Here is a 128,290-nt window from a genome sequence, read left to right as displayed (position 1 = left end):
ATAAATAAAAGTCAAGCGGCGTTAAGTCAGGAGAGCGTGGTGGCCAAGCTACTGTTCCAGCACGACCAATCCAGCCTTGGTAATGTTGGTTTAAAAAATCTCTCACATGACGACTAAAATGTGGCGGTGCATCGTCTTGTTGAAAAATTAAACTTCCTCTAGTTCTCAGCGGTACATCTTCTAATAATTCCGGTAGTTTGTTTTGTAAGAAATCGAAATATGCTGCTGACGTTACATTTCCTTCGAAAAAATATGGCCCAATAATTAGATGTCCGATTATGCCAGCCCAGACGTTTACGTTCCATCTTACTTGAAAATGTGTTTCAAGAATAGAGTGAGGATTCTCATTTTGCCAATTATGCATGTTATGAACATTGAACATGCCGTCCCTTGTAAATTTCGCTTCATCGGTTCATAAAATTTTTAACAGCAATTCTGCATCGTTGGCATGCTGTTGAAGCAACCAATGACAAAATGCCTTTCGCGAAATCTTATTATGAGGCATGAGTCCTTGTACTCTGGTGATATGATAAGCATGTAAGTTGTTTTCGTGTAGAATTCGAAGAATCGTGAAGCAATTAAGATTATACCGCAAAGAAAGGTTTCTTGCACTTATGTCAGGATGTTCCAAAACGTCCTTTAGTATTTGCTCTTCAACATTTACACTAACGCGTCGTCGACGACCACCATGTCGTCTAAGTTTTTCAAAAGAACCATATTCGCCGAGGGTTCGTTCTACTTTTTGAATAACACGTCTGTCAGGATGTCGACGATTGGGATACCGGTGTCTGTAATGATCAGCTGCGGCTGATGCTGTATGTAGACATGATGGTAGACTAATAGATACTGATAGTGGATAGCGGCAAAAGTCGGATAGTAAGTTAATAGGTAGGAAAACACTTCGGTCACATTGGAAGTGTTTATCAACATAACGTCAATCGAGACAACGATCTGCAGTGATAACGAGACGTGATAAAGTGCACGCGTACCGAGCGAAAATTCAAAGTCGATTTTCTCGAAAACAAAGCCTCAAACGAAACATTTTTATTCTATATTTTCGACTTCCTTTTTCGCGTAGAATCACCCCCTTTCCGCTTGTACCACCAGTTGCCAACCACCCTGTATATTACGTATAGAAATTACTCCATCGATACGCAGAGTATTGAGAAATATCGAAGAACAAGACTTTGCGATAATCGATATTGATACATATCATATATATTAATTATTAATTAATTGAAATTTTGTTATTATTTACGTTATGAATATGATGCGTCTCTCTTGGCTGCTATTAGCGTGTAACACGTGTGGAATGAATTTCATTTCACCAGAAGAGTAAACTGGTACTTTTGCCACATCGTACTATAACAAATATTATAATATGAGAAAGACGAAGAATTTATATGAAAATCGTTGCTAGTTTAGTACAAAAAGCAATATTTTTATAAATAAGCATCTTAAGACGACTCAAGTACCAATGCTCACCAAGTACGGAGCGTAACGTTACTCTTGAACAAAGTTTGTAACTATATGTGACATTATTCCGTTTTGCGTATAGACTTTTATTTGCGAACACTTTACATACTGTCTATTAGACATTACTTGTACTTAAATAACGATGTACTATAAAAGATATCTAACAATGCAAATTTTCCAACTTGCATAATCGATTATGCAGTTGGTTAAGACGCTGGAATTGTTTCATCAAACTTTAAATAAAATTTCTTTATTAAATAATCGCGTTGCGTCAGTGCCAAATGTACCTTGATAAGAAATTTCCTATCACATTTGAATTACGTGTTGAAGATAACAAATCCTTTCTCTCCTATCAGTTCGACTCTATATATATTTCCATATATCGAGGGAATTGTTTCCGACATCGTCCATATTTTCCATCATTAGAACGTGTCTTTAGCTTTAAAGATTCCACTCAAGGTCCATTTAAAGAGCGTGACGAAACCTTCCAATTAGTCGACGGCCGCAATTAAGCGATATCCTGTGAATCTTTCCTCAACTCTCTCGTTTCTGACTATTCTAGCTAAACGCTCATGCTAGACAGCTCTTCGTCAATAGCACCAAAAAAAAAAAGAAAGGAATTCACTATAATATTTATAACATAAAATAAAATTCTATATGTACGAAGAATCCATTTATTTAATGTGTTCATAAACATTTCGGTGCAAACATTTACAAATAATGAAGAATATAAAAAACCTATACAAAACATTCCGATCTTGAAGTTGTTTATTTATTAGCGAAGCATGTATATATTCTTATCAATTCTCCGTAATATCAATTAGGAATTTCTTACGGCACAATTCGATAAAAACGGAAGATACAATTGTCGTTAAGAGATAAAAGAAAATAAAACGAACATGTATGAAGGAAAATTTTGGACCAATCGTAAGATCATCGAAGCAACCTGTCCACGACGCGTGGCAGCAAAGTAGGCGAAAACGAAATGCGAAAACGAAATGCAAAAACACCTATCGTCGGACATTCTTGGCACACGTGCATTAAGAAATCACAATTTATCGTTCAAGCTTGGGGCATCGCATATCGCTCGTCACTGCGCAACACATACGGTGAAGCAAGTCGCGTGATATTTGAATCCTTGTGGAGGACGATTAAACGTGTTGTAGATTAATGACTAGACGAGTTGATACTTAGTGTAGCCAAATGTATTTAAAATTATTTAGTCGTCGTTCGCTCAGTGTTGCTCGATATGCGCATACAAGGTAATGCTTACGTTTGCTCAATACTAATCGCTATAAGAATGCTCGATACTGATTGTCCTCAAGGATCGTGTTTGTTTATTTATACTGGTCGGGGGAGTACCGCAAAGTTAAAATTCGACTTCGGTTGTATATTGTTTTGCCCGGAGTTTGTTTATTATTACATTTCGTGTATCATAACGATGTAAATACTCCGAGGCAAAACAATAACATGAGTCATCCTCGATTGGAATCGTCCTGTAAGTCATGTGCCGCTACATCCTCCACGGGATAGTATAGTTGCATCCAACATTTTGATGATTACTGATTCACTTTCTTCGTCCAATTTCGTCAATAACAAAATTATAACGGCAGGACAAATAAACCGAGAGACGAAACTCCGCTTGATCCTGTCTCATCTGGCTGTTCGGATGGAGAGTCAGGTGGATCAGCAACTGAGCTCGCTTTATGGAGAGCGAGAGTGGATAGAACACACAGTTGGTCAGTAGTCCGAAGACTGGTACACTTATGGAGACTTTCAGATAAACAGCGCCAAATGGTGCTCCAGAAGACATTGGAAGTATTTGAAGGATTTCGCGAACGATGACATCAAAGAAGATATCGAGTGCGTGAAACAGATCCAAAGTGTAGAAGGATTCAAGGTGTGGAATGGTTGGATGAAGAAATGCAAGGAGCTCCTTGCCTAATATTGAAAACCACGTCAAAGACGACGATAAATGAGAGTACGATTGGATTTCTTTGCTTGAGTCATTATGTATTATGATAAAATGACTGTCATAACATCGGGTCACTGAGATTATTCAACTATTCGGTGTTGGTTGTTATAAATATATATCATGTATAGTCTGTACGATGTGAGATTGTTATTTTTACTGACACCACCATTAATCGCGAATGATTGCGTAGATAGAACAATGAAGTTCCGTAATGACTGCATGTTGACTGTCTCGATGTTTGCGAATGGGATCATAGGTCAGACTAGTGTGACGTATATTACTGCTGACATATATCTGGACAGTTTGAGTGATTTAGAGTAACAGTATGCTATTCTAGGTTTTTAGTAAAATGTATGAATTATCGATGAATTGGAAGTTAGGAACATTGCTCGCTACTTTTTTATCGTCAAGCTATAAATTTAAATTGCTTATTGAGGAACAACAATAGTACATTTTGCTACTTATTGTAGTACTATATGTACTACTACATACATTTTGAAACACCGGTGGGTGTATTAACATCAGAGTCCTCTTGCATCATAATTTACTAACTAATTAACCAACTAATTCTATTAATAAATTAACAAGTCACAAGTTGTATGCCGTAGAGTTTTCTTAAGGATTTTGTAAGTTTTCATGAAAAAGAAAATCGGATAATCTGTAATCTAACTCGTTGCTATCAGAAGTGGACATTTAGTGATATCAGTAGCTTGTCACTTGTGATTTGTAAAATTAATAATAGTTTAATTGTGTAATGGTTCGTAAGCTGTTTTATAACTTCAAGATTAAGGAAGGAAGTAAAGATCATCATCCGAAGATAAAGAGTTTGTCAAACAATAAAATAATTCTACAAGGTCTGACAATTACAATGTAAATTTTATTGTTGTTACGCTATCTTTCGAAAATCAATTTAATCGATTAAAGAGAGATATGATGGTTATAAATATCAGAATCGTTTATGTTCGATTTGTTCGTGATTTTTCAATCAAATCAAACGTCTGGATACTTCTAAGCGATTATCAATATAGTCTAATGAACATTTTATTGATAAGAGTGAAGAAATTATACATCCGTGTATCTGCTTTGATATGTGTATCTGTGAATTTATGATGGATGAAATATAGTAAATGAAGTTTATTTTGTACGCCTTTATTATGAAGTAGATTGAGCATTTATTATTTCTTAATTATTTCGATAATTTCCTATTAATTACATAAAAACGATGCTTTAAATCTGCAAATGTTATGACGCGTTTTATCTCCTCAAGGGGGAAAATAATAATTTTTGGCTGGAATATTTTTATCAGTGATTTCTTGGAACGCAATATAATCAGATAATGCAATGGAAGTTTCCAGGAACTTGTTGGAGGATTTATCAAGCGTAATTATGTAAGAAACTACAATATTAAACACAAGTTAGCGAACACTGTATTAAGTAGATACAGACAAGCACAGTTTAATTGAATACAACTTGAGGACTATACTTTTGGTATTCATCCGGCGATAGTGAAAAAGTTGCACAATCTACGAAAGGATGTTTCCCAAATATGAATACAAATTCAAATGGAATTAGGCCAATAATGATGCAAGAAATCGATTAAACGCGCCGCTCCACTTGGCAGGCCGAATCAGACAAAATAAAATGGTTTAGAAATTCTGACTATTAGAATTACAAAGCGCATCGTGACGCGACTGTACAAAGTTCTTCCTCGATTTCATTTTCTGTTCAGGAAAAAGTATCACGATATTCCCTCTTTCAAAAATGATTTTCATTCTAACCCGATTGTAGGAGCGAAACATTTCCATTTGGTAACTGACCTAACATATCTTCACGCTGGAGGATATACAAGAGGAAATATAAAAGAGGAAATTCTTGGTCATTTTAAACCTATATACATAAAATGATCCATATGAATATAAAAATATTGATTGAAGCAAAAAAGGTTTAGAAAATTGTTACGGCGACATTTGACATTTAATATGCAACGATCTAATAGAGAACAGTAATAATGATGCAGATAAGTCACGTAGACACAAGTCAAAGTATAAAATATAATTATAGACTTCGTAGAATCGGAGATATTTTGTCTAAAAGCTAATGCAAGTAAATGATGATTGTTCAGAACGATCGAGTTTCGGATACTATATCAATGAAGTTGCAATCACCGAGGTTACTCGCTAAAATCGCAAGATTACCTGATTAACGATTCGACATTTTTTCAAAATGTTAAGTACACGTTGGTTGCGATACTCGAGGAAACGCATTTTCATACGATAAAAAGTACCGAGAAGGAACGCTCTCTTGGAGGATCTCGTTCGTCTTTCCGCGTTTCTCTTTTTCTCCTTTAAATCGATCGTTGCCTCCTGTTCGAGTGTTTATACGATACGCCTAAGAAAAACGATAGCCAACCGTGTAAATGATTATGCAACAAATTCCCAGACTCCTTACGACTAAAAAATCATTGCCGGTTAGACATATGAAGTAGTTAACAACTTCCATCTCTGAACTCCTTCTATTTCATTCTTCCAGCAGATTGAATGTTACCAGCAAAGAGGAAAAGAAAGTGTGAATTTAATCGTAATCTTAACTTTATATCTAATTTTAACAAACCAGATTTAAGGAAATATTTGAAATTGAAACGAGAATGAAATATTAATAAGAATTTGTTCATATTTCGATCGAAGATAGTTGATATATTGTTCGATGCTAGAAAATTATAATGGAGCAGCGACGTTAAAACATAATCCGATGGTGCCGTGATTAAAATTCTCTTCTTATGGAAATAAGAAAATTCTCTTTTCAATGTACAGAAGTCTTCAGTTTGAAATTGCCGCCAAATATCTTTACATCGTCATTCGAATCTCCTTATCTGCCATCATCGAAGAAAGATAAATATGATTTCGATTCGAAGAATCTTCAACGCGAATCACAACCAAACATGTATATATCTCCTTCTCGTTAGCATTAAAATTACATGTCGTGCCAAAAGAGAAAATTTCGATTTCGATCGCAAAAATCCTCAACACGCGAATCGCAACGAAATGTCTTCATACCTCTGGACGTCTAACGTTCTAATGCAACATGTCCAACGAAATTGATTTCGCTTGTAGGGGTTAAACGACAGGACGAGCGCGCTTAGAGAAATCTGCTGGTTCGTCGCGGGACGCCCGTTAGAATTTCAATCAGAATGATGCTACGATCTAAGGCTGCCTTTCCAGGCAAACATCGCCGGTTACTGATAGACGAAGTGTACTTGGATAGTCTGATGCGCACACGAGAATGCACGTAGGTGTACGTAAGCGCATTTTACCGTATACACCGAGGTGAGTGTGCATGCACCTTTCACTAGCGGAAGTGAACAACTGAGACAAACGCGTGAGAGCGACCCGGGTCATCGTTACTTTTTTACCGCCGGCAGCCTGTTATCGGAGGTCGATCTATGTTGGTTCGCGGTACACGCTGATCAATCACGAGCAATTTATCCATATAATCGCGAATAATTATCGACTCTTTGATGAAATCGAGAGAAGCTTGTCTTGCCTTCGTTCGAATTTCTATAGAACTTGCATTCACAAGAGTTTGATGAATGTTCTCTGGGAACCAGACGAAGAAAGCAGCATAATTTCGATGCATAGTTCGATACGTAATTATTAGTTAGAAGCATGCTGGAATCTCGTGGTGTTATATAATTCATCGATACTGGCGTCTCTGCTTTATCAATAAATACGAGTCGAGACGTTGATAATAATTGCTGACAATTACGCTTATTGATACGCTATTAAGAAAAACTAGAATCTGACATCTACGAGAGTGTAACCGTGAGAAGTAGCAAGCATAATCGCGAAGCGGTAAATCATGTAACGCATTTGTACGAGAGACGTCACACGCGCAATAAGCCTCTTGCACATGTTGCATTTCTCGTGGAACCACTGTTGAATAACGGTACATGTTTAACAAATATTAACAAGGTTTTTGTTGGAAATTTAATGCACAGTATTCTTCAATGAGACGTACTCGTTTATAAACTAGACGAAGAGAATCGAAGTCGCAGGTAAACAGCTGATCTTCGGTTTAATAGCATGGTGAAATGGAAGCTTCGCGAAAAATTCTGCAACGATATTTTTTGCCACTTCAATGCTTCTTCTCTTATCACCACTTTCTACATAATTTACGCGGGGCTGTAAGCCATTTCCCGGAACAATCTACCATTCCGCCCACTAGTAGGTAGAAGTACAGTCAATAATCGTAAAAGCTACATATAGTATATTAATGAGAGGATCCAACATTGTTTCCTTTGAAAGCGATCTATCATTCGACTAGTAAAGAGACATTGTGGACTCGCATTAATATTCAAGAAACCATAGTGCGAGGAACATTATTGTCGCATACATTTTTTTTATCATAGTTAATCATATGACTACTTTCGATATAATTAAAAGAAAAAAAAGAAATTGAAAATATTTGGTACAAACGTATCCATATTTTACTTATTTAACGAATATACATACTTTCTAAATCAATTTTCTAAATAATTTCAGAAAATGTTCTGATGTTGATACGAATCATTGTACATTAAAGAGACAATCAGCCGTTGTCTTCTTAAAACGATCTACTATTCGATTAGTAAATAGAGGCATTGTGAATAACCATAAAAGCTATTGAGACAATCTACCTAATAGCCGTGTTCGAAACACTGCCAATTACAAAAATGCGCCTTTCTCTCTCAAAGGCGTTCCAATTGCCATGTCAATTGATTCCCAATTGATTAACAGGTATGGGTCTCGTATTTCCGCCAAGCCAACAATTTTCGATGTTTCGCGCGGATCACGAAGTCGAGCGTGTGTTCTCAGGGCGCTTCGTGATCTGCTACGTCTTAGTCACAGGAAGAAGGAAGTGCGCGAATCGATCGCAAAGTAAACGAGCCCGAATAACGGTGAACCAAAGCACAAGATGAGCGTGCTGGTGAAACTCAAGCGTTGTTTAAGCGACCTCTGTAAAGGTCGCTGCTCTAATGATTCTCCGAAGAAAGTGATCCGACGAAGAGCGAGCAGGAGCGGCCTGGTAGTCGCGTTAGATCTCTGCCACCATTTTTTTATTTTTATTTTTTTTTCTTTTGGTGATTATTATTATATATTTTCCTTATGATCATTTCCTTGTTCGTAGTAGAATACTTGGCGCAATCGTTTCGTTTTGATTGATTATTATTCAACACTTCAAGCTGTTTCTTCCCCATGTTCGCTTTAGTACGCTAATTAATAACTGAGAAGTTTTCGTGTTTTATGTTTTGGACATAAGACAAAATGGTGATTTGAATACATTGCGTTCTACCTCCTTAATATTAGTTTTGACATTTGAATTGATGATGGCACTTAAAAGATTTGATTCTTTTTATGCTTATGAAATAAATAGTTTTATTACTGTGTCTTTATGTAAAAAATCAATAAAATTCCCATCATTTACTGTCGCTGTCGAACTGTTCAGTTACCAATTAATTCGAGTATTTGATTGAAAACTCGATGATACTTTTCATTGTTTCTATTTTCTAGCTATTTCATTGTTATTTTATTCGCACCATATATACTCCGTAACTAAACATTTATTACTTGCTTCCGCTAAATGTAACAATTACATGTCCTGGTATACCTATAGATCCTCTGTTCACAAAGCTCTTCAACTGTTCATCGGGTAGTTTGGTAATGAGAATGGTTACATAAAAGGTAGGAAAATGAATAATTAAGGTGACTGCAAATTACGTGACACAAAGGTGGTAAAAGCATAGCGGGTGGAGAGAGAGAAGAAGATGGCAGAGGAAGCATTTTAATGGACGTTACGCACCGTGCCAAATAAGTATTTTGAGCCGGAAAGGAAAGCGGCGAGATTAAAACGGTGCCAAGCTGATTAGAAAGAAGCGAAAGGAACGAAACAACTCCATACGTATTTAACACTTTACAATCATGTTACGACTGCAATAATGGATTATTTAAATTCGCAAAACAGTGTCAGAAACATCATGAAATTAGCGATACCGTACGATTCACGCGTTAAATATTAAGATTCTCGCGACGAAGAATGAAATTCTTGAATAAATTAGTGCCGCCTCGAAAGGCAAAACTTACACTTTTTATTTAACGTTTGACAGGACCGTGACGAGATCTAAAATATGACGAAACGTGATCGTTTCGTGAAAAGAATAGAACTTCTTCGAGATCAGATTCGATCCATCTTACGTTGTCGTGTAATTACTAAGCGTAAAAACAATCCAAATAATTAGCGGCTTGTCTCTAAACGTTTCTAACGAAGCATTCGTGTCTGTACAAGAATTGGCTGGATTTCTTTCTCCTCTTTCGACTTCGATCCTTAATTGCTAGAAAAAATTGCCAATTAAACGTTTCGTAACCGAATAACTTTTTAAGTAACTGTTTAGTAATAAAATTGAGGAAACTTCGGCTCGAAGAAAGTGAGTTATACCTAACTCCGGTAATTGCCGCCATTCTCCCGGTTACTAATCAAGCGATTAAAAAGGGGAGAAAGAAGGCGAACTTCTGGAAAGATTGCGCGGATGTTATTAAAAGGCAATGAGATGGGTGCTCAAAAAGAAGAAAAAAATGGATGAGCTCGGTTTTTATTGCGACCCGTTTCGTCCGGTATAAGCCAACCGGAAGCGTTTCTCCAGTTTTCACATACCACAGTGATAATTACGTACATGGGAAGATGTTCATGACGCTTTTCTAGGACGTCTGGTCGTGGGCATTACCGGTCTTTGCCGTGGAATACACGCATATGACGTAGCACTGGTATGTTTTCTATACGAATACAATCACCATTGTATAGATTCGGTATAAATCATTCGTAATTTTCACGCGACATAGATAAATACGTATAGAAAAACATTTTTCTAACTTATGAACAAAAGTCGTTCAGGAACTCATTAATTACCAGTCAGCTGACTGCATGTAAATCCTAATGACATTCACATGCTAATAACCGTGAGGAATTAGTTCCTTCGTTGCGTTAGAAGGTAGCCTCATCGGTGTTCATTTTTCACCAAGGCAAAAGCTGTATTATTCGGTAAAATATGGCTTATTGTTGAAATATGTATACGTCGTACGTTGGCCTTCCGTGGTTGGCTCCTGCAACAGGGACAAGGAACGTTTCGTTCTTATTTTGATAAACATCGCACGATGTAATAGCCAAGATACGCCAGGAAGATTTCTCATTAACGCTGTTGCCGGTTCAACAGGGCTCCCTGCTCTCACAATGATACTACCTGCCTGTACCAATTTCTCAGCGATGAGGTCATTTTATATCCTTGCCACGTTTCACCATACCTGATCAGCCTAGAACGAATCAAATTCGTCCACTATCCACCACTTTCATCACAAATTTCCTTAATCGCCGCAGGCAAAATAATCTAACAGTCTTCAAACTTTCAAACATATTTGTATACGCCATATGAATATTTTAAACGAGTTTCGACGAAGGATCAAAGCATAATTTTGAACTTTTCATTTATACGTTAACGTTCGTACGTATATTATTGTAAATATGATTCGAGGTAATTCATGTTTTATAAATAATCTGTTGTTTAGATGTTGATGTGTAGGGAAGCGTCCTCTCTTGTGCAATAGCTAAACGCAGGCTTGCTCCGTTTCCCGTAAGCAATTTTGCGTAATCGTACTACCTGTTTCAGTTACTTGCACATCGTTAACGAGTACTCCAGTTGCCACAGATCTTTCCTTCACAGCCGCTCCCTGCGACGTTGATAATCGTCCGACTCACTAAAAATTTCCCCTCATTCTCTAATCCAGATTATCGTAAAAACTATATCTGATTTATCATGTAAATAGTACAAGAAGTCTAATGAGACGTATTTATGAATTTCATAGATCATAAGATATACTCTCGGAGCGTCCTTGCGGCTGTTTATTGCAGCCTCCACTCGTAAAGTAGAATATTATCGACCAATAACACACATACGAGCAAATATTTAAGTGACTCAAATATTCTTATTAGTATGCTAATGTGCCAAGTGACCCACTGACGTCCGCTTTATTGTTTACTTAGTTTATAGCCTCTTACTATGCAAACGTGATGCTAATGATTCCACAGCAAATGGATGTCATGCTGACCGCTACCGAATCGGATTAAAGACGAATCTCAGCGACGTCGTGTTCTTAACAAGTACCGAATTTTCTCGAGTGCCACACAAAAATATTTTCCCTTCACCTTTCACTTTGAATTCAGCCTTTCACCTCACGGGGATTACACACGATTCTGTTGCGATGTTAGACTTTTTTTTCGCAGGATTCCCATCACATCCTCGATCATACGATATTTCTCAAAGATACAGCATCGAGGAAGTATCGGGTACGGACGCGAAACCGCGTTCCATTCTTTATATAGAAAATAAGGGTCAGCCTCATGAAAAATGTATGCGAACGAAATTCTTCAACTATGTGGGCATTAAAAAAGACCCGGTTATATAAGTTACAAAATTCATGAATTTCTTTAAGGTTAAGACGAGATCGAAGGCTAGACGAAAGCTTTCCTTTCTTCGTTGCTCAAGCAATTCGACAATTTTTACTGTGAATTTCACTTGGAAAAGGAAAAAAGGACCGTGAAAGTTTACAATGTGATTCTTACGCCACGGATACTTGCTAATTGTCTAAATAAACGACTAATCAAGTCACCGGTTAAAATTCTTAATTACACCGGCGGCGCTTACATCTTGTATGTGGGAAGAAAGTTTGTGCGAGCGATGCACTACAAAACTTGAAAGCCAAACAGCGAAACCATGGATACAATGTTCGAAGAGCATATAATACGCGGATGACAAACGTCGCCGACGTTCTTCTCTCGTTCCTAGCTTGTTACCACCTACTGGTCATCTACTACCCACATTGCTCAATAGATTGATTAGAATTTAAGATAAATTTCATGGATTAACAAATTTTCAACAAAGTGTGGACGATCTAGTTAACATTGTCGGAAAAATGCGCAAACGCAATGTAATATTTTTTACGAAAATTAAGTGTCAAAATTCATGTAGCAGCCGACGTGTTGAAGATCAGTGGCGATTGATTTGGACGATCATGATCAAAGTGATCCATTGGAGATAGAAGAAGAACGAGACGGACTAAACAGCATCGAAAAGGGAGAGGACCAATCTTGGGAGAAGCTGTAACGGACAAGCGAAAGTCAAGCCCCAGGCTTACGGATTCCCCTTCTTTCCCGCGACCCTGCAACATTAATATCCGAGAAACTCGGATGCAGTACACGACGAGACGTGACTCGAGGGCTCAAGAATATCACGAGTCATCGGGATCGACGAGTCGAGATGAATCGCGGCAGGCATCAAGGAAATCGAAATTTTTCACAAGCGCCTCTTCAACTAATCTGCAGTTAATTCTCCATTTATTTTACGCACATGTATTTGAATTGCTTCAAGGGATACGTGGTATTTTTACGCACAACAAACTTGATTTATTTGTTATTCATTTTCCTCTTGTTTAGGCGTGTTCAACTTCCGATCCATTCCTAAATTTTTGTATACACCAACAGATAGTTTATTTTGGAATATTCAAGATTTCAGATACTAGGATCCTCTTGCACTGATACACGTACAGTAACACGTAACAAGTAGCCAGCCATAAATTACTGGTACCAATAAATTGTCTTGTATAATAGGAATAAGTTAGATAATAAATCAAGGTATATCAAATATAAATCAAATAAAATCTTACAATCAGAGTTTACAAATTGCAAGTCATCTCGTTATTCTGCTCAACGTAGAGTCGTGAAATTATAGAGAAGAAGAAGATTTCTTCCTCTTTCTAAGTAGTTTATATTAGAATACAGTTTTTTAGCCATTAAGTAACATCAGAGTTACAAAACCAACGACATCCTAGTTATTATTAGCCTGCGAATTTCTATACAAGTTCATATTTTTGAGCATGTAATTAAAAAGAACCTCGAACCTATATTCCATGTAATTTTGTACTTTGAAAATTCCTATAAATACATAAAAATCCGCCCTCTACCTATCATATTTATTCCTCCTAAATAATCTGCGTTACTTGTTATTCACTGATTCTTCATTTCAAGTGTCTTCTCTAAATTGAACTTGATCTTGTAAGCTCATGCTAGTAGCGTGTCGTTCAACATGTTAGGAAAGGTGTAGGATCGAATCGCAGCAGGAATTTATTGGACGAACTAATACTGCGACACTGCCTTCGATATTTCACCACTTAATCCGCAGAGTAGGTCAACGTCTTTTTACTTTTTTCTCTTTCTTCTGGTTTTTGGTCGTCGTAAAAGAGAACGTGTCCCCTTTTTGAAAAATATTTTAACAATTTCACTCTTCGATATCGGCATTGATGATTCATACAAAACGTATAATTACGAGAAGTTGAATATAATTTAAAGAATCTTGCAAGTTGTCGAAAGAATACCGCGTATGTACCGTACGATCCATTTAATTTTATAATGAAAAGCAGGATTCGCGCGCTCCACCTCCGCAGCTTTGGCTTTCTCTTGCTCGATTCGTTTAAATGCACCGGGATAAATTACCCCGCGATGCACGGTATTATCGTGGACCATACATTATACCAGTCGTTGTCGTTAATGATTCCGAAGATTTAATGTTCATCGAAGCTTCCGTTCTTCTCAACGTACATCGGCGCGTTTAACAAAAGTGGAATTACGAGAATATATCCCCGGTACATTCTAGAATGATTAGAAAAAATTTCAGGTCAAATGCGATTCGAATAAAAATCACTTTCACTCGAGGCGAATTACCATAAGGATGAATCCCAGCATAAAATTACTTATGCGTTTAGAATGTGACTTTTTTTTCCAAAGAAACAGCATTGCAACGAGTCTTGAGCACGTACACTTCCACTCAGAAGTCTTAAGACCTCTTGTTTTCGGTATAATTTCAATATTCCATGTAAATTATAAATTTACAATTACATACGTTTCTCAATAATGTTATTAATACATCAGCGCCTAGTAGATTTAGCTACTTCTATCATCGTACAAAATACATTTTATATTAAACGACATTCTTTCCCGACTCTGCATTCTTTCCCGACTACTTAGCTTTTTCAGCTTTCAGACACGGATGTAATAACTATCCTAAGACTTCTCGGCATCAGTGTACGTAGATATTTCGTAACACTGCAACTTTACCACGACTCTCCCCCTGTTATCGAGCAAAAATCAACAGAAACGATATATCTGCCGGTGCACTAAACGTCTAATTTCCTGTTTCCTTTATCGATAACCAACGAACGGTTTCCGAAGCGAGCATCGAAATCCATCTTACTTCCCGCTTTTCCAACGAGCGACACGAACTCGCCTCGACGATCAGCGAGAAAAAGCTTCGCAGCAACGACTGACCGCGCACACGCGCTCGTGGGACGCGCAAATCTGGCCGGAAATAAGGCGAACCCGGTGAACAGAGGCAAAGAAAGAGGCGAAGGATGACAGAAACATTGGATCGGAATCGTGTCGAAAAGTGGGTCAAGAGTTCACGAGCCGGATAATTAAATTCCTCAACGAAGAAAGCGTTTTCCCTCTCATTTCGTGGTACCATCGCCAACGTACTGACCAACCAGCTGAACAACCGTTCGATATCGTCTAATATTTCTCCGTGAACGTATGCGTCTGTGTTTGCAAATAGATGGACGTAAATGTATACAAACGTATTGGTCGAAGACGAATAAAGGCGCGTACTCACCGCGAACGATATTAGCAAATAGTAGTCGCAAGACGATTGCACAAATTCTCTTACTGTTTGACTGCGGATTTGTACGCATTCGCAGGAAACTTAGAGATGTAAAATTACGTAGAACGTGCCAGAAATATAAAATGTATAAGATACTTTGATTACTTGCTATAGTATAGTAACAGGCGGTGAGCTGATCACGAGATCTTGATGAATACCGGTAAGGATGCACCTTAAGATGAACACGCTGTTAGGAGAGCCGACGATGATTGCTCGAGACGCAAGGAAATTCTACAAGGATGATACGACAGTTGATCGCGCACTTTTCTTCCTGATACTCTCCCTCTGGAGATCAGGGATCAACGATCTAACGGGTGGCTGTAGGATACGCTCGATGACTGCGACATATTCGTACGACATGTTCGTACGACATGTTTCGCTCAGGCTAAGACTACGTAACCAGGTTACATAAAATCAACACAAAGAACTGTGCAAACTTCTGGATCGAATCTTCTCGTTAGTGAACGATGTTCCATAAGCTTGTCACATGATGAGATTAGTCATTAGCAAGATGTGAAAAACATCTAGAAATCGTTAATGGTAATTGGATTATTTGAAGAATATCGCTTTCAGAGAATTGTCAGGTTGAAAAGTAGAAAGATGGATGTATTTAACGGATTAAATATGAAAATAAAATATCGTCTCGCTTCCTGCGATCTAAAAACAAAACGGGTTCGACGAGAACACGGAAATCGGTTATGAGATTTCCGTTCGCGGCATAAATCGCTTGGTCGTATTATTGCATTCGATACTAGAGTGAAATTTCCTTGGGTAAAAACGGATTTCTCAGTAAGGTGAAGAATAGAGACGTTGTAAGGTACTAGAATAAATATATTAAAGTATCATGAAAAAAAAAAAAGAAACGAAGAATCCGTTGGTTTACTTGCGATGTTACTTAGATAGATGGGTCTACGTGCCTCCTGCAAACACGCAGGTGGAATATAAATGACGGGAATTTTAGCAAGATTTGGAAGCGCATTTATTAACCAACGTACGAATCAATCGATATCGAGTTAGAACTTGGACGATTACGCCAGAACGTTGGCGACATCGCACTTCTTCGCAATCTTTTCGCAATGAATTTGTAGACGCTTTATACATTTAAAAAATATTCCAATTCTGGTCTGAATAAATCGATATTCCATATCTGCGCTTATATTTAAACAATTATTCCAATCATATAGAATTTACACTTCACTTATTTGAGAAATATTCTGATTCCAATATAAATAAATAAATATCCTATATCTATGTTCGTATCTTGATAAATATTCAAGTAATCTGTAATTTTCAGATATTACATCCATTCGAAAAGATATTCTTATTCCAATTTAAAAAATACATTGCAGTCTTTTAGATCTCTTACAGAAGAAAAACCAAAAAATGGCGAAGTGGAGCGTAAAATTATCGAACACCTGTTCGTTAAATTTCTTCGAAGCGTTATTGCGCCATGTAATTGTAAAAGAAACCCGGACCAAGATCGAGCATCGCCATACGATCGGCTCGAAACCTACATTTGTGAAATCATCCAAAGGCTCGATGTCTCAAGTGTGTACCAAGAGTCTAGGTCTAGGACGCAACTTGAGGCCCGTTGGCCGTGTGGATGCCAGAGAGAGAAAAAGAGAGAAAGAAAGACAGAGCGAGAGAGAGAGAGACATTTTGCAACACGAGGATCGTCCAAAATCGGTTATTTCTGAGGGCAGAGGGTCGAGGGATTGTGGATGGACGGGCAACGAGGACGTGGTTAGGTGTAACGTCCACCGGAGAAAGAGAGAAACAAACACAATCGAAAGGACAGAGGAGAGGCATGGAGGGAGAGGGGAGGAGAGAATCGTCTCACAGCTGAATTACTCTCACTTGAGAGGCCCCCGTCTCTTCTTCTTTGTGGGGGCTTCAAGTATCCCCCTGCTTCTCGTGGGGTATAAAGGACCCTGGTCTACCTTGCTCAGAGTCACAGAACAGAGCGGCATCGCAGAAGCCGACATGAATCCTCTGATCGCGGTAAGCACGCTGAAATCTTTTAAACATTATTCTTAAATTGAATCAAACGAAAGAGAGAAAGAAGGAAAGAGAGAGAGAGAGAGAGAGAGAGCGAATGCGAGTGTGCATGGACAAAGTGTAGACATCTTTTTAAAAAAGTGAGATCCACGGGATATTTGAAAAGTGATTCGTGTCCCCGATTCTTGTTAAAACTTTGTGTCCCTGTATCGATTTTCGAACCGGAAACTCCGTTATGTTCCGCTGGGATTACCTTCTATCTATTCGGTTACTTCGATGCATGTATTTATCGAGTTTCCCTGTTAACGATATCTTGCACTCCCGCTTTCCCTCTCGGTCGTGTGATTTCTATTTAACTTCAACTACGCTTCAACGATCGTGGCGATTTCGCGTCTTCTTTTTCCCTATGGTTGATTGAACTTTGTACATCCGAATCTCCTCTTTCAAACAGCACTTTCTCGAAGGTATCGCGCTTCTAACTGCTTTCTATATCTTATAATGATAATAATTTCAGAATGATAATCTTGAATACAACAGACACTAACGTGGTTGATGTCTTTCGTTTTTCCAGTGTATGATAGTCGGTCTAGCAGGGTTCGCCCTGGCTGAACCACCGATCTCGTCCGGCTACAGCTACAGCAGGCCATCCGGAGGGGGTGGTTACTCCATAGGTGGTGGCGGTGGTGGCGGTGGTGGATACACCGCTGTATCAACCGGCTACCAAACCAGCGAGGGAGCATCCGTCGATGGCGCGTTGCTCGAACAAATCCGTCAGATTTTGCTGAGGGAAGAACAGAGCAGTGGATTCATAGGTGGTGGTGGTGGTTACGCCCCTAGCTCGAGCTATGGCGCTCCATCCAGTCAATACGGTGTACCAAGCTCGTCCTACGGTGTACCAAGTTACCAGACACGCGTTGTAGGCATCGATCTCGAAGGAATCAGGCAGGCCATCCAAGTGGCACAGTTCAACCAAGTGACCCATGGGTCTGGTGGCTATCCAAGCGGACCAAGCGGAAGCTACGGAGTACCAAGCAGGCCAAGCGGTAGCTACGGTGCACCGTACTAAAACGGTCATACATCAGATTAAACTACAGATTGGATGATGGGAGAGCAAGAGAGGGAGAGAAAGAGTGAGAGCGAGTGAAGACACCAGTCGACCACCGCGACTATCTTCCGAGCTGAAACTCCTAACGAACGAGAGAAACGAAGGTTAAGGTTGAATCGAGAAAAACCAAAAATAGATTAATCGATAGTAAAACACAGGACAATCCAGGTTTCTATAACCGGACAGAGGAATTTCTTTCAAGCGAAACCTATCCTCTTCTAAAGTCCGCTCGGAAGGTCGTCGTAAAATGGACGGATCGTTGAAAAGAATACTATAATAGAAAATAGAAAGATGGTGCTATTTTCAAAGCACGAGGGTCGTCGTCGTTCGACGAATCAGGATTCTCAGGGGTAAAGGACGAGGATGAAATCAAAGGTGTACGTATAAGCTAACATCGAGCAGGGATTCCAGAGGCTCCTGTTTCGTTGAAATCAAATCGTCGTCGTTTCAACGGGCCACGATCCTCCGAGGAATCGCGGGCGTACGTACTAAAAGATAACAGAAGCTCCTGGCTACTGGCTCGTTGGAGAATAAAAGGTCGTCGCTTCAACGGGTCAGGGTTCGAGGAGTGAACTTGAACGTTCGAACGAACCGGCCACATAGATCTAACGATCTGAGCGTCGACGAGGTGTCAATCTTCTTATCGTACCAAAATCGTCGTCGTCGCGGTCGGATCCACGAGGGATCCAAAATCGTAACCAGTGATAGAAACATACGAGTCGAAAACACGAAAAGAAACAAATCGTTATCGAGAACGATCTCATAGGAGATTCAACGTAAGTTACATTCGTTATGACTTCGAGATGGCATAGCCGTGGAGCCGGAGCCGAAGTCGAAGCCGTGATCGGCGCGAGAACGCGCCTTGTAAATACAATTTACACACGCTTTCCACAGCGTTCGCTGCGTCATCCGACAGTACGAGGAGGAACTGAACGCGTACATCATCGAACCTGGTCTAACAGTTACTTCAAGGAAGATCGAACAACTTATCTAAAAAGAAAAAAGAAAAAAGTAATGAAAAACGAGGAATAAAAGATAAAAATGAGTTCGAGGAACGGAGCGAACGCTGACACGAAATACATACGTACATACAAGAAACACAACACAAATACATTATATTTTTTATATGTCTTAAACGCTATTCCTTAACTACGCATCTTTTTTTATACTTGTATAAAGGCTTTTTTGTAGAAAAAAATAAAAAAAAACGTCGCCACCGTTGAAACAGCCGCCTGTGTTCTATTTCGACGTGTCTTTTCACCAACGACGACTCTTTGGTCGCTTTTCCATCCTTTGCTGTTCCTCTTCCTTGTCCTTAATTTCTCTTTTCCTTATCGATTTGGTCTCTTCCTCAATTACAACCACCAAGTTCTTACTCTAGGTCCCATGCCATTCGTGACCTCTGGGCGTTCGCTCGCAGCTACGTGAATATTCCTCCTCCTTTAAAGACGACCAATTTTTTTTCTTCTCGTTCAACAGACGCCTTTCTCCTTTCACTGTACCGATCAGAACCGACTGCGATGGTTCGTTCGCAGACCGCCTCTGGGCTCACGGGCTTCTCCAGCTTGGACATGACGTAAATTCTCACGAGCTGCGTTTAACAGATGCTCGTAAAGCGGATCGAAGAAGCCTGGACACCGGTCAGGGATTCGAAAGTAGCTTCACTTCGCTATTCTACTCGCTTCAACGTGAGCGAGACTCTACTACGTGCGCATGTTGTGTACTCTTGATTTTGAATTATTACCGAATAATGTCGTACTTTCGAGAAGCAAATAATAATCGATCAGAAGATTTCTAACGAACGTCATTAGAATTTTACAGACGATTCGACGAAATAGTATCTTGTGTTGACAGAAATTTTGTCTCGAGGTTTCAATTTTATCTCGGATAGTGTATTTTTGAGAAGCAAATAATAACCGATCAGAAGATTTCTACTATTAACGTCATTTGAATTTTATAAATCAATTCGACGAGATAGTATTCCGTGTTATCAGAAATTTACAGGAAATTTTTCAACTGTGATTCGACGTACGTAAGTCCGTAACCAATGGAAACGTTTAGACGCTAAGCAATACGCCGCGATACGCCTCGTGAAATCGCTTACGCGTGTTTAGATTTCGTTGTTTGTGCAATCGGTACACGTAACAGATTTATTGAAGTCAAGCGCTAGAATTTCCTCCATTAGAAGAGCTGATGTGCCTGCCTTATGAAATCCATAATGTTCAATGGGAATGTCTGTCTTTTATGATGATCTTATTGCACTGTTTGAAAGCGATGTGATTAAATCGATAATATAGAAATTCTCACGAAATAGGAAATTCTTGTGGCTTTCGAAACAATTTCGATTTAGGATCACCAGGAGTTCCGCGGCTCGGGTAATTAGAAATTGTGTAACGTGTGCTAGAATTAAGTAATCAGCCAGCGTCTCGGACACAATGCGAGCCTGGTGCAATTAAACACGCCGTGATGAAGAATAAGTCGCGAACGCTATACTACAGCTAAATTAAATCATCAAGCTGGATATTTCTCCGTATTCCTGGTAACGTCGTTGTGTTTTATCGGGCTGATTTTGCGCAAGAGAGCGTGTAACACATTACAGAAGAAAAATAAATATTTGATGTCGGCGAGATATCGTGGACAATAAAAAAAAAAAAAAAAATACTATCGAGAGAGCGGAAGGCGTTAATAGTAAAAACGTGGAGGAGATATTGCGTGAAAAGGCTAGGAGCCTTTCATAGGATGTTCTTCGTTGCTCAAACACTACCAAACAACTTCTTTATACACTGTGAAACTATCATCTTCTATATTCATCTGATTGTTCAAAGGAAAAATATGAAATAGCTAAACAAATGACGAAATTTATCGAGTACTATTTTTCATGTATATACAAATATCGTTCTAGTCCTTGGAATTAACAAAGGAATAGTAGCGATTGAGAAAGTGTTATTTCTATGAACAACGAGAAAATCGGAATGTCAATTCTGATTCGGCCATTTTAAAAGGACTTACGTATGTACGACGTCCAGCAGGGAAAGTGCCGCGACTCTTCGCCAGGGATGGCGAGGTCGAGAAAGGGGAAAGGAGAGAAGAGGAACTGTGAGACTCTCTGTGGAATTTTGTAAGAGCCGTACATAATCCATAAACGTGCCTGCCAGGCAGAAGCCGTGCGAAAGGAGGAAAAACGCTCACGCAATGAGGTCCATCCGTGCTCCAGTTCTGGATGAAATTACAAAGTGGAATTCCATGTCCCAAAAAGGATTCTTTTAAAAAGCCAATCGCACGGAGATTTTCATCCAATAAACCAATATCTAATCTCCTTTACATGTACTTTTCTAAAAGAAATGAATACTTTAACGCGAACATAAAAAGCTCTTTGTCTTCGCATTGAAATGATAAAAATATTCCAAGTAATTTAATATTGAAAATGTATATGTCAATTCTAAATAATGTAAGATTAGGATTTAATACGATAATAATTCCCGATAATTTTAATACAACAATTTTAAACAACGTAGAATTCGAATTCCTTTTTCAACTTTTTCAGTCTCGAAGCTCATAACGAACTTTTTTCCACGAGAAACACGTAATCGGACGATCTATCAGATCCGGAGAAGTCGCAGCGTGTGAAAGAAGAGAAAAACGCGGGCACGATGACGCACAATGCGATCTGCTCGGCCAATTATGGGAAGAAGATTTGTCGAGCAGCCGGCTCGTAAAATGTGCGCGTTTACAATGGCCCTGTCTGCTTTACTTTCGCTAATCCTGTTTCTGCGCCACAAGCTTTTGAGCCTAATGCCGATTGCCCAACATATGGCTGATGTCTTCATTAACGCGACAACGGATGCGTTTTTTAACGAGCTTCTTAAAGCAAGATACGTCGCCTTCTATAATTATGGGACCTGGTAACAATACTACTACCGACAATTGTATCGACACTTTCCGTTGCTTTCATCCGTTGCATGTAACTCGATTTTTCTTGTGATATTTTTTAAAATACTGCCATTTTTCTTAGACAGAGACGTTAATTAATTTTAATGCGTTAATTAAATTTTTACACCGATGAAAAAACTGAAAAAATAACAGTGTATTACAAACGATAAAAATCATAAAATATAACAGAATTACTTTCCAATCATCCTTTTGAAAGAATGACCATAACCAACTGGCATCGTGGATCGTTACCCTCACTTTTCCTAATGGAAGGTGCGAACAGCGAATCCGCGTTGTTAATTAAAAAGGGCGCACCCACACCGAGCTTTCCTCCGTAATGAGACGAGAACACCTGAGGAAAATAGACAAAACCATCGAACAGTGAACATCTCTCCGATCTGTGTAAACCTATGCTGTGAAATAAAGACAATAGTTGTGTTACGACTCAGCTATTTTTATTTCATCAACCAACCCCTACGTTTACGTGACACTGTCGCAGAGGAAAACTATTGCTGAGTGTTTCCTGCCCTTCTGAGTGAGACCTTCCCATTTTTACCTAATGGAGCAATTAGCATAAGGAATGTATCGACTTGTATATATTTTATAACAATTAAGGGCCCTAACGGTAAAATATAAATGTTTAGTTTTATAACAATTCCTTAGGATTATTGCGATCCAGTTAATTATATTTGCATAGCAAATTGGTCGAGGGATGGATTCTGGGTCATCGGACGTAACAATAGATAAATATAGAAAATATCTAAAATACAGTAATCATAATATAGTATTTGATAAGCGAAGCAAATCTCTACTTTTTTATTCAAGTCTATTTATTGAATTGCGTTGATAAACATGTGGATGAGTTTGCATAAACAACCGTGGTCGATAGATAACAAACTTGCACAACATTCTCTCACAGATTTTGAAAAGAAAAACAAAGAAGAACGGAGCAATTCATTCGCCAGAATGTCAAGAAAGTTCCACGAATATCTCTTTCCTCTTCCTCTTTTCTTCAAATTATATCTTTAGCGGTTCTAATGATTTCTGGTATCTTGTGAACACACATATACATTCCGCGTTGTTCAGCATGCACGTGCGCGTACAAAGTCGGAAAGGTTACGCAACAGGTTTGTATTCTGCGAAAAATGGAATAGGCACTGCCGTGGATCGGCGCAGCTAATCGAGCAGCTTCAGCCATTCGTAAGAAAAAATTAAAAAAGAAGGAAAGAGAGATTCTCTGATGAGGGTCGGTTATGTAACTTGAACAAGCATTACACGAAAGAGTCCAAGGAATGCAGGTTGCACTTGCAACTGTGGAACTTGCACGAGAGAAAAAAGCGGTGCAATTTTGATGGACCCATACGTGCTCAGAAATTGTGTAAATCGCAGGGATTCGATTGCACAAACGTGTTTATCACTTCTATGACTATTACGGTGAAGGAGATCAGCCAGAAGTGATCCAGTCGTTATATTGCCTCACGATTTCCGTTCGAATCGACCACGAAGGCGTCCAAGATTAATGGACACTATAAATTAAATCTAACGGAGGAAATTGAAATAGTTAAATCATTCTATTTATCGTTTTGAATATATGATTAAGCGGACGTAAACAAATGTGCGTTTCAGTGGCGATTTTCCGTGTTTAGTGAGTCTATTTTAGACGTAAGATATGTATCTATATTTCAAGGTATAACTCGAGGAAAATAAATTGATCCTTTAAAGATAGAAATAAGAAACGAAAGATTTTAAAGTTAGCAATAAGAAGTTAAGAAATTAGGAAATTTGTTGAACGTTGCTGAAATGTGACAAAAATTGAGTTATTGATAGCTAATGACAGAATGCAAAGTCGACATGACACTTGTTTATTGACTGCACGGAGATGCGTATGTATATATGTTACTTCCAGCCCGAGAAAACGAAGAAGGGGAGAAAGTTACGAGAAAATCATTGGCTTCCCGCGTGCGTCATCACGTCGTCTATGAAAATACGAAGACAAACAGGCATAAGCATCCTGTCCTACTACTTACATCTCACACCAAGTCGAACATAATTTACAGTACGTTCGTCTGTTGATTTATGATTTAAATTACCCGTGAGAGAGTACATTCGAAGACACTTAACGGAAAGAGATGTCCTGTAGCGGAAGTTCGCCATAGTTGCATCTCTTCACCATGAAATTTCCCCGTACTTTCAGAAATAAAATGTAAATGACTAATTAAGAAAATGAAACAAGTTCCAAACACATGTCTTGAGTAAATAGAATTTCGAAATAAAATAAAAGTAAAAAAATATTCAATTCTTTGACGATTCTCCTAACGAACTATGAGATTTTCAATTGTTGGCGTCGATAAAAAGAAATGGAACTAAATTGCAACTTACAGTTACATGTTGAAGGTGCATGACAAACTTCCTTTTATAGAGTTGATGTTGTAATATGAAATTCGACGGTTGTTTCAAGTTTATTTGTACCCATTGGCAAAATGAAGTAAGTAGATGCTGTTTAGTGTAGGAAAAAGCAGATGTTTAGTGCAGATGGAACAGGAACTGCTGGGTAACGTGGAAAGAAATATTCTAAAAAGTTCGAAAAATTGAATGATATTTTAGATAAATATTTAAGTATATATGGAAATATATGTATTTTGATATGATAAAAGGTTTGTTGTGTATTACCGCATTATTGTATAAGGAATTTTTTTGTCTTCACTACGGTGATTGGAAAATATGTAAAATATATCCAACATAATTAAACAATTGAAGTTTACAAAATAATATAAAAATAAATAAGAAGTGATGTAGATAGAAACAACATGTATAAATACTGCTATCTTTTAAAATACTTGCAGTACAAAAATACGCCGAAACATGATATAATAAAAAATACTTTACTCTTCTATACAAAGGTAAAAATAAAAGAATGTAATTTTGCGTTTATGTACATCACTTTTCACAGCTCATTGTCCTTTTATTTACACCATCAATCGTTTCTTTCACCCAAGCACCAGTTTCACAATTATTGTTACGATATTTAGGAATATCAATGGAACTGCAACAAACAACATATTTGTGTTAAATTTAAGTTAATTATCAAACGAATTAAAATATTTTGTTTGTAATTACTTCGTGCCACCGTTCGTATGGACCTAATAAGGTTTAAAATTTGTGACTTTGCTGTAGGAGGTTCTCCGAAGCCTTGAACATTTTGCCACGACGCCCAACCAACTGTAACAATGTTTAAACAAAAACTAAATAATATATTCCAATATACAAGTAAAAACATATACATATGATTTATATATTTATCATACATACGATATATGTAAATACAATAGATAACATAACCTACAAATTCTTCATTTCTATGCAGGGAAAAAGTTCAGTATAAAAGAATAATACAAACAAAAATATGACGATATTGTGTACCTTTTGCAAGAAATCTTTCTTCGTTCAAAACGCAGATCGCATTCAAACACAACATAGTCGCTTCAAAAAGTGTCCAAAGTGTAAACGCCATATTATATCGATATGATGAATGATAACATTGAGAATATCACGCAGCGCCACGAGTGTAGGGAAAGGTAAAACAGCTTCATACGCATCAACCAATCAATTTGTATCGATTAGGAACCGTCCTGCCATCTTCTATGTTCCGCTGGAAACTAGCAATTAAAACGATGGCGTTATGCGGGAAATTTGAATTAAAATTTATTTCTACTATGTCAAAATACATTTAGAGTAATCTCGAGACTTAAACATCGCTCAAGATTCCAAAAATAAGATAATCTTGGATTTCATCGATAACGTTTTACAAATGCTTGCAGAAATAGTACGATATGTAAACTAAGAGCCTTAAAACGATACTCGAAAGAATCGGTAGACTTTACAAGTAACTTAACAACGCGATAATACAACGGATGGTTAGGAGCATTATTCTATTTATAATAATTGAACGACAAAGCGCACCTTCTTGGCACTAACGCTTTTGGAACAGGAGTACGAGTGTTTCTAGACGATTCGACGCTCTCTTCTCAATTGAGTTACGTTAACAATTCATGTGTGCCGATTTAGTTATAGAACTTAGAGTTCATTTCATGCTACCCTCGATCGTTCATGACCTCTATCATCATTTTATCATGCGGCGTTCGAGGCACACGTTTATCACGTGTAAGGAAATTCGTGGATTTTAATATTCTGATATCGTTTTGCGTATGCAAAGAAAAGTCGGAATCTTCCATATCGTGATGAAAGTCACGAACGTATTTGACGTGTGCAAAAATTTTTCTTGTTTGTAGACGATAAGTATTCAGCAAAAGCTATGCTAACTCGCAGCCTCGAACAAGTGTTGTATTACTGCAAAAAATTGCAACACAGACTAAACTCGCGTCGGCGGAAAGTACGTGTGAATCACGTGTTCCAAATGTCACATTTATGCAACTGTAGAAAATATTGCATTATGCTAGGATTAAAAAAAGTTTCAGACAAAACTATCATTAATTTCAGGAAAAGTTTCCAACGTATACAATGTACGTCTTATTTAGCAACAGGACAATATAGAAAAATTGTTCCAAAGCCAATGTTTCCTCGACTAATTTAGATCTTCCACGAATTCGTTCAAGTCATTCATCATCCCCTAACAGATAATAATATTTTTCATATACAACGATAACGATTACCTTAATTTTAGCTTTCTATATAAATCACAAGGTACTCTGATTCATTTCCCTAGTAATTACGCAAATCGTATGGTTACAGATCTTCTGTCACATAAAAATGTATATTTTTCAAAAAACTAGACGCAGCAATAAACTACATTATAATCAAACTTATAGAATCAATTCCAAGAAATCTTATGATTCAAATCCACATCAGTGTGCGAACTATTTCCATAATTTATGCCGTATTAGATTGTACCTACTGCAATTTCACAGGGTAATAACGCGTTACCATTCACCGACTGAATTAAATGACGCTGAATGTGAAGTACACGAGTCTGACCGCTCGTGTTCGCTAAATATCATCGGAGAAATAGAAGAAACAAACGTGGACTTTGGTCCGTTAACAGACGAAGAAAAATAGGAAGGTCGATTCGTGAACGTTAGATACCAATCAAAGAAAATATTATTTTAATCGTCGCATAATTGCAAAAGAAATGATATTCAAAGCTTGCAACTTTTCATCCAAGTAGATTTTAAATAATTATCATTTGTTATTGCAATCTTGTTTTCAGTCCGAATCGCGTATTATCTAATCTATTGCCTGCAATAAATAATACTTGGGTGACGTCGAAACTGTTACCCAGGAAGCAAGAGTAAAATGCTTAAGCCATGCAATTAGGAATTACGTGACACGTTACGGTAACAATTTATGAGGCATGAGGTCCAATGATGGAACGAGACGAAAGAATGATTCTGGTATCAGTTCGAGTGAACTGAAGGCTCGTACAATTGAACTCTTAAGAACGAAATTCTATGTTGTCATCGTTTCAAGAATTAATACGTTAATGGTCCAAATTAGACTCGTTTCTATAATGCAATGCCTAAGTAACGTCTATAATAATGTCTAAGTAACATCTATAATAATGTCTAAGTAACGTCTATAATAATGTCTAAGTAAAGCGATTATAGTTAATCGACCAAAATAAACCTACCTAAAAAGCACTATAACGGCGATTCAAATTTGGTGGAACGTAGCTCGCGTCTGTCGAAATTATAGTTGAGACATTGTACGATCGTTATATAATAAAAATTCTACCAAATTCCTCCATGCCCGCTGTTGATATTTTCACGCAGATTTGTAAATTATTATGTAAAAAGTCGCATTGTCTAAGGTTGCAGTGGCCCAGTAAATATCAACGTTTTGTCCTCAAACGTAAATACATTCGACGTGTTCCCAACACAATTGCTGTATACTAGTAGTGGGGTGAGCGTATCGTTGATTGGCCAGTTTCAACAGAGGGCGCCTACCAGGTCCGGGTCGATGTTGCTAAAAGCTGCAGCAAATGAAGGAACACCAGTCGCTAGTACCTCCTCGATCTGACTACAGACAGCTGTTTTCACTTCACAACAACACATTTCTACTTCGTTTTCACTTTGACTTTTAAACACTTTCGTGCATCCACAGTTACAGAACGTTAGGCGGATTTGCACGCAACATACAGTGAACAAAACATCAACAAACGCAGAGATTAGAAACAGACAATAGAGAGTCGACAGTTATATTCGAAGGTCTTTGGTGGATAAAATTAATCTGGCAAACCGGTTGTACGAGAACTGATTCTGCAGAGGCGACTCTACAGATTGTCCGAGTGAAACCACGTTGTCGTGGGCGGTAAAGGGAGAGAAAAGGAGCCAAAAAGGGTAAGGAATACCTTACATATAAATATACATAACTAAAGCAGAGTTGAAGTGGCGTCGAGAAGGGAACACCGGTGTGCTGGAAAACGGTGAGGCAGCACCGTGACTATGTAAACTACTAGCATATACTTGTGGCAGCGCGTGCGCAGAGTCGGACAACGTTTGTACCGACAATATTTATAAAGGTACATCGTAACGTGATAGATAGATCGTCGACGATCAAACAATCAAGTAAATCGAGGGTAAAAGAAGATTTAACCAAAGAAGAGGACAAAATCGGAGAACTGGGCTTTTCTTCGAGCATAGGCAAAGAAGCACGCAAACTGGCTCCAGAGGTGAGGATCAAGCAAATTGGAATGAGGGAGGACTTGTTGTCCATAATACGGCACACAAGCAGCGATCATTTTTCGGAAGAACTCTAGCCGAAGATTGGCCAACAAAACGGGTAAAAAGGAGACTAGCAATAGACCACTGTTTCCGAGTATTTTATACGAATAGAGGGCTCTTGTTTGCTGGATATTTCAAGCAAAAGCGTTACCAGGATCGCTTTCATTCTCTTCCTGTAATTATCGATTTCTCAACTGGTCTACCTGTTGGCTTGTGTTTTCCTGAAGGGAAATCAAAGACCCCAATTTAAATAGTTTATCGTCGTGTTATGCCCTGGGTTGCCGCCTGTCTCGACCTGTTGGCGGCACCGATTCTGGGTTACTGTCTGGCCGTGAGGAAACTTGCACTGCAAGCCGGCTTTTTCCAAGAAGAAACCGACAAACCGATCATAACACAAACGGTGAACGCAACCAATACGTCGACTATACAAAAGGAGACTTCATCGTGCGCTGATACGATGGCACCAAGCGTCGAGGAACAGCGCCAAGGTAAAACGATTAAATAAATGGAACACTAGTAATATGAGTTTCATCTAATTGATATTATTTACTCGTACAATCACACCATGTTCGATATATTCGATAGGTAACGATGTTATTGAATAGCAATTCAATCGGTAATCAGGTTGCGAAACATTCGATGGGGAACGTTATTTATTTCTTATCTATCGAAAACGAAAGCATCGGATTACTGTGCGTTATGCAATGCAACAGTCATCGTAAAAAGTTGCACGGAAATGCAATATGCAAACGAAATTAAAAAATACCACCTGCGGGAATACCGGATGAAATAATGGCTTTTTTCATCGTTTGTTTTTCTCATTGAAACGTATTACGCTTTTTCGCTCGTTCTCTTTGAATTTCTCGATTCGTGTCAGACAGATCTTTAGCTATTGCACCGAAATTCCCACGAAACCAGGCCACGGTTTCACGAATCTGTGATCGCCACTCGTAATCGGAGTGGTGACTATAAATAAAACGCGATTTAAATAGATATCCGTGTCGTGTGTTCGAAACGCGTGCGACGAACGAAAATTCAACGCGTAACAAATAACTTAAAATTGATAAACTTGTTGTTTTCATTGAACTCGCATGGAAAATGAAAACAATAAACAAAGAAAGATTCACAGCATAAAAACGGAGAATCTGTACATAGATTTGCACTTGTCACGCTATCTGAGAGATAAATTTATCGCGAGAGGTAAGTTTACGGCTTCTAATAACGGAGGTCTGTCGTCTAAAAAGTTAGTATGCATTGATAAAAAATATTTTGTCCTTTTCCATTTATCATCAGTCCAGTCGGACCAATTAACGTGCGCCTTTCAAAGAGGCGTTTCTGTCGCCTAAGGTTGTCCCCGGTTTTCTTTTAACGACGATAAATTGCGTGTCAATGAAAAACGCGACGGGTACAGTCACACAGTTCGCAAAAGCAGAAAAGATCACGAAGGTCAGCAGGAGTCAGAGATGTAAACGAGAAAATTATGGTAATGACATGGATTATCATGATCTCTGCGATTATCGTAATCTCGTCGCAGGGGAAAATCGTTTCTCAACCTCCTGCGTTGCTACTTTTTTTTTATAACTATACATAATTAGCTATCCGCGATTAAAAGATTCAATTATGGGAACTTCGCATTGGGTTCTTTTTGCATTCCTTTCATTTACAATTAAAGTCTCTGTATTCACAAGTGTGTCTGAATATTAGAAGATAAGGGGTTAATCAACACTGGAGAAGGAATTGCGTGGTCCACGTTTCTTCTAAACGTGGCCTCGAACACAAAAGCTGTTATTCGCGAATGAATAGAGATTATTCAGTACCAGTCACCGAAGGACGTCGAAATATCGTATGACAAATTCATCTTATTGCTATTTGTGGTAACATAAATTAAGCACAACAAAATTCTCGATGAGATAAATTAAACCTTCCAGGTATCCTCGATCTTTGAATATTGACACGTGTCTGATATTTTTAAATCGGCAATCGGCATCGTACCACATAGAAACTTCACTGATATATTCTAAAACGCGCTATTAATATCGTTATTTAATTGAACTTAAACATAGAATCATTTGAGACAACGATGTTTTTTTGACAACGTGGATATTGCTGGTAAGAATTCGTCACGCGTTCCAATGTTTACCTCTCGATAAACCGTGAAAGAATTTAATGAGACAGAGGAAGAGGGAGAGGAAAAAACGAGAGAAGCGAAAGGTAAAATTTCTTCAAGGATATCCCATGAGGGATATTATCTTAGCTCGTGAAACGGCAATGTGCACATTGCACACCGTACAAGTTAAGTACGCCAATAAGACAGAAAACTCCACGATGGAGGGTGTGTCTCTTGTGTTTCTTTCAACTGCTACTTTCGTGATCAGCCGTGCATGTAGTCGTTACACGTGCATTACCATCAACACACACCAATTATTTGTATTGTCCTTGTAGATACGCACAGAATATAAATATAGAGTGAGAAAATAGTAGCTGTTGTCAGCTGTGAGAGAGTTGTATCTTATATCGTAATACGTTCTACACTCAGTTGACGCAAATGCTCCTTATCTCGGAGCACGGTGGTTTCTTATCAAAGGTTTCGTTTCTTTTTTCTATATCTCAGTAACTAAACGATCGTACCAGGTCCCACGAGTATCTCATCTTATCAAACTCAAGTGCTTTCGAATTTTATAAAGCTTCAATAATTTAATTTAAGCTCCTCTCTATCGTATAATTCTGACAAGAGTTTTCGAGTACGATGAGTTCCAGAAATTACCTTGTTTTATCTAGTTCAAGTAGCTGCCAATTCAATTTTTCTTTTTCCTTTTACCGAAATACTGGAGGGAAATTTGGTGAAATGCGATGTAGTGGTAGCCGACGTTGCAACGCTGTTCCGATGCAACGAAAGTGGTTTTCTCCACAAGACCGATTATCGATTTTCTGCCACTGACCTTGTTCTTATCCTGCGCATGAAAGCGTATGGAAATGGCCGTGATCCATCTTCGCGAAGACGTAACGACGAGACGAGAAACTTAATTTCATAATTAATTACTGTATTCTGTCGACACAAATTTCATTGCCATTTGTTCGTAGATAAATAAATATTATCGACACGATATTCCATGGAATAATTTAGTATTCACGCATACCTTGGTAGCCGTAGCGTGGCGAGAGCACGTGCGTTGTTACAATCCAACGCTTGAATAATGAATCGAATGACGACACGTTTCAGGTCAACGTACCAACTGTTAAAGCTGGTTTCATGGGGATTCTCGATAGGTGATAGTACATCGTTCGGTATACGCGAATGATCGGTATTGATCCGTGTATCGCGTGTAACAGCTTGGTAAAGACGACACTCGAAGCTGCACTTCGAATTATAAAACAATATACATACATCGGTATATCATCCGATTGTTTGAGTTGAAAAACTTCCGTTTTCAATACGTTTTATTTTTCAAAGCGAAACGTGCGAATCACTTGTATAATCTATAAACGTGCATCGAAGTTCTTTTATCCACGGATCAAGGGGCCTAATTCGTAATTATTTTGTTGACACGCGTTAAGTCGAGAAAAACAGACACGCAAATAAAAATGAAGACAGATATCGCGAATTACGAAATCGTTTCGTGGCGTACGTGCTTCTGCTTATGGTAAAAAATCCACTTGGAGATTCGTTAAATTAGTCCAAATGTAATGACCTTTATCGCTTTTCGAACTTCGATTATTACGTTCGAGAACATGTCGATTTGAAACAACACGCGATAACGCATATTTCTATCGCCATGTCGAATTTCGTGAACCCAGATAATTCGATAATTCTTACTCCATTTGAATTTTTTATATTGTAAATAACGAGTTAATTATAACGTTGCAGACAGGTCGTCGTACGTATTTTCGTACTTGAACTTTAATCCTGCTTTGAACTTTCATTCTATACACCGCAATATCTTGCGTACGATTACATATCGATTACGAACGATTACACGATATATTATATAAATTATCACATGACATATAGAGTTTTGGAAAATATAGCAATCAAATACGTAGATCGCGGTTATTTATACGATTCTGAGAAATATAGAAAAATCCAAATAATTACACAATTATATAAAATATATATAAAAATATTAAGCTGTTTGAAAAGTTCGCAACATTTCTGAGAATTGATATGCTCTGTAATCGACTGCGATAAAATTGGAAGGGGTTAATTTATATTTTTTATAGGGATTTCATAAATTTAATTTATATGAAACAATATTGTATTTTACATTCGATAGAATGTCAATTCGATGAAAATACATTTTCTTTGAACTTCACTACGAACTTTTCAACTAATATAAATACAGATAAATATATGAATTATAAAATTGCTATATTCAGCGAGTGAAACAAATATTTCGCATGAATGTCCGTATTCCAAAAATGAGAATAGAATGAGTCAGAATATCGACCAAACAAAAAACGAAGTTTGTTGTTGAGATTAATACCGCGAAAGAAACGACAGTCGCAAAAGTGCAGCCAAAAGCTCTCGTGCATGAGGAGAGAATTCTAAATATAAAGTTCACGAACGCTCGGTTTTTAACGTGGAACCCAATAGGAAGGCATCAGTACTCAGTTGAAATTCGCACTCTGAAGCTCGCGAGTTTGTCTAGCCGGTTGTGCCACTGAAACGCATTCGTTATTATTGATTCGTCATTAGTTGATGGTCGAACAGTGTTGTTAACGGTATATTGTAAAGAACATGTGTGTGATCGGTAAGGATTATTCTTCCATCGATCAATAGTGAAAAAGAGTTTAATCTAAATGTGCGGGTAAAAACGAATCTTTTCGAATCTTTTATTTTCACTTTTACGTTCATTGTTTCGTAGAAATCTAAATATTTCGTTCGACGAAAACAAAACAAAAATTTAAAACATCTTGTTTATAGCGCGCGAGAAAGAGTTCTTTTGTGAATCGAAGATGCGTCGGAGGGAAACGATAATTTTCTTACTAATTTCATTCTTACTACTATACAATCACATTGTTCGATTTTCTATCGAATTACGTCACATACGTTCACATTGTTAACGATCATTCGACTGTTGGCTGGCTTAAAAAACTAGCTTGGCACCGAGTCAAATCTATCATAGTCGTTTGGGTGCATCTTCTAAAATTGATCGTTATTATTATATTATTATACAGATAAAAATAACCGGATGCTACAATGAAATGCCTTAGAAAATATCTGACTTCTATTGTAATCGCGTATTGGCGTTGTTAAATTTGTTCATCATCTGTACATTTATACTTGCGTTTTTGTTGCACAATGCTTTGTCTCCTTGAGGTTTATCAATGGCCATGCGTCTACACATCAGGCAAATGAAAATGCAATTAATTACACGAGTATATTCTCTTGCTTTCAGAACCCAAGGATAAAATCACAGTAAGGACGTCGGGGATAATGAAGTCTCCCCGAAAATTTTCAGGGGTTGTAATCGCGATGTGCGGTTTACCAGGTCGTGGAAAAAGCCAAGTGGCACAATGCCTTTCGCGCAGACTCAACTGGAACGGTGAATCCACTAAAGGTTGGGAATTCTGCTTTGTTTACTGCCGATTGCTACGCTTGAAGACGAAACCTGTTCATTAAATCATATTAGTCATCTTAAATAAGCGGTTTCGTAATATTATTTCCACTCGACCATCAATTATCTGTGTTCCTTTTCTTTTTTTTCATTTTTAACTTCCTATTTCGCGGTTATATTATGTGTACAAGTTACGTGTCTGATCATTAATTCGTTAGTTTTTCATTTTTCCCATTTTTGTTTTCAACACGGTCATTAAGAGGATCTATTACATACGCTCAACAGACTTGTTACGTAAATCAAAATTTACGGCGCTTCAAATTTTAATTTCTATTTTGTAATGTATTACATTGTGCACTTTCTAGTTTAAAAGTAGTCTATAAAATACTACAGATAGATATATTCTCTACATACGCATATACGTATACAAGATGGAGACTATATAACATGGTCGAAAAAAACATCATCTCATATTGTTTCTTTGTGAAATGCTAAATAATTGTTCTATGTTATTACGTCCCGGGACCTACCTATATTTCATGTATAAATAAGACTATCTTTATATGTTTTATACTGCATTAATTTCGTCACACCATTGTAGTAACGATGGTAATAATAAAACATTTATAACTATTGATAAATAGTTATAATTAATTGTTAATAAAAAGTAATTATTCAAATTATGTGTTGCTGCTAATCTTGGGACGCCGGTCACCGGTGACCTCGACAACGCCACGTCCAAGTTGAGTGCCGGTCACCGGTGACCTCCACGACGCCACGTCCAAGTTGAGTGCCGGTCACCGGTGACCCCCATGGCATTTAACGCGTTAAATAATGACTGAATGTTTCGCGAATTGAATCGATGAAAAACGAGAATCACAGGAAAAGTAATGTAATTTCAATTTTCTCGAATGCTTCAAAATGACAAATGAGACATTGACAAAGAAGGGTAGTTTAGCTCACTGCATTTTACGCCGTACTATTATATTGTTTCCATTTAACGATACGAACCTAAATCAAAAAATATCCAATTATTTAACCTCTCTTAGATCCTTCCAACAACTAATGAATTACATTTAATTATTACTTTAGTGATGAGGGTTAGCGACTACCGCAGGAAAAGACTGGAACCATATGGAGAGGCCGTATCGCACGAGCTGTTTCTTCCAGATCATACGACGAACGCAGCGTTGAGAGCTCTGGCCCAACGAGACGCGATGCACGAGTGCGCTACATGGCTCGCAGGCGGGAATTCCGTAGCTGTAAGCATCAATTAGACGCATGACAAACGTTTAGTAAAGATGTGAAATTGAATAGAATCTGGAGATAAATTCAATATCGAAACGAGAACGCGTGCCGTTGCATTCGATCGAAAATAATCGCGAAAGTTCAAGAGATTTCAGTATCGAATCGAGAACAACAACACACGCGATTGTATTTGATTGAAAATAATTGAAAATAGTTGAGAAAGATCCGGTATCAACACGAGAACGAGAATACGCTCGGTTATACTTGATTGAAAATAATCGAAAAAAAGTTGAGAAAGATTCAATGTCGAAACGAATGGAAGCACGTGGGATTGCATTTGATCGAAAATAATAGAACAGAATTAAGAAAGAATTTTAATCGTTGCACATTTAAAGAATCCGACCGGAAGAAGAAACGTGTTTTTTTTGTTATTATGTAACCGAGGCTGCAAGAATAGATTAGAATATTAGAACGATCAAGGGTCGTATTTATACATAGATCGCGCTAACGGTGGACGATGCGATTAACCCGAGGCTAGTCAAGCCGGTCTACCTTTCTCCGACCGAACCGAATCTCGTCGTACGAGTTTTACCTGGCTTAATATTTTTAACAACATGTACCAACGTTCCATGATAGAAACCGCGATAGTTCATGGTGTTGAAAGTAGCTTAAGATCGGCTCGTTATTTTCTTGATATTATACGCTTTAGAAATAGTCGAGAATCGAACAAATATGACACGCTTTCTATATGAAGACTACAACGGTAAAACGTGTCTTCAGTAAATTTTGTGGAAACTATGTGGAAACGCATCTCAGATATTATAGGAAACTAATTATTTAATTCTGGAATTAACGGTGCATCTTTCTCTCCAAATTATAACATATTGAAATATTCCTATTTATTCTAATTTATCGTATTCTTCCTGTGTGGTCTTGATATATAAGTTAACAATAAGAGAAACGAACATGTAAATTCATATATAGGTTACTCGTCATAATTATTAGGACATCTACACGTTATAAGCATCGATTGGAACACTTTGACACTTTTCTTTATCTGCTATATCTTACATTATAAGGTACATATGACGCGAATGAAATAACAGATTTATAACGAAATAACTAGAAACGAAAAGCACTCCATTCATATTAAATATCAATATGTGCCCTAATATTTATGGCCGGTGTTCTTAATTGAATAAAGCGATAATTAATTTTGACGAAGGACTTGCAGCAACATGAAGACGCTTTCAGTATTTAAGTTGCATTTATTGGAAGAGAAAAACATAGGTATAGGTTTTATATTCAAATGTGTTTAAATAATACAAATATTAGTTTAGATCATGAATTTATAGCGCGTGTCAAAATATGATATAGTTTTGGTTAATTTTAACTTGCATTCTGCTGGTTTACACAAATTATTGGAAAGCTACCTCCTTGTTGCAGCAATCTCTCCAAATATACAATACAAAGAAAGATAACTGAAAATCGATATAGTCTAATGTCTATTTAAATAAAACGCGTAGGAAGAAATATACTGAAATTTGAGTTTGCGAGTCGTCACAGTTAGTTGCAAAGAGTTTTCCTGTTTAAAGATTCTGGACGCCACGCTGGTGATGCGAGCGCAGCGCGCCGAGGTCTTTGACTATTTCTCCGGGCAGCTCGGTTATCGCGTCCTCTTCATCGAGTGCGTTTGCAACGATCCGGTTGTACTGGAGCGAAATTACAAGGAGATATTGCGGTACAGCGCTGACTATGTTGGCATGGATTCAATAACAGCCGAAGAAGATCTACGATTGAAGATAGCTCATTACATTCGATCTTACGAGCCAATGGATGAGAAGACGTATCCACGAATCCGTATCGACACCGGCAGCATGGACATCGAGTCCTGCAATGTGTCAGGCCACGTGGAGACAAATGTCCTTGGATATCTTGGAAGCGTCACTGTTGAGCCGCATACTCTTTATTTCTCTCGGGTTGGTAATCCATCAAATTTCACATTTGTCATCGTTTAATCCCCATCTCAGATGTTCTAATCCTAGAAGCCCAGTCTTAGCGTCTTTAGTCTTAATTAAAAGAATTTTTCGACAAGTGATAATGATAACGATAATGAAGAAACGTGTTTGTTCTTAGATTACGAGCTGAGTCAAGGACAATTGAGCCAGGTCGTGGCGCTTGCAATTATTGAAAAGATTAACGTACATAACTGAGCACGTCATTTGGCATGACGAGCCCTCAATTGTTTACATACAACGTGTTTTAAAAACATACGTATATGTATACGTAAAAACATACATATTGTATTTCTAAAATCTTGTTATCTTATCAGGGTTTGGTTCCAAAGTAATTTCTTTTCATCTGATTGTAATCTTATCATTACTACGCCTCTCTTCTTGAACGTAACCAGAATATTCTACGATTTGGTAAAACTAAAGCTCTCTCTCTCTCTCTTGATTACAGCACGGCGAAAGCGAGTACAACGTATTGGGTAAGGTTGGTGGTGACGCAGTTTTAAGCGCACGTGGCGAGAGATATGCACAAGCGTTGGCCACCAAGTTCAACGCTATGCGTATTCCCGACCTGCGCGTGCTAACTAGTCGCCTTCGAAGGACTATCGCGACTGCTCGTGGCGTGGAAGCGCCCCAAGAACACGTGGCAGCACTCAACGAACTCCACGCCGGTATCTGTGAGGGTCTGTCTTATGAAGAGATGCAGGAACATTATCCGCAGGTAATTTCAAATCAAATACTTTCTTCCTCGAAATTTCGTCACTGCTTGCATTGAATTCCGTTTCAAGTGTTGTTGACCAAAGGATTACTCAGACACGGCCAGTAGATTAGCGAAATAGCGAGTGAAGATAATTTATACTTTGAAGAATTACTACGGATGATTAATCGAAAAACGTGTAAATTCGGCTTCACTCGCTACTTGCCTAAACTTCTGGCCGTATTTAAACGAGCCTTCACTCGGTTGGATTTATCAGTCCCTAGCTCTAAGAGCTTTAATTTATTTGTGTAGTAAATGATAGATAGCTGTAACAGTTATCATTGTAAGTTTTAGGATATAAAGTATAAGCTTTTTGAACTAATCTAATCATATCAGTATTATGTTAGAAACATTGTACTATAATTGACACATTAAGATTGATATTTGATAAAAATTTCCCCAGTGGTCGATTAGTTATTGCAGTTATAATTTGTATTTATATAAGTTTGTGATCCTAGATATGAAATATTTATTATCTATTAGGTTTGTCAATTTACTGCTCTAAGCGAACAACTTTCAATCGTAACTTGGAAAGTGAATAATAATATAAACTTTGCGGATGACCCAGGCATTGAATACTTGGCCACTGGGGAAAAGTATCGAGTGACTTAACGTCTGCGTTAACAGCCTGTAACTGATTAAAACTCAGTTGTATGCAAATTTATTCACTTACGTCCACGAAATATTTGCTTGACTAATGAGTGTTGACTTTGGAGTTTAAAGAAATATCCCAGTCAAGTAAATAGCACATTCACGATGATCAAAATGTTTCACGTTGCCAGATAGAATTCAATCAGTCTGACTAATCTGGACGAAGTTTTAGAATACGCATAAATGAATATTATAATTACAATACAAAGTTGACGTGTACTTATTAACCGTGTATTATAATGAAACTTAAATCATACCATGATTTGAATATTATATCGCAGGTCTACTTTATTAAAGTTTATGTTTAAAACTAGCCATTGTCCCTGACTTTGCATAAGCTAGGTTTTAATGCTTTACGGACCTCGATGTACGAACTATTCCATGACTTACAAGCAAAACTATATACTTTAGTGTATAGCACATAGATAGCGTATATACCTTCTATATCTCTAAACCAATGCTTCTGCGTAGGAATTTGCATGGCGCGATCAAGATAAGCTGCGCTATCGTTATCCATGGGGAGAAAGCTACATCGACGCCATGCACCGCGTGGAACCGGTTATTGCTGAATTACAGAGATCCAACAACATCTTGGTCGTGTCTCATCAAGCTATTCTGCGCTGCATCATCGGCTTCTTCACAGATAAAAAACCGGAAGAGGTGCCTTACGCTGAGGTGCCACTGCATACCATCATCCGAGTCAGCAGCCAGGGTTACAATTACAAGGTGGACTTCTTCAAGCTACCCATCGAGTGCGTGAACACGACTCGCGTGAAGCCGAATAATTGCAGCGCGGACAGAACCGCGGACGATGCTCTGCTCACAGTCCCAGCACATTTCGACATACCAGATCCTTGGCGAAATCTTGGCAGCGGACCCACTCTCGTGCAACAACACTGAGAAACCGCTCGGGGATCCACGATCATGTCGAAAATTCGATGTCTGTTTGTTTGTAACCCCTGGAGCTTTCAGCAGTGATGTCTTCTTGGAATATTTTTGCTTTTGAATTCAGGCAGGGGATGAAGATTTGAAATATCATGCAAGTGATGGATTGAATATATTTTTAGTATGTATATAAGTATAAGTAGATCGCTTTAAGATATCTTTAAGAATTACAGATTCGATGAGACGGAAGATGATGATATTGGAGTCAATTCAGAATATATTTTTCGATAAATAGATTGGATAGATCGCGTGAAAGAAACAACATGTAGGATCGAATAATTGTTATCGAGGCTAGAAATTTATTTCTGAAATTTTCGTTTTCTCATAAATCCTGAGAAACTTTGGTCGTTTCAACTTTGACTTGTTTATCGTCGAGTTCCGTTACCTTCGCGGGATGTACTCCGATTGTCGCGTTTTTCCTCGTTGATTCTGTTCCCATTGGCAATAATTTAGTATCCTGCTGCTGGAGCCCTCTATACGTTATGTTTAAGCAGTTTAATTTTAATAATCACATACAAGTCAAATGTTATATTAGCTGTAATATGTCACAGACGACTATCGCAACAAATATCTTAATTGTACATTGTGAAACGCAGAAAGACAGGCAATCTTGCGAAACATGTCTCTCGTATTAAATTCTATTTCAAAATATTGACATAATATATACAACGAACATACGAAAGACAGCCTTTTTAGTATTGTACTATTTATAGGTGATAGAATTTTAGATTTATGTATTTTCGTTTGCTTAGTTCCTAGCACAACGATCATAAGCCTTGAGATTTGGACGATATTAGGATTTTTATTACTGTAAAGTACAATTGAAGGATACTGTACCGTAGCGTTATATAAAGTTTGACTATAAAACGGACCTGATATCATTGTTAACAAGGAAATAACGAATATTGTATTTTTCGAGTGTGTATGAGTGTTCGAACGATAAATGTATATTTTTAAGCACAGAATCAGCGATACACTGTGCTACGCTCTCGTTTAAGAAATGTCAAAGTAGCATTCGAGCAAAGTATTTTTCTCTACGAAGGAAAGCGCGAGAAATAATCAACAGAGGTTCAGATCAACAGAGATTAAGAAAGAGAAGAATCGATATCGAATGGCGCCTTCTTCCGTCGATACACTGTTACGTTTCACTTAGGGTTAGATTCTATCTCGTAGACCGCATAAATGTGCATAATATTTTATTAGGCATCACGTGGAAATCTTCGAGCAATCTATTTATCTAAGACAAGTTCGAGGATTCGCAAAATGTGAATAGAATAAAAAATAAATAAGCCTTACGAAATTAATTTATTCTGAGATGAATTAAGTACGACAGAGAGCAAATTAATTTTCTATACAAGTCAAGCAAGCAATTATTTGTCTTTGATTCGCGCGTAACAAATGGCACAAGTTATCTAGTCCATTCATTGCTGAACATTCTGGCGTTCTTTCATTTCTCTTTTGCTATGCGGGCGTCGAAATAAAAAATTATAGAGCGTTCTAAATGTTAAGTCGTATTAATACCTTTTAAACTCCTTTGTTTGTTTGTTTTTTAATTGTATATTACGAATAAACGTTTTTTACAAAATATCGTGGTACCTCTACATTCCTCGATCAATCTTCGTATGACTCATCGTAAATTATCATCTATGCGATAATCAGTTTTAGCATAATTAAATACCAGTTAATGTATAATGCAAATACATTTACGGGTACATATAGTTAATATATGAAGATAATTCACATCGTGATTTCCCTAACATAACTTCCGCAATTAACATTCGATGACTCGTGTGTATGACTAGAATGATTCAATAGAAACAGGTACAGCTTTGAATAAGTTTGACTAGATAAAAAGTGGTTATGAAGTAAACTGCGAACATGCATTTATGAGAAACTTATGAACGTACGTAATATGCAGAAATATATAGAGTATGTAAAATAGAGTAGTCGTTAGAATATTTAGTAAAGCAAGTTTCTGCTTAGGTTGCATTTCTTCACCGGCATCCATAAAAATATGAATTTGTATAAATATTCGCAGTTTACTATTCAAGACCCTGATGGAAGCTTAGACAAAGTCTTAACCATAGATCTTAAAACATCAGCAAAAATACAAATATTCCAAAAAGTTTCACCATCGTTCCAATGAGAAACGACGAGAATCAATAAAATCCCGTCAGTATCCATTTTAAACGCCCGACTGCATCAATTTGGCAGTATAATCTCTTTGTTTACTCGCTAAATGCAGGTCCAAGCTTCTCAGCATTCTGTCTTGAATCTCCTGGTCGTGAGACGACGTACTTTTCCATAAACCAGTTCTACAATGCGCCACTCTCGGCTCGTTTCTCGAATAAATCCCCAATCGAAAGCCAGAGTAATTCGATTGAGACGACTTCGAGTTTACATCCCATTTTGTCTCGCGAAGAACATTCTTCATGAATCCCACTGTAGCTCTGCGACAGGTGTCATAACCCAACAGTTGAATCCTTTTACCGTGAATCGCGTCTAATTGAGGCTTATTTAATTTGCTGTTAGTCACTCTGTTCATGATTGTTTCAACAGAGTCGGGTGTCCCGGGAAGATTCTCGAACACTTTGCGAAGAATTTCATTTGTCAGGTCTTCCTCGCTGCTGGACTCACCTGGCGAAAAAATTCCAGGTGTTAACTTTGTGTCTGGTTCAATTAACTGTAGAAACGTAAGAAGGCAGAACGAGGCACGAAAACTGTTACATATCGATTCCGGTTTGTAAACCAATCTTAAAGAAATATTATTTTCTATGATAGTAACGAAAAATCAAAATCAGTAAATATATCGATTTCTACGTCCATTATATTTTGATTCTATACCTTGTATGATTCTGCCTTCTTTACATTCGAAAAATAATATTTAAAAAATTGTTTGCTAATATCATAACTACATCACAAGATATTTGTTTGTTGTATTATTTTCTTTTACTTGTACTTAATATTAAAATTCTTCTGGATATCACTTTTATAACATGGAGCGAAAAATGTATCTGATCGGAAACTTTTCCTAAGAATAAAATTTTTTTATGATGTTTTTCAAAACACGAGAGAAAAATGGATTGAATCATTATAAATTCAATGCTTTACGTTATAAATTAGCTTGCAGGGAAACTAAATAGAATATCAAGACAGTTTTCAAAGAACAGATACGAGATACTTGGGTTCCGGAGAGGTTTCAAATTTCTGAGGAGCATAGGAAATTAATGATCATGGCAAAGAGGCCTCATAAAGAGACCAGAGAAGATGCTGGAAAAGTCGAATAATAAATTTATAAATTAATGTTACCGAGATCGCTGGTATAGTCCGTTGTGTACGTTCCATCTTTGATCTCTCGTTGCAGTTCCAAGATTCTGGCCAGCGCCAACTGCAGATACTCTTTGGCATTCGGCTCCTGTATAAACACCACATGAGTATACACGCTCTTAAATACTTAGTTTATATCTTACAATTTCCAGAATCGATAATTCACTCATAATCGACATTCACGCTGCACTCATGGAATTTACCTTCATCGATTTGGCCTTCTTGCTATCGTTGTTTCTATCTGCCAAACACGGAGCCTGTATCGTACCAATAGAACACAATTAAAAACTGAACGTGTAAACAAAAAGCCTTTTTCTCCAACCACTTACCGACGAATATCTTTTCATTCTTACTGAGACACAACGAAACCACGAAACAACTTCACCATCGATCCGCTAACGACCTTTCACGAACGACTTCACGCGATAACACTTTCTTTGTGGCACAGTATTAACGGTAGTCAAAAATAAATTCCTGCTCTCGGTCTTAAGCTTCTGCTGCTTTTCTCTTCCTCCCTAGATCAGAGATGTTTCCCCTTCGAGCTAATGGTCCTTTTGTCCATCCAGATTCTTCTCCTTCCCCCAAAAGACGATTCTTTCCTCGTTTCAGAGTACGGTAGTTAGAAATGTAGGAAGACCGTTGACTGGCGTCGATGGGTATCGACTAACCACGTCCAAATCGTAGCAGTCCCTTGTTGCAGTAGAGACTGCTGCGAGGGTGACGGTTTGCCATGGCTTCACCCTCTCTCCGCTCCCCTTTCAAAACCCCTAGAAACGTGCCCCTTGCACTGGGCCACCCCTGCAGATGCGAACCATTGTATCGGGAACCCCTGTTTGTTCGACGCGTGCCCTGTGCCCGATAAAAACGGTTGGCACGCGCCCCTTACTCGAAACTCACAGCGAATACGTTACAGACATCCCGGAACAGCGGCCATAGAATTGGTGTTTGTTACCCGTTTCACCGAAGATTGCGGGGATAAGACTCTGATAAATCTTGCTCCACTGGTTACTATCGATTCTTACGCAAAATGGAAACAAAACTGTACAATGGAATAAAGAATGGTTTATTCGTGAAAAGACGTGGAAGTGCTGTGTTAACTGGGCAGGGTTTTGATTTGTTAATGTCATGGTAATTGGTCGTTGGCATCTGCACCAGATTTTTAAGTTTTTCGTATTACGTATACATCTGTTCATAAGTATTAGGATACTTGATATAACCTAACCTCAATTCTAAGCTGAGTTATTTAGAAAATTCTTCAGTTTTATGAAACACATATTTATTGCACACTTTTTGCTGCTAGTGCATGCCTGGTATTCGTATCCTACTTGCAGCCAACGCGGAAAGGAGATATTTGAAATTTCTTAGAAAAATACCTTTCTCGATAATTTTTTACGTAAAGTTCCAACACGTGGCTTACCGTGCTTTTTTCAGGATTACGCATCATTATCGATCACAGCATCGTTTCATTTCCATTTTGCACGTTGCACAGAAATTTTTCTCGAGTTCTTCCCATGTTTGCCTTTAACCAGCCTTCGCCTGTTCCGAGTAAAACACGAGCTCTCGAAACGACTGGCACGTTCATTTTCTTCGTAAGGTCAGGGCTACACGAGCGTTGCAACGACGTCCGTTGCAGAAATATATTGTCGTATATTGAAGCGCACAGGCTGAGAATGTGAGTCGCTCCAACATACAACAATGTACTTCTACAACGGACGTCGTTGCAACGTTAGTGTGATACCGGCCCGAAACGACGTCGTAGTGGAGAACAGTACACCGCACAGTCTGTTAAAGTGGCTGTCTCTGACCGGGAAAAATCATAACTTTAACAATACAAGTCAGACGCTACTTTTCGCCTGTAATAAATTTTTCAAATTCACGGACACTGTCAACACTCTACATGTTAACATGATTTAATTATAGCCAGTTACTAGTAGGTTGTTCAGAAAGTTTTGTAGTTCTGTTATTATGAACTTCTATCGAATAATGAACAAATACTGTTCCAAGTTGGCTACTAAAGAGAATCGAAGAGAAACATAGAAAACTCGTTAATAAAACAATTTCCTTTTCCCAGCGAGACGAGCTCTATATCTTTCACTTACTGGATATAGTATATACAATAGTCTGGTCATTTATTCATTGTGATCTTTACGAAACCTATAAGAAAGAGACACACAAAAAATTAGATACCCAAGAATCTTGTAAGAACTATTTACGCTGACCTTACCAAAAAAGACGAATAGTTTTTGAGGATAATATTCATGAAGTTACAGATGACAAAAGGTCATGGAAAGAGACGGTGCATATATTATTAAAAAATGCTAATTTTACGAGAATACATTCCTTTTAAATTTTTCCTAACCTTCGTTATGAATTTTCAGAACAACCTAATATAAGTATCGTATCTGCAAACTATTTACGGACCGTGTTCCGTAATAAACTAAATCTACTTAAAAAAATAAATATAGTAACTCGAATAGCTAAGCATTAGGCGATATTTGGCACAGTCCGCGCAGTGTCCGGTCACTTTTTCGAACGATCCAGAAAGCCAACTTAACACACAGCACGCTACGTCTAGTGGGAATAACAAACCCGAATCCTGTCCGTAGATATGAATTTTTATTCTCGCCACACAGAAAGATTAGGGTCGTATGGTACAAGTCAGTTGGTTATGTCCAGGTATTTACATATTCCAACCTTGTATCGATTCACTTGGAAACGCTTCCGTCGTTGCGTGGCCTAATTACAGTTATAATAGGGGTATCGAGAAGACGTCCAGACGTTATCTGAACGACGAGAACGTCTATAACGTACGGAAACGCGACGGCCAATAGACGTGCGATGCTAAATCCTGTTAACAGGGGTGCACGTCAAACAGGAATTCTCGATTAACAAGCGAAGGGGGCAAGGTCGTCAGACAGAACACAATTAATGCACACAGTCCCTTCTAACGCCCTCTCTAATTAAATTTCACCACGCGATTCAATAACGTCGGGATCCTCTCTTCTCTTACGTGCGTTGTTCAGTTTGCCGCGATACAATCCGTCGAATGGTTTCATTCAAGGATCGACGCGATGCAACGCGGTAAGTATCGTAATAAGGAAAGGATCGGAGAAATGGCGGGAACCAGAATTTGGAAAGGATGGGGAGAGGCTGGGAAGAGGGAAGAGTTGCAACTGGCTAAGGCTATCGACAGGCCGCAATGAATTAATTCGTTTCCATCGGCTCGAGAAAGGGATAATTGAGATTCGATAAAGGAGGACTATTTTTTTAATCTGGAAATTGACTTAGCGATCAATCGATATTGCCAAAGGTAAGCTCAAAAATAGTTCAGGTTTGTTATCGACAATTAGTCAAACGATCGAAAGATAATTGTTCAAAGCGATTGGAATATTAGTTACCGCTTGTCTCGAGAATGTCCTATTATTCGTGTTATGTGCTCGCGTACCTATACCGATGTACAGAGGCATGAACGAGGCAATTGGTCGAAAGTGTTCTTTGTATCAATGGCTTTGTTTCGAGAGCCGGTCCCTCCAGATACCGAAATGCGGTAATCAATTATATTACACTATTATTTTACGTCGAAGTCAATTAATGACGTTGAAAATCCTTAAGCTAAAAGCTGAAGCTGCACTTCGTCGATCAAATAAAAAATTATCGCGATTGCACGTGCAGATTTACGTATATTTATAGTTACAACGAAGAATTCGACTCATGTATTCATTGTCTCTCGTAATTCAATCATAATCGATCATTAATCATAATTGAAACATTCAACGTAGATCTACCTTACTTGCGAATGGTCCTCGATTTTTAACAACGTTTAACGTTAGTCTTCATCGTGCTGACATCTCGAGATCGTTTTGAAAAATGCATTACGATCTAGAGTTTCAAGTCGGTCTCGTGGTTCCGTCACTTGTTAACTCGTAAAGAGCGGTCGAGTTCAGTTCCTGAGTGTTTCTACGGAATATCGAGCCGAAGCTGGTTTCGTTGAAGTTGTCTCGTCCAACCATTCGTTTCCTTTGTGAAAATTTCGCTCTTCGATTGCCATTCCTGTCTGAACTGTTCGTTTCTGTTCGACAGACGCTTAACCTCCTTCTCCTCAGGCAACAACAAAGATATCTGTTGAATCTATAAGCAAAACCTTGTTCATCGGTCAGTACGAAACTTTATATTCAGATATGAAAAGCTTTCTGTTTGTTTTTGAATTGTTTGTTTCCTTTTTTGGGTTTTCGGTTTACAAACGTGTTTGTTTACAGGTGTGTACTCGTTTATAATGCTTGGTTGTTTGTTTAGTCAGTTATGATGTAGAGATAGTGAAATGAGTATGGATATGTTATCATCTCATGCAACATGTAGTATAGAATGTAATATAATAATTAGAATGCTGATATTTATGCATTTCAAAATATTTAAACAACATGGAAAAAGGTAGAAGGGGAGTGGAACAAAATTCTGTTTAGGTTCCATTTTTCTAATCGTGTTCGTAAGAACATAAATTTGCATAAACATCTCCAGTCTATATATAATATTTTAAGGAGAATGTGTGCCTCGACTTGTTATTTCTATTTACAATGTTTTAGGTTTAATGACTGACATTTGATAGGATGCTTATCTTGTCATACTCGCCTCTTGCGAAATGTTCCGCTGACAAAATATAGAGCGATGGGATTGACACAGCTGTTGATGAAGCTCAGACAGAAACCAACGATCCTGAAGGCATGCCAATAGTCATCGTAGTCTTGCTCGGATGATGGACAAAAGTGGAACCACATCATAAACGTGTGGTACGGTAGGAAACAGATGAAGAAGATAACTACAAAGGCGATCACCATCTTTCCAACCTGTTGATCACAGCGAACGAAAGATACGTATTAAACTGGGACAACTAACCTGATATTTGGCCTAATTAGTTAAAATTTAATTATTAGAAACCTAGATTAGAATATTTTTTAGTAAGATAGTAAAAAATCTGAGATAAATAGTTAAATGTGGATTACGCATTACAATATTACTTCTTAAATTCTGAAATAAGCAGAAGATTTTCTCTATCGCGTTCTTATTTTTCTCTTCCGTCATTTTCTTCTCTATGATCCATTTCCTACTCTCTCGCTTCGTTTCCTTCCTTGCTTCTCTCCATTTTCGTCTTTTGTTTTTCTTCCTTTCCTTCTCTACTTTTAGCTTCGCTTTTCTTTTTTCCCTTAGTTGCCTTCTTTTCCTGTCGTTGCCTTCGCTTCACCCCCTTTTCTTCCATTTTCTTTCTATTTTCTTTTCTTCCTCCCTCTTTTCTATCATCTTACGCGATGAACAGATAAAGATTTGACATGACAACCAGCGCTTGTCAGTAAGTTTTACATGTCCGTTTAAAAATATCTATAATAAGATTTCGCAGGTATCTGCCTCAGATCGATCGCGACCTTAGCAGGTTTAGTCATCGTTCGATCGATCCTGTAAATATGCTTTCAACGTCTCAACACCGATGTCGTTAGATAATACGCCTTTGCTTCAACTTTTGAAATATTACGTCAAATAAATTCTCAAGTTCGATATTTAACTTCTTTCACAGAAGCCTTTTTTATCTGAAAGATAAATAGAGATTAACTGGAAGAAAACGTCGCCAAGAGAAATAGTCTTTTCACAGCCGAGGAACAAATCTGGGAAGAGTGCAGGCGTTCTAGCATCTACGAAAAATAAAGAGGCGATAACTCGTAGTCGTTCGAGCGAATGGATCATTTTGATTCGCATGCAGCGTGTCTTGGTATGGATCGCCAGCGGATAGCAGTTAAATCGAATCTCTCGTCCAGGCGTAATTCTCAGCCGTTATCTAGAGGTGATTTGTCATCACTGTATTTATAGGCCAATCGATTACATTATTTGTCCGAATTGTTCCATGAAATTGTATTAATCTCGAAACTCTATTTTCACGAAACATAGCTACCGTTATTACTACTACGAAATGGCTTTTTGTTATCAAAATGGATTAGAGAATGGTTGAATGCATTTGACAGACGAGAACATTGGAAAAGTAGAAGTAAGAACCGTGGTTATTGAAGGTTGCGTCGTATCTTCGCTAGACACGCTTCGATGCCACCTTCTATCGAATCAGTCGAAGTGAATCAGAATATCGAGCCGCCTGTGAAGTGATTTTTAAATCAGATAACAATGACTTTCTGTTATCGAGTATTTTAATACATTGACTTGGTGTATTCGATCAAACCATTGCACCCACGTTGCATAAAAAGAAATAAATTTCTATTGAAATAACAATTGGTCGAAAGTGTTGATCAAATATGCGAACGATAGTCATCTTAAATTGTGTACGAAGTTTCCAAATAAATTATTATTTTATATGCAACAGAAACGAGGAAGACGAAGAGTTGGCTCGTTGAAGAAACTTCATTGGTCGATACGTCGATATACTTTAAGATGATCGACCGTCACTTTTCATTCAAACACAATACGAAAAGTGAAATTGGATTACATGTTAAAGATATTGCCAGAGAATATCCCGATTTATAGTTTTATAATTAGCGTTATAATTAGTTTATAGATTTATAATTAGCGTTCTATCCCGGAAGTTATGGAACGCCTTCTTCGAGTTGTTGGACTAGACTTGTTTCATCGATGCTTAACTGTATATTGGCTTAAGGTTGTATTACACAATCTTATTATTGATCGTATCGAAGATTGCGTAAGTAAAGTATAGTTTATAACAATTGCACCATCGACTCGAGATTTGCGCTAAATTAATTCCGCTTCTTCTTGCACCTTGTTACTCGGGTACATGATGAGCGTGACATTTTTTCAAAATAAATAATTCACGTCTATAACTCGATTTACATCACAGTTTAAGTAACAATTTATTACAATTTAAATTTATTTACAAGTTGACTGCATATATAAGCAGTGTAATTTCATAAAAATATCATGCAGGTAGCAATTTCAATTACTCTTTTCTACACTGGTATACCTGTATACCTTTTGTGTCAAAATTAGATTTTACTTGAAAATTATATAATTTCATAATAATATCGATTTACTCTACCTTTTTGCGTGCTCGAATTTGCTCCAGCCGATGACATCCGGTGGATAATTCGCCGGGCATGTTCCTGGTGGATAGTTCGAGGTGTCGTGCCATTCCCAGATAGAATCCTGTTATAACGAGAAACGGTATCGCGTAGTAGGCCAGGAACTTGAATAACACCATCCCTTTCTTATAGCTCTTCCCTGCGTTTCAGAACGAGAAATAAATTATACGACTTCGTGGGTGTGACACACGGAGAAATGTCCAAGCGGAGATCGTAAACGAGCAGCTATTTCGCTTTCTGTGTGTTCAGTTTAGGCAAAGAATAGTTGCTCTTATAATTCGTTCCCGGATTGAGTAGAATAGTTTTTTTAATCCGGATAGAAATATTTCAGCGTGTGAGATACTCACCGAATTCCACGGGGAAAGGGCTACAGATCTGGATGCTGTAGTTAGTCTTTATATCTACGATCAGCACATGAGAGAAAACAGCACCTGGCATCGCCAGAACAATCGCCAGCACCCAAATAAGGCAGGCTATTAGTATCGTTAATGGTTTTGCACTCAATCCGGCTACATGGCGACGAATGGGATTTACGATCGCACAGTACCTACGATGCAACACGAGCATATCTTTCTTTTATTTGTAAATCAATTTTTATTGGAACTTTAACCCTGAAATACTACAGAACGGAGTAATTTATACTCCACTTAAATGTTTCTTTTAGAGATGCCTGTTGTGCGTGTATTTTTATTACTGTTAAGAAATGGTTGCTATTTATACGTTCCAAGCTGTCCCATGCAACAAATATACCAACTGTAATATTAATATGTTGGTAAGATAGAAATCTTAGATTATATATAGATTTCTGTTTTACAATTTATTTATTATTTTACTATTTATTATATTATTTTATTTGCTTTATTACTAAATTTATCACTATTGGGCAAGGATGTTTAACGTCTTCTGTTTTATTAAACTTCACTAACGATACTAATTCAAATGTGCAAATAGATCCTGATAATTATTTGACATGGAAGAAATCAAAATTATTTAGCAACGTATCGTTTGTTCGAAATGAACGTTGTGTTAATAAAATGATATGTAATTTTCAATATAGCGTTAAATTGGATTGTGTATAAATGTAGTATTGCAGGGTTAAGATCATCTTGTCTGATCAAATGAATTCTTCAGTTATACTTTATTTTAACGTTGAACTTTCTTATTAATGTAAATTAATTGATTTTCTTAACAGCGCAAAGGAAATTGGACGTTTAAGATTTCGTTTCGATTACTGATTAAACGCACGAACAACTAGTCGGTCGATTGGTCCATTAATGGGACGGAACTTCACTAAAGTTAGGACGGCCAGCCTATCCCTGAGACAACAATTTCCTCAACCGTAACTGGGTTTGACAACTTACCTCTCGGCTGATAACGCGGTCAGAGTGAAAACTGAGACACCGATCGAAATATCCTTGGCGCACTCCGATAATTTGCAAACTGCCAGGCCCCACGGCCATGACTCGATTGTGTATAGAAGAGACGTGAACGGTACACTCGTTATGATCACCTGAAATACACGAAAGTTAAAAAGAGAAGGTACACGTGTATTGTATTGTATTGTATTTCCACGGTCAATTGTACTCGTGTTATTCAATCTACCCTTTATCGAAATTTTATTCGAATATTTTTCTGTACTTTTGCGAAATTTGATTGAATACTACGAATATGTGGGAAACGTTTGAAAATCTGTTTCGTTGAAAACGATGCCTTTGAAATTTCGATAGGTGAGAGCAATAAAATAAACAATACTCAATATTATATTTGTACGGCATCGGGCATATAGTAAAATTATTAGAGAAACATTTATCAGGATTCATTGTTATCGAGAAAATTAAAATAAAAAGGAATCCGCGATAATGATACAGGAAAGTCTATTAAAAATATTCGTGATGAATTCACGTTCCACGTCCTTTTAACATACCGTGTAACGTTCACTCAATTTGCGAAAAAAAGATTCCTTCATTAACTCGCTAAATTTCACCTGAAATACGGACATCTCTGATGAATTTCGAGATAAAAGGGGAATATTAACAGGAACGTTTTGTATTGAATATTATAATAAAAAATGTAGATTAAGCGAATTTTCTGCAATTTTATGCGGGATGTACAAATTTCGTCGTATGATCGAACACTCAATTATGCTGTTGCTCTCTTTTCTCAGTGGTAATCGTGAAATACACATTTTCTTTGTGTTTGAGTATGATCGTTCGAACACTATAATCGAGAAAATTTTTATTTATGATTTTCACACATGATATCGTATGGACCGCATTAATCTTTGATTATTCTCCATCCGGCTATAAATTGTCCATGGATCAGGATGTATAGCTACATATATCATAAAGTAAGCTCGATATCCACGAAAATAAGCGCGTTTATAATCGAACTCGCTATTGGTCCACGATTACGTGTCCAGAACGACGGAATTTTAACGGCTGATTCAAGGTGTCATATAACATGTGCTTCTTTTAGACGCGTATTATTTAGTAAATAATACGGTGATTTATGAAAATATTTGAATATTTCTAAAAATTTGGAAATTTCGTTACTAGACTATCATGATTATATTGGTAATATATGTAACAAACTAAAGAACACGTATAGAAGTTACAAGATATTTATTTCAAGCATACAATTCGCAGAAATCGCTATATCATATAAAAATATATTGTATTATACAAGAATAATTATGAATTTCTAAGAGACTTAAATTCTTCTATATTATATGTGATAATAAAGAGTAATGTCTGCGTTTCCCATGTATTTGTACGATATAATCAATTTTATCAATATAACCACGACAATCGACAATGATAATAAAACTGTCATAATATATATTCAGAAAAATTTTCTGTGATGGGTCTTCAGATGCTTTCGTGCGTTATCGTACCTACTTACATTCTACGCGAAATCGATGACGGAGAAAGTACCGGATGTTCTGAACTCGCTCGCGACAGATTTATACGCGCGATCCGACAGTCTGAATAAATTCGATATATCGCCAGGATACAAATGACATGGGGTCCTAGCAACATTTTCCGATTGACGGGAAATCGAAATGTAAAGAGGATCCCGACGAAGGAAGGAAAGATTTTTCTCATCTATATTCGGAATATTCATGGATTGTTAGTTTCCACCATTCCAGCTTTGTCGCAATTTATTTCCAACTTATTGGACATTCATTTTGATTTATTATATATATTTATACGCGGAATACAATGGGTAGCAGAGGGCTTTTTCAAGATATATGAATCATAACCACAAGAAGTACAATTAAATATTTATCCCTTCCGTGTTAGTAAGCTGATGAATCTTTTGATTGTGGCTTGCAAGAATAATAATAGATTAGTTTAATTTTACCCAGTTAATTATTCATATAGAAATATGTTTTTACAAAATTTATGCTATGAATTTTTGAACACATTTTATATTTTATGGGAGGAAACTCTCGACATGTTTTGTCCATCTGAACGTTTCTCAAACGTGCATGAAATCTTTCTCCATTTTATTCGACGTCAGAGATACCTTTTTTTAACGTCGGTCTTGAATGATACATTAGAGATAATATATACACATCCTGTCCTTCCTTACCAAAAGATCGCCCAAAGCCAACGAAAGCACGTAAATGTTGGGCACATTTCTCATGCTGGCGTCGCTCAACAAAGTAAACACCATGATTCCGTTTCCAATTACACCCACCACCAAGATTAATAAGAATATCACAGGTACTATGTACGTTTCCGGGCGCTGATCGTATGGAACGTAATTATTGTCCTCCTTGTTGGGGATCGTTGCATTCAGATTCACAGCCATCTGTAAAAGAATAAATCCACGTCTTTTCCATTCTTGAATATTCAACCTCAGTCACTGCAATTTACTCCCTTTTACCACGTTAAGGACAACTTGAAATTCTTCAACATTTTTCCAGCAAATTTATTTATTTTTCCGCGGAATAACAAAGCAAACTATGCGTTATGTATTTTACTTCCATTTTCAAACGTCGAACGCGCGTACTAACTCTATTCGTTACACGTATACATTTTTATAGAGAGGCAAGATTTTATTTGTCAATCAAGTTAAACATGAATTTCATCGATCAGATATTTCTATTTATTTTAATTCGATCGATTGCCCTTCGACAAATTGCGCCGGTTGTCGATCGTTATTTCCTCACGCTGCTTCTACGTCTATCGAATGATTGGATAACAATTTCTCATCGAACCGGAGAATCGGTTAGATTTCGACGATCAACTACTAGTTCAAAAATTGAAACGATACCAATAAACGTGCCTTTCTCCCTCGTAAAACTAGTCACTCAACTATACAGTCATTTGAATGTATTGTAAACGTTCTACTTTCCGTGTATTTCCATGGAGGTTAGCTAAATTGGTATGTGGGCGAATGTGAATTTACGTGTGTGTTTATTCACTAAAAATAAAACGAGAAACGTTCCCGTCGATGGTAGGTAGGCAAAGAAATTGTCCATTTCTTTTGATATTTCAAGAAAACTACCTCGGCACCTGTGTGCGCGTTTTAAACAAATTATTTGCCCAATGGCACGTGGTAATAACCTATAATCGGAAGCTTTGTAGTTTTCAGCTATAAGGAGACTGTACGAATATTTAAATTGTATTTCGGCTATGTAGTTATTGGAAAAATTGGAATATTTATAGAAAACTTTTATAAATATATTGTGTTTTATATGAAATTATTATAGTTACATCGGTAGAGTTTGTAAGAAATCTGTAAACATATATAGAAATTACAAGATATACACTTATATCGTCACGTGCCACTAATATTTCATAGAGATCGTAATATTGATTTAAATAGCTCATCATGCTGTTAAGCCTAGATATTCAGTCAGACTATTTTTAATATTTATTATATGTTTAGAATAATTGCTTATGCTATATACTAATTTTTGTATTAAGTGTTTTAGTATTTTTCAAGCAATCTTTTATTATTAAGTAATTTTTATATTATGTATACATAATAGTATCCCATTAATAGTTCTAATTAAATTCCAAACTGTTTTATATAACACAGACAATATATGCGTAAAAGTTTTCTACGATAAATATTCAAATATATGCAGCGTAGCGAACCACTGTAGGTAAAAGAAGCAAAGAGAAAAGATGTATCACTCGACACCAGATGGATTTCTTTTCACGTGAGAGAAAAAAGGTCCCTTTTACCAGTCGAGTGCGATTTCCTTCAGTTATTGACTAAATTTTGTCTCGACGTTTTAATATCATTCCCCAACAATGGCGCAAAAATCCAATGTGTATTCTTTAAAATAGAAAAACAGGTAGAGGGACGAGGAAAACGAAGCTCGCACGCCCAACAAGCGATATTTCATTGAAATATAAGTTTTTTATTTTTCATGAAAAATGTTTCTATAAATAACATTTATGCATCCCTATAAATTCCATTAGTATTTAAAATATATCGCTTGTTTGTTCGTGGTCCGTGTTTTCTTTATTTAAACACGACAAGAGAGTAATGAAAACGAAAATAACATCATGTAAGCGAATCTGACGGAACGTTCAAATACTTTGGCGTCTGCATATTTTCCACGATACTTTTTTCAAGCGAGCGAACATCTTGTGTATTCACTTTTGCATCGTCTGTTTGTTATTTCCAGCAAGTTGTACAGACGAAGTTGCAATATCACGGTTCCATCGCTTCAGCATCCTGTTTTCGAATTAATGTAGTTGAGCCACCCGCGTCAGATGGATATATATCCGTGTACCTTCTTTTCTAAAATATTTTTCCAACGTCCGCTTTTTAAATTTCGATCATATGCTTTTGTAAAGCACAAATTTGTTTGAACTTTCGAGTTATTTCCTCGCTCGGTGAATAGTTAATCTACAGTAGTAATAACGCTGTATGTTGAAACAAGTATATCTTAAATATATAATTAATGGTAAACAGGTTTCTACAATACTAACAATATTGTAGTTCATTAATATAATGAATAATTGCAACTGTAAATACTATATTACAATGAATAATTTTAGCTATTGAATATTAATACCTGTTTAAGGTAACTGTTAATTGCAATAGATAGCTTCTAGCCTGTTCTAAGTTTTACCAATCTGATCACGATAATCGAGTCTCATTACTCAAAGCGAAATTTCCAAATGTTTCAAAGGGTATAATACTCAACGATAAATTAGCATGAAGACATTTTGAACGTAGTTTTTTCGTGGCTTACCACGCGGCATGTTTCATTAAAATTTGTTAATTGCTCACAATTTTCAGACGTTTTCAATTTCGAGCTCTTTTGCAATCAGCTGAAAGTTGGATAGGCACAAAGGGAACGTAACTATGAAATTTTCTCTCAGAGTATACACGAGGTACAAGAGTTCTTGGGGATCAAGCATGAAGATTAGGGGAAACTATAGTTAACGGTAAACGTTGTACGCGATTGTAAAGATAAGACACGAACGTAAGCGAAAATGCTTACTAACGAAGTATAATATACGTTGAAGATTGCACGTTAGAATTGCAAATTGCGACGTTGTTTCTTACTGATCTGAAAACGCCAACATCCTAGAAAACCCTTTAAAAGAGAAGAGAACATTTGTGCTGGTGAAACGATTCAAGAATGCAATATAATGGAATGATATTCGTGTAATTGTCTTTTAACTCCGCTTTTCATCCTGTTTTTTTATTCCTTTTGATCTTCCCAAGTCTTTAAATAAGTCTCTTCTATATTTATCATTGAAAATATTTTAGTTGGAAATGGAAAGGAATAAACCTTGCGCTATAGTGTCATTTTTCATTTTCCGATACGCCGTTCCTTTTGTCCCATGCAAAACCCACGCGTCCATATCTGGATGCTCGATAACGAATCGCGGCACAATAAAAACTAATCAGATCGATCACGTTGCTATATGACCTTTCTACCATTTTAAATTGATATAAACTCAACGACAGCGACAGCGTCAAATGCTTCACGGTACGGCATTTGGATGGGGATTTAGGACAAAAATCAGAATTTGCTGGCCGCGTTCGCACGCTTGCGGGCCACGTTTGCACGTTTGCAGGCCACATTCTCAGGTTCTACAGTGCGGCGTTTGAATGAGGATTCGGGACAAAAATTTTAAAAAGACATATAATATGCAGTTTTCCAGAAACTTGATATCAGGGAATTCGATGTGAATAACAGGTTGTTTACCAAATCTCCCTTAGTATTTTCCCTACTTCCTGGCTCAGTTTAAATAGCTCCTTTTTGTAAATTAAAGAAAAACAAGATTTTTGTCAGATGTTATAGACACCTAGTAAAGAACAGAGTTTTCATGTAAAAAATTTTTTCAGACAAGTGTGGTAAAAAATCAACCTGCGTGGCGCTGTTGAGAACTGTTCGACTCGAAAATGCTCGTCGATGCTATTCCGAAACTTCATATTCTGACGAGAAATCAATACAAAAGTAACTAACCGTAGAACCTACAAATTTTTTAGAAAGTCAATTTTCCATGGAAAAAAGTTACTATTGTTGATATTTATAGCATCAGTCTCCAACTACCTAATGGTAAAATGAACGAATGGTTCAATATAAAAATTTACAGTTAGAAAGATAATTCCAAATTGACTATCGTAACGTACGGGTTTATAATGTAAAGTAGCAGCATTCAAAAGACCAAATAATTCTGAAGGCAAACTGAATACGTAATTCCAATTTCTAAAAGTTCCTTCAGTTTCGTACCAATATAGACGATCGTTATCGAAAAATTTTTCAGAAGTCAAACAATAAAAGTTGATAGAGTTGGTCAGTTTAATTTCCATGTGATTCAAATGTGTAATAGATGTCCTCATATTAATCGAATACTAACGATATCGCTTTAACGATACTTGAAAAGGAATGAAGTAAAACGCAGATACACATGAATTAATGAAATCTCGTTCTACATCGTTTGATTTCAAAAGGAATTTCTTATCTTCTTAGAAAACAGTGTTTTATACGTAGTAACGATACCATCGATGAACGTATGTGTAAATTTCACGAGCTGAGTCGCGTATCTTGCACGATCGTATTCTTCGAAACTTTATGGCTTCCCATAACGATTCTCCCGTCTGTGAAACTACGTATTGTCTCGCTTCGTTACCGGCGAAGTTAAACGTGGTGTCTCCCGAAGTGATATTTCACGGAGTTGATAAATAAGAGAAATGGAACGAAATCGACCGCGTTCGAAAGAAATTGCACCATCTGAGTTTAATTTATCCACGTCGCAGAATCGCTGAAACTTCGTTATTTCACAAACATTTCCAACGATTTCGTCACACTTTCGTGATTTCATGACTGGTAATATATTCCTTTCGATTCCCTGTTTGTAGAATTTTACGAAGACCTCTGCAGCTTCAGCGCGATGTTCCATGTCCCATGAATCAGACTAGATTTACGCCTGAACTTCGTGAACGAGTTTGAAGCGAACACAACGTGTGACGAGTTTCGTGCCACGCGTTAAAAGAGTCCAACTTAGTTTTCAAACAGTCAGTGAAACGTAAAGCAACCGTGGCCATGGTATAAAATGATATACAAGGTGTTAAAGCTGTGGACGATATTTATAGGATTTTATACATTACATGTCAGATTAATTTTTAATCCTGCAAGTATTTTCGGTTTATAACTGGTATTTAAAACAGTCCTTCGGTTTGTTGCACGTCCTTACAAATTACGGAAAAAGCGGATGGGTGTCTAACGGAAAAGCCGGTTTTTCCCATGCACAAGGTCACCCCCAAGCCACGTCGGTAGGAGGCTTCCTCCTCCAATCTTCACTTATTAATATTGGCTATAACCAATGGGCATCGCGGATCGTTGCCCTCACTGTTCTAACGAAAAGTGTGAACGACGAATCCACGTCCTTAGTTCAAAGCTTCACTTATTCTTCATCGTTAGAATAGTCAACATGTGATTACCGAGTTACTATCCTTAAATCAATCATTTACTTAACTTATACATACGCCTTAGTGTAACTCTTAAGTGTTGGAAATATAAACTTTATGACCCTGTTAATCGCAGCGTTATACCAACTCAAGCACCCCTATTATCTCAACGGAAATCAGGGGATCGATCTTTCGCGGCGTCGATTATTATAATCGTAACGGGAATTTACGACTTCCGTTGACGTGTTTCTTCGCGATTGGTCGAAAATACAGTTGGTTACACTAATTATTTTCGAAATAAATATTTATCCAAGGTAGTTATTCGAAAATCATTTTAAATTCACCGATAGCTGCATAGATCGATGAATCAGCTGATGAAACTTTCTCTTCATTCTACTCACATCTCGCGTTTCTCATTTTGAGTCAAATAGAAATGAAATATATAACAATGGAAATTCTATTGTCGTTTGTTTTCTTAGGAACGAAGAACGCAAAGTTCGAGTAAAATAAAGAGAAAAATCCGTAATTCATAAATTTTTACCGCAAAATTAAATTGTCTATGAATTGAAAAATAAGCTTTAAATCTTCTTGTGTATGAATATTTTGATCTGTTGAATGATACACTGTAAATGTGTTAAAGGTGTAGTCCTCAAAGTGTTTTTTTAATCGTCTACGATCCCAGATGAAAGGAGAACTATCGTATTACGTTCTCTTAGAGCAATTGAAAAATAACTCTCGTACTTGCGATCGAAACATTCAATCTGCTAGTTTCAGATTCGTTAATGGCACCAGTACCATGCCTTCGACGTTCGGAATAAGATGTATCTGTTCTCAACATCGTAGACACCCAAGCTATCTATTTTCACTCTTCTTATGGTAGGGTGAAATTGAATTGCGGTTTTGGAATTTCTCCTTGTATCAGACTATCAGTTGAAGTAAATTCACGGAAAACAGAATGCCACGGAAATGTGTCAAGCTTGACATAATCCAATCACAGAAGTCATAGAAATTGAAATATTATAATTATTAAAAATGTAACTCCCTCCGATAATGCACTAGTAAAATCATCTTGTTCCGGTATGAAAGTGATACACAATTCTATAGACTATACTATTATTATTATACTATACTATTCTTTCCATAAGTAAAATACACAAAATTTGGCAAAGATTCTTTCACTGGAATATCGACACGCATTTAGAAATCGCCCTACTATCATAGCTCACACATGGAATTAAAAGGATTGTCGTTGCATTCATAGTTGCAGTAGTATTTGTAATAATTGATATTAATGACGTTATGCAAATATTATTCGCCCTGTCGCTGAAAGTGATTATTCGAAATTGCTTCGGACTGAAATGCCGTGAATTCGTTGCGACAGAGGGTAACAGGTGTCATGTTGTAAATATAACGCAGCGGGACGCGACTAAATGTAATTTTTTAATAACGATAATCCTGGTTGTATTCGCAACGAGGGAAATGGCGATTGCGGTGCACAGATTTAACGTTGTAAAAATACGTCTGTCATATACATATCCTATGGTGTGCCACGATCAACGGACTGAAACCGATTGCCGACGAAGTGTGGCCGAAAAATGGACGATGTATGTGTAACGACGTTTCAACGATCCATTCTAATGGGCCACGCATATTCATTCTCGTTCAAATTCGACCAGTCGTGTGAAAAACGCGATTTTATTCTTTTATTCTTAAACGCGATAATCTGGTTTGATGTATAGAATCAGTACACAATAAAAGCAGCTGATATTACGATATTGATTTATCGTTTTCACGAGTGTTGGATTCTCTGTACCTGTTATTATACACGGATATACGATACAGAAAAATTAATAAACTAACTCGATAGTATTTCAGTCTTATGTGTATTGAATGGTGAATTTGTTTTCTAGCCGATCTGGAACGAATACCTGAATCAGGTTCTAAAACCAATTATATTCGTACTAACATACTCCACTGTAATTCTGTTTTAGAATAGTACAAAATTAGTTCGAATATGAGAGATGAGCTTATTTTAGAGATTCTCTGTGTACAAACATTAGAACATTTTCCAGATGAAAACCTTATAGAAACTAATGGACAAAAACCTGATGTTATTTCTTAGAACGAGTTAAATCCAAGAGATAACAACGGTATTAAAACATATCGATTAATATCAAGTATATTCTATGAGTTAAATAATGACGTCGATTCCTGCTGATACAATTGTTACGTTCCTGTTTTTATTCATTTTAACGAGACAATGGATAATGCGTTGGAATAAATATTTTTATATTTAATACGAAGGGAAAACATTTCTAACGAAAAAATATGTACAATTCCAAATAAGATAATCGTATCGACGCAACGTGTACGTGTAATGGCAATAACTATATTAAGAGAAATCATAAGTGAAATATTTTCAAGATTGTTTTTACGCACCAGCGTATGGGAAATCTATTTTTCTCACGAACTACGCTTCCCGCTAGAAACTTTCCTTCAAGGGCGGCTAGCATCCCTCTCTAACCACCAACATGGAAATTGACCAATTAACAGCAACATCAATTTCCTTCACTTTCCGAACGAAGACATCTCTCGACGAGTCCGATGATCTCGTGTCCTTAGACACACCCTATCATAGCATCCTCGGTCTCATTAGAGAGTGACTTATCGTCTTTACGCTCGGTGGATATTCCACGTTTTAACAAAGAGTTAGTTTAGTAATACTTGCACTGTAGCCAAGCAAGTCGATTACGACTTGGGCTTTGGAAGAAAGCGCATTCTGTTACCCCGTTGATCGCGGATTCGTTGTTGGACCCAGGATCATTGTCATTAGCTTCTCGAGTGTCTGATTACCGCGGTTACTTGTCAAATTCTGTGATAGTCGTATTTCCACTAGTCAATGTCTTCTCCATTGCATAGCAACAATGTGTAGTCCAAATGAGGATTCGTTTCACGCCCCTAACCCTAATCATAATGTGAACCCGACATGTATGTAGAAACCAATACCTGTATAGAAGCTCCAAGACATTCATAGCGTTCTGTACTGTAGATGATATTGCAATGGAAACCGAATGGTGGCCCATTAATTTCGGGATAACCAGAAATTGGTATTCGGAGAGTACAAGCTATGGTTTAGGTTCCATTAATTATTTACTAGTCGGAACTTGAGTTTGAAGCGTGCCCTTTTAGAAGAAAGTTCCTGATGTATTGTCGATGTCGTGTTTACGGATGAAGTAGCATTAAGTATCGATAGATGAACATACTATTTCCACGTTTGCGATGCGGTGATATTCCACAGCTTGTGTAACTTTAATCAATGTCTCAGCTTCCCTTAAACTTTAAACCGTTTTGAATGGAATATTCATGCGAGTTCGCAAATGTTGTGTCGAATTATAATGATTTGTAGAACCATGCATAGTGTCGCGAGACGTCGTCTTAACGAAGAAGATGATGAACGATACATCGCCTCGTCGAAGAAAATGGACGACTGTTAAGAGTTAACCATTACAGAGAAGATCCGACCCGAAATTCACTTTACGTATATTTATCGACCATATTCTCTGTTATATTCTTTTACGAGCTATGGGATGGGTTTAACTTCTCCCTAACGATCGTCTCTGTGTCACAGAAATTGCATCGGTGGATCGTTTCCTTAGTGTGTAGAAGCTGAAAATTTTCTGATATGAAAGAGATATTCTCAATACACGTTCGTAATACGTTCGTAATACGTTCGTAGATAAAATACTACGATGCGTTCAAGCTATTTGAGGCGAGGAAATGCACGATACACTATAGAAACGTAATGGCGCTGGTTTCGTAATTTTTTAAGGCAGGCTGTCTTCTTTGGTGTGTAATTTATGGAATGTTCGCGCGACGCTTCACAAAGCGGGACTCTAAGGCAGAGTTCGCGTGGCTAAAGGGTTTTTCAAGATGTAAATACCGCTTCCTGGAAGTAGAAGAACATGCGAAACCACTTAGTACACGAGATAATCTTTTGGGTATAAATTATTAATCCTTAAATGCATAGTGGTGTCGTCATTTGATAATATAACTTTTTTCTTAACATAGCAAATATATGCGAGGCATTGTCAGCAGAGTTAGACTAAAACATATTTCTTCTAAATGTGAGTTTATGAATAAAATTATTATATTACACATAGTTCGATACAAGTAACATAAAAATACTATCAAATTAGTTTATTTCATTTGTACGTTTGATTATCCTATTGTCTCCGTCTCTTGTTACAGTAAAATGTTTTAAGAATTGTGTTATGCAATCAACGAGATAAATAGCTGATTACATCTTCGCGATAATCGACCTGCAATTTGCTTATATCTTTCAGACACGTTATAGCCATCTTTGATAGCAAAGTACTTTCCCCAGTAAAAAATTAAAAAAAATAAATGGCGTGAATTCAATAATTTTTCTATGATTTTGTGGTTTGATTATATCTAGGGAGAAGAATCAGGGTTTGACAAATATATTGCAACCATTTCTGTAACTCTTTAGCTACAGAAGTGTTTCACTTCGCATTCTTCCTTCTGGCAACGCGAAAACTCATCACGACGGATATCTTGAGGTACGAAGTTAACGAGAAACTTTATCCACTTTGTGACAATCTCCAGAATGTAACTTTTTCAATTAGGTACAGAATTTGAACTTTCAAATCGAAATCTCCGTTCATTAGTTCGTGTGCAAATGAACCGAACGGGAAGGAACAAGTACCGTGCTGATGTTGAAGTTCAGCGTCCTACGAAAGTAATTCGTGAAAGTTGCGAACTGCCGAAGAAGTCGAAAAAGTTCTTAAAGGTTCGTGGGTAATTTTAATTTAGTTCCAAAGTGCAAGAAACATTTGGATACGATTAAAATTTCCGCGTGAATATAAAGGGTGATCGTTAGGAATTGATTTCTGCACGATGTCATAGCGAAATTTAGAGAACATATAGAACCAAACCGAGCAAATACACCATTAAAATTGGCAAGCACCTGTCGCGTCGATATCGCGACACGGTTTTATAGGCTTTCCACTTTCATTAGCTTCCCAAATTGCAATATTCGCGAGATTGGAATCAAACCAGAATTATATCTTCGACGATTATTGGAACGAGCGAAAATTTCTACGGATAGTGATCACAGAATTTGTCAGTCAGCTGATAAACGTATTGAGCTAACATGATTTGCAAGGGAAACCTTCCGTTTCCATATCAATTTCAAATCTATTTGGCTATGATCGCGCATCCCTCGATTGCCACATTTTTATGGAAAACTCTGCTTATTAAATGTACACAAGCGGATCGAACGATGGACGGACTGTTCCATTATTCTTTCTAATAAAAAATTATTATTTTACTTTTGGAATGGATCATCGAATCCATTTCTGAATAAAATTTGTGATCGTGATTGTTTGTACACTTTGGAAAATTGTATGTTGACTTCCAACATGTTAAATAGCATTCAAGTTTTGTTAATGAAATGTTCTCCTCTCGTGTCGTATTCTGGGGGGTGGTTTCACCCCTTGAACTCGAGTTATCGCGACTAAAAAAGATGTGCAATTATAAATGTGACTGTTCTTCAAGTTTCATCCAAGTTTTGTTATTGGGATCAAATGCAAATTTCGAGTCTGTCAGATTTTTCTCTGTAAATCAGTTAAAATGTCCGAAGCTATTCTCTCAAGTAACTTGTAATAACTAACCCTTACTCGAATCTCTGCCCTGGGCAATGTTCACTCCATTGATCAGCAACTTCAGTTACCGGTCACCTTCACTAAAATCGTTCCATGGCTCAATGCCTCGAGGGTGCACTTCCAGCTCCAACTGTTTTCTTGGACAGTGTCCTCTACCTACATCGATGGCGGAGAATAATCTGTCGTCTCGCGAGCAATCTCTCTGCAGACGCTGCCGTGTAAACTTGCAACTATTTCCTTGACAAATCATCTTCTGTGGACGACGTCCATTTCGTGGTTATTTAGTGGTTACTTTCACCAAAATTGTCGACCACTTGATCACTGTGAAACTTTCCGGGGGATTCTTAGTAGTTTCACCTACTTTCACAGACAGTGTCTATCCCAGGTTAGTAAAATAAACAGGCTATCGGGACCTTATTTGGAACGTAGAACGATTTTCGCTATCAGAGATGCAGATCCTATCAAGCAAAGGGGAGAAACTCCGGAGAAAGGAAATTGACGCTAAAACATAGTTACACAATCTAAACGAAGAATGTCGAAAAAGGAATATGCTAGGACTAAAAAAAAATGTTAAGGACATTAAGAGAAATTCCAGTAATAAAAAACAAAATTGACACGAAGTTCGAAGAATAAGTACAGATCAAGAATATCACCGAAGAAAATACAAAAAAAAGGTAGAAGAAAAGACTGGACGAGAACACTAAACTGTAGTTTTACTGATAAAGAAACAGGAACACCAAAGAGAGTAATTCAATGAATAAAAAATAGCCTGACGATGCTAAGAGTCAGCAATAAAAAAAGGTATACAATCATTATACTACCATTCGCGGTATGATAGCCCTGATATATTGGAAACTTTTAACCTTGCTTTCGATTTAATAAAATTTGCAATCCCACTGAAAACTTTTAATTTCAGTTCATCCCTTAACTCGAATTACTCCGAGATTCTCTCGTTGATGGCTGTATATAGTTAAAGGAGGGGGAAAAACTAACCATTGGCAGAGGTTTATTCTTCGACAGAGAAAGTCTCGTTGAGACTATTCTTTCTAATCACTGGAACGCTGAGATTTCCAACGTCATTTTCTGGTAATAAATCCAGCTGATATCAACTACCGGAAGCACCTACGCGCACTAACACGTTCGTGATATTCATTTCAAAATAACGCGCGTGTGTTTTATATTTCGTGTTTCCCTGAGCATCTCATACTTCTTCATAACATCGTTGAACATTCGTCTGTTTACCGATGGAAGCAGGAAAACGAGGGAAAAATATGTAGACGAAAAGAAGGAATCTGTTTTAATAACGAACTATGAATATCTATGCAAAATTTTACGAACATGATATCATGAACGACCTATATCTTCATTTGTTGTTGAATAGAAATTAACGGTGCTGTAAACACGGTTATCATAAGATCTACAACTTCACGATCTTATTAAATATACTTTTTCTGCAATATAATCGCAGAGACACTTATCGGGATTATGTATTATAATGAATATTGTGTAAATAAGAAAATTGAAATGTATCGAACACAAATTGAAGATACTGAAGTATAAGAGTCATGTACCGTAATGAATATTTTGTTTAAATACGTTCAAATGTATCAAACAGAAATTAAAGATGCCGCAGGATAAGAATTATTTATTACAACGAGTATTTCATTTTACAAAATTGGAGTGTTTCAAACAATAATTAAATATGGCTGGAGAAGAAACATTTATAAGAGTTAGGTTTGGGTTAGATTTCTCTTACTTATCTCTCTGTGTGTCTGTCCGTTTCTCTCTTTTTCTTGTGTTTATCTTAGGGGTCCTTTAATTTGTAAATACAGAACCTTCCTTCTACATCTATCTTTTTCCCAATTAGCAATTTCATATTTCAGGTAAATAATTTCACGTCCGCGAAAGAATAGAGTTACTAAACTAACGAATTACATTACTGTCTCGGCAAAGGCGTTAAATTCTGTCGATTCATCGTCTACAAGGTACAAGCGGCTGAATGACAGCTACTTTATCGAGGGAATTGCGTTATAATGTTGTCGGCGACCGGCAAAGAGCTTTAATCTATTGATTGTCATTCGAGTAACTGGATTCGGAAACAAGCTCGTGGTAATTAAAAAGAATGCATCGCTAATGTATTTAAGATGCGATAAAAAAGAAATTTCATTTATCCTCGCCGATAAGGATAAAGGTAAATATCAAAAAGGGAACGCGTTTCAGACGACAAACTCGATTTTGATCGACCGGTCATTGAATTTTCCTGTCACGTTCTTGTTACTAGAGTTGACTTTTCGCCCATTTAGCGCCGTTTTAGTGCTTTCGTCGTATTATTCTATGTTACTAATTAAATCTTCTGGAAAAAGCAATTATTGACACGAAAAGCTACCAGTTAACCGCCGTATTCGATTTTCTCATTAACGAGCTAATTATCGATCATATAGCAAATATCTCTTAGCAATATCGCTTTGACACAGCTGCTGATCTATCCTATGCACCGTGTGTAGGATTTAGCGTAATTAGCATAGTGCTTTATATGTCTCTACATAGAATCGATTTGCATTTTACACGTGCGATACCACCAGAAACGCATGTTTCGTATCGACAATTGTTTTTCATTATCTTTATCAACAAGAGGAAACAATCTACACATTTTGAAATTTCGTTGAAATCACAATGAAACACATTTACAGCGATCGTATCGATGAAGTCTTAAAAGAATTTGTAAATGTACGTAGAAGTTGGAAAATATTTATTGCAAGCATACGCTTCATAACCATGCTCGAAGTGTGCGATTAGTTATCGAATCATGATAATAGTGTTTCATTACATCTCATTACATTTCAACAAGTTTCGTATAACACGCATAATATATTTATCAAAGTATATTCTACGAGCCACTGTAGTATATTCGAAATAACTCTCCACGAATGTTCGATTAATACTTTCGTGAGCCAGTATACGTTTGATGCGAGACACGTATCACGAAGAAATTAAAATCTTAGCCGTTTCTTCACAATCTTTATCCCTATAATCTTCATCCACTAGCTACACGCCATGATTTTGATATTAGTGGATATAGACTGTGGATCGTTCATCACACAAACGATGAAAGATCTTCTCCCCTATCTACGAAGAGAATTTCTCGATGAGCCTCTGCTACGTGATGCTCGTTCTTTTGGATGGCGCGACTGGTCCACAGAAAAATTATACGGTTCCGGTAGAAACCGACGAAAGCAGCTGACGCGCGAGGGAGAGAGCAGAGGGAATGAAATATCACGGAGAAGAACCCTGATTCTTCTGCTTAGTAGGAAGGTTATCGATCGAGAGCAGGATCAGAGGTCTTCGTCTCACGATTAATTACTCCACGAAAATATGTCAAAAGGAAAGGCGGGTCTTTAGAAGTTGGTCAAAAGTCAGGGCAATCAATAAAAAGTATTGATTTGCTCATTAGAGTTGCATACAATAATAAATTTTAATATTGCACGTATGTTTGCGCTAATTGTTTTCCGCGACGAGGGAATATGTTGATTAGTTCGAATTAACATCATTAATCAGTATGCCGCGTGTGTACAAACGCAGTCAGATATTTCAGATTCCTATCAAACGTTGCAATAAAATCCGCTATCTTTCAAGTTTATTGAACTCGTGTGTTGAACTCCAGTTTTATTTACTCGATGTAGAAAGGTGGAGGATGTGTACACTATCAGAGAAAGAACTCATATGCTCGGGCATATCATTCGCTATAATTGTAGCTTGACGCACCGTAGAGAAAGAAAACATTGCACTTGGAGGAAAAATAACAGTCTGGTAGAGAAAAGAAGAGAGAGAAAGAGAGGGAGAGAGAGAAAGAGTAAGTGAGCGAGGAAGGAATCTAATCGACGTTAAATTAATCGCATGTTTCTTTTGAATCTTTCCTTCAGATTTAATAATGTTTAATATTTCCATTAAATACATTTCTTCGTCGATACTCGGGAGCATTTTTCCGACAAGGAGGACAAAGGTGAACTAGAAAATCTTTATTCGCTACCCGGCACACAATTATGAAATGACTCTGATTCCTTCCTTTCTGGCATTCCGATCGTAATGAATCGTATTTAATTAAAACTGATCGTTTTCATTTGCGAAGGTACTGTACAGTAAACGTTGCATTTAATCCAAGCGAGTTACCTTCTATCGACGATTTCGCAGCCTTTAATACCGGATCGAATTAAATGCTTTGAACCTCTTTGTAAACTGAAAATCGCCCGTTTCTTTTCTCTAATTATCGGTTGTTCCATTACAATTCATTTCGTTTTCAATTGTGTAAAACAAACAGACGTCCTATGATTGCTTCCTCTATAAAATTCCTCAGAAAGTAGACGCCTCGATGTAGTTCGAATTTAGACATTACATTTTGCAATTATTAAAAAAGCATTTGTTATTTAAAAAAAAAAATAGTCGTAAACTTTATTTGTTCTTGAACATCGCGAAGCTACTTAATGTTCTCGAAAAAGACCTGAACTTTTCGTTTTGTAATTACCTGCGTGAAAAAAATATTATAAAATTCTACCGATCTTTTTAGACGCCATAAAATGATGCATCATCTTAGAGGATAATTAACAGGTTAAAGTACGTAACTTTTAATGAATTTTTTTCCGCCTTCGCAAGATATGCTAATATTCCGTTTCATCTCGAAAACGTCCTCGTGGTATTAACTAATTAAAGAAGCCCAGTGACGAGTTTGCTCCAGTGTAAAGCTTCTTCCGTATCCTTTTTCTTCGTTTCAAAATTACACAGATACCGTTGCTTGCTTGTAAAGTTCGAAAGAACTTATCCCCTTTCATTCAACCGCAAAGCCTGTCGATTAAAGTAATTTGATGCAGATACGCGTGAGTCTGTGGGAATCCTCTAAGGAACTCGATTTACCCAGTTTCCTTATTTCGTTTCGCCGGAAGCTGTGCCATTCCACCCTCGTGAACAGACCTCTCCCCCCTCCCCGGAATTGAAAGCCGATAAATAGCAAACTGTAGCTAAAACCGTCAAAATAACAATGAAAAAATACTTTTCCCAGCTCCTAGCGTTTATCACGGTATTTTCTACGGTGTAAATCTGCTCGTATCGATGGTTCTATCGCCGATATTCCCCGGGGATGATGTTCGTCATGTGAAATGGAAATTTCGCAAGTTTCGTGAACGAAGAGATAGCGATTGGAGGTTTATCGCGGAACATTTTGTGTTAGGAAATGAACTTGCATTCTTTGCTAGGTCACTGAAATAAATTTCGTTCGAAATTTCATCTCCACAAGTGTGTGCTTCTCGAGAAGAAGCGCGCGGTTTTAATGGAATAGCGTTAGATCGAAGAATCGGTGCCTTTTTATGGAAGTAATCTTGTACATGCTCAAAAGTATCGTAATATTAGATTGTCTGAAAAGTGTCTTTCTTTTATAGACACGTCTTTTACAACGATGCATCTTTATACAAACATGAAACCTAATCTGTCGAACGTTGAGATCTTTATTTTGATAGAACAAAATGGATCACACGTAATTCGATAAAATAATATAAAACAGAAAATGTTGTGCATCCATTATTTCCTTCTAAAACGAAAGAAACTTTTCGGACGACCTAATGCATGCTTATTCCTGATATAATATTGTTACAGAATTGTAGAGAGAAATTGTGTTTGTTTATTACAAGTAAAAATTGTTATTTCGACCTGATAAAATTCGTCTTAAATAATTAATAGATATGCAACCATATATATTGGCGTTTGCAAGAATGAAACAAGTTACGGTACAATTTTTCAATAAAATCTATAACGAAACTGTCTGGAAAAGTTATTCATTCCCGGACTATCTACAATCTACGTGGTCTCTGAAATACGGATCAGATAAGAAAGGTTCTTTTGTATCGTGGTTAATTCAACCAGTAGATATATCGATGAATCGCATTTTAAATTTTAATATAATGTCAACTTTCAAACGAATAACTAAAATATATTATTTGTTGATTCTATAAAGAGACAATAGGTATTGTTATAGGATATTAGTTTTTGATTAAATGCAAATCGCTTAAGATAATCGGATTCGTAAGAATTATTATTTCCTTTGAAACGTATGTAAAAATATGTAGAGATAAAATGTTATGATAAAAATCTTATTAATTTTACTATCAAATTTGTTCTTATTTAATTTCAATATTCAATTTAGATTTTACGGGTGTTTCAGGGCATATTATTAATTTCTTAACTTGTCTAATTTTCTTACGCTATTTAAATTCGATTAAACGTCCGTCTTTCTCGCCCTCTTGTAATTGTAATTTTAATCTAGATTCGCGACAAGTTGTTTTCGCCGAGATAAATTCGCGAAATTGCTTTCTTTGAAACTTCATAGTTATCCTCAGTGCTGACCCAATATTAATCTCATTCGCTTCGTGCCACGGTAATTAGCCTTCGCGTCTGGTTGCTCGTTTCGAGGATCGGGACACAGTTTCTCACCTTTAACGGTCACTTTGCGTGGTCAATTCACGTGCGCCACTTCTTCTAGACGTGACCGATTCTTCACCAGACTTCTACTTCCATCTTTCTGGTACCATCATGGCCAATGTGTTTCTTATTCTTCTCCAAAGACTTTTCACGTCGTCGTCATGAATTCCACGTTCGATCGATACTCGAGATCTCACGCTATTTTCCTTCCGTGTACCTCTCTAAATATCAGACACCTGACCACCATTCGAAGAGACATGAACATTTCCATGCGGCAATTTCGACGCGAAATTTCAGTCAGCCAGAGCAATTTCATTGGCCAGAAGCATAAAACCAATTTGTCTAAATTTTTCACATTGTTTATTCGAAAATTATACCACCGACTATTGCTTAATGTTCACATCGGATATCAGCCGCCTGCATTATGCAATCAGTTTAACGTTACAACGCGCTTGTTAGTTCACGTTTGTAACAACTGTGGTCACATTTGCATACGATACGAGATTCCTCCTGGAAACTCTGGCTTTAGATCATTAAAGTTAACTCGATACATACGAAGCAGATAGAATGTTCCTTTGCCTTCAAACGAAATCAGACTTTCAATTCGTTTCATATAACAGTTTGTTGCGATATGAAGCTCTGCTTTCGTCGAAACAGAAGTGGATGGGATACGTTCAAGGCAGACACGTACACTCGGTGGCGGAGACGAGCGAACAAATGAAAGTAAATATTAATGAAGTTTAATCGAATTACAGTTATTGTTACATACTTAACGCATCTTTGACCGGTCACGAGTTAACTCGTGTTTTCATGGCCAAACGTTGCCGACCGCAAAAGCTGTTGTGCACCATTACACGTAGGTGATCGTTACGCTGTTTATCATACGAAAAAGAAATATTAAAAGTTGAAATAAAAATAAAAATATATAAAATTTATTAAAGTTTATTTATATCGTTTTACTTTCACATCCAATTATGAAATAATAGTCGGTGACATGAGATAAATTCTCAGTAAAATTGCCGGTCAACAATGTGTTAAGTTTTATTTATTATATATCCTTGCAGTACAACAAATTATTTACCTGATTATTATAATTACACGTTTACAGTCTTGTGTAAACAAGCCGCGTTTTCTAGTCGCTTATTTATTAAATCGATTAATCCCACAAAACAAAAAGTAGACAAAATTGATGAAATTATGTAAAATAAGCGTCAATCGAAAAGTGCTTCGGCACTAGAATCTCAACAATTTCAAAAACTCCTGCTAATCATTGCGGCCTAATTTAACGATGTTTCAGCGATACCTATTTCCACCATCTGTTCATTTATTTCTGTCCGAAATTGTAGTCGGTCGAAGAATATGGAACATTTGATAGAACTCGACATTATGGTCAAGAGCTACCAGGCTACAGACTGGTGCTTTAATTCTCAAATACAAGAAAAGGGATGGAATAATTCATAAGGGGGTTGTCGTTTCCTCGGCGTTTTGTGCGTCCGGAGCTTCCACGCGGAATAGGTCCTTTTCAAGCGGATTATTCCACAAGCTACCAAGCTAATGCAGCTTCCAAGCAGCTCGTACCTTCGTCTAGCAGTTCCTGCTGCGCCTGGCCTGTAATCCGCCACTTGGGAAATACTGATCCGCCATCGAACGTAAAAGGGACAAAAAGAAAAACGCGGAGAGAAGATCACAGATTTTCCTGCGGCGCGACGAAGAGATCCAAGTTGCCTTCCGCTAGACACAACCCACCAGTTTCTGCTGGTTCGACGAACATGATTAAGGAGAATTAATTATCTCCAGTCGACCATATGAAACATTTGTTTATCCTTGTCGAGTTAGCTTTCGTGGACTTCGATAATTAACTAGCGACATCCTCGAAGACATTACAGTCGACTAATCGGGATAATTGAGTAACTCGACTTTCCTCGTATCATTATCTACCATTTTGGAATCCTTTCTATTCCACACAACTAGTATTTGCTTCAGCTCTACTTCAATTTCCTTACTCTCGTCTCGATTTATCGTCCCGAATTTCCGTCTACGCTTGCCAATTTCCGTGTGGCTTTTGATTCAAGATGATCTCACGATCCTTTGCTTCGTATTAATTAAATTGACCACGATAATCGGTACAGCGTACGTGATATAAAGTTTTCATAGAATGGCTCGCGATAGTATTTTGACATTTTCAATAGGAAACTTGTATGTCCATATTGTACGTGCTACACGAAACATTTCGAAATTTCATTTCATTAGCACTGCAACGTGACGTGGCTGATTAGTTTTGTTCTTTTTTGACAAGTTGGAAGGATTAAATTTATTGATCAAGCGTAAAAAGATTTCGAAGAAATTGTAATTGGTCGGAATCGCGAAGAAAATAGCAAAGATCGCTTTTTACAATTTTTTTATTGGTACCTGGTATGAAAATTTCAAGAATACATATTGAAGATTTATGCCAGTTACATACATGCTGTGAATTTCATGGGAACCGGCTGACGTTAGTATGAGCTACAAACGGTTAAAAATGGTGAAAATCACAGTTTTCGCGAATTTCGGCCTAAAATCTACAGACTCATATCTTTCGATGTCTGTTACTTGATTCCATTGATCAACTGATTTCGATAAAATGTTCAGCATATCTGTAACTGGACTACGGCTTTTCACGCATTTAGAGGAAATTTAAAAGTGCAAAATTGCACAAAATATATACACATATATAGTAATATCAAAAATACTTAAAATATTCAAAGTACTATGATTTCTCTAATACTTGTTAGGTCAAACAATTTTCTACCGAGGTTCTTCTCTCTTAATTGCATTCTCAAAAATATGAATTTACATAAAAATCCGTAGTCTAATCTAACTGACATAATGTGTTGTTTAAATTTTATTACAAGCCCAGATAAAAAAGATGTGGAAAGTGACCTTTACTTCCTATTTCACAATTCCAATCATATTGCTATTTCTTCAAATTATCTTTACACGTCATCCAGTAATCTAATCTTTCTAACTTTTCAAAAAAGGTCAAGTCGCATGGCTGAATTTTAATAAAGTTATTCTGTTTCAAAGAACGTGTGCTGATATTTATTGATTATCGTCATCAGGGAAGCCGTGCTTCGCTATAATATTCATGAATCATCGTATATTTATACTTGGGCAGACGTTAAATGAAGATAATATATAGGATAAAGTGGAAGATAATATTTCGACTGATATCGCAGAAATATAGTAGGATACGATGATTATGATAACATGGACATGATACAATGTCTGAATGGATTTAATATGATTCTTTTAATTAATCATGACACTAGGCTTATCTCCGCATCGAATAATCAATTGGAACGTGGATATAACGATAAGAAAAGGCACAAGAGGAATGTAACTTTGCAAAATTAAATCTGCTAAATAAGATGTGCAATTTAACAGATAAAATAATTTGCGAGACCTAAATCCTTAACCGAATCATATTTAATTTCATTATCTTGAAAATGTTTTTTAAAATTAGTCACGTACCAGAAATTTTATAATACACGTAACATGTTTATAAAATTTTTTCTATGAGACGTATTCAGATATAATACTTTCGTAAGCCCCTGTTTATTTGGCAAGGTCTATGGCGTATTCAGTGTTCTACTTTTTTCGCTAGATGCCGAGGATACTCGATAATCGAGTGACTTTCGTGACTTCGAGTGATTTCGTTCAACGTCCAACGAACAGCTCGAAACCGAATACCAGGAATAGTAAGAAAGTATTTACCAATCATTTTAAAATCCTGAATAAATCACGTACATTTGTTAAAGATAAACAAGAAAACAGAATTAAATATTCCAGAGCTACAAGAGACTCCCCCCCCCTTTTTTTTAACAAGTTCCTTACTATTCGTCATGAGAATTTAATATCAACAATTTGTGTCTCGCGTGACTTACAAAATTTTAGTAATAAGATTAGTCCAATTGTCTAAGAGAGCTCTGGAATAATTTATTTCGGGTTTATTTGCATCTTATTTAAAGGGACAAAGTCCAAAGAGGGACTGGTACTCTCTTTTTTTCGAGTTTCTTCTACACAGAAGGGAGAAGCAAACTTACCCTTCGTACAATAAATAGAAGGAGCTACATACGTTCTTTAATCGTGAAGATAGCGGTAAACTTAGGAAATTTGGAAACGTCAAGGGTATCGTAAGGTTTCTGCAAATCTTTTTTATGGATTCCCGTGATTCTCGATTTACTGCCGCTTTTCGTATTTCTTGTGCGTATTAAAGGACCTTGCACGACGCAATCTCAGCGGGAAATCTTTGCAATAAAACGTCCAGCTGTTAACCACAGCTGCTATCGTTGATAGAAAAATTTGGAAATGTCGTAAAAGTCCAGATTGTCGAAGTAACATGCGCATGTTGCTGAAGTAACATTATGAAAAACAATTTAGAGGAGACAATTATTACAATAGAATTTCTCGAATAATTAGTATGACGTGGGCTATATGAATAAATAGTCGTGTTTGATGTGGCATTATCAGTTTCCCATTAAATTTAGCTGTTCTTTTGGCAATCTCCGTAAGAGATTCAAAGCAAACAAATCCATCGACTGTAGGTATTTATTAAACATTTCTGAATTCAAAATTAAAGAAAGAAAGAGAGAGAGAGAGAGATAGTAATAAATTCACCACTTTTTACTTCGCTAATCTAAAATAAATTTATTAAGCAAATTTGTCAATACGTTTACCAAGACCCACCTTTACCTAGTTTGATGCAAATGAGAAACGATAAGTGTTAGCAACACCATTTCCAAGAAACTTGAGGTACTATGTCAAACTTAGTTGACACGAGAAGCAACCACTGTACGCCCAACTGACGGTCACGGAATACATTACTTCTTGATACAATCTCCCTGCTTGATTTCCCTTTACCTTTGATTTTCTCCTACCTCTGGAAACCACTCTGGTATTTAATATTAACACAGTTCTTTAGATGGAACAACTAGCTCTCTCGATAAACTTAAATATAAATAGAGAACTTTGTCACGAATTTAATTTTAGAACAATTAGTGGAATGTTTGTCAATCTCCATTCAAAGTGAATAAAATTCGCGCTATGAAATTCCTTTCATGAATAAGCGAGTGGCTACCGATTCAGATAAATTGAAAAATTAGTTGCGAAGAAGTAGAAAATGTTTTTTTATTCCCGTAGTTTTCTTACGCCAGGCGAATTAAAATTAGCAGAGTTTTCTTATCATACAGATTTCTGCATGTTCATCTAATAAATTGTAAATTCCTTACGGCAAGCCACGCCGATTCTCCACGAAGCTCTTATCGAACAAGATAACTAGAAACTTCTTCCCTCGCTCTACTTTCCGTACATGCGCTAGTTTCTCTATACATATTCGTTTTTCCATTTTTGCTGCAAACGCTTCTTCGCTTCGATGATCATCGGTTGATAAATCAAAGCCTTTATTCGAGCTTATTCTAGTCGAATTTTTTCCCTAGTTTTAACCAAAATTCCCTTCCCTTCCACCCGTATTAATTTTGTCACGCGTAAGCAGCTGCGTTTAATTTCGCCCTTCATGCACGAACTACAATTCGTGAAATACAATTTATATGACCACCAACTCGACGGTTCGCATTTACACGAATTTTTCGACCGTATTTTAAATGCAATGAAATATCGGACCTAGTCAGAATATAATTTCTATCAAATTATTCGCGTACATTGCAATATTACTCCATAAATTATTCGTTGTATTTCTATGCAAACTATACGTAGTGTCGGGTAAAATACGGTGGTTCATGAAAGTGTTTGAACAATTATCAAACCGCTTGTACGTGTGTCGTATAAAACATTTCGAAACTTTATTAGCATTGTAATGAGACTGTAATATTGGCAAAATTTTAAATGAATATCAAACCTACTCACAATCGTTTTGAGGGGTAGTTTCGTGCATATGAATTTTCTGTTTGAAGAAACAAAGGATGGTTTCTAATATAACGAACAAACGACTGTTCAAATATCTCGCTGCCTTTTATGAAGCTCGTAATCTCTTGCAACTCCTATACACATTTTCAGATTTCTGTCAAATTTTCCCAATATAATCGCCATAATCTTTCTCTTGGTACAGGGTTAATCAAGTTTTAATATGTTTCGTACAACACTCATACCATATTCAGAAAACTCGTTAGTGGATAATTTACACAAGAATATTGCCTCGAAAGCGCGACGCAAAGAAAAGACAGTGGTTCGATGATAATTCAATAGGAATTACTCGTGAAAATGGATGCACGTTGCAAATGACCACGTTGTCAATTTAAGGCGACGTTAACAGCATCGTGATCACACGTTGTCGGACCCAAGGCATTAATGTTTATAATTAGAAAACCACTTGTAAGTCTGGCTATATATCCGCGTGTTAGAACACTCTGGCCGAGCAAGAAATGTTTGCCTATCAATTATTCGCCACTTCTTCTGCTGCACGTATTTACGTACATATATGTTGCACTCTATCTTTTACTCCGCACCGCAAGATCTTTTTCGTATGGCTCATGAAAAATCACACTTCTTGTGAACTCGCAATTGGCAGATTTCTCGATCAAGTTGATCCACAAACACATATTTCTTAAAAATACGGATACAACGATTAAATATAAACAGAGATTTGTTTCATCTTCTGAACACTATAAATCACCTTAATCTGAAAATTATCATAAATATTGGAAAGAATACTCAACTTTGGTTGTTTCACATATTTTTCAATATTGTCTGCATTTTTGTATCTTTAAATTTTTCACAAGTTTGATAATTCGTCATAAACGAAATATTTAATTGTCAAATCCTTTTGTATCCTTCGATTATCAAATTATTTTCAAAATTTCGCACTACTTTTTATTTTATATATTAATTATCGTCAAATCTAAAAGCTATTGTCGAGAATTATTTCGCAGTTTTTATTTCGGACCGATTTTCCGTTAAAAATTATTAAAGTAACTCCTCTGTAAGCTGCAAATGTGCCTGCAATTATTTCTAATGATATTAGAATTTTACGAACACTTTCGTGTTTGGTTATCTTGTAAAGTAAAGTCGAACAGACTTAACTCGATGTGTCCTGTTTATCGGTAACTCGATTCGCCAGAGACTTCGTAAATGATTTACCTTTCACGTTGCCTTCCCCTTTCCACCACTGTAGAACTTTGGCCTTCTTAAATCCGCTCCGCTTAAATTCGCCGCGTTTCACACGCGTTTAGTTTTGCGACTGTCTGGCAATCATACAATGCACACTTATGCGCCATTCACTCGTGACGTTGTCGCAACTCGGTGCTTCGTCGTTTCACGTTCCTTCGACCTTCAAGCCGACGAGATACTCTTCTTTGACATTCAAACAAGAATCTACGGAACCAGGATGTAAGAAATTATAACGAAAATTAGCCGGCCGTAAAGAAATTCAGATTTCCACGAAGAAGTTCGAATTCGTTTCTTCATTTACCACTGTGATAAAATGGTGGAGATTAGAAGGAAATCACTTGGCGGAAACATTATAAAATATGAAATGTCAAAGCTTGTTAATCTACGTATTATTTTTGTAACGTTTCTATCTATTATCGTGATTGCTTTCGTACGTTTAATATTTGTTATTATTGCTATTATTATTACTACAGGTAACTTTTTCAAATAGGGTGTTTAGAGTAGGTCGTAAACATTTATTATTGCAAGGAGAAAATCCACCGATGGATATGTTCACTACGAGATATCAATTCGGCGAAATCGACAGCGCGCCGTAAACTGAAGCGAAACTTGGATTCGCTGAGGATCCACGCTCTCTCGACGCAGTCGCAAAACACGATGCATCGTTTTGTCTACTCTTTCTCCTCTTTCGACGCCTGACACTCTGGCTGAAGGGTGCGCCTCCTCGAACCACCCGTTTTTTTTTCAAATCGTAATCGAAAACACACCTATTCGATCTAGGAAGAATGTTCATGTTAACCTATTTCTCTTTTCAATCTTTTTCTACCATATACTAAAACCAACCACCCAATATTCCAATTCTATTTTTGTCAAATCAACAAATTCGATAAGCAGATGAATCTGCCTGTATATTGAACGATGCAATTTAATCGGAGTTAATTAGAAATTCATGATAGATAATCACGTTGGATTGTGGATAAATTATAACTGAAATTTCTAATTATACAGTCGGTTTAATTACATTATCATGGATGCAACATTCGTGTAAATGATATAATGAATTAAGAGTACACATAAATGGCGCGAGGATAAATATTCCGCGCCAGCTTGGAATCGCCGAAGAGAGCTCGCGTTCATAAGTGGCAAAGATTTCCCGTAGGAATGCATCTGTTGCACTTGGTCGATCCCGATTAAATCAATACGACGCAACAGTAGCCAAACAGGGGCGTTATTTATTTTGCATTCTCCACTGTGCACTATATTTTTCTTTCAACATCGTCACCGATGGTCGCTCTGGCGGATTAACCACGCCAGGAATTTCTAGAATCGACCAGATTACGACTACGCAGCGCCGCGTTCCTTGTTGCGTTTGCGAATCCACTTGGAATTCAATTAGAATTCCTATGGTAAGTGACAACAACCAACAGATACACATCGAACCGTGACGCATACAGTTGTAGAATTTCAAGTTCCTCGCGTCGAAACGATTGGTAACCGTGTTCAGAAGAAAGAAAAGCACGCTAATTTTTCAGTCTACAAGATTCGATAGTTACGATCGCCAACTATATACTGTTATACTGTGAATTATGTACGAACACGTGACGAAGATTTCAAGTATTTTGTGCTGAAATAATTGCTAATCGTACTGCACGAAAAAAAAAAGAAATACGCAAATTTTAAAATATTTGAGTTTCGATAGTTGTGGATGGCGAAACGTTTGTAGATTCGATAACACGTGGCAAGGATTTCAAGTTTCTCCTGTCAAAACGATTGACGACTGTGTTTCACGCAAAAGGAAGGAAACAAAATTTCGGCTCTGAGTTTCGTTAGTCGCGAAACGTTCGTAGATTCGTTAACACGTGACGAAGGTTTTCAGTTTCTCGCGTAGAAATAATTGGCAAATGTGCCAAAAACATAAAGCTTCGCTAATTTTTTAGTCTTCGAATTTCGTTAGTTGCGATCTTGGGACGTTCGTGAACGCTTCGTTAATATGTAACGAGGATTTTAAGTTTGCCACGTCGAAACGAGTAACAACTGTGCTCCACGAAAAAATAAAATTCCGCTAATTTCTTAATTTTCGAGTTTCGTTAGTTGCGATCGTTCGTACACGATTCGTATTATTGTGAGATAGGAAATTGCGTTAGTTTATACATTTAGTTAATTTATGCTCTCGTTGGATATTTTGTAACCTTTGCTCGTGATTAATCGACGAATTACTCTAATATGCTTCGCTTCTAAATTGCTGTAAAAATTTCGCCGCATATACCAATGTAATTTCGGTCTATCGGGAGTGTCGATCAATTTTCCAGCGTGAATATAATTCTGCAAGTGTCGAATCATCTACCGCGCAGAAATGGATCCTGTCGGTATACAGCTGCTACTGGCGGTCCGTTTGATCGATTACGATAAAAAGACGGACTTTTAATAAAATTACAGAGCCAGGAACAAGGTCCATTGAAAGGAGATCTTCGTTCAACAAGCTTCGAGGTAAGCAGAGATATTGACTCGCCGTTGTAACAATTAATCCTATTAATTCTCGATTTGCTCGATGGTCCCTTTTCCTCACTGATTTGTCCTTTGTATAGCGTTTACAATCGTTTCATTAGAGTCCTGATGAATTTCAGCGTATTTAAATTCAACATTCAACAGTTCAATTCTAAACGAAATATAAATAGAAATTTCATGGTTTTTATATATTCAATTCGTTTGCTAGATATTTATTTTATCCTTTTTGTCTCGGTTTAAAACGTTGATATTTTCGTCGTCGGATTAACTAGATCAATTGACAGTGATACGTATGTTCACGGATTCGTGTTTCGTCATTTCCTGTTCGCTATCTATTTTTCCCTTTTTGCGTTTCATTTATTTTTCTTTCCAATTACATCGTCTCTACTAAACAAGCAAACAGAAAGAGAGAGAGAGAGATGATTTTGTGGTATTTTTGGAATACCATCTTCTTCAGGTCATCCGAAATTTTACCACCCTTCCTTCTGTCATCAAGTTATGATCGACCCTGTTCCATCCGAACGAATAAAACGAGCGTCCCGCAATCACTGTCATCTTCATAACCCACATGCTTCAACTACAGAACGATAGTGGGTTGTCCAGATTCGCCGTTTATTTACCAATCGTTATACCATTCTGTCTGGTTTGGTTAAGTAGGAAGCAAACAGGGATACCCTAAGCCGGTTAGGCGTTTCGTTGAAATTGTTATAAAGGTATACATGGTACAGTCTGGTCCCCGTGCCAACAGAAACGCAGAAATACAGCATGAAAGGAAAATACAATGGTCGATGAATGTCCCGAGGGAAGAAGAATAAGACCCGTCGACGCAAAATCTTAATGGATTTCGTGTCTATCTCAAAGAAAGCTTCTGATAATCGAATATACTATATACCACTAACATTAGGAGATATCTGAACGTGTTTTAGCGTTTATAAAAAAAGAAAACATTTGATACGTTATTTTATGGACTCAGCAGTTCAAAAGTATATAGACACTTGGTTATTTCTAACAAAATGTATTTTAATCAAAGAATTACTTAAATGAACCTGCGAGCATTTTATTCTTTATAATTGCCATAACTGCGTATAATAGAATATTACGATACAATTACATTGACATTTAGAAATCAATATGGAATAATTAATATAAATTATTAATAATTAATGATTGATGGAATAATTAATTGTATATCTGTTACTATTTTGTAATTCCGTATCTTTAGATTTTCCAATTTGCGATATAAATTAGATTCAAGAGCAAACTGGGTTATGTATGTCCAAGCTTAATTTTCCCTTCTGTTTAAATTTTTTTAATATTTGAAAAATTTCTAATTATCGATGTCTTTCGTTTACACTATACAATTCATTATACTATACGCTCATGAAACGAAACGTTTGAAGTTTTCTCAATAGAAATAAATGTTTGAGGAAGTACAATTGCATGGAACGTTAAGGATCGAGGATCTAAAGAGACCATTTAAATGTATAAGTATTTGTTAATTCTACAAGAAACATAGTTAGTGCCGCCTCCAATTTTTAATTTATTATTGCGCACATTTCTATAAAATTCACGTATTCTTAATTCCAGTTGACCAAAAGCGTCCAGATACTTGTGTAAGGTAGTATATGTACTCTAGTAACGAAAAAAAAAAGAATAAAGGAAGCTAACAAGGAACGAGGGAAAAATGAATCAACATTTATTTTAAATTCTGTATGGTAACTTTTCAGTGCAGCCGCTCGAAGTTTGCCGCGATTAATTTACACGACGTCGAGTTAGCAGAACTTCGCCGCTGGTTCAAATCCATAACTTTCGGTATGACGGCAGTGGTTTTATCGCACTCGACGCGGCAGTAGTTTGTACGTAGCCTATCTGTTGGAAATTATTGAAGAGGAATTAAAGCAATCCCGATGCGTGCAATGATTGAAACCTATTTTGTTATTGAAATTAAAATGTCTTGATAATAGTATTATGCTATTTTTCTCTAACACTCTGAGGAGACGTCTTGTTGTGTTTCATAGAGGTTGCGTGTACGAAAGAGAAACCAGAAACATAGGAGTTAATTGAAACGAAGTGAAGCTGGCAAGCGTATCAAAGAAACCAAAATCTCGGTGTATTTTTAATTATGTTAATTGAAGCTCCTTAATTCTATTATGAGCTCCGAATGTTTATGTACATTCATATTTTCGATATAATTAAAGACAGCAAGCTTAATTACAGTTTAATTAAAGATTTCGCTCATTGAACATTATAACGAGTACTATATTTTGAGTATTTTATATTATACTATTGTCTGTTGTGTTTTCTTTACATACTAATTTTTACATACTAATAATTTATAATAATAATAATAACTTATAATGTTACTAGTAAGTTTAATCATACAAGGAGACTTTGTAACTGCATTATAATGTCTCTACACAAATTAAAATGATACTATTTGCTCCGCGCGTTAAGAGTTACGCATAGTTACGAAGGAAACAATTCCGCGGTCAAACAGAACAGCGAAGGAGAGAATCCCAGTGGGGGCAAAAAGTGGTATTTAACGAAATTTGAAGCGCTCCACGTGGAATTTCGGAATCAAAGTGACATGGTATGTACACGATACGACCTATCGGGTGTGATGATGCCATTTTCACGCTACAATCGATGCAATCAAGAGCATTTAAGTTGACCAGAGCGTCGTTGGAATACCAAACGATTCCGTTACCTTATGCCAACCACTATCCGTTAAATTGCAAATGTCGATTCGTAGTATTCTAGTGGAAATGGGACAGACATTATGCAATTCACTCACAGAATTTTTCGAGGTATTTGGTTTTTAGCAATCTTCATGTAGTTTCCAATTTTTTAGAGAAATTCTTGATATTTTGTTTCTTTTATTGCCGTTGGTTAATTCGTAATAGATAGTTCAACTGACCAGGAATTACGATATCACAACATTATCGCACTTTGCGCGCAATCACCGTTATTCCTGATATACGGTAACTGATGTCCTCTCAGAGAATCGGGAATGGTATTTCAACAGAAATTCTGTGTCTGTGCCGTTCTAGTCGTAATTCGACGAAAGTATGCATTTCGAAACAATAAATCTCACGAAAGAACAGGTTATTAAGGTAACATTTTCCTCTCATCGAATTCCAACTGAAAATGTCAAATTTCTTTGCATGGCGCTTCCACGGGCATTCTTTCAGAAGTCTAATATCTTTTTTCTAATTTAGCAGCAATTGCTAGGCTGGATTATCGGTAGGTATTAAACTCATAAATAAGACCTTTAGTGTGGTTCACGGTACGGATATTGGATCCCCTGGTATAACTCCGAGAAATATTGACAATACGTGTTATGTCTTTTTATAGTATTCCAATAGATATAACGTTTGCAATTTTTTCTCAATTTGTGTGTCTTCAGGAATACCGAGAGACCGTGATATATTCCAAAGTGATTTTATCCCACATATTTTTTCGAATTTAATTAAGTGATACTTTACATGCATAGAAATGGTATCTTACGACGGCTTAATAAAAATTTCCTTTTGGAACCATGAAAACGTAGACGTTCTTTTAATATCCATAGCAATTTTCTTCGTTCACTTTTCCTTTGGTTATATCACGTAAATAAGTGCTATCCATGCTGCAATTTCATCGTAAAAGCAAGCCAAACTTTTCAGTTGAGTATTCGACGAGAAAGTTGAAGATAGCTTCCATTAGCTAACACTACCTCCATCTGGTGGTCGTTAGATGTATTATTCCCAACGCGGGAGATTCTGATCGATGAAAGCCAGAATCAGCGTGCTCCATTATCCCTCCTGGATAAGAACAGTCGCACCTTTTTCTACCGCCAGAGTAAAATACCAACGATAAAACACGAATCTGAATATCCCACATATCTTTCATGGAAAGCAAGCTTTAAACGCCATCTGATACACGCTTGATCCAGGAAAAACAAGCGAAATTTTTGCCAACTTTTTGTTACTGACATCTACGAAACGACACACTTTAGCATTTGTTGGCTGTCCGTAATTTGTCGAATAACTTTCGAATTAACCATGTAAATTTTTCACTCAACGCGATTTGTGTGCTAGTTTTAAAGTTACTCATTCGTACAGCGATAATACCTCAAAATTGCTCCTCGCTAAGTTTACTTACAAAATTGCTATCTCGCCATACAACAGATTAAACCGACAGATCTATAATCGGCTTATGTTTGTACCGTGATAAAAAAGTTTGCTCGTATAATCGGTTAGCCAAACGAACGAGGGCGTAAGGTCCTCGCGGCGCCTGTTTCGCTGTGGATTCGTTTAGTGCCGCAAGAGAAACAAACAGTTGCTTTTTCCGTCGCAGTAAATTCATTCGTTTCACGGATCACTGTGTAGCTATGCATATATGGCCAGGTGGGAAAAGCACGAAACTAGTTTGAAATGGTAGGCAGTTTCTTTGAAAGAGCTATGCCCCACTCGACCGGAATTATAAAATCAGAGTCGAGTGTTTGCACCAAATATTTGGTCGGAGAACGAAATGGCAGGGAGGAGAGAGAGAGAGAGAGAGAGAGGAAGAGAGAAAAAGAGAGAGGGGTGGGGAGAGGGGCGAGAAAACGCCTCCATTCGAGGCCACACGGTGTACACTTCACTGATCCATATTTCAGAAGACGGCCAACTTTCGTGTATTCAAAATTCAAACACATGTTCGAATCGAGTCGCGATTTCGCAAAAGCGATGCTATTATGTAATCCATGATATTACCATCGTTGAAACTCCAATATCGAACCACAGGGACGATATTTCATATTCCATCAACAAGTCTTTTCGAATATTGCATTTTTATTTGCCTCCTGGTGCTATGTAATAGCATGTTCTGTAATTCGAGTCGAGTGGCTTTCTCAGATACGAAAATTGTATTCGACGTCGTTCAAGGGAACACGGTAACTTTAAAGTTTGAAACAGTGAATTTGTTTTTTGTAATTTTCGTGAAATTATTGATATATAGAATAATGCGCAAAAGCGGTATATCGAAAGTTCAAATTTGTGGCAAAATTACGGAAATAAATACGCGGCAAATTCTTAATTTTTATTCTAACATTTTTCTTTGATACTTTCGAAACTATGGTTCTTTATCCGGTCGTTATAACATCTACGCAACTAATGATGAATTTGTTCTAGAAGGAATATATTTCACACAATGCACTCTACAATGTAGAACAGAATTTAAATCATTTATTCAGTTATTCACGACTTCCTTATTCTGTTTCCATCCTCTTTATTGCTTAATCCTTCATTGTGTCATCCGTATTTAACAATTTGTAAATCGTATTTGCGTATTATGTGGTTGAAATAGCGGTTCAAGTAACCGCAAAATGAGTTCCATTTACCACTGTTGAAGGCGATTAAGAAATTTTAATTAAGGCCAACTACGATGGTACGGATGGACGTCTGAATATTCGCACGGTGGATAAATTCCCGGCGACGAGGACTCGTTCAAGCATGTCAACTCTTTATCTTAAACCGTTTTAATTACGATGGGACACGGAGTGGAATCCGCTAAGTCGATATGTGCAGATGGCATTGACGTGCACCCCAATACAACTACGATGAATGAAGTAAGTCTGTTCGTGGCTCCTTATTCTACCGCGAGAGTCCTTGCGTTTTGAGTATTCTCATAGAAATCATAATTCAACGAAACGTGGCTATTACCAGCTATTACGTAGCTTTTTAACTTCAATAATTCTTATACAAGGTATTTTCTATTTTGTCGTCAAAAAGGTAAGGGAATTTGCAAGTGAAAATAAGACAAATATGTTGTAGCGAATTTCACTGTAAACGCTTTATTACAAAGTTATCAGCCAATATTGGACACAGTTTGAAATATAAAATATGCGCATGGGAACAAATTTGTTACTGCAGAATATATAAAAGTAACTACGCGGGAAGAATTAATACAACTAATTAATAAGTTAGTTGTTCATATTTAATAATATTCTCGCGATATTTTCAACGTAATAAATTTCGAATATAATAAAATATTGACGTATCATTATTGCGATTTAAGACGAGTTGGTCGACTATTTTTACACATTTATCGGAATTTTCAAGCTGCAAAAATACACAGAATATAAAACATCAAAAATGTATTTGAGTATTTTATTTACAAGTTTATGTCAGGTCTCACTAACGAAATGTTGTTATTTGTTATATGTAATAAATAAAATAATTCTCTACCTCGGGTGCATTTTTTAAATCAATTTTATATCCATAAAAAATATGTATTTGCATAAATAGTTTACTGCTAAATTTTATATAATATCCTTTTCTTCTTTTCACTTGTAGATTAAGCTCTCATAGTTTGACTAAAAAAATGAAAAACACCCTATGTGCGATATATATATCACGTAAGCGAATTATAACTCGACTAACATTTCTCACGCATTAATTTGGAAAAATATCGACGATCGTACAGCAATAGAGTCAATAGGAGATCTTTTCGCTTGAAAAATCGACGAGGGACTTTTTAATTCGCTACAATCTGCAGTTGTTTCGATATTTAACCGTACCGTGATTCGTTTTAGTCCGTTTGTATACAATCTGTATGAAACAGAATCATAAAGCTTTTAATCCTGTTCAAGCAATCTAATGAACCATAATGGCATGCATTCCTTTATTGTGAATTCTGCCGTAAAAACAATAGATGTTATGAATATTTCTCATACTCTTTCTCGATTTACGTGCACATGGATTAATAAATATCTATAACAATTGTTCCGAGGATCTAAACACCCACGGAAGATATCAATTTGGACCAGAAAAAGAATTTCATCGACGAAAAGCAGCATCGATCTTAAAAAGTAAAATTCTAACAGTAAAAAGAATACAGCACACGCGTAACAAAAAGGACGATCTAGCAATACAAATAAATGTTTAAGTGGGCGTAATAATATCAAGAGGATTTTAGAAATGAGAGAAACACTGACGATTTAATAAAAGAAATTACAACAATACCAGGAAATAGTAGAAAAACCAACGTAAAGATACAAAATCAAACGGATTTCATCGATCAAGAAGCGCAGAGATTGCTAAAAGAGATTGCAACGATAAATGAAGGTATTGGAGAAGAAAATTCTATCGACGAAAGAGATAGAGAGAAAGAAAGAACGTGAAAAGGAGACGGGCGAATTGTACGATGTCTTGACTCGGAAACGACCTGCAAATTCCTAAGATATTCTAGGGTTCATAGGGGTGTATGCTAGAAATCCAAGGACGACTTAAGGTGCAATGAAATTGAACTATAAAGTTTTCAACGCGAAAGTACCATGGTAACATCTACATATACATGCTACACATCGATATCGTGTTATGCGTGTAACTGAATGTCGTTTGCATCCACCCATCACATTCTGCCATTACAATTATATTAACTTTCAACGAATATCATCGTAATAAATCAAGAATCTATTTAATGCAGCGTAGCTGTAACATTTCTATGTGAACTTATATTCAGCGATTCCTTATCGGCAGAATATATTAATTTCCATCGTGATTTGATCGATGGAATCAATTATGCTTGGTTACCGCGTGACGGCCACCTCGATATCAACGTGGTAAACGACGTCAATGGTGAAACTCGATCAGGTTGATCGAAATCGAAGGATCACCGATTCACGGGGGTAGCTTGCTATATCCCGACCGGATCGACGGCCGGTGGGGGTTGCTTCGTGGGTCGCACTTTCTGGCGTGGGTAGAGCAACCACCGCCAGTAGTATCGCGGTGACGAGCAGACGCGGTTGTCTTCTACCTTTCTCGCCGATCTTTCCTCGGTTTTCGTTCAGTATCCGCTACGGCCACCTTCGAAACGACGTTCATCAATCGTGAGTAAATTGTCGCTATTCCACGACACGTAAATTCCTCGAAACATTTGAATCTTCCCTCCCGGATTTTCGCTCCGTTTGTCACTTTGCCTCCTTTCGTCCTTTCGCGCGTCTCGTGTGATCAGTGACGGGACGTGGAAATTGGATTGGAAATCAAGCGTAGATCAAAGTAAAAGTGAGGAAAAGTTTGTGTAACGGTACTCTGCTCTATTGATATTTCTAGGTATGTGTGGAATTTCTGGCGCTCAATTCAAGAATAAAAGCTGCATGTTCGATCGGTGAAACGGTCGATCAACTCCTGACGTTCCGACGCAGTTACGTTGCACAAAGTGTACGTTTTAATCGACGAACTTGCATGTACCGCGTAAATGATGTTTTTGTAAAAACAGTGCGTGCTTTTCATCGATTTTATTAGCTACGGGCAATCTGTTCCATAGAGTCTATTTAGATTTCGATGAATAACATTTCCCGCCCACGAGATTGATAGACGTGCCGGCTCTCGTCAATGTCGTCTTTGAACCACCGTTTTTCGTCGCGTGAGTCCAGACCGCAGCATCTAACAATGCGATGTCTATAGTCGCGTCATTGCATTACACGCGCCCCTCGTCGGTTAAACGATCAATTTTAATTACGCGCACGAAATTGTGTCGCTAATTTAACGAGTAACTGTCATTGCCAGATCTCGCCACTAATCTTCTTGTTCGACACTCAATGATGTCTCCTTCGTTTTATTCAAATCGTATGCAAATACGCGTTGGATAGTTGTCGCTCCGATGAAGTTACCGCGCGGACCACGACGTCTATGTTCGATATCGACGTGAAAATTCAACGACACGAACTTTGAATCGGACACAAGAGGGTAGAAATTTGCAGCTTGCTTTGCATTTTTTAACTAGACTAACTGGACAGAAGCTGAACTATCTAGGGATGATAGAGCGGATGGCTATTACGGGAAATTGAATTATTATTTTATCGCTAGATAAAAAGAAACACTCCCTTATCTTCACGCTGGCACACACATGCACATATTTTTTGGCCTAAGCCTACGTGTCTCGTAAGAACTGTACCATCTCGTCGTTGTCTGCTGATTTTAAAACTAAACAGAAGACTATAGGCGGTTGGTTTTTATCATCGACAGCTGTATTCCTTTAAACTATTTACAATATAACACTTATCCTAACTCATACATTAACGCTACAATTAATAAATTCAAAGAACGCCGCGTCGGGGATAGCAGAGCGTAGGTAGAGATTTCTACCGAAGCTATTAGTCGAGAAATTCTGATTAATTAACATTACAAGTGGCAATTTCCTAGAGAGAAACAAATCAGAATTATTTTGTCGAGGACTGTTACGTGTTAGAGTACGTAGGGGTATTTTGTAATTTGCATTTATTCGGTATAACTTAATATATGGAAATTTATATTTTCATTCATGTTTTTAAATTTTGTTCATTATATTTATCTTAATCTTGTTTCGATCAATTTTCATTAGAATATTTATATGCGAGGCTACCGTCTTATCTTTTTGACAGATTCAATAACAAATCAGAATTGTTCTTCCGAAATAGAATTGTAACACGTTGAATAGGAAATTTTTTAACTTGTATCCTTGTGGTGAAAAATTGATATACTTTTTAGTGTGAAAATTTTATTCAAAGGGAACTTGTCTCTCCTTTAGAACTTATACTTTTCGTTGAACTTTGATCGATTTTCATTGTGAATTACTACGCTAATTTTGTGCAGAGAAACAAACACAGATTTGTTCTCTTGATAGAGATCTGTTTTATGTTGAATAGAAAATTCCTACGTAGAGGTTTCGTCCATGGCATTTTCCTATCGTCTTGATCGTTGAACCTCGATCGATAAAACGCCTCGAACGATATTTTAACATCCCCGTTATTTTCATAATTGAACGTTCCACGGGGGAATGATTCTCCATGACTTATTATCGTGTTTGGCCTCCTTGCTTCCGTGACGATCAATATTTGGATCGTCGCGATGCTTAAGGTTAGATTAACTCGTGTTTTTATGCGTCCCCAGCTCGCGTTATCGGATCGCGCACCTTTTACGACCAATTTCCCGTTTCTTTCCGGCATTCTGCGCCCGATCGCCACATTTACGGCGTTGAATCGATGAAAATGTAACACAAAGGTTGCAAAGACGGACGACGAATTACGTAACACAAAGGTTGCCAGCGCCGACGAAGAATTCCGTGATGCATTCAGACAACGCGTAAGAAACCGACTCGTTCTCTCTCAGAAGCACTTTCGATTAATTTAACATCGAACTGGACTATGAAAGGCTTTCAGAAATTACATTATTTAGGAAACCGGTGGTGAGATGCATTCGCGATTCGAACGAGATCAAAGGAATGTTCTCGAATCTTCTAATTTCATTTCAGAAAAATACGATCGCGAACTGCCTTTATTGCTACATCCATGCGTTAGTAGTGTCGCACGTATACTCTAAAAGTGTCACAACTGAAAACTATGAGGAAAGAACACGATAAGTTTCTTATTTTCTTTTGCTAAAAAACAGCTTTATAATTCAGTACGCCTATTACCAAAATTGTTTTTTGCCTCTGGAAGTAAACATATGTTTTCCCATCCTCTTCGCAAATTTTCGAAATTTATCTTGTTTCATTCTTTTATTCATACGGGCAACACTCTTTCGTTTAAGCATAATCAACACGAACGCACATTTATCAACGTTTTACGGTTTTATCCACTTTATCCGGAAACACGTGAGTATCTCGAGAACAATAAAACAGATATTACACGATTTCGAGGGGTTTATCATGGCGATATTTATTTCACCCCGAAAAATCCTTGAAAAGCCCTATATTTTTTTATTCCACGTTCCTGTAACCATCATGTAACATCAAAACATTTTCAGAACATTACCTGCTTCTACCACTACGTACTTTTCGCATAAAATATTATTGAAATATTAAATCTCAAACTTGATATATCGACATCATCGGCGTTATACATTGCTCTGGTAGACTTTATACATCATTGATGGTTCTAAAAAGAGCTGTTTGTGCGAGTACATGTATATGCACCGAAATACTATTCCTGAAACGACTAGTCGTTGGTCCTTCTACATGTTTAATACAACTTCGCATCCTTCTCAAGAATTAATATCTGGATATGGATTTATGCATAAAATATAAGAAGCTCTTCGACGTCAGTTATAAAAATATGGAATAAAAAAGAATATAGTTCCCATTTAAAAAACACAAGCGTTACTTTCACAGGGTTTGTCAAAGTTATTCCAACATAAAATAAATATCGGTATAATATGTCGCCCTCGAAATTGTATAACATTTGCTTGAAAATCAATTTTCTTGTCTCATCCATAGTTCTCGAAATATTTACGTATTTCCACATAAAACTGACACACTGTATAATTTGAATATGACGTTGATCATACGAAGACGAAGACGAATGTCAAGCGTTTTAAATATGTTCTTATAAACGTGGGCAACAATTTACAGAAAAAGCGTAGCCGGCGCGTGAGCGAGTTGGCGTGATCACGTATACGTTTAACACAACTAAATATCGGATGTATAGAATGAGGGAAATTTTCTGAATGTCCCCGGAGAAACATCGAGCTCCGATAGCTGGAGAATTTCCGAGCAATTTATAATATAGTCGTTTGCAATTTTGAAGACAAATGTAGTAGCATTGGCGATGAATCTATGCGGTTCTAACGTAAACAACCCGAGAGATGTTAAAAGCAGATCGTAGTTGTAAAAAATTGCTGCAACGGGGTCGCCAATTTTAGAAGCAACAAAAACAAGAATTCTATGTTGAGAGAACAATGTTCGAGATGCGGGACGAACAGAACGATATAAAGTTCTCTGAAAGTTAGAAGATTCTAAAAATTTGCAGACAGTCTAGCGATAATGGCGATATTCTCGTAGCTGCTTCGCAATTTGGAAGATTAAGTGTAAATATAATTATTAAGACAAAGTACTATTTCCATATTTTCATTTCATATCTCCGATTTTCTTTTAATCTCTCTTTGACTGTTTTCTGATCTAAACTTTGTTGAATGGATTGAAAGTGAATTAATAGATGATGTACGCTAAGAACTCCACTCAAAATCTCAGCCTGTATCATAGAATTATTTGCAGTGTATATGGAATCGAATCACAAGAGATACAACAATAATATAAATATCAGAACTGATGAAAATGGAGATCAAGAAATAGAAGTATATTATACGTAAGATAAAAAGAATATTAATTTTGTTGCATCACATGGACCAGAGACTTCATCGTCTAACGTTTTAAATGAGATAACAATTCTTAAACATTTTGATAATTTCTTAGTGATTCTTCAATTTTACTCAAGTTATCATGTTTCTGTTATCTCAATTTGTATACATGTCCGACATGTTAGTGCACGTTCTATTCGAGATCGGAAGCGGAAAATTACTTTGCGCGCGATCCAAATCAAACGCGAATCTGGTGAATCGGCCAGTTAAACGTACGTTGAACTTAATTATAAATAGGTGCAACGTCTTTCGTCGTTCGATGTTCTGCGTTAGAAATTACGACGATGCATGCATTGAATTTTATTCGGCTTTTTCGGATAACAACGCGTGTTTCATATTTATGGAATTTTGATTACTCCTTTATGGGTACCTACGTGAGGTATACTTCCATTAAATCAAATGGGTGCCGTGTAAACCAAACAAGATTAGCTGAACGTCGTTTTGGAGCAAAGAGACTTTAAATTGCGGTTATTTCCACATAACATGCAGAAAATCGTTTTCCCTAAGTCTAATCCTTGAACGAGGCAGCACGAACCTTCGTAATATCGTGACTGTTTAAGAACACGATAATTTTGTCCTCGAGAATGAATAATACAATCGTGCTGTTTGATTTTCTACATTGTGATCGATAAACTTCACAAATGTTGGACGATAATTTTGAGCTAAATTAATCGACATCGATAATATGGTGAACGATAATGTTACGATCAGCGAGCAAACGACGAGTTTGTTCGATTTCTTTCTCGTAGAGTTTGTTGGATGACAAACCTTTTAATAATTCACGTTCCCTTTGTCAGAGATGGAAGAAACGTTGTAATAAAATCCTTTCGCGTCATCTTTTGGATTCTTCTCTTTTGGCAGATTTAAATGATAATTTAATATTGTTTGTCGTTGTTGATCAATACATCAAAGTTCAAAAGCACATGAGCTTGTTTTGGATAGAACATAATTTAGCTGGGAAATTAGAAATGGAAATCAGGCCAATTTTATTCTACGTTAAAGCTAATATCGCGATACATTCTTTTTCTATAATTAATATGCAGTAAAAGAGATGGTTTCTGTAAGTGTGAAACATTGTGATACTCATTTTACATAAACAATTTCAATTTCATATAATATACATATAAAAAAGATACACATCCGTGTGCATGGATATTAGGACACGTGCAGCAAATTAAGTAGGCCTCAGAGACTTTATTTTAACACTTTCGCATCCTGCAGCACCAACGTGTTGTCAAATGCAGGCTAAATGTTAGTGTCCGGTGACACCACGTTGGTATTACGAGCAAATCGATCCTTTGCGTAAAGTTTACGAATTTGAAACTCCGGTTACTGATTTAAATTACTAGGAAATTTGTACACGTTGATAATATTTATGAACGAGGTCGTATGTTGAGTTCACAAGACGACAATAAGTTATAGTGATATTCATCATTTACCAGTTTCAAAGTGTACCTTTCCTACCTTATTTGACGCATCTAACAGTCTCGCGTTCCCTTAGCCTATCACGACAGCAACCATATCGAAGATAATATCGGAATATGAGTCGCGTGTTCGTTTGTACTGGCAATAAAAGGGCAGGAACTACCTGGTTTCAGAAGAAATAAACCGTATCAAAGCCTTGGATTTTTTTTTTTCTTATTTTTAATCTCGTTCAGAAGTATCGCATTTATTAGTCGTTGCCACGTTCTATGTAGCTTATTCGTCCGGAAATTTCGCTGTAACAGAGCGCGAAACGCGTTATCAGAAGCATTAACGTTAAGTGAGAAATAAAAACGAGTTATGGTTTCTTTACTGTTTAGCGACTTAATTTGCCGCGGATGAAACAACTTTGTTCGAGTATATATTCTAGGAGAAAAGAAGTTTTCTATAAAAAGCAAAGTTTCAACAAGGGGAAACTGAACGATCTACGATCCTGAATGGATTTAATAAGTTTCGTACGGGTGGTAAAAGGAAAGAGCAAAAGGATAGCAACCCTAAATCTTGAGATAAACTGGTAATGTCGGCAAAAATCCCCTTTGTATACGTTCCGCGTGAGAATTTCATAGATTATTCTGCGAAATGAGAATTAACGTGCGCCGAAATGTAGAACAGCAACAAAACAGCGTAGGAAAAAACGAAAGAGTACAAAAAACATTTGAAGATAAATATACCAGGCCCGGAACTTACGTTCAGCTTTAATTTCCTCTAATTGAGTCGGCGATTTGTACAACTTCAATTTCGCTAGCCGTTACAGCTGGTTTATTTTCGACCTAATTTCCAATGTCAACTGAAGCTACGAGAATAAAAAAGCGAAACTTTTTTCGGTTCAATTTTTCTTTTCCCTAGCTCAATTTTGCGAAAATTCGTATCGTTCTCGAAAAAAATAGAAACTATTGCAAACAATTTTTATTATTTTCTTTCGAATCGAACGGGATCAGGTTCGATCCTGTTTGATTCTAGTGCCATTTGCACGCGCAAAATCCACCTTTTACGAGCTTCGGCCAAGATCTTGCCTTCAAGGCAACCCTCGAATTACGCCACCGGTTGTAAAACAACACTTCTCCAGCAACCGTGCCTTTTTCTGCAGAACGATTCGTAGAAGCAATACTTTTTCAACCCTTTTTTTTATAGATGGTTTTCGCGTTTAATTCTCAGGGAGCGTGAATTTTAATGTCGACATCTTCTTGACCCTTTTCATCCCCTTCGAGCGACCCTCTTGCTAGCGAAACGTTCGTCAGAGGTTAAGAATCTACGCGAATCCGACGATTCGAGCAATAAAAGCGAAAGCCACTCCGCGAAGAAACGTCATTTCCAACCAACCGTCCTTTTACATTCCGATTTTTGTTTTAACGTCGCGCCTTAATTATCGCGATTTAATTTATTCCAGCGTTACCTTGTCGTTCAAGCTGGTCCAGTTTAGAAATGTTACGGCTTGTCACGGTTGTCGCGTGACGTCCGAAGCTTCGATAAGATTTTTTTAGGAGGAACATGAATGATTCATAAGTGACCGCAGGAGTCATCATTCTCGCCACGACAATTGCGGTTGAGTGATTAAAACGGCTGACTGAGTTCCAACGAAAATTCACGAGAGAAGATTCTGAGGATTTATGGCGGTTCGGAATTTCCTTCGTCCAAAGAGAATCAACGTTCTCATGATTCGACGCCTCTAGGATTCTTCTCGCTGTGGAACGTGCTGACTTTCAGGTCGTTGAAAATTTCACTTGGCACAAGCAGCCGAATTCCGGATGGTAATTTATTGAATTTTTGACGCGAGCGAATATCCATCATTTTCATCCAGACAGCGTTTGGTTATCGAACTAGGGTTATTTAAAACTTTTGAAATTTTGTTGCTTTTTTTCTACTAGTTTAAAGCATACGAAACATTATATATTCAAACGAAGATCTAGTTGGACACGATTTAGGACAATATACTTTTTCAACGACTTATCTTGTTTCGTTATTTCACTAGATGTTACAAGGTCCTCTAGCTATTATTAATATTACGAGGGAAATTTTACAACTTACAAAGTACCAGTATAGATAAATACTCTCGTATAACAATGAAAAGTTTGATAATAAAGAGAATAAAATTAGTATCCAGTGATAATTTACACGACCAACAAAATTTATCTTATACACGCGAAATGTGTATATATGTATAATATATAGTAATTATAAAAGCCAAATTACTGTATGTGGTCATAGTCCAAAAGTCGTAAACTGTATTATTCACATTAAGGGAAACTGTTGGTAAAAAGTTTCTACTGATAAAAATTTCGCTCGCGGAGGTAACCACGTATCTGTGTCCACGTATTTCATGTCCCTGGACATGTAGTTCACCGGTACATGACGTCTATGAGGAAGCATCGCTACAATACAGTCCGATTTTCCCTACGTGTTACTCCTCTTTGTCTAATTCAGCGCGTTCTTCTTTCGTTTTATTTCGTCTCTCCATGACGTTTGCCGTCTCGATTTTTGTGCAAGTCCGAGGATACCGACGTTAGATCGCGAGATGAACGTTGCTGGATAGGAAAAGTGTATCTTGTTTAATTTACCGTCGATGATTAATCCACTCTCTGTCTGCAAAATGATTAATGGCCACGAAGAGGAGAAACTTTTTTCGTTCGCACTTAAACAATGTACTTTCGTTTGCTGTGATGTTGATCTGATAACTAGAACACACAAAGTTGCGAAATGGAATTGTGCGGGATGTTGATGATTTATCAGAAAGTTCGTTTGTTGATCGTTTTCCACGCAGTACTCGATAAGTTAATTGCTCATTAGTTATGGATCGTTTGGAACTCCGTCAATTTTATTTTTTTTTTTATAGAAAAAAGGGAGATCCGTCTTAGGATGTAACAGGCACTTTTTTCAGTACTTTCGTAAATTAATTCTGTGGTTATTAAGCAAAAAATGTGGTACGATATAAATCCAAGTTGTGGGAAGCTTTATTAGAAAGGTATAATAAAAATACGAAACACGAGAAATACTTCGACTTTTAACGTGCACTTTTATATGAAAAAGAAAGGTATATCGAACAAATATTGACACACATGTTTTGAATTAATTCAAAGAGTTGATTGATACATTGAAATGAAGCACGTTTAAAATGAGTTTCACGAGGAAATAAATTTAATCTTTTATCGTTAATGGATTGGTATCAAACGGTGGACATTTTTAAAAGTAGTATCAACACCATCAAGTAGTCTGACTAATGATTATAAATCTATTCTTATTTTATAGCATAGTAACCGCAAGTCCATTCCGTAACTTTTAATACAACTTTTCAGTCAAATAAATATTTTTTGCTTGATTGTAAACATATCGCGTTACAACATAATGCGCTAGAAACGTTTGGTTATTGAACTTTAGGACACCCTGTACATAAACAATTAACACGCTCGTCGCTAAAATTATTTCGATATCAATTTATTCCGATATTAATTTCGTAAATCAAATTTCGCCATGCGATTGTACATATATGGAAATATTTGTATTTAACAATGCAAACTGACGCTGTTGAAAAGATTGCTTTTATAGAAAGAAATGGACGTGTTTTTTCTGAAATTCGAATTACGGGACATGGGATATGGTAACACAACCTTGGCGGGAAAATAATTCTGTGGGTCGAGGTTAATAAACATTGTCATGGAAGTGACAGCGTAGGAAAGATGCGTAAATATACGTAATCCGATCCGAACAAAGGGAATTCGTTGGATAAAATAGAAATATAGTCGAGTAGTTTTTCGTAGGTGATCGAAAAGTTATAAATATTTCGCGTCAGCTTAAGCTCCGCCGCTTCCTGCCGGGTTTCATGAAAATGTTGAAACGTTTCTTCAATGAAGTTGCCGCGATGTACTTCGAATTACGATGGAAATGCAAATCGATCGACAGTCTACCAACTAATTTAAGCGTAGATTTCTTTCTTCCTCTTTGAACATTGTACGTGTTCATTGAATGTCGCGTTTTCCTGATGCAAAGTGTATTATGTTTTTTGCTATATGAACATAAAGCTCGGTTCAGTAATCAACCTGAATTTGATAGATTAATGTTACACGAATGATATTGTAGTTTCATCAGAGCCGAAAAACTTTTGTGGAAATATGGCTTTTGATCAATCTTCTTTCAATTTTCGAAGGAACCCTGTTGGAAGAAAGCTGAGTCTCATTTATATTTAAAAGAGATTTTCACGGAGAGTAGGCGAGATCTAAAGATTTTCACAACAAAGCGTATCTTGGATCACCATAATTCTCCGTCGAAGCGTTTTCGTCGCGGGAAGGAAAAAAAGAGCTGATTTATCAATCAGGAAACGTCAACTTCGTCGTCTTTTTCGAAGCTTATATGATCCATTGTAATCCTACCGAGCGAACTTCGCTATAGTATGAATTTGAAACTCGAATAAAGTTCAGGATACACGATAAAAAAAAGCACTTCACCGTTCTCCTTCGATTTATGCCTTCGCCCCCTTTTTAGAAAGGGATTTATTAATTTCTTTTTATCCACGAATCTTTCTAGAACGAAATGACGAGACGTGGAAAACCATTCCATCGTCCTCTTCTGATTTACAGTTGCTTCTCTCCTTTAAAATAAGATTTATTAAACTTCATCGATGAATCTTTCTAGAACAGAATGGTAAATCGCAGGATAAATTATATCGTAGAACAAATTATAGTGCGGACTGTTCGATTCTTATTACATAGATTTTTCATCCTGAGCAGCGATAAAAATCATCGAGCAGCGAGGAGAAATTGAGTTTCATCGACTGTCGCGATTCGTACGACGATTAAAAATACGAGGAGAAAAAATATTATTTGTTATGAACAACGTTAATTAGAAGCATATTTTTCATTTCATGTCTGATCGGTGATGTAATCATTCGTGTCTCTTGGTTGTTCCCGAGAAATGTTAAAGGGACGCTGTCGAATGAGATTAACGATGTCAGGAACGACGACGATCGTATCTTCAAAGGACGACACCAATTAACGGTCCATTCACGTAGACTACGGGTGTAAGTTTCATCTAATTACATTGTACTGCGTACAAGAATTAAAAGAATTACTAGGTTGTTTTATCGTGAAGAATTTGGATGCAACATTCTAATTGAAGATTATAACATTAGAAATCCAGTAATTGAATGGTTGAAAGAAAATTCACAATTTGAAAAGTTAATTGCTCATTGTTTTGTAAATTCGCCGCTGTTACTTTTCTAGAAATTTCAACGATATAAATGACGATATAAAGTAACGATACAACTTTAAAGTTGGAAGTTTCGAACTTCGACTACTTTGGCACTGTTTTGCAGATTAAATATTCTCAACTGTTGTTTGTTCATTATTAGAACTCATTACTAAAACAATTAATCCTCTATTCTATGGTTTATTTTTGACATACTAATTCATTACTACGAAACTCTCGATTATTTTAGTTATTCAAAGTGCTGCAAAGTTACTAATTTAGGTCACTAACAATATTCTTCGCTTCGACAAAACTTTCATCACAAGATTTTCTGATATAATAGAATTGTATGCTGATTACTTTTCAAATGATTTGTTTCTTAATTAAATCTAGCAGTTCCAAACCTTTGTCTGAATCAAAATCTTTGTACGTCATCAGACATGGTTACACGGTTCATCAAATCAATAGCAATATGAGACTCTCGATTGGTATTAATAGTGGAACAATATGAAAGGCGAAGCTCATTGGTTACAGCTATCCAGATGCTTCGACAGAATTGATTTTGGTGGAAACTGGTATCCAATAGTTGGCTTTATGTTCTTCCGGACCATCAGCTCGATACGTGGGAGGAAATCGTTCGATTAAAGCCTATTTGAACTCTCAGATTCGATAACTAGCTATTACGACTGTCAACTTCGAATTAAGTTTCTTCTCCCACGACTTTGATCTTTCGACCAGTTTGTTTCCAATCGTTGGTTCGTTGGATAAGCGATACTAATGATTTTTTGACGAGAAGTTCGATAACAGGATTACAGGTATGCAGCTATCGACGATAGCTGCAGACGAAGGCTGAATTTATGATGTCGAATAGTTCGAGCGCCGATCTGGTGGAAGTTCGAATAAGTTTGCCGAAGCGATTAGAATTTCGGAAGCATTACAAAGCGGTTAATTATCTTTCTATCACTGAGAGATATGCAATTTTAGTAATTATAAAACTAAAAAATCTGGAACCTGTAATTTAGTCATTTTTGTCATACTGAATTTTTCAAGTGAATTTTATTATGGCACCCATTTTTAAGCTAATTTTATTGCTACTACGATTTGTATCAAATTTTTGGAAAATTTTATTGGATTCCAAAAAGGGATCGTATATGGCGCAATAAGGTTGATGCACAACTGTAGCATTAAACTTTTCTCCTGTGAAACTAATTTTATTACTATCGTGCATCGAATGTCATTACAAAGTTTACAAAGTTTCATCGTTATCGCATTTGAAAAAGAACCGTACAGGTGTAATAAGCTTGGTGTATCATACTAACGTCAAACTTTCTCTTTTGAAGTCAGCCTCTTGCTATTACGGTTTGCTTTAATTTTTTTAAATTCCACCGTAGTCGAATGCAAAGAAAAATCATATACAAGTTATAATAAGATTGTTTCATCGTTTGTTGTACTTTTAAGAGGAAACATTTCGAGTCCTACGTTTCCAAATTGCGACAGTTGTTTCTAACGAATGAATGAAGATGACTTAACTGAACGATTAATAGACGTATTTCGCGAACGTGCACATTCCCGCAGGAGATTGTCATGTTTGTTCAGACACGAAACTTCTGCAAGGCGCGACCCGTTTGTTTGGCTTTGACGTTTCATGATTGCATTCACGTCTTTGTGTTGCGTAACGTTCCCAGCAAATGGCAGCGGAAAAGATTTATCAACTAACATAATCACTGACTGGTTTGAAGTGATACAAACCTTATGATGCAAAATTTGGCAAGACGAGATGTCCAAAAAGATTAAAAACATTATTTTTATCATATTCGTTGGAATTGTGAGGTTCATGGCAAACAAAATGCTTGTCAATTTTTTTTTAAATTCTATTATTAATCGACACAAAGAAGAATCGTGCTTTCGAAGAAAATTTTTCATTTTTAGAAACTCTATCGTTTCATTTTTTAGATTATAATGTATTTTATGAGTTAAAAGCTAAACCCACAATATGGTGCAGTTGAGATTATAAAAAATGATCTGTATCTTGGCTTGTCGTAAAACAACTGTTACTAATGTTACAAAGTCATTTGTAATGAGGCCTATAACTTCATCATTTGATTAAACATCATTTTTCTACGATTCAATTCCAAACATATTTATAAGAATTACGTATTATAATGGATACTCTGTTTAGAAAAATTGGAATGTATCGAAGAGAAATTAGAAACGCTCGAATAATCCATTGTTTTCTTGAGAGAAGAAAGGTACGGGCAATATTCGTTGCAGCCTCTTCGATTTTCGATAAAACGTCAAATCACCTTTGTATCCTATAGAAAATATTTCAACGATTAAATTTGCATCGAATTCGAAGCCGATAGATACTTCCGCATGATCGAACAGTTTAACGAACAGAAACTACACACTGCAAAACACTTCGTAGTAATTCATCGTCGGCTCGCAGGGTTTCACGCGTTCGACAACGGGTCAACGAGGCGATCTTTCACAACCAGATACATTTTTCCCCTTCTTGTTGGCCCGTGTCATCGTCACGAATTTCCAAAAATGATTTATAAACTTACCTCGCCTCGTCAACGAATTATTCATCGAAAATCCATAAAGCGTCCAAACTATGGAAGAATCCCGTTGAAGAAATCGCGTTTATCATTCCACTTCTGAGACATGAACGTTGTTCCACGAAGCTCCGCCATAACACATGCTATCGTCAACCTTTTCAGGAATAGATCGTTACGTTCTTCCTTTTCCTTCCATCCATTGTACAATAATTTTTCTTTGGCCGAATAACCAACTTTCTTCCCATATATTTCGTTTCTCGATTATCCGACTTTAAACAGTCGTCTCTGGCCTGTTTTCTCTCTAATTGCCGAGTAGCCGTTGGCGTGATTGCAATCTGTTCCAGTCGTTTTAATACGAAAACGTCGGAAATCCGAGCGTTGAACGTGATATTAAAATTCCTTGGTTCACCACTCGACTATTTCCCTTCTCTTCGTCGAATAGCAAATACCAACCGACTGACGAAGAATACGCAATCAAAACGACCGGGCGAGTGTAAAAAAACGTCCAGAAAGGTTGCCATTCGAATGAAAGCTACGATTCCAGGCGAGGCTTGGTTATCCCATGTTTCCATCCTTTGGGAACGTTATTTTATCCCGTTGCCTTCTCTCTCTCTCTCTCTCTCTCTCTCTCCCCGTCGTCTAGAACGACGAGACGGTAAGATATCAACGACGAAAAATAGATCGGTTGGGTGTAGAACGAACCTTTCGAACGAACACTTTGGGACAAACGTTTCGCACGAATGAGAGGGAGGAACGTCCAAAAGGAACAGTTGGAACGAATATTTGGAACGAACACTTGGAACAAACGGTAGGTTGTTTTCACGAAAATAATCGACCACCACGCTTCAATCTTGTTTTACAACCGTGCACCAAGTGTTCTTCCTATAATTGAATATCTCGTTCCGGTGTATCGGTGTATCGAACATCTCGAAGAGGCCAGGAGTTCTCTGGTTCTCTCTAACTCGCTACCGTAACACGATTGAAATATGCAGAATACGGTGTTCAGCAGTGGGAACAAATATTGGACGCTCGAAGTTTGGTATCCTCTACAATAGGTGAAATGTAGATACGTTGGCAAATGACATGAATGTACCTATCAAATAAATTCCAAGCTGTTCGGTATTTAAGCTTCAAGAGCATCAATTCATCACACCGTCGTGCAGCGTTGGATTTTATTTGTCAGCTCGAAACAATACGTGCTTTGTTTTCTTTGCGCTCTTTTGTTCCTTTTATTCATCCTCTTTGTTTCAGTAGCCCAAAGTAGGGTTTTATAGGCGGGTAATTGGAGTATTATACCCCTTCTTTCTCAAACAACAGTTCGTTCTGTTCGAAGTTTTTATTCTTCTTTGGAAGTAGGATACGGATTAGGAGTAGTCAAGGGAATGTTTAGAAATTGCCAGGAACAGTCGGTACTCTCTTCAGTTTCCTAAGGAACTATCCGCACGGTTCCCCGCCTTTATTTTATCGAAAGCTGAGGCACGTTTCTCAAACGAACACGACGAAGATCCACCAGGAAATAAACTTTGAAAGAACAAAGGAACGCGACGGATCTTGGGACACGTCTCACTAAAGGATTCACTATGATTTCGTGTCGCTTTTACTGGCGGATATTGAAGATGAATACCAATGCAACTATTTGGTCGAATCATGCAAAATATCTTTTGTCCGATCATCTCCATCTAATGTATTTTAATGTACCCTAAAATAATAAAAGCTTAGAAATTTTCAGACATTCAGACAATTAGGATGCAATTCGATCATAAAAATTACGATCAAAAGATTTGCTACGATTTTAGTAAAGTAAAGCTTTTCAATTTTATTATCTCAACTTTCTCGCACAATAATTTACAATTTTACAATTAGACAACTGACTGATATCCTTAAGTTTATTTATCAAAGCTGCTGGTATAGACAATTACATAGTTCAAGTTTAAAAAATGTACGTAATATCGTTATTTTTCTCTGCTCTTCAATTTACGGAGTTCATCAGCATGTTTTTCAAGCGGTTAATGTAATGAAACATACTTTAAAAAGTTCTTTATCTTCAGACCGCTCGTAAACTACGAGTCAGATAAAGGAGGTTCTTCTAAACTCACGCGAAGATTATTAACGCTGTTGCCAGCAGAATTATCCAAAATCCGGAAGTACGTCAACGTGATAGTGTACTTTATCTGAAGAGAAGATTATTCTTTATTTCTATAACGTTAGAACTATCAGAAGAGCCAAGTGATCAATTCATAATTCTTCGTAGACAAATTTCGTAAATTTACAACGATCCATTTTAAAGAATATTGATCAATTCCAACTTGGTTCTTTTCCTTGTATTATATACTTTTTCATCCTGGTTCCTTTAATACGAGTTTCATCGATCCTTGTTAACAGATTATTTGCGTTTATAATCTTCCAATTTCACGAGAACATACTAATCACCGTCTCTAGTCATTGATTTGCCATTAATTTATACATTTTGCAAAAATTGGTATACTATTACCGCAAGTGCATAAGGCAGTTCAAATGGTTCCGTACAATAGCGTATATTGCCTATTAAAGATGTTAATTTATATTTCGCCGGCAGGCTTCGTTTAATTACTTAATGGAGATATTGAAACGTCATATTGACATGCAATCTCGGTACTGCACCGAATATCTAAATTTTGTGGCGTACTAACCACATAAATGTTCTCTGGAATAATACCGCACTCTAAACAACAGAACGTACACTGGTGGCAATGCGCAACCCTCTATTGGCAGTTATAGAGGGTGGATCAACGCCGTCGACGGTCAAGAGCAGCCACTTTCTCAACTTTACGATCCTCCTACTCCACGTTTACCCATACCCTGGTGAAAATAGCTTTAAGACTACCGGAGGCTTCAGTGCGATATTTTTATGGGGACCACCCTCAAGAAAGACGAAAGTCAACCTCACCGTCACGCTAATTACGCAAACATCGCTGATGGTTCAGTTTCGTATCTAAAACTGTTCTTTCAATAATAGCGAGAAATTTATTTTTACGGCTCGTAATTTAGTAAACAACAGTTGTGGACTATATAACGATACATATATATGTCGAACGAAGTTTGTTAAAGGTTACATAGGAAAAATATGATAAATGCTTTTTTGGTGATTTTCTCATTTTTACGCTACTTGATGATCAAAAGGAAACTCTTTAATATAACAGTAGAATTTTAGTGAAAGTAACGATTTTTCGGATTCAAAGAAATCTCGTTTAGAGAGAAGGTTGAAGACATTGCTAGTATGTGACAGATGTACTACAAATTAAAATGCATTTCTAGATTCGTTAAATATCAACTAACAACAAGTCGCCTGTTATCTGAACGTTCGTATTCACAAAGTAAATAACAATTGATTAAACTGTGTCATTAACCATTTAATCGGAGTTCTTAACACTTAACTCGATTCTTCGAACGAGCCTTTCGAGACGCTTTAATTAAACGAAAAACCAGTGTTCCGTAATCACGTGACTTTCTAGTTAGCTCTTTGTACAATCTAGAATGTATTAATTAAGCCAGAAAGCGTGGAATTTACTTGTAACTTTTGTTGTAACGTAACTTCCACGGATGTAGAGATGGCGTTTTTAATTTACCCCCGTCACGATGCTAAACCGTAAACTCATTTCGCTCGCGTTTCCTTCGCCCATTGTTAAAGGTACGTAAATACCACTGCAATAAGAAATTTAATTCGATATGCCATTCTCCTACACGTTTCATTACGTTTCGAGTTTTCCATTTTCGCTTAAAGATTCTACAATGTCAACGATGTCAATTTTGATAAACTGGTTGAGAAAATGAGACGTTTAAAATCAATTTATCAACGACAGAAATGATATTTGCTGAGGGATAACCAGACAGAATTATTGGAGCGGCTTATTCGATTTCTCGAAAAACATACTGCCAAGATGTTTCTATATATATTACATATTACATATTAGTTGATTGTCCGACGAATACAAAGGAAAACTCGAGCGAACCTAACTAATCCTTCTCCTCGTTATGGTGTAGCATAGCCAAGCTCGTAAGAGGGGTTAAGAGGCTTAAGTTACTTCGACTTTAAGCCTATCGACATAGTTACTCAAATCAAATTGTTTTTTTTAACGGCGTGGTAACTCCGTGTCTTTTGTGATTCTTTCGAAAAGACATCATCGTCTTACTAGGATTAAATTTGTTTAACGTCCTCGGAACTCCATTTTATCATCTACCTTTACAGTGAACGCGTCAATCGAAAAAGGATTGATGGATTGAAAAAATTGCACTTGCGTGCGATGAATGGCGTTGACGCTTGACGACCAAATATCGTGACATTTTTCAGTTTAAAAGGACCAACATCTTTCTCAATTTCCTGTAAACCACTCTTTTTTCGATATAATATTCAAAATATTCGGACGTTGTGTTGTCACGAATTACTCAACATTTTTATCCTTAAATATATGATCTTTTAAGATAATTTTTATCTTAACATATTTTGTTTTAACATATAAAACGTCTAGACATTAATAATTTATGTGTCATAAAATCATAGAGAAATAACTTTACAGGCCTGTCCCGTTTTTTTTTTTTTTTTTTTTACTCGCGATTAAAGAAAGAAGCTACGGTCGTTTGAATAAAAATTATTTTATATCGCAATTTTGAATTACGTACCCGAGAGATATAAATACGTTACCTGATGACAAATTGAAACAATTGTATTCGAAATCCCAGAATTTCTGGATTTTTTCTTCAATCAAGCTCCAAATAAGAGAATTAAAAAATAGAAGATTAAAACCAGCTGCGCCACGGTAATTATAATCAGTCCGGTCAAAGAAGTACCATTCATTCAACAGAATTATTAAGCTCTAGAAAAACTTGCACGAGTTCAGAGTTTTAAAACGTTCCAAGTGATATGGCAATTGCAGTTCTCTCAGACAATGATGGAAGTATTCAATTTGTTAAATTTTATACACACTGTAATCATTTTATCCATTTATTACAATTATCCTAATACGATGAATAATTAGAGATCAGAATTCCGGGAACTAGTTCAAAGGATAGGTTCCAGTACAATGGATATCAGTGAAGTTGGGTGAGATTAGTAGTAGAAACCGATATTAGTCAGACGGAAGACAAAAGCGCTGACAGTGCCGTTTAGCAATGAAACAGGCGATTCTTTGTACCCAAGGGAGAATGGACACTCGAAGACCGTAAATACTCGAAGACTGGATTACCTTCTCCTTTTCTTTCTTATACTGCAATTTCATAGAAACCGAGTCCGTAAAATAATCTCGGTTCTCTCATGCTGCTCTTATCTTCATATATTCTGGCGACCACAGATAGGAAATTTTGTTGCATACGTATATCGTCCGACTATAAAGGTAGGTAATACAGTGGAATCTCATTTGTCCGAGCAGGGACCATGGGATTTCGGATAATCAAGCAGTTCCAATGAAAAAGCTAATCCTCTCTATTTCTTTTTATTAGTTTGGTTAATAGGAACTGTCCACCTTGCACAATTGAACTAATGATACTTTACAAGTGGTCGATAATAATAAATTATAATTTTAAATGTAAATTTTAGAAATTGCACGTTATGCAATTATCTTATATCACGTAAAACTGTGAAATTGTAAAAAAATACATCTACAATTTGCAACTTGTCAATTGGCCAATAGCACTAGGTTGCTAAATTATTCTGTACGGAAGAAAATTGCTTCCGCATCGCATTTTTTGCATCTTATTTACTTTTATTGTACTCGACAAGAACAATAATGCGGCGAGCAATAAACTCGATTGTGAATAAGTCTTCAAAATGAAGTCTCCTTTAATCGAATATTGATTGAGAAGTGTAATGTTCTCTGATGATTTGCAATTATACAGTCGCTGGAAAAATAGGACTATTTCCTTTCTGTTTCATCTCTATTCATGTTTCCAATCTACATTGGTTACTGACCGTTTACTTCGTGCGTTTACACTTAATATAAGATTTAAAACAGTACTATGTTTAACTATTTTAACAGCAAGAAAGGAATCAAGGATTTTACCAATCGATTTGGTCGGTTGTCTGCAACTAGCAATTATTTACAAATTTAGCAAGTGCAAATGAAACGAGTAACGTTGCATCGATTCGACCATGTGTCCGATGCATGATTATTTTGCCAACGCCCCAATTAGTAGTCCCCATGCGATTTCACGATTCTTCTTCTACGAAGGAAAACGATCATCGAAAGTCGTTAAAACGTTCCTAATCTTGTGCTGCTCTTGATACGAAATCCGAATTTTTTCTCGCAATCTGCTCTCATCCATACCAACCACGTGTAATCCAATTCAATTTTCGTAACTCGCGCCTTTGAAATGATTTTACAACTGCCGGGTATTGTATCTGGTAGAAGAACCACGTAAAAAGAACCACGTAATAACAAAACCTCTGCGAAATAACAACGTATTGTTACATCAGCGGGACGTACGTGCATCGTTTCGCTGGTATTGGAAAGAATCGTAGTTTGATCATTTCATTTGTGCCTGTATGGAGAACCATGAAGCGAAGTGGAGCGGTGCAATGCAACGTTTTCAGAATTTTCCGCCGCAGTAATTAATCGATTTTCACCGGGTTTTATCAAAACCTGTTAGGTAACACGCGTGGTATCGTGCAACGCATTCTACACGTGCCGTTTTAAATGATACACGAGCAATTAATTATCAAAATATCCAGAAAATGTGGCGCTGTGAAGATTTCCATGGCAATTAACTTGTGTTCAGGTGATACCGGGAAAATTGAAAATATCAATTCGACGAATCAATATCAACGATGTAAATTATTTTCCCAATCGAGTTCTATCTTTGCTCTGCAAAATTATTCAATTGAAAATTAACTCGCGTGCTTCATGACGATCGTGATAATTCTAAATCCACAACTTTTGCGTTGTTCTCTGTGTAAGGATTCGAATATTCGATCATTCGACGAAAATGAATTCTGCTCTGTTATTTTGAGCGCTCTTCGCCCAAACTATATTTCTCTATTATTAGAAAATTGATCGAAAGTGAGAGAGGAATTATTACCAATAAGCGCGTCCCCGTTTCAATATACTTTAATAATTTTTCCAAATAATTGAAAGTTCTTTTTTTTTTTGGTTGAAGTTAAAATTCAATTATCCAAAATTTAAACCGCAACAAAGTTAAATTGCAACGTAGAAAAAGCTCGAAAAATAAAAATTCTCTATTAGTTGCTCTTTTAAAACAAATAGGCGCGATTGTATCGATTAAACGAAATTTTTATGCCCTGGGGAATGACGCCGCGACGCCAACCAACTTGAAAATCGATAGTCGAAGCTTAATGACGCTAATGATATTCCACCAACGTACGTAGCACGTTCCACAAAGCTTCCTAGTTCAATTTATGCACGAAAAAGACCGCTACATTCTCGAACGAACGAAATCGATATTTCCAAGCGTGAATCACATCAACCAGAGAAACTGTATCTATGCAGAATTTTATTAACTGCAGCCGTGAGTTGAAAGATAGAGAGATAGAGAGAAAGAGAAAGAAAGAAAAAGGAAGAGATAGGCAGATTGTCCAGAAGTATTTTAGATTGTAATTTCCATTCACGCTGCTAGATTGAACAACAGGCTTTTAGTAACAGCTGCCATGGACGCTAGTAAATTGATTAAACGAACGTTTTCTTCACGCATTCCCGTACCTTCATATTCCTGGAGTTTCAGCTTACTTACAGCTCGCCAGATTGTTCAGTACTTAACCATCGAATAACGATCGTAATTTATTTTTCCACGTAAAAGTAGCTTGGAAAAAATATTCTTTGTCCCCGTTTTCTATTATATTACGTTCTTAAAGTTTTGAAATTTCACTCAAAACGTACACGAAACCTTTTTCGAAATTAGCAGATTCTGTTCTGTATGCAATCATATTTCGTCAGTGTGTATAATGTACTTTTGCCAAAATTACGGGACACTGAGTGATCTCTCCGCTTCATTAGATATTAATTCATGAAAAACGTGAACACGCGTTATACACAAGCTTTCGATAGCCAGGCCACTGTATATATCCTGTTTAATCCTATCATGGCCGCTATCGCACTTAGCCTCATTTAATGATCCTAAATGTCTTGGGCTTCGATTTACGAGGTGCTAGCTCTGTCTTCCCGCGTATGGGTCCGGTCGTGGTAACGGCTCATCATCGGGAATAAATACCATTGTAACGTGGTATCCAATCTGGCCAGCTTGTGATTGAAACCGTGTTATAAAAGGGTTTATAGTCAACCGGCTTTTATTAAATTATTTCTCCTTTTCCAGACACGTCTCGTCAAATTCGTTTGGCCAAACTGTATCTCGCTTCAAGGTTCACGCGTATACGTACACCACGAATGAAAATATAGAGCGATCATAAAATGAATGAGAGCTGAAATATACACGTTTCGATTGTACGTTTCTTTGCAGAGGTAAGGATTTTGGTAAGTGTTTTTTTAGAATGCGAGCGATATCAATTAACGAGGAACGATATCACAATAACGATGCAATCGCATGGATCTTTTCTATGAATTGGAAAAATACTAGAAACATACAAGAAGGTTAGGTCTATTTCGAAAAACAGTTAACGAGCTCCAGGTGGGAATTTTCGTGTCTTTATCTATTAAATTTGTTCTAATGAAGAACAAAATTCCATTCGAGACAAATGTTTATATTGTCTGTGCGCAACACATTATCGTAAATAATGACTATATCGATAAGATTCAGTTTCGAAAGCTTTGATTTACCATTTTGTTGATACACTGTTTGACTGCTGTTTCACGCGGTTGAAGGTTCTTCCATCTTCGAATGAGATTTCGCGTCAACCGGGAAAGATAGCGGCGTTCGAGCGAATCCCAGCGTGAAATTGTTGGATGATTAAAGTGGCCGGAGATCGGTTTACCGGCTCTCCCTCGAATTAAACGAGACACTTCGAGTTTAAGGGATGATTCAAAGTTTCAACAGTTTCATTACACCTTGTGTTCATCCGCTCTGAATATCTCGAGTGGGTAAAATAGTAGATAAGTGAATTCAATTGACAAAAGTTCAGTTAGTCGGATATTAAATAAAACTTCCTTCCAACAAATAGAGTCCAAGTGAGTGAAATCCTGCTTCTACTTCTGCAGTTCTACTTCTATTCCCAGAATTCTACTTCCAAACAATCTATTTATTTAAAAACAGAATAATATTTTCGAATAATTTCTACGCTTAAAACTCCGATTTTATGACACGTCGTTGAACCACTGACGATGATATAAATTTTTAAAATCTAGAGCAGGTTCTTACGTACGGCCTTAATTGTAGTTAGATCATTTAGTGACCTTTACGACCCTACTGAATTGTATTTCGCCTACTACACCTATCGTAAACTGTCTCAAAGCTGAATGACGTCAGATCAATTGGTCCCGACGACTCTTTTTTTAAGAAAAATGTGCATTATTGCCTACGTACACATTGCTAAAGCGATAAAATCGGGAGAGAAATTTCGAGAATGTAATGAGTGAACAATGGCCACCTTGAAACTATATCAATTGCACTCGAGAGGCGATGAATCGTAAATTCACGCGAACTATCCTTTGCAAGCATAAATTTGCTTAAATTCCTTTGCCAGAGGATTGTATACATGTTCGTGTGTAAACACGAGCTTGCATTGTCTTTCGTGGATCGAGGGACGCCAATAATCAAGTATGCTTTTACTATTATGCAGCTTACAAAAGACCCTTGCCTATAGCAAAGTGCCTGAAATACTCGAGTGTATCCTTTTTCCACGACATTCGCGAGAATGCGCTCGCCTGGATTTATGTCGGCGCCTACTTGATTAAATTAACCGTATAAAATGCTCGCACAATTCCTTTGAATATCCTTCAGTTGTATTACATCCTTTAGGACGTTTTCGTTCCAACCATTATTTTTATTGCTAGGAAATTGGTTAAGTATCTTAAGGTGAGATTCTCTCGTGTAACAACAACAAGAGTAGTGATTATTATGAATTTTTTTTTTAATCTAATTATCGGTTACATGGTAAATAGTAGAACTTTTTAAGATGTAAATAGATAGTTTTGAAGTACAGATATAATTTGTTTACTTTATTTTTAACTTAATGATAATTATTTTTCGGGTCATTATTATTTCCTTCCTCTACTTTGAGGATGTCTCTATATAGTCGTCTTTGTCCGGATAATCTCCTCTAAATTCCTGTAATCTTGGCGCTTTTGCAACACTAAACGCAGAGGAAACATTGCGACACATCTACTATCGTTGCTATTAACAACCAAAGTTTCGCTCAAGCTCCTCCTACTCATATTTTCTACGATACTGTACCTACTCGCGTAGGAATTTAGTAACGTATAATTGATATTGCTTTCCACGGAATTAAGAAATTTCCAGGTTCTCTTCTCTGATGGAATCTCCACATCGACTTTGTTAAGGATTAAGATGGACTGAAACATTTGGTCAAAGCGAAGAGAAGCATCGTTAGCTGGAAAATCTGCTACCGGAAGCGATATCGGATAGCGGATGGAGTTATAAGCATCTAAGCAACTCGTTACGGTGGAATCATGCTGGCACGATAGAAAAAAAGTATTACCACGAAAATCCACGAGTTCGGTTAACGAGGTCACCCAGCACCGCCGTTAATGTTTTTCACGCGACAGAAATGCACTCTTTTATATTCTCTTTCTTTCCGTGAATCGTGAATTTTTATTGATGGCAGTTTTATATAGTGTACGTGAAGGTATAAGCAGCGGAAATCTCATTAGACCGCTCTTGGCCCATGGTATCCAAGACGTTTCGAGTTGCTTGTTAAAGTGCCGCAAGAATGTCGTCATCTCCTTGTCATCCTCTTATACATATATTGTTAGCTCAGCTTGCAAATAGATAAAAATCCATAACTGTTATAAAACTCTGTAAGTGCAATAATTAAAGTTCTGATAATTCCAACTAAATTTTGCCTATTCTCGATTACTCGACTTTCCACATGTTCCATGTTCTGAAATATACAAATATTCTAATATGGCTTGGTTCCGAGCTATTCTGATTGAATTTTATTGAACTGAACGGTATTCTACCGTAACTGATTCGCAGAGATGCATCTCTTTCAAAATTGTCCATTCATGACTATCCGAGAGATTCGCGCACTTTCGGATGAGGTATTATCTTCACATAAACGGCGAGCGATCTTCAAATTGCCTTAGACCGCGGATCTTTATGCAAATGCATGTTGTGATGGACAGAATCAACGAATACGTAATCTAAATTGAGATTTGTTTCCCGTTGCAAATATTACAAGGGCTACTTTACTACCACGTATTTGAATATCATTGAGTTCATCCCCGTTAACAAATAGAATAAATCAATAAACTATTGTGAAAGGCAGCATCATTCTCTCGTATCAATGGAATGTCGAATGCAATACAAATAAATGTGGATAACATTTCCTTAACATATACGTAAAATTCATCTTCCTTATCCTGTTCCCATAGCATTTCCCTAGAAGAGACACTTTAGCTCTCAGCCATTCCGAAAAACACGTATTTCCAGCGTGCAATTTCCTTGAAACCAGACGTTTCCATGCCCACGGGGATCATTTCCCCATTTACCTCCGTGTTCCGCTCTATTTGCAGAGAAACTTTCACTAACGCGAATTTCTTTTACAATTTCCAGGGCACAAAGATTTGAGAAAGGAGGCTGAGCTGAAGCGTTTGCGGCTGTTGGCCACTGAAGACCACGATTAAGATGTGAACCACGACGGTTCGTTTCCGCAACATACGGGACCACATTGTCTTTGTCATAAGGAAGAACGAAATCGAACGTGTTCATGGCTCGGACTACGGTTTCCCCGTCTTCGTTCTTATTTTCGACCTCATGGACCACGCCGTCCGTCTCGAACGTCCTCAAGGACACTTTCGGCATCGTTTCGACCACACATTACACGAGCATCGAAAAGCAAACAAACGCGGAAGAAAAGTACACGCCGTATGAAGATCGACCGGAAACATACTTCGTGCCAATCGTGTTCCTGCTGATTCTTGTGATCGGGCTTACAGGAAATGGCGTGCTCGCGCTCACCATACTGCGCCACAGTAACATGAGGAACGTTCCCAATATTTATGTCTTTTCGTTGGCGCTCGGAGATCTCTTGGCACGTGTTTATTCTTATTCTAGATTTATTATCGATGTTTTATCATCCCCAAAATTCTCTGCTCGTGAAAACGATCAGTCCCTTTTCTTTACCATGAAATTCCTCCCTTCGATGTGCACTCAGATATTTCCCTTCCCTGCGACATAGTTTCATAGAAGGTTCATCTCTTAAACTGTCTTCGCGCGATCGTTGCTTGTCAAACTATATGTGCGTTCAGAGTAAGAAAATGTTCGTCATGTTCGAGTCAGAAAAATGTTCGAATACCATGACGAGTAAAACTTGTTCAATTTTTCTTACTGACTTGCGCAATTCGCAAATTTAGTTACAGACAATGTTTAAGCGATGTACGCTTGAAAACAGACTATTCAAACCTTTCTTTGTGACAAATATCGTGTATATTGGCAGATCGACGACTATAGTTCTCTACGAGCATATAGCTTTCAGCCATCAAAAGATCAAAAGGAAAATGGTCGATGTTAATATTCTCAGTTGCAATTATCACAATGTTTTATCGCTCATTAGATCAATTCTCATGTAATAAATATCTCCTCGTTGACTCAGATAACTTTACCATAGGGCTATTCGAATTATTTTCTCGTTTCTGATGTCTTTTTTTTACTCGGTCTAAAGCGTATATTTTCTCATTCTTTCATTAACATATCAAAGATTAACAGTACGTCATAATAGGCAACGAGTCTACTCTATTATTCTATGCAAAATTCAACATTCAATTTTAGGATGTTTGGTTGATTCAACTAACCCTTGCTATTACAGACAGTTCTCGTTAAGCTGAGATTCCTTTTCTTCTTCAACAGTTTTCTGTTTTCATTTCAAAGAAACAGAGACTTATCGGTACACAATGAAGAGTCTCAATGAATTCTTTCCTTAGTCAGTCGAAATTTTATTTAGCTTGGAGGCTATTGTTCGAATAAAAACGTTATTGACGATTCTTTTCTGAGACAATGATTCGATATTGCGCTGCAGGTGATTCTTACGTGCGTACCATTCACTTTCACCGTATATATTGTGGATTCTTGGCCTTTTGGACTCGTGCTCTGCAAGGTTTCCGAGTGCGCCAAGGATATCTCCATCGGAGTCTCTGTCTTCACTCTAACGGCACTATCCGCGGACAGATTCTTCGCTATCGTCGATCCGATGAGAAAGTTCCACGCCTCGGGTACGAGCTTCGATTTCCCATTTTCCCATCATTCTGAAATAGAGATCTTCGCGATGAAAAGCAAGAGCACGGAAAACGTTCGAAAGCTTAAGCGGCTATTCTACCTATTCTAATATGATATATTATAATAATATTCATCAGAAGACATTTGTAAATGTCACCAAAACACGAACAAATACATGTACAAAATATCCAAGGAAAATATTGTACAATTTCTCTGTACGAAAGCACGAAAGAACAGCTAAAAATACTTCAAGTAGGAATAACCATTTTTCGCCATCTCCTTCGTTTAATTCAATTCAAATAATAAATGTGTAAATGTATAAAAATAATGGAATACGGAAATAAGGATAATCGAAGTTAAACAAAGTTTCATAGTCGATTTTGATAACACATATATTCTTTTACAAGATCCTCGTCTCGTATTGAGAACGTTTTCCGCATTTTACGCCGCAATTTAATATTCCGTGGGTGGAACTATGTGCGCACCACGGATACCAAAGGAATTTATATAAAGTGAAATACGCGAATTTCGTTTGCTCTTGGATAGAAAGATATTCTATGGTATCCGCAGTGCGCCATGAAAAGAAATACTCGAGCGAATATGAATACAGATGTGATCGATGAAATCAGTCGTTTCCGACTTTTACTGTTCAAGGTACAGGAAGGCGAGCAACGCGTTTCACGGTGATCGTCGCTTCCTTGATTTGGGTATTAGCCATTATGTGCGCCATCCCGAGTTCCTTCTCCTACATCAGGGTTTTCAAAGTGAACACCAACGTGACCTTTCAAGTGAGTTCGACTAGCATCCATAAGATAATTAATTTTATCGTTCGTGCTTCAACGATCGATCGACGAAACGTCTAACACGATTTTTCTCCATTTATTCCTTTCCAATTTCCTTTGCTCGGCATCATCAGACAACTGCTGTTCCACTGTATTGTCCAAATAATTTGCACTCATCTGATCGATTCGAGGGAAGGGTTTTACATTTGTTATATGGTGTTCAATTTAAAGGCCTGCTACCCGTATCCTGCGGAGTTTGGACCGAATTATCCGAAGACGATTTTGGTCTGTCGGTTCTTCATATACTACGCTGTGCCGCTTAGTATTATTGCTTTCTTCTACATTCTTATGGCCAGACATCTGATTCACAGTACTAGGAATATTCCTGGCGAAATGCAGTGTCAGGTGAGTGGAAAAAAAGTTTTAAAGATGGGCGATAAAGATGACCATGTTTTATTTTTGCAAATGAAAAGTCGAAGAGCTCATAATTAAACTGCAAAGAGACAAAAATTTGCAATGGTAGTTTTCGAGATGAACTGCTCGATTTACGCAAAACGTTAAAATATACCACCTAATGAACAAAAATTGCTATAATCGTTTAACCAAAATGTAATAGGAAAGCTAAAAAAAAAGACAAATTGCCAGCAAACACGAGGATGTGATAATGATAATGATAGTGTGATAGTTATCTTCTTTCAAATTTTTCATGTTCAACTGAGGACAAAAATATTCAAACTCTTGAATTGTTTCAGAGATAAGCGATCGCTTTAATTTACGTACGCTATTCAGTACAACAGCTAGAAGTCCTATTAAACTCGATAAATATCAACTCGGTTGTGAACACAGGCCGAACTTCATTGATTCCTCTCGACAATTTTCGCGTTTTACGAACTTGAAACTTAATACACAACCAGGGGACTCGTTTAAAGTTGCCAAGAAATATTTACTCTTTTCAGTAAAGTTCTAGCAAAGTCAAGACGCAAAGTTTTCGGTTATGAAAAAAATTTATTCAACGAGAAAGAATATAAAAGAAGGGGTCATATTCTTTAATAATATCGTACACGAATTTCAGAAGTGTCACAATTCGAAACAATTAATTTCCATATTGGAAGAACGTTACGAGAAATTACAAAAATAACATTCCATCGAATAATATTAATACGATAATTTTGATGAAATAAATTTCTTTCTTAGAGTTTATTCTACTTGCTAAAATTATTTGTCTAATAAACAATGTCTCGTAAATTTCAAAATAATTTCTCGTGCTTTCTGTGAAGCTTTTTTGAGTTCCGTCACTTTTGAAATACACGCGCAATATATTTCGTATCACTTTGAAACTCGTTTGGTTACAGCTAAAGCAGGTGAAAGCTCGTAAAAAAGTGGCGAAGATGGTGATGGCGTTCGTGATCGTTTTCGCAGTATGCTTCTTCCCGCAACACGTGTTTATGCTATGGTTTTACATCCACCCAACCGCCCAACAGGATTACAACACATTTTGGCATTATTTCCGGATTCTTAGCTTCTGCCTGGCATTTACCAATAGCTGCATTAATCCCATCGCGTTGTACTGCGTGAGCAGCACGTTTAGAAAATATTTCGACAGGTATTTTCTGCATTGGCAAAAATATTATTCTACAATTTAAGAAATATACGATCGATCTATTTTTAGTTTCATAACGTTGCTTTATCAAAATGTACAAAAAATCAGTTCCCATTATTTCGAGTAATATTATCCTCGTTTCGCAAGGAATTATCGTTCTTTCGGTATAAAATATTGGAAAAGAAACTAGGAAAAATATTTGACACCTGGCGCATGACTACGAACCGATCCGACCTATTTCCATAAATTTTCAAGAATCCGATAAAAATTGGTCGATTAACGGGATAATCAATGACGTTTCGCATCAGTTAATCACTATATGCGACCACAATTAATTCGTTACGTATTTTATGCTCCTCTTTAAAAATCAATCCTGGCTCAACTCGTGAAAAATTATAAAACGAATCGCTCGTTGTCATGAATATTGATTGCCGGATTGAAATATGGTTTCGGATATACTATCGGACTATCTCGTTTATAGCGATACTCCGAACCTATCCAATTTACGATTGAACGCTCAATCATATATATTTCTCAAACTTATTCTTCCCAATTCGACGTGTCAATAATTTGATCGAAAGTTAAAGATACGTTAATAAATAAGAAGCAGCACTTACTAACTTTTTATGAAATTATAGAAAATTGGATTTTATCTGAAATTATAGGAGATGGAAATTTCTCACGAAATTACATGAAATTTTGTTTTCATGAATTTTTATGAAATTATATGATATTCCTTTATTAGGAATTTGTATGGAATTATATGAAATTGATATTTTATGAAATTTTTGCAGTATCAATTTAAATCATTTATTAAAAGACATAATAATAATGATATATTTTATTATTTATATTATTTTTTAAATAGATATTCAGAATTAAAAAATAAAGGGAAAAGAAGATAGAGATAGAGGTTTAGTTTTTAACAATAATTTGCATACTTTCATCTCTAAATACATTCCAAAATTTATCACTCGTAAAATCCCTCATGTACGAATTAATACGATTTAACGAGCAAGCAAAAGTAGACGAGTATTTCGTTTTCTTCTTGTTAACTTTAAAGAGCTAACATTATTGCAGCCAACTAACAGACTAAAGTCGTTAAAGTGTAACAAACTTCGTTGCAGGTATCTGCTTTGTTGCGTGCCGAGAAGGATCCGCAGACGGCGTCGTTGTTCGTCGGACTTGAGCTCCCGGGGACGAGGTCAAAGTTTCTCGTTGATAAGTTCCAAAAGGTACGATTCTCGACGCGGTCAACGAAACACCATGCACATGTCCATCTTTGGAAACGACACCAGGACCAGTGGCCCGATCAAGGAACAGGAGACGACCATTAGTCTGACCGCGTGTCCTAACGGTATCGAGGATGGACTGAAAAGCCAGCAAAATTCCACGACGGAGCAGTCGAACATTCGCGAATGTTCGTTAAACTCCAAGGACTGAATAATTCAGCGATTTTTCAGCAACCAATGATCACGCCCGTGTGTATTCTTTTCATTTGGAAAACACTATTCGTGTCGATGGTCCAATAACTCTTAAGCGAAGATCACAGGCGAAAGATACATTAAGTCGCATTTCTCACATTTCTCGGGAGAATAATTTTGAAATTCTGTACATTGTTAGAAATTCGATGTCGAGACTAGCTCTTCATTTAGCTCTTGGATTAATCCATTAAGAAGCAATATTTGCTATCGCTGTCGATCAATTTATTTATTGAATTTCCTCCTTTAGTATTATGGCTGTGAAAGGGAACTCTAAGAATTTCCTTGATACCTTTTTCGTCGTTATTTATTGCATCCAGAAATATGAAACAAATGCTTGCAGTTCCTTTTTGCGATCACAAAATGAATTTTATAGAATTCAACGTTGGATCTTAATGGATTAAATCGACCAAACGGCTCGACATCCTAAGTTCTCCAAAGGCTAAAAATCTTTGAATCTATCAAATTATTCCCTTCCTTTGAAGATTTCATATTAAGATTTCATATTTAAGAGATCCTTTTAGCCACTATCTAGAAGCGGCATGAAAACATCAAAAATGAACTTATCATATTTTTCTCCCACATTCTTAAAGTCTTAAGCTTTAGCTCCAATTTCTGAGAGAGAGAGAGAGAGAGAGAGAGAGAGAGAGAAGTAGCGATCGTCCATATCTAAGACATCTGTCATTTCCTGTAAATCTTCGTCGAATATCTTGTCCCTCGAATGCACCGATATCGTCAAAACTATAGCGCTAGACAATTATTCTGTGAACTCGTGTGAAAGTATGATTTGCAGGTACAAAGACTGCGACAGTTGTACGTTTAGAGAGCACCGATTTTATGAATAAAATTCTGACAAGTAATCGTCGACGTTATTACCTAACCTCCGTCGTTTTTCTATTTTCCTTCCCAACGTTTACAAAGCGAGGTAAAATGGAACGAAATGAAAACGAAATAAAAAGTGATCGACCCATTAATTTGATTTGAAGACCCACGTATCCAGCTTCATCCGATATCTCGTGCTTTCATCTCGTTTCATCGACAATTTGATATTTGATCGCGGACAGTACAGAACGATCGAGGAAATACTCGCGCGTTACTGTCGTTCCTGCACAAAGTGTCGTTTAAAACTCAATATAAATCTAACTTCAGGGCATTGGGGGCAGCAACGGGCATCGATTGCTCTCTGGACAGAAACGAATCGTTTTCTCGCAGGATTTGTCGTCGCTGCACGCTCGGCACAAGAATCGACTTCGAAAGTCGTAGAGTCTTCTGACATTCTGTGTCGTAATCACTTTCCCATTGCACAATCGTCTTGCAAGCTGAGAGAAATGCTCGACAGTGATGTATTCAAACGACTACGACGATGGCACACTTATGAATTCTTATATTAGATGGAGCAAGAGGTACAACACGCCCATTTCACTTTCCCTCTCGTTTCTTTGTTTCTTTCGTATTTTTCGTTGCATGTTCCCGATGCTTCGCCGTATTTGAAGAACGACAGGCTAATTTAACGGATCGATTTTACGAATTCCTCTGTGCAGACTGGCCAGACTCCATCAACGTACTCTACGCATGTATCAGGAGAACGAGTATATGCATCGCGACGACAAAGGTCCGTAACCGAATCGAGCTAATTTCAATCTTCCGTTAATACGTAACTAGGTTAAAGACCGATCCAACCGTACTCATTACATTAGCGTAATCAGGCCATTGTTTGCACGATGCGACGGTAAATTACACCTCATGTCCTTTATTCGTGGCAGTTCTAGTTCTAAATTTTTGAGCAATATAGAATCTGCTAGAGGAACTACGATAAATGAATTGTTTCCTCGGGAAAAGTTTAGTAGCGAAAGCGGGATGAATGAAATCTGTCCTCGTGAAGAAGTTAGAAGCGGCAACACAATGAATGAACGAACTTTGCATTCATCGAAAATTCCCGAAGTATAGTTACAAGGGATAAACGTGATTTCTCTTCGTCGGATACCCAGAAGCGTTAATTTCTTTTTGTATAAAAATTAAAAGATTTTCGAGGAAAAATTTAAGACAGGTTTCAAAGATATATTGCATTCTAAATTTTTATTACACCTTAAAATCCCTTTATGTATTGTATACTGTTATCGACAAAATAGCTATAAATTTATCAAATTAAGTAATAAAACGCGTAATCCCAGAAATGCTGCGCTACGGAAAAATCTCGGATTATGTAAATTGGAATTTAGCATACGGATCAGTACAAATATTATTAGCGACGAAAGCTTCGTTAACTAATGTCTTTATTATAAATATGATATATCTGATCTATTGATTGCGTCGTAAATTAATTTTGCTTCCGCTGTCGATCTTAGAATCGATAAAAGTACTTTTGCTTCGTGAAAAATTCGCTTCGCAAACCTAATGTTAATTGAATTGTCGAAATATTCTATACTGTTCCAAAATTCTTTGTCTCTTGCGTCTCTACGTAGTAGATTTGTACGTCTTTAACGTGACAAAGTTATAAACGACATTAGTTACCTCTTGAGACATGCTCGAAATTGTCGATGAAAATTAAATTCTATGTCGCGCACGTAGTTTAGATTTCGCATCCGTGTGGAATATTTGCATTCGTTCGGTGTTAAAACCGAGGGAAATTCGTGTATCAGAGATGTTCCTTGCACCGAGCCCTAGCAACGTGGCGTCCATTTCTACCGTTAATAAAGGGAACCGTTGTGACTGTTTAATCTTCGAGCAGACAAACGATCTCGACAGAGAGCGAGGAGGTGAAAGCTGACGAGGAATTCTGCTGGAAATGCAGAGGTGAGACCGCAGACGCGGACGGCGACGCGGCCTCGTTCCCTCACATTCAAGATCTCTGTCCCGCTGACAGGAGAAGGATAGCTTTGCTGGTTAAGCAGTTAATTAAGTAAATTTCCTCTTCGGCCACTTTGTGTCACCATACATCCGTAATTAATACAAGAAGAAGTGTTTCCATTCATTTTCATTATCATCCTCTTATATCCCAGCAACGACATTTACTTCTTTCCCAATTTTTGTTCAAGCTTCACCCTTCAATTTCTCCAAATACTTTATTCCTCAATTTTTCATAGAACAGGTTATGGTACAGTCCAGGGAATTTTAGTAATTTTAATCTTTAATCGGTATGAAGTAAGAAGCTTCGAAAATTTATTTTGGATTACACCCTCGTTTATAAGCATTAAGACAAGTAAGAAGAATAAAATAAAAAAACCAACAAAGTAAACCAACCTCAGTAAGAGGAATTAAGGAACTGATTTTGCGTAGAAAATTTTGTAATGAGATATAAAGTATATATACAGGATGAGTCACCTAGGAGTTTAAACTGAGATATTCTCGATACTGTTAATTATCTCGGAAAATGTTTCAGATAGAAGTCGAATGGTTTCTTAGTATATTAATCGATGCAGTTGTAGATTCTCAAGAGAAAATTATTAACTTACTTATGTCAACAAATTATTAGTTTAGTGGACATTTTAATTTTTAGTTCGTAAAACTTATCGTATGATAAACAAGGAAAGACGCGAGGAACTGCTACCGTATTTGGTTTTCTTGCCTTTCATACTGTAAGTTTGACGAATTAAAAATTAAAGTATCTAGTAAAAGAACAGTTTCTCGACATAAGTAGGTTTATAAGTTTTCATAGAAAATCTCCAGCTGCATCGATTAACGTATTAAAAGATATATAATTCGATTAAAAAAAAACAAAGTTGATCTCCACATGACTTTTATGCACCCACCTACAAAGAAGCTAATAACATCCCCTTGAAGCCATTCAATTTTAATCTAAAACATTTTCCCATATAATTAATAGTATAGAAAATATTTCACCTTAAAAATCTAATTTATTGTAAATAGTAGATCCAAAATACCCTGTCGTTGATATTATGAACTAACACATTGAAATAAATTGGTATTTATTTTATTATTGGCTCAGTATCCAACGTAAAACTAAAATCCATTAGAATCTGTCAACTACCAATTTATTAATCTCACAGAATAGATAAAAGATGATACCTGTGGGTATCTACAGAAACTGTAGAATTAATCTCAATTCCCTTCTCAGCCACTTTATATCGCCACGCATCCGCCATGAGTAAGGAAACCGACATGTTACCATTTATTTTGTCCTTTATATCTTAAGCCACGAAATTTATTTCTGCTTCAATTCTTCTTCGACCGATATTAGTTAACTCGGACCTTAAATAAACATCGATTGCCGCGACGAATAAATCTTTATCGTAGGATCATTCAAACACTTTGTCGCCCCATTTTCATTTCTTCGTTTCTATCGCGTTCATTTCGCTCTTTCATCGATCCTCAAGATATACAGTGCGAATAAATTACAGCGTGCGCGATTACTTCCTGCAGTTGGTAATACCAGTTGGATAGTAACGGAGAGATTTATCACAAGAACTGATTAGAGAGTCAGCGATGGCTATTAAAAGTTTGACCGTGTAATTCGTGTTGGGCGTTCGAAGATAACCCTTGGGAACGATCGCGCACGCCAGACCTGCATCAGTGATTAGTCGAGATTTTTCTGTGACAATCTGCGTACTATGAGTTGGACACTGAGATCTTAATTAAGATAATGACGATTATAGTGGCTCCGTTGCTTTTTGCTTGTAAAAACAAAAACTGGGAAGGTGGAGTTATCTGAGTCACCTAAGCTTCGATCTTTTATAATTTAATCTCGAACTTTACACAGAATAATCAAGCTTATTGTTCGCTATGAATCACTATTAGTCCTTATAAATAGCGTTTGCAGTAACGAAGAAATGAGAAAATATCGTGTACGCTTAGGTCTAACAAGAAAAAATATCAAAAAAAGAAAATACATATATATATATGAAAAGTGATAAGTATAGTTGTAAAAACCTTTTTCATTTCGATGAATGTATTACATTTCACTGTTTTCTTACGAGCGAGTTTAATAGTCTGATTCCAAATGTGGATCGTTTAAAAATTGTTCGTAATCGGATTTGGCGAATTACAAGGCAAACTATTTATTTAAGTGGACTCGGATAGCCCTACCTTATTTGCCAAATAGCAATTATAGCGACTACATCGTGGAAATTCCGCTGTGCGTGAAAATAAAAGTTAGCAATTGAGAATTACGTAATTAACACGGGGCAAATTAAAGAGAGAGGATTTTACGAGAATTTAACACGCGATCTCTTAACTTCACACGTACAAAATGGGAAAAGACCAAGTTTTCTCTCGTTTGCCGCGGTAAAGTAAATCGATCGGAGTTGAGACGCATTTCACGCTCAAGTTACGCGTGTAAATTTTCGCAATTCCCTGCGGTGTTTCAATATTCCGCGAAAAGATAGGTGAGTTTTTATGCAGATGCACCAAAGAAATGCGCGATGCCAAGTCCGAGTTGACAGTGAGCGAATCCGAGAAGGAAGCAATGAGGCTGCAGTACAAGAAATCCCTTGACCGCCGCGAAACCGAGAAGGAGCAATTAGAATTCCAAGTAACGCCAATTATTCTTGAATTTCTGTTTTTCCTCTCCCTTTTCTTTTTTCCCTTTTTCTCATTTTCGTCGTTTATTTTTTACTTATTTTGATATTACAAATTTATAATGACGTTTAATGATAAAGGACCCTTCATATCCCTTCATAATGTACTCGAGTGATGAAAAATTCAGAATGAACGACTCAGAAGACAATTGGGAAACTTTATGAAAAAGTCACCTATGAATTTATGGTAGATATATTCGTAGGGACCCTTGCCCTATAGTCTTCGTACGCTGCGAACAAATATCTTACGATTAGGGAGACAAATAAAGTAGTGGCCGGCTTATTGGAACAAAAATCATCGAGTAAACTGAAGACATTTGTAACGAAAAAAAGTAGTGAAACTCAACGAGTAGATAGTTATATCTTAATCATAGTGAATGTTTTAGGATATGAAATTTCTAATACAATATGGTGAATTGAAAACCACAATGATATAAGTGAGGATACTGAGAATATGAATTTAATCACTTATTTCATTTCTTAGAAATATTCCTTCAGTTTTATACTTAATTAAGAAGCGAAGATACTGAGAATATGAATTTAATCACTTATTTCATTTCTTACAAGTATTCCTTCAGTTTTATACTTAATTAAGAAGCGAAGATACTGAGAATATGAATTTAATCACTTATTTCATTTCTTACAAGTATTTCTTTAGTTTCATACTTAATTAAGATATAATTTTACACTCTGCCGTGATACGTTAAAAGGTATAATGAACTTCTTATATTAATAATCGCGAACATTGTTCTATGAAAGATACCAACTCACTTACACCACTGTGATTTCTATAATCTACCCAAGTCACTCCTGTATCACACTATGAAATATTTTGCTCTCTAATGAGAGAAAATCCAAGGCTAAAAAATAAGGGGCCAAGGGGAAGAACAAGAAAAAAAGTCGATTGTGATAAACAGGAATGTGGTGTGTAAGTTTTACCCATGTCGGTAATATGTGTCTGATAAGAACTGAGATATATGGTTGGCCCGTGAAAATAGGGTTTAACTATGGATTAGAGTTCCGATCTTGATTTGCAGTTGGTCAAGTAACTTTAAATCAAAGTTCTTCTTCGTTTGCTATACATATAGCTTTATGAGTCTACCTACGGTGTATCGACGCGGTATAATGTAATGGATTGGGAAAACTTGTGCAAAAGGATCATGCTCCGCCAGCTAAGATATCGAAGCATCGATTCACTTTCTTCATTAACCGTGGGCCATAGTTTCAACTGAACTTTGAGCCATCAGGCCAACAGTACACGGGAGTCCCTAGATTGATTTCGCTTTATCCAACTGAAATTGTTTCGGATTCGTGCTCGATGCAGTTTAACTTCCACGATCCAGCGAGGATCGATATATTCCGCGTGACGTAATCTGCGTTGGTCGTTCGTTGATTGAAATGAAAAGAGAGAAAAATGAATGGAAAGTAGAAGCTTAGTAGCAGAGGTTGATACGATGATCGTTTGGTTTTGGTAGCGAAATTTTCACGTTTGCTATCTTAAGGTACCGTTAACATTCCACTTGCAATAATTTTCAATCGATTTACATTCTCACATGTCGAATACTCTCTTTTAGCATTCTAAAAATGTAAATATTTAGAAGGAAAACGTCGGTGCTGGCTCAATTGGCGAATCGGTGACAGTCTTACCTCTTTGAGCAATTTAACCCAGCCTGTCTCTGATAGTTCAATGAGCAATGAGCAAAGTCAGCAAGTTGGGAGTGCAAGAGGCAACTACACGCGTTTATAGATTGCCAATGTATCGAGACACTGAGTTGCGTGCTTGTGACAGGTTGTTTAACCAGAACGATCTATCTCTCTAATCTGCATCTAAGCATAGTGTACATAGATAACTTGGATTAAGTTTACGTTTTATGGAAATAAAGTAGATAACAAGAAATCGTACTTTGGCCTCAATTTTCAATCAAACATCAATTGTGCCAGTAGCATCTACGTGATCTTAGTAATTGGAAGGAAAAGAAAACTGGAATGCGTCGTTGACCGATCGATGGAAAATTACATCAACTAGCGTTTTTATTCGCTGGCTCATTTTTTCGTTAGCAAGACGTATCACAAAGTCTAGGAATACACTTTTCTCATTTTATTGACAAGAAATGTTACACAGTTTGCAAAGTAACGCGAGAAAAATATAACGTAGAGAAGAACTTCTATTTCCTACGAGCATAAAGATCAAGTCGTAAATTTTCTGAAACTTCTCAAAATAACAATATCCCGTGTCTTAGCTGCAACAACTTAACGGTTAAAACCGAGAGATTAAGAAGAGTTCAATCTGATATCGCGTTTCATGGTCTTTTATTAGTTGAACGAAGCGCGAGGCGAGGCGAAGGAATTGAAGACTCGAATTTCACATATCTTGGAGCTGTTGACGCTACAGATCGCCACCCAAGAAAAACAATTCCTGGAGCTCACGCAGACTGTCAAGGATCTGGTGAGGGAGAAATCGCAATTGCAGAATGCCCTGGCCGAGCAACAGGGAGAAACCGATGCTCTGAAGAGCGAATCTCAAAGAACAAGGGAACTACTCGAGGCGAAGAGATTGGAACGGTGCAAAGATGACGCGAGAAAGGTTCATCAGGCTTGTCAAACCGTGGACATTGAGATCACTTCGTAAGGAAACACTATAAACGGGTCGAAAGCTGTAGGATGGATTTTATTTTACGGCATAAATAAGAAAATTCCAGTAAAGTTTCATTTTTTCCTCTCGGTGAAGAAAAATACTGGTTTCTATAAAGTATGTTTATGTAGGAGATTGTAGGAAGAAAATGAACTTTACTCTCAAGTAGTGTGGTGAAAGATAAATCACAGACATAATACTCGTATATTTTCTTCAACGAGATTTTCATTTTTTTCACCAGAGTCTTGCACTTCTCGCTAGCCGTAGTAGGACTGATTTATCAG

At 36.9% G+C, this 128,290-nt stretch overlaps 6 protein-coding genes across 8 annotated transcripts; 3 read left to right on the top strand and 3 right to left on the bottom strand.

The window, feature by feature from the left end:
* Window positions 1-16,921: 16,921 nt before the first annotated feature.
* Window positions 16,922-19,553, top strand: LOC117216396 (pro-resilin-like). Its single transcript, XM_033463078.1, has 2 exons — window positions 16,922-17,240; window positions 17,809-19,553. Exons 1-2 carry the CDS (start codon window positions 17,223-17,225, stop codon window positions 18,301-18,303), a joined length of 513 nt encoding a protein of 170 aa, XP_033318969.1. The 5' UTR covers window positions 16,922-17,222; the 3' UTR covers window positions 18,304-19,553.
* A 5,580-nt stretch (window positions 19,554-25,133) lies between these two features.
* Window positions 25,134-25,895, bottom strand: LOC117216398 (immediate early response 3-interacting protein 1). Its single transcript, XM_033463081.1, has 3 exons — window positions 25,693-25,895; window positions 25,390-25,491; window positions 25,134-25,315 (listed from the first exon to the last, which is right to left on the bottom strand). The coding sequence occupies exons 1-3, from the start codon at window positions 25,781-25,783 to the stop codon at window positions 25,260-25,262; spliced, it is 249 nt and encodes an 82-aa protein (XP_033318972.1). The 5' UTR covers window positions 25,784-25,895; the 3' UTR covers window positions 25,134-25,259.
* A 2,375-nt stretch (window positions 25,896-28,270) lies between these two features.
* On the top strand, window positions 28,271-41,674 carry LOC117216394 (6-phosphofructo-2-kinase/fructose-2,6-bisphosphatase 1-like). Of its 3 annotated transcripts, none has more exons than XM_033463075.1 (6): window positions 28,271-29,497; window positions 34,406-34,567; window positions 35,657-35,826; window positions 37,408-37,791; window positions 38,276-38,545; window positions 39,704-41,674. In XM_033463075.1, the coding sequence occupies exons 1-6, from the start codon at window positions 29,278-29,280 to the stop codon at window positions 40,130-40,132; spliced, it is 1,635 nt and encodes a 544-aa protein (XP_033318966.1). In that variant the 5' UTR covers window positions 28,271-29,277; the 3' UTR covers window positions 40,133-41,674. The 3 variants fall into 3 exon arrangements, with proteins under 3 accessions (XP_033318966.1, XP_033318967.1, XP_033318968.1); XM_033463077.1 differs by lacking the exon at window positions 28,271-29,497 and adding an exon at window positions 33,597-33,757; XM_033463076.1 differs by lacking the exon at window positions 34,406-34,567.
* Window positions 41,675-42,142: 468 nt separating this feature from the next.
* On the bottom strand, window positions 42,143-43,851 carry LOC117216446. The gene is made up of 4 exons (XM_033463147.1): window positions 43,834-43,851; window positions 43,708-43,761; window positions 43,487-43,592; window positions 42,143-42,814 (listed from the first exon to the last, which is right to left on the bottom strand). The coding sequence occupies exons 1-4, from the start codon at window positions 43,849-43,851 to the stop codon at window positions 42,363-42,365; spliced, it is 630 nt and encodes a 209-aa protein (XP_033319038.1). The 3' UTR covers window positions 42,143-42,362.
* A 2,255-nt stretch (window positions 43,852-46,106) lies between these two features.
* On the bottom strand, window positions 46,107-79,375 carry LOC117216399 (neuropeptide CCHamide-2 receptor-like). The gene is made up of 8 exons (XM_033463082.1): window positions 79,093-79,375; window positions 78,762-78,995; window positions 54,184-54,405; window positions 51,951-52,099; window positions 50,937-51,136; window positions 50,547-50,728; window positions 48,131-48,345; window positions 46,107-47,632 (listed from the first exon to the last, which is right to left on the bottom strand). The coding sequence occupies exons 3-8, from the start codon at window positions 54,403-54,405 to the stop codon at window positions 47,392-47,394; spliced, it is 1,209 nt and encodes a 402-aa protein (XP_033318973.1). The 5' UTR covers window positions 78,762-78,995; window positions 79,093-79,375; the 3' UTR covers window positions 46,107-47,391.
* Window positions 79,376-88,933: 9,558 nt separating this feature from the next.
* On the top strand, window positions 88,934-120,700 carry LOC117216391 (neuropeptide CCHamide-1 receptor-like). Its single transcript, XM_033463070.1, has 7 exons — window positions 88,934-89,148; window positions 114,319-114,796; window positions 115,781-115,973; window positions 116,632-116,765; window positions 116,991-117,164; window positions 118,112-118,362; window positions 119,487-120,700. The coding sequence occupies exons 2-7, from the start codon at window positions 114,473-114,475 to the stop codon at window positions 119,800-119,802; spliced, it is 1,392 nt and encodes a 463-aa protein (XP_033318961.1). The 5' UTR covers window positions 88,934-89,148; window positions 114,319-114,472; the 3' UTR covers window positions 119,803-120,700.
* The last annotated feature ends 7,590 nt before the right edge of the window (window positions 120,701-128,290 follow it).

This window comes from Bombus bifarius, unplaced genomic scaffold (assembly GCF_011952205.1).
Source record: "Bombus bifarius isolate JDL3187 unplaced genomic scaffold, Bbif_JDL3187 scf7180000010271, whole genome shotgun sequence".
In the NCBI taxonomy this organism is placed as follows: domain Eukaryota; kingdom Metazoa; phylum Arthropoda; class Insecta; order Hymenoptera; family Apidae; genus Bombus; species Bombus bifarius.
This window is presented reverse-complemented; position numbering and strand designations above follow the sequence as displayed.

Coding starts and splice junctions, on each gene's coding strand:
- LOC117216398 (XM_033463081.1), bottom strand. CDS start 25,783: ATGGCGTTTACACTTTGGACACTTTTTGAAGCGACTATGTTGTGTTTG. Junction 25,492..25,692: donor AGAAAGATTTCTTGCAAAAG/GTACACAATATC, acceptor ACATTGTTACAG/TTGGTTGGGCGTCGTGGCAA. Junction 25,316..25,389: donor CATACGAACGGTGGCACGAA/GTAATTACAAAC, acceptor TGTTTGTTGCAG/TTCCATTGATATTCCTAAAT.
- LOC117216394 (XM_033463075.1), top strand. CDS start 29,278: ATGCCCTGGGTTGCCGCCTGTCTCGACCTGTTGGCGGCACCGATTCTG. Junction 29,498..34,405: donor CGTCGAGGAACAGCGCCAAG/GTAAAACGATTA, acceptor TCTTGCTTTCAG/AACCCAAGGATAAAATCACA. Junction 38,546..39,703: donor TGCAGGAACATTATCCGCAG/GTAATTTCAAAT, acceptor GCTTCTGCGTAG/GAATTTGCATGGCGCGATCA.
- LOC117216446 (XM_033463147.1), bottom strand. Junction 43,593..43,707: donor AGAAGGCCAAATCGATGAAG/GTAAATTCCATG, acceptor GTGTTTATACAG/GAGCCGAATGCCAAAGAGTA. Junction 42,815..43,486: donor GGACTATACCAGCGATCTCG/GTAACATTAATT, acceptor TTTTTTCGCCAG/GTGAGTCCAGCAGCGAGGAA.
- LOC117216399 (XM_033463082.1), bottom strand. CDS start 54,405: ATGGCTGTGAATCTGAATGCAACGATCCCCAACAAGGAGGACAATAAT. Junction 48,346..50,546: donor AAATTCGAGCACGCAAAAAG/GTAGAGTAAATC, acceptor TGTGATCAACAG/GTTGGAAAGATGGTGATCGC. Junction 47,633..48,130: donor AGCGGAACATTTCGCAAGAG/GCGAGTATGACA, acceptor TTTTGCTTATAG/ATTCAACAGATATCTTTGTT.
- LOC117216391 (XM_033463070.1), top strand. CDS start 114,473: ATGGCTCGGACTACGGTTTCCCCGTCTTCGTTCTTATTTTCGACCTCA. Junction 117,165..118,111: donor CTGGCGAAATGCAGTGTCAG/GTGAGTGGAAAA, acceptor GTTTGGTTACAG/CTAAAGCAGGTGAAAGCTCG. Junction 118,363..119,486: donor TTTAGAAAATATTTCGACAG/GTATTTTCTGCA, acceptor ACTTCGTTGCAG/GTATCTGCTTTGTTGCGTGC.